Source organism: Sebastes fasciatus, chromosome 12, assembly GCF_043250625.1.
Source record: "Sebastes fasciatus isolate fSebFas1 chromosome 12, fSebFas1.pri, whole genome shotgun sequence".
Lineage (NCBI taxonomy): Eukaryota > Metazoa > Chordata > Actinopteri > Perciformes > Sebastidae > Sebastes > Sebastes fasciatus.
The window spans coordinates 11,139,763-11,283,941 of NC_133806.1; the positions used below are offsets into that span (position 1 = coordinate 11,139,763).

The following is a 144,179-nucleotide window of genomic DNA, read 5'->3' on the forward strand; positions in this document are numbered from 1 at the left end:
CACGTGTCACTCGCTACCCGATCTCTCCCCGATCGGTACTGCACACACACTGCACGTCCACTCTGGAAAACTGTATCGCTGCGTCCGAAATTGACGATGGAAGTAGCTAACGAGTGAGCCATCTCGCTTCTTTCTCATCTCCGTTGAGAGTTGCACATTGCGCAGTACCGATCAGGCAGGTGCTAGTGGAGATTGTAACGTTAGCCAGAGCTAGAAAAATTTCAACAATTTGGCAATATTTTCAATGTATCCTCGTAAAACAGTTTGTATAATATCTTATGAAAAGTTGTTCCTCATTTTTCATGCATTTCCCTACGAATGTCCAGCAACACATGACACAGGTATCAATTTCCGCTGATTACATGCACACAGTCTTTTCAAGATAAACTTCCATCTTCACAGGAAACAACTTGGTTAGGTTTAGGCAACAAAATGACTTACTTACATTTAAGAAAAGATTGTGGTTTGTGTTAAAATAAGTGGAAGTGGTGTGACAAATAAATCAACATTGACTTCTGGTTTCCGACAGGGTGTGAATACCGGTCTCCTGGGTGAAAGTCCAGTGTTTGACCCACGAATTACAGTGCTTTATGTTATGAGCCTGGTATTTTGTACTGGAAAATCCCACCAGTAAAACGCTGATGTGTATTTAAAGTACTGGTATCAGGTATCGGAACCGGCATCGGGAAGTATCTCTAATGTGATAATGTCTTTAATGTGGACATTTAGGTCTGACTCCATGACAACACCAAGATTTCTAGCTTGGAAGCAAAATGAAATGAAGTGGAGCTCCGACTTTTAATTCTTCGGCTCCACAAACAATCATTTCTGTTTTATCTTTTGGAAGTTTTGGACGTCCAGTCACTGATTTGTTTAATGCACTTACTCAGTAATTATGTGAGACTATAGTCACTTGGTGGCATCAAATTGGCGATTACAACAAAGTGTTTGCGTCCAAATTAAACACATGAAAAAGGGCGCTGCCGAGTTTAAAGTGTTCCCAGAGATGAAATGGTTCTTTTGGCTTCTGAATTCAATTAACGCAGGAAGAGATGTTATCTGCGTAATATTCAGGCTTCGGAAACTGCTCCTTTATCCATGTTATTTCAGTGTACTTCACACAGAACACTGTGCGTCACTTCCAGAAATGATATAGCATCGCTGCCACATTTCTCAAATACATTCATTTTCTCAGGGGAAATGATAGCCTGTCAGGAACTTCAGCCACTTCAGAGTGTTTAAAAGGCAGAGCCCATTTTTTAAAAAGGCTCGAAAAAGGAGCAGGTCTTAATTTTCTAAATATAAACAGAGCCGAAGTACACACCCTGCGTGTGCTGTAATTCATACTGTCATCTAGTTCTGATTTTTAAACAGTGTGTGCTTCTCATGAATAATACATGTAACACGGCGTAATGCATGTAAGGGAAGTGTTAACATAATTGTGATGTTAGCCAAGTTTGACAGGCAAGAGTATATTTATTACATCTTCAGATAAAGCAGCTGCAGAACATAGACAGAACATAAACACACTGTTAGCTTCTTGGAGACTCAGTGACCTGTCATGATAGAGGCCAGGCTGATCCCTAACTAGCCAAACATCCAGAGTGACTGACAGCGACTACATGGCCAAAAACAGTCTGCTGGTAGCAAACAAGAACAACCAGGTAGCAGACGCAGTGCACCTCCAAACATGGACATAATCTGCTCTGGTGACAGACATCTGGAGACTTCAGCCCTGTTTCCTACATCCATCCTGCGAAACTGCAAAGCAAACCAGCAGCCGGGATGGGACCGGTCCCAAACCAAACCCCTGAGGAATTCACATTTGGGCCAGCATGTAGCCAGAGTTATGGTCCAGACTTCTTTCTTCTCCATGGGTGCCTGGCACCACTTGGGAAATCCTGGTTTGGTTTTAGTAAGTGGCACTCCACCCATGCCTCATTGGGGTCGAAGACACAACCGCAAGAATTACACCCTATATGAATGTTTGTCACCCAGTGTCTACTCTAAGAACCACCGTGCACCCACTTCATCCTGGCTGAGCAAGAATAGACCTGAGCAGTCATTCGAGCATTACCCCGGGAAGCCTATAATGACTACCTCCGGCTCTATTTGACTTTCTGTGGGAAGAGTGATGGCTCATACAGAAAACAGAAACACTAGGTAAAAACAGTACTGTTGTAGGTGGGTTTTTGTTTTCTGTTCTGTAATTCCACTTGTTTTATTTCTCATGCAACAAAGTCAAAGAATGTGAGGTGCGGTTGTGAGTAAGCATGGTCAAAATGCACTAGTTTGTAATCTAACATCTGAAAATAAAAGTGTGCATACCAAACAAAGGTTCAAATTATGGTCTAAATCGAAGATTGACACGCTTGCAATGCTTTAATTAAAGGACTATATCAAGTTCTATCTTGGTATACTTTTACATTTTTCAGATTTATGCTGTTGAGTTTTTGTGGAGTGTCATTTGGGTGCAAAAGCTCACACGAACAATCAACGGAGAGCGAGCTTCACTGAGCATGCCGTTCGCCGGTGTAAAAGTTAATAGGGGGTCCCCTCTCAATACAATATGAGCACACAACGCAGTACTAATTTATATGTCCTGTAGATCTCAATTCAATTCAATTCAATTTATTTTTATATAGCGTCAAATCATAACAGAAGTTATCTCACGACACTCAAGAGTGGAGTCGATTGGATGAACAGTTGTCGAGAAAATCAAAAGACAGACATACATAAAGAAAGACAGAGACTCCTTCTATTTTAGTTAGACTGTCATTAGGCGACCTGATGACCCAGCCCGTTCTCATTTGTGTTATTTTCCCTTTAGAAACGTAGTAGTTTTACGCCTAAGCATGTAGTTCTTTCCTAAACCTGACTATAGTGGTTTTGCTGACGCCAAGGGACAGTATGGGATGAGTTGGGATGAGCACGTGTTGGATGACCTGCTAATAGTAATGGTGTAGTGGTGCTCATGAATTTAGTTTTTCATTTGTATGAGCAACTAACTGTTATTTCATCTTTCAAAGTCACAGTTTCAATTTAAAGCTACTACGAGGAACTTCAATTTTGTGTTGATTTTGGCGGTCCCTGTGGACAAAAGTTGTAGTGTTTCCGAGCACCAGAGTCCCTTTAGAAAACCTCTCATTTTACTGCAGCAGGGTCTGACAGTCTGCCCCGTGCAGTCCAGTACGAGCCGAGCCGAGTAACTTTAAGGCACTGTGTACATGTAGAGAAAGGTCATGCAATATGTTGTAATCCATATTTGTTTATTTGTGAATTGCAGAAATTAAATCATAAACTCCTTCTTAAACACTATCCTAAGTGAAAGAGACATGTACTCACTCTTTCTCTTTCTCTCTCTGTCTCTCTCTCTCTCTCTCTCTCTCTCTCTCTCTCAACTCATCTGCTTCATCCCCTTCCTTGATGTGTGTCTCAGTGATTAGACCGAGCTCTGATGTTTGATTCTTTGATTGGAGAAAATATTTACATCACACACAAAGAGAAAGAGACGTGTCTCAACCGCCCACACCAAAGCTCGCTTTTGAAGGGGCACCGAGAGGAAATCCAAGAGCTGTTTGCCACCAACAGATACAGGATGAAGGAGTGGGAGGCACTCGAGAGGAAGAGGAGGAGGATGTGAGAGTCAGAATTTATTCAACATTTTGGTAAATCTGGTCTCTTTACTGGCACAACGATGAGCATAAAGCCTTGTGGTTTCTCAGTACAGAGCTGGTGGGCTTTATTTTCCTCCACACTCTCATATGTCAAGTAAAATCACTTGATTTCGTTAAATGATTCAGCTGTTGAACGCCCACACGACTGACGCCAAAACTCATTGCCTCCTGACTCTGTTCAAGCTGACTAAATGTTGTGATGTTGAAGTGAAAAAAGCTGTTCCACACTTTTTTTAAAGGTGCTGGAAACAATGAATAAAAGTGAAATTGCAAACCCTAATGCTAGTTGTGTTCACACAATGTGCAACACAGCAAGAGGCAACAAGTCTTTTTCAATGGACGCCAGTGACATGAAGCTAGCCTACAAACTGACGCCCGACAATTGGCGCTGGGTGACGGTCGTGACGCGCTACAAATAAGAGCTGGTTTCAACGTTTTTCAGCGCTCCAATGACGCGGTGAAGCGTCAACCAATCATATGTTTTTGTTTCACCTTGCTAAATGACGTTAGCCAGTTCCCAGTGCTATTTAAAGACATAACTACGTCAACGAGTACTTTAGCAACACTTCAACAGAAGATCGGCGGATGATCCGGGTAATTTTATACTCGGAAGTCAAGCTTTTTTTTGCTTCATGCACAGCTGAGCAACTTTAATAGGAATAAACGGGCCCTGCTTTCGATGATGTATCCAGTTCTCTTTATACATCCATACTATTTACCAGGTATAATGTCTACCATGTTCACTTAGCACTCAACAGACAACTCTGAGGCTGAATGTCAGTAGATTCGCAAGTATTTGGTCACGTACCCAAATATTTGACTAATTAAAATCTTGACCTGATGATGCCACTAGATGAAAAGTCCAGGGTTCACCAAAGTTTCTGCAATTTATCTTGAAGAGAATATGAATACCTGTACCAAATTTCATGGCAATCCATCCAATAGTTGTGACCGACTGACAGACTGAAATTGCCATTTCATTGGAGGCTTTTGAATCATCTAAATTAGGTTATGGATTTGATGTGCTGTAAACTATTTCAGTCAAATGGAACCTTTAATTTCCCGATATAGTCATCACTCTCAAAACTTCTCTGCACTTCAGCTGCCGTCAGGAGAGTACAGTATCTGATTTAATAATGTGTCTCTACTGTTTATGTCTCTATGTCAGAGGGAGAATGTGGTGTGAGTCCAGACATCATTAGGGGACGGAGAGGTGCAGACAGACAGCTAAGTTTTCCGGAGTTTTTTCCGCAGCATACATTAGCAGTTCTCCTGCCATTCGCTCTCCGCTGACTGTGCTGAGTGGGGACAGCTGTGAGAGTCGTAATCACCCCTCGATGGACAGCAGCTCTTTTCCCAAGCTAGCACTCCCTCAACCCACAACTTCTCAGCGTGGGATTGGTTTGCATGTGTGTATTTAGGATTGTCCACATTCACTTTCTGTTCAGTCTTTCTCATTTGGTAGGCAGGTGCAGTAAAGGGAACAAAGATATCAGACTGTATGGCACAACAGTTCTTTCTCTGTATTGGGGATCATAATGCATGGTGGCACACATCAGAGGTTCCATTAAGACATCAAGCTTTAAATGAAAAAGACTGCAAACAAGTCTGATAAGTACCTAAAGACCAAACTTTCTGGCTGACAATGCTAAAATTTGCTCTGCATTGAGTCAATGAAGGATCACAACGTCCTGGGTGTGCAGATCCCCACTTCTCTTAAGCACTAAAGAAAGGGCTATTACAATTCATAATTAGGAGCCGATCACCACACCCTGCTGCACAACAGGTGATCTGAATAATCTCCAATCAACTCAGGGGAATAGACATTCAAAGAATGGGACAGCTACAAGTCCCCCCTTCACCACCCCAATAATTGTCATTTAGTCCCTAAATACTATCACACCTAATGTCCTGAACAGATGGCTTTTTTTATCATGCTTTTTTCATGAATGTTTAGGAAGTAAGGTTTAGGATGCATTATACACATGAACTATTTTGCTTATTATATATTTTCATCCAGTCCATATATATAATTCAGTATTTATTTTTTTGCACTATTTGTTTTGTTTACACTTAAAGAACACTTGACTTGCACAGAGACATTTTTTTTTTAATTTAATTTTATTGTTGGTCATTGGTCATATTTATAAAATATTTTTTTCCACTAATTGTGTACATAACAGTCTTGTCTATTCCTCAACTTTATTTGTCCAGCTTTGTTGTTTTTATCTCTAGCTATTATTTATATTTCTATGTAAGTAACAGTTAGAGAAATGCATAAAACCGGAGTCAAATTCCTTGTACTTGGCGAATAAAAACTGATTCTGATTCTGATGATGATCAATTGTGAAATCTTTCTCTGTATGTCCTGATGTTGTTGTTGGTTACTGCACCAGATGTGCTGTGTAGATTAATTAATTCAATTCCTTTTTATTGCTGCTGCCTGTGTGTGGTCTTGCACTCAACATGCCAAAGAAGGGTTTGGTCTGAGACATAAGTGTACATTAAATCATTTTTAGTCTTTTCACTTGCCTTTGTCTGTTTTCCTATTCCTAGCACCTCTGCATTACACCTAAAAAGAAGGGATGCTTTCTTTCATAATCTCATGAAAGCAAAGATGTTTTTTAACTATATTGTCCAGCTAAATGAACACCTACGATACACAGATTTAGTCCCTTATTTTGAGGGCAGATTGAAGAAAAATTAAAAATAACGGTAGCTCCTTCCACAAATTTGTAGTCGTTACGATGCCTGTTAAACATCATTCCAGTATGAACAGCGGCGGCTCATAAACACACATTTAAAAACACACACATGCCTCCTTGTTCACCTTGTGGCGGGCTGTTCTCATGGTGTTGACAGGGGGGGACAAGGCTCCCATTGACGGGGTCACCGTCCGCCCCATAGGACCAGATGTTCAGAGTTAGCGGGCAGTTTGAAAATGACACACTCGTTCTTGCGCCATTCTGGATTTCCCACTTTGCTCCTGATGGACGAGTTGAGGAGGTGAAGAAGTTTGATGTAAGTTTGCTGAATAGGACTTTGAAAAGTCTGTGAGCAAACTTCCATTTCTCACTCCCCCACCTTCAGCTGGCCCAGATCTTCTCGGCGTCTTCCTCTTGAGATTTATGCAAGCTATTTCTCAACACCGAATAAAGCCATGTGTAGGCAAAATATGCAAGAGCCGGACGGACCATCACAGCCCTTCTGCATCACATCAAATGCAAATACACTGAAGACTGATTACACGATGTATGAATGTCCCAGGATGTCGTCCTAAAAGAGACAAGAAACAGAGGTGTTTCATGCTCTCACAGAAACAGGACAAGGTCACAAGGAGACACAGAGCAGCTGTAAACAATCTGCTGCTCCACGCTGATGGCTTTCAGATGATTATATGAGTAAGAGAGGTTATGCCCTGGGTCTGCATGAGGATTTAGTAATAATACCTTCTGGTAAGAGTCATACCCCCATTATATATCAGACTGTTGATGACAACAAAGATAATTATCTGGAAAAGAACAATACAAGAATAAAAAGTATGATACATTTTTGGGAAATACGCTTATTTGCTTTCTTTTTTTCCCAGAGTTAAATGGGAAGATCGGAATCACTGGAGCCAGGAGACAATTCGCTTAGCTTAGCTTAGGCCACTTTCACGGCATATTGCTTCTTAGATCATAATTATGAGCAGCCACGTCGGGAAAACAGTTCACGTCTGCCTCCTAGTTTTAATTCCAAGTCGGAGATATCAGGAATTTCTGGCAGCTATCTCTCACTTGGTGAGAAGAACTACAGCAGTGTTGACAAACTGGTGGAAAAAATGGCTGCACATTCTTTTTTAAAAGAAGCCATCACTGACAGTTACATCTAAATAAAATCCAATTAAACTAATTCAGAATAACAACTAACAACAACAACAACAACTAACCATAATATCTCTACTTCCCGACTACTTCCCTCAGAGCAGCTGTCAATCACATCCTTTTTATAGCATCAAATAACTAATTAAAACCAAACTTATCAGAAAAATGACCACTTGATCATTAATCAGCATGATGAGATCTACCTAAAATGACAGAAATCATCTTTGGGAAAAGTGTATTTGACGTGTACTTTGACTTTTTTGTTTGGCCCATGTCCCATCCACTAACATGGAGTGAGCGGGATTTGTGGCCTATACTGCAGCCAGCCACCAGGGGGCGATTGAGATGTTTTGGCTTCACTTTTGGGGGGTCGTCTCTAGACGTTAACCCACAATATTGGAAACTCTCGCAAGATGGTTAAGGTTAGGCATTGACCTCGAATAGTTAAGGTTAGGATAGGTCGTTGGGTAGCGAGTCTTGAAGAGTTTTTGCACATTTGTGCAGGTTTTCACAATTTGTGGGTTACTTTCTAGACGCGACCCTTTTGTGGAGCTGTCATGTCTTCCATCTTTATATAGGCTACAGTCTATGGTTTGTATGATTATAGCCTATGTGAAGCTATGTGAAAGAAAGCCTTTTTCTCAAAATGTTGAACTAATTAAGTAATTTAATTAAGTCAAACTTTACGATTGCAATTAAGGTTATTATTGAGGTCTATGAACTGGTATACACTCAAACATTTGACACATTTTGCATCATATGTTTGCTGTTTTGGGGCTGAGAGAAATAGCCAGTTCATCACAGAAAAACAATTATTATCTGTATTAGATTTTAGACAGTTGTCTCTGATTGCATCGCTGTAGGGCACACCATGTGTTAAGTGCCACAACAAAGTCTGCGTCAGCTGGCACCAGTTTAACAGCCACATCTAAAGTCACTGTCTGTTACTGAATTAGACCGTACTCTTTAATGTGGGAGGACTGTGAGGAACAGTGGTTTTGTTACCTCGTTTAATTTATTGTCTTAACTGAATATGTTAAGAGACCTTTAGGTCTACTGGTATAACGGAACAAGAGCACTGATTTCAAAGTCACACGGTGTTAGTTGAAGAGAACATGGCAGCATGTGACTGTAATCAAGTGAACTGCAAAGCAAATGGAAACAAGGATAAAACAAGGATATATCCGGACACTTCAGACGATTTATATGTTTTTTGTGGTCACCACTAACTGGTTGTTGATAGTGCAATTGTATTTGTCATGTTCAGATCTTCTGTTTTATCATCTGTTTTAACAACACTCAAATATGAGCAACAAGACTAAAGGAGTAACCTAAAATGAGTAAAGAAAGACCTTTAGCAGATGTTTTTCCCTTCTTGCTGCTCACATGGGGACCGTATGAACAATCTGTTCTGAGGCCGTGACAGCTTGCCAACAAAAACAAACTAAGTTCAGCATATCTGTAAGTACAAATCATAATGCTGCTAATCTCATTTTCTCTTCTCCTTTATGAATCTTGAAAGGTGGAAACAAATGGAAATGCTCGTTCGGTGTTCTGCCTCTTCAGATTGGGTACATACAGTATATTAGTTTTATAAATGTAGGTTTTTGTCCAAGTAGTATTGGGAGCTAAAGGTAAGTATCGTGGGGTTGTTTGATCAATCTGTCCAACACTCCAGAGCAGGATATCTTGACGACCACTGGACCACTGGATTGACACAAAATGTGTTCTTTATATTCATTGTCCCCACAGGATAAATTATAACAGTTTTGAAGACCCCCAAAATGGGCAATATTTTAACTTTAACAGAATACATATCAAAATCTAAAGGATAGAGTTGGAGTTGGAGTTGTCCGTGTTTTCGTCGTAGAAATTTAACCCTTTCACACTGTTTTCAGTTCATGAAAGTCAATTATAACCTTTTTGGTCACCTAAAAATGTCTTATTCATGTGTTGGATTGTACTTAGCTCCACCCTCTCGTGTCACTTCTGGTTGCAAAAAGCCCAAGATGGCTACGGCCAAAAACCAAGGCCAATGGAAAGGAGGCTGGGTCACGGGCAGACGTGGGACTTTGGGTATGGGGTATGACACATGCGCAGTGTAACTGAAAATGCGGTCGTGCGTTGCGATTGGCTCAATTTCGGCGAGCGCAAACCAGATTTTACTGCGCATGTGGTTTCCCCCCAAAGATATGACGCGTGACCCAGCTTCCTTTCCATAGGCCTTGCCAAAAACCAGGATGGAGATGACCAAAAACCAAGATGGAAATGGACAAATGCCGAACTCGAGCCTTCAAAGCGGTAGTCTACAAACTACTACTGACTACGTTCACTTCTATATACAGTCTATGGTAAAGCCTTTACAACCACACAAGTGTTTTCAGTTATTCCGGCTGGTTAGACCTCTGTGCTCAGGTTGAAGGTGGGCTGAAGCTTTTATGAGGTCACAAATCTTCATCTACCAATAAGATTGATAAAGGTGTATTTTGTCCCACCCAAAAGGTTCAACAAAGCTAACAGGAGGCTTGGGAAGATGTCACTCAATTCATCCATACACGCCCACACAGTCCTGAGAACAGGTCTAATCAGCCAGATAAACTGAAAACACCTGTGTGTCTGTTCAGAAGCTTTAGTACTTGAGTAAATGTACTTTCCACCACTGACCACTCAACAGCAAGAAAGCTGATGTTTAACACCTTGAGGTGTAGATCATCTGATTTCACGTGGCCTCTTTTTAGGCAGGCGTGAGAACATTATCTGTTACTCAATGTTGTAAATAGTCACATGTTTTGTTTTTATACAGCATAAATTTGATTTTGTGTCTTACAGGAATGTATTGTCAGGGGGGGGTAATAAAGCCTCGGCCTGCTGGACACAGCTGGAGACACATTCACACGCTCTGACAGACATAAACACGAAGAGTAATAACTACAAAGCAGATGCAGCTGTGCACTTGAATCAATTATTTCTAATACACTTTTAACAGTTAAATACACCGCTACCAGTAAAGTACACACACACACAAAGCTATGAAAATGCTGCTGCATACACACATCTGGAAAAGTGGATCCCTGTTTATCCTTTGTCATCCATGTCCAACTGGATAAAGCCTGCTCTTTTCTAGCGAAACTCAATACGTAACGCTCTCTGAGGTAATTAAGTAAGAGCATCGCAGATGCCTGACGTAGTCTTTAATGAACAACCGCTTGTTTGAGACACATGAATCCAGGACGGACCTCCTCAAGGCCAGCTGGTTGTAGTTTATGGGGACAAAGCATCTGTGCAACTTTGACCCTTGAGACTTTTCCACCCAGCTTGACATGTTGGGAGAAGGGTGTAATGATCCAGAGGAGAGACCCACTTGAGACTAAATCTGTTGCGAGGATCTCAGAGAGGTGGGAAAGGTTACTCAGAACTCTGTTATTCTTCTGTTGAGTGGGTCAGCACAGCATTTTCGCCTTATTGACTGAAACTGATCTAGAACGAGTAGGTCAGAGGTCTGATCTCCTAATTTGTCCTTCGATGCCACGGTGATTGTGGGCTTAAGATTTAAAGAGGACCTACTATGCTTCTTTTCGGGTGCATATTTGTATTTAGGGTTTCCACCAGAACATGTTTACATGCTTTAATGTAAAAAAACAAAAACAAATAGACTTTACTTTTCTCATACCGGCTGTGCTGCAGCACCTCTGTCTGAAATGCTCTATTTGAGCTTTTGGCTTTGTAACTTTGCAGACCTTTTACATGCACAAAAAACTATATAACACACTAAAGGACAGGGAACAAGCACAAAGAGCATTACAGGTCCTCTTGGCAGCCACATTTTTGCTCTAAAATCTTTATGGAATCGCAGTATACACGTGATTGTAAATCAGTGGGGTATAAAAAGGACCAAAAAAAAAAATGTGTTGCATACTGAGTGCTCATGAAACATTTGCACATGCCATTATCACAGATTTAATCCAATATGTCTGTCAGGCCTGCGTATGATGAGATTTCCACGTGTATCGGTGTGTATTTTTTGGCAGGGGAGACATGCTTTCTAATGGAATTAATGCCCTGCTTAAGACGGTGTGCGTGCATTCAAAGGCCTGAGGTGAGGTGGGGGATTTGGGTCCCGCGGTGCTGTCAGACTCAGCAGGAGGTTTCCTGTTTGAGCACCTTGGCCTTGGTTTTGGTCCAAAACCCCCGACTCACCGCAAGACTGAGGCGGTATAGACGCACAGAGACTCATTTATTCTCTATTCTGTTCATTCTTCACACAGGTCTCACCCTGTAGACCACAACATGTAGAAGCATACATAGAAACTGCTGGCACTGCGCAACTGAACATTTTCTGTACATTGTATTGTCCACATATGGTAGAGAAATATGTGGAAGCTAACAAAGGAGAACATTCAGTATAATGTGCTACAAGTGCCAACATCAATCTTACTGCTCCTACTGCTGGCTTCATTTTTTAAGAAAGTCCTCCACCTTCTGGCAACAAAAGGTTAGTGTCAGAATACAGCACAAGACAGATGAATGTTTCCATATCAAAGTTTATTGCTGACATGCATGTAGAGATCTGATGAAGTAGAAAAATATGTTTTTTATACAAACGTGTTTTTCATCTGTACAATTACGCAGTTTTTCTGTATCTAGATGCCCACGTCCGACCAAGCAGCTTACAACACATTATCCCATTGGGTTTAAACTACACCACATTTCATATCCTACACCAAGTTTCCAGTTGAAACAGTCAGCAATATATCGGTTGTATACTAAAGACTTTAGAAGCAGGGTGAAAATAATCATAAAAACTTTGAAAAATTAACAATACAATTTTTACTACTCATCCAATTAAGGGGCATATCTATTTGTTTTGCTTTGTAGTTTCCCGTAGGAACCCAAAAGGAGTATCTTCAAATTTCTCGATCGGTTGCTCTGGCAACACTTTGCAAGTTTAAAATCATGCAACAGTCACATGTTTTACACAGAGCTGAACCTCACACTATGTCCATGCTTTTGCAGTCTACCAATACAACTCTGTAAACAAACATTGAATGCGGTACAATCCACTATCTAGAAAGTGAAACACTTTTTGATTAGGGGTGGGGTGAAGGGGTGGGGACAAAATAACATCTACATCTATTGAACCTGTAGTTACTAATCTGTAGCTGGGCGTCATGGAAGATGACACTTTCCACACAGATCACTTAATGTCAGCATTCAGCAATGGCTACGGTGTTCATGAAACACCCGTTCTCTGATGAACAACCTAGACTACTACAATACTGCTGTATACCCATGGGATTCACATTGAGGTGGGAGAAAGCCAACAGCTCTCTTTTTACATATAGTTTTAGCCTCTGGATGTGGTGGTTGACGGCCAACGTGGCCTATAATGCACGTCAATCGGCATGTGTTGAGAGTTGGTGTCTCATTGGGTGGAACTACATACAATAGGACTGGCGCAGTCTTGATGTTACATATTTACATACTGACCAGAGAGTGCAGCTTTGTGTGTGGGGGGGGTTTTGGGGTTTAAATGATAAGGAAAAAAAAAAAAAACACTACAAAAAACCCTCCCGTAAATCAAGATAATGTGCGAGTATCATTTTTGTTTTCTGTAAAAAATATAACTATGCAAAGTCAGTCTCGTTATTAGTGTAGCTTAAAGTTGACCACAGACTTTTGTGGTAAAATGGCAAGAAAATTATTCAGGAATCCAAAAATAAGGAAACACAAAAACAGATGCTACTCTTTCATGAATGTGGCTGAAAAGGATAAAGATGAGAACCACTGTTGGGTTATTAACAACACTTCTTTTTTAAAGCTGAGAGAGCAAAGGGCCTGTTTCACTGACTGACTAGTCTGTGATACAAGCCCCAGTGTTTGGGGGGTTGAGGGGATCTACACAAGTGAATAAATAAATCAACATGAAATTACAAGGAAAAAAAAAAAGAATAAGTAAAAGACATTTGAAAATATTCCAGAGCCTATGTTCATGCAATCAGTTTGATATAAATAGGAAGAAGTCTAGAGAGCCTAAAGCAGGTACCAATACGCAAAGGCAAGTTGCAGTGTACAGATGCCTAACAGTCACTGGTTAGTAGCTTTGCCGTGGTTTGAAGAAAAACCCGTTGATAAAAGACAAGGATGCACCGATAGTCAAGAAGACCCAGCAACTAAACTTAAATTCTATGAGTCTGTATTTTTCATTTCTCTATGAAATATTACAGTATCAAATCACCGGCCACCATCTAGTCTCTCTGCATAGAGAGCCTACATGGTGAGATAATACAAGCATGTACAAGTTGAGCTGGAGAAAGGGCTTGAGAATGGCTATAGGATGTGATATTTTACACTCTTTAAGAAAGCAATCGGTCAAGCCCTGTCTCAGCAAAGCCTGCTCTGGTTTTCACAGTGTCCGCCACTGAGGCAGGCCAGATAACAGAACACAATGATTGGAGGATAGCTTAGAAGGGTCTGCGTCTGTCAGAGGTTAACAGCTCGACAGCTCCGCAGACTCTCGCCTGGCCCGAAACGCACACACGTACACACTCATGGATACTGCAGACTTATTGAAGCGTAGAATGACAGTTCACATTCATACTGAAAAAAAAAAACACTTTGTCCCATGATCTGTCTAAGAGAAACCGGGAAGTTGGAATACCTGGAAGCCATTTGATTCTGAATGAGGCTGTGGGTACCAGTTTCCTTGGCTAAGAGTAAATTTTAAGACATGATTTTTGGCAATAGAAACATGACAGTGCCTGATCTCCACTATAATGGCACTGAGGAAGCATTACCATCAATATGCCTTGGCAGGGAGGATCCAACAGTGTTTCCCATTCAGTTCTTGGCATTGTGACTTCCAGGTACCTCACACTAGCTGCCTAGATGCTAAAAATAGATTTCCACAGGGATGAGCAAAAGCAGGAGATTCTGCAAATATCAAAAGATGCATGTGTACATATTTTGATATTTAGTATCTTCAATCCAAAGGTAGGGATGAAATGCTACTTATTAAGGTAATTATGATAAAAAAGCTTATTCAGATTTTTTTGAAACCGCTGAAAAGGTTTCAAAGCATTATCACTCTGACAGAAAACATTAATGCTTTATGTCACTGGTGGCATCAAGACTCCATTGTTACAATCCCTTGTCTCAGAACAGTGAGCATGGTTTACCAACAGAGAAGAGAGACAGAGAGGTAGATTGATTTGAAGTCAGAGTTACAGACGGGAACAGTCTGGATCATTTACGGTACGGGGAGGAACAGTAGAGAGGAAGAGGAAGGAGTGAGAGGAGGAGGGTGGAATGGAGGTATAGAGAAGTGACATCTGTGATCAGGTGATCTGACTTGAGGCAATACCATTAACCACTAGGAAGAGAGGGGGTTGCTACATGATTCTGGTCCTGTATTGCTCAGGGGATCCAGAGTTGATGGGGGAAGTGGTCCAGTAGGGAGGAGGCAGAGGAATACGGGGTTAATCGTCTCTTCAACACTGCAGGCAGAGCCTTGTGTTAGCCCCATGTGTGACTGCCATCAGGTTGGCTGCACAGTGAGATCTGACTGTGGGTGACCTGAGGGCAAGGAACCTTTGGTTCAGATCTTCCTCCGGGGCTTTCCATGTTTCACTGGGAGGATCCAGACACGAGGAGGAGAAGTTTTAAATTGGCAGTTTGTTCTGGTGCCCTCCTCACACCTGCTCCATCTAGCTTGCCCAAAGCCCACCTACGAATGAGGGGGCCGTCTGTACCCTGGTTCAGGCTGGGCCTCCTGGTGCGAGTTTATCCTCCTCAGTCCTCTCTGGACTCCACAGGTGTCTGTGCTCCCTGGGGAGGTCAGGGAGGCTGTCATGGGTGGTTGGGGACTACTTCCGGAGGAAACGTTGTGCCAGGATGGCGGCATCTAGCGGGCTGACAGGCTGGGCATCGTGGCCCAGACGCCTTACAGGTGGGATGCTGCCAAACTGGCGCTTGGTGAGAAAGCTCTTGGCCTCGTGGATAGTGTTCTTCTCTTCAGCCAGCAGCAGCTGCTGGCGCATGTAGTTCTCAAACTCGTACTGTGAAGACTCTTCTATCACCTTGGCCTGAGGGGAGAAAATGTAGTCTGTTCAATGTGCTGCAACATCTGAGCCGATTGAAATGAACATGTTCACCAAAGAGTGTCAAAGAAGTAATGTAAATATGAGGCAAAAATCATAGAAGTGCATAATTGCATCGATGTAATGCTCTATCTTAAGTAGCTGTATTTTCTATCCAACAAACTCCATATTCAGATCTGTGATGTCATGTTTCGCCAATAATTTACCTCTTGCAGATGTTCTGGGTGATTGACCTGATCGTCAATATCCGGCACCACCTGCAGAGGGCCACTCAACAATGAAACAGACTGCCTGTGATTAGGAAAACACAAAAAAGAGGATGATTAACATAGGGCTGTGCAATTAATTGAATTTCAATTACAATTTTGGCTTCCAACGATTATGAAAACAAGATAATCTACATAAAACTATTATTGTGCCGTGTTCCGTTTCGCAATGACACTCTCATCTCTCATCGTCTTGCGTTGTAAATCCAGTGCACTCCTTTCCTTTACAGCAGTGTACTTTTGCCCTGCTCGGCGGAGCGTATTTCCTTCCTGGTGGTGCACCGCGACCGGCTATAGGTCAGCTCGGAAAGGCCCGGGGTGAAGATGGCACTTTACAGCACCCCTCGCCTGGCCCATCTTGAAACACTGACCCCGTCTTGTTGGTCCCACATGGCGCCGTGAGTGGCAGCCTTGGTGGTGCGCTCTCTCGTACTTTTAGAACGTTTTTGTTTGTTCATTGTTGGTCATTATTGTTCCTAGCTGTTATTTGTAATCTGTGTAAGTACATTGAGCGAGTGGCATATAATCGGAGACAAATTCCATGTATATATGTACTTGGCAAAATAAATCTTATTCTGATTTCTTCTTGGTGTGACTTCTTTGGTGTTGTCACCATTCAAATTTATACAACCAAAGTGTTTATGATTAAATTGTTTACTTGAGCACAAAGATCATAGCTCTAGCCTCTGAATTTTGTTGTCAAAGTGCACCAGATTGATGCATTTAACTCTTAAAATGTAACCTACAAAATGTTCTTTCTAAATGCATGATGCTTCCAAAGTCAATGATTAATCGTTTTAAATAATCAAGACCTCAATAGTGACCTAAATAATCATGATTATGATTTTTGCCATAATCGAGCGGCCCTAGATTAACATCAGCGAGCTTGTCAATTTGAAATGACCTTTGTTGAGTCACTGTATGACTATCAGCAGGATACTTGTATGTGCAGACAGTTTAAGTGCCTACAAAATCAAATCCTAACTGTGAAGCCAACCAGTGGATTTTACACAAATTCATTACAATCATCCCTCAGCTCTTCCAACAATAAATCATGACTTGACAATCGACACATTTGATGTAATTATCCAAACATCCAGCAGGGGGAGCAATTACCATGAGGCAATGATGCCACTGAGGGACTCCAGCACCTCTCCTGCAGTAAGCCTCTGCTGAGGGTCCAACACCAGCAGCTTTCGGATCAGGCACACCGTGTTCTCTGACACACGACCGTCCCTGTGAGGAGGTGGAGGAGAACAGGAAGGGACGGGTTTTACTTTATGAAAACATAACTGTAAGTCACAAAGTCACTATTGAATGATTATACTGCCATTTCTTCAGGGCCAAACTGAATATGAAAATGTGGCAAATTCTAAGCAAATGCTGCTTAAACAAAATGTTACGCAAGGAGGAAGTATGCAAGACTATTTGGTTAAAACATATATTATACAACTATTCATGTTTTTAATATGCTCTGACTGTTCGATTCCATTGCTTTGAATAAATCTCCACTCTCCTACTCACTCTGGGATGGAGTACTCTGCAGCCTTGATTTTGCGGAAGAGCTCTTGAGGTATGCTGTCATAAAAGGGGAACTGGCCATACAGCATGGTGAACAGGACCACGCCAAGAGCCCACATGTCGCTGGGTTTCCCACGGTACGGCCGACCTGGAGACAGGAAGGAGAGGATCAGTGCTTGATATCAACAAATGTGGCATTTGAAAAGGGGACAACCAAGTCTCACGTAAATCAGATAAGCCACAGCGATTGAAATTTGCTTGTTGACAGTTTTTTCCCTAAGTGACTCAGGGGTGATCAACCCTTTAACAAGTTCAGTTCCTATCAAGTCACCGGGTCTAATGATTAACAAGATGAGCAAACACAAACACAAGCTATGATTCAACATCCATTATATTTCCTTAAAAATAATGGGAGCTTGGAACCTTTATTATAATAAACCCTGAGCCATGAAATCAGCCATGGATCCGCGATGAATAAAGGGTGGAGCATCATGGTTGTGCATGACCATAGGCAGTGTTGTTACAGCCAGGCAGGCGGTAGCAACAGCAGCAGGCAATTATGTTAAAGCTTGTGACACACACACACACACACACACAGGCGGGGGATGGGGATGGGAGGGGAAGGGGGTTGATGGGAGTAGTTTCCCTCCAGTGAGTCATCAGTGTGTGAGTCACTGAAGCTCTGTTTAATTGTGTGCCTGTCACGTTATGCTGATATACACGCCCGGGTTTTATCTACAGTCTTTGAGTGCTGGGAGCTGAACGATTTCTGTTTGAAATTATGCTTCTCAATCGTGTACGCTGTCCAGAACGATGTTCTGGAAATCAATGTTTAAATGGATGGCATTGGGGGTCTACCGTGGAAGTGCCTGCTCGAGCATCAACCTGATTGGTGTGTGGCGTTCAGGTCTGCACATTTACCGTGACAAATGAGCATTGTGTGAAGCTAAACAATAAAAATGGATTTCTGCTTTTTTTTCCCGGACAAAGAAAATGTTCGCGGAAAGAGGAAAGTAGCTTCCTCTGCAGACGCATACCATGAGAAAAATGCAACATCACTGTGATTACATGAAAAAAGACAAAAAAAGCTATTCCTAGCTGTAAGAGATTGCAACACAGCCCCCCCTTTCTTGTTTCCTAATAACCGGAAAATCAAACACAAGACTGACTGCTTAACGTTACACAACGGTCTTTATAAGAATCCATCTGGACCCGGCTCAACAAGGGTCACTCTTCTAAACAGAAGCAGGTCTGGCATTTTTGTATATGTAAATACTGTACATTAGACAATTGTTTTCCACTTGCAGTTAATACACTTCCCAACTCTATTTCACATCTTAAAGTGGACGGTGGCAAATCGAAGGAGGTGAGGAACGTTTTGTGCACACATGATCAGTTGCTGCAAAAAGGTGTCCCTGCTGGATTGTCGGTTTTTGAAAGTGACAAAAACTGGGTGATGCTGACCCCCCCCCGCCCTCAACCTATGACCGAATGACAGGAGCTTTTCTGACTGTCTGAGAAGCACCCTGCTTGCTATACATAGTATCCTATATAAAGAGCATGCAAGCAACATATCTGTTTATTTTCACTCACCACTTAATACATCGGGGCTGATGTAGGCCGGACTTCCTCTCTGGTCTTTCAGCAGGTCGTCCTCGCTCACCAGGTGCTTTCCGAGGCAGAAGTTGGTGATGGTGATCCGGTGAGTCCTGTAAGCAAACACAAGCACACAAACACGTCTGATAAATAACTTTCATACTCATGATTTTGAATCAGGAATCAATTTTTAACCAAAAAAAATGACCCAAATATCCTCACTGCTAAAAAAAAAAAAAAAAAAACACCCCCAGTATCCTCCTCCTTGATCAAACCATGGCAAAACAGTCTTACTCATCATAACAAATGTTAAGTTTAGAATGTGAAACACTGCACACTCATACAGTAGCTCAAAGCATGAAGTGAACGCAGGCTGACAGAGACGAGGAGAACTTGCCTTGTTGTTTTCATAATCTCACGGTTCACTGGGCCTTAAAAATACATCAGTATCTCATGACTGCCAGATGCAAAACAGAGTATGCAGTCTTATTAGAAGAAAGTCTCCCATCTCCCGATGTTACACTTGCAGTTAAGAGATTTCTTTTTCTTAAATAATTCAACATATTTCATCTCACATTCTGACCAGCATCGTAAACTGTCAGGTCTCCCTGTCCACAATGTTCCTACAATTTCCTCAGATGTCTTTGATTCAGTAGATCCTTGTATGTTATCTGTTGCACTATTCCTCTGTAGCAGCCGTTATATTCTTCACTTTAAGCATGCATGTTTATCTTCAGGGAAAAAAAAACGTTGTCTTGATCATCAATGGTTAACAACTGTAGACTAGGACGGTCCTCGACCACAGAAATCCTTAGTTGACTTTTATCGATTAAGAGGCCCCCCTCTGTAGAAAAACATAAAGTTTTCTCTAAAAATAAAATCTACTCTATACCTATCCCAAATGAAAAGCAAAGGATAAAGATAAAGATTTCTCTTTAATGTGCATCATGTTATCTCAAGTTATTGTTTTTGAACCTTCCCGTTAAGCTTTATGTAACCTCTAATGCGCCCCATAAAGTTAATTATCATCAACATCACTGTTTTAGCTGATGGCCGTCTGCCTAGATCGGGCCTGAGGAAGACACACTGGCGCTTCAAAGTCTGAGAAGACCCACTGATGTTACCAGCGATGTTTGATTAATTTGGTTTCTGTGGAAACAACGTGGCACTATAAAATTTTCTCTCTGAGTCATTAAGGTAAATTTAGTTTGCTTGTGGTGGAGTGGAACCCTACAGTATTAAAGCCCAGGGACTGTGTGCTGTTCTATATCACTGTGTTCTTTCAGCAGAGAAAGAGAAAATAAAAAGCCGCACTTCGACAAACATATGAGTCAACTTGCGGCTTGGGATAATTGTCTCGATGACTAAGCCTGCATGGTGATGGGTTGGCGAACGAGTACATAAAGCTCACGAAGATTTAAAATATGTACACAAACGCGCAACTTCGAGTGCACCCGCACAATCACTCCCATGGTGAACACGCACACGCGAAAATGCACATGAGCGCACAGAAAAAAGCAGACACGGTCTAGAGCCTGGGTCCTCTCTGGATCACGCTCCTCACCCACATCCGCTTTCTATAAAGCCTGAGGTCAAGAGCTTCCCCTATTCTCTCTCACTTTCACACCCTGCTCCATCACACACACACACACACACACACATACATACTCACTGCTCCCATTACAGCGTCTGGAGCCAATTCCTGTCAAACACTCAATTTTCAACCAACTGCTCCAATCTCTTCCCTTAGAACATTTGGTTCACATAATTTCCAGCCACTTATGTGATCCAAGTCTCTATAAGCATACAGTGGCCTTGTGATCTGCGCAAGGATGGGCCAGAACAGAGCGCAATGCTTCAAGGACCCTCGACATAAAAGCTTCCTTCATAGAGGAGTCTGTTCTTTTGTCTGTGTGCATCACGACCCAGGCTTCTATTCTTGCCCCGGAGATTGGGTAAATGAAATTGCATGTTTGCCTCGTGAGGCAAGGGTCCCTGAGGACTGAAGAGAGACCACACCATCGCCGCTTCCTGGTCATGTGACCCCCGAGTAAGCCAGGAAACAAGAAACCTAAACACCCCCCCCCGCCGATGTCTCCTCCCTTCCCGCAACATTTTGCTGAAAATACACCAGCTGACGAGAAAGGAGGTTAAACGCAGGGCAACTTCTACAGATCCTTTTTCTCAGAAACGAACCGTGATTTGGAGGGTTATACTAGCATCCAAACTTTACAGTAGTAATTGTTTTATTCTAATTTCTATGGTTGGCATTATTGTAGAGCTGCAACGATTAATCGACAACTATTTTGATAATCGATTTATCGGTTTGAGTAATTTAAAAAAAAAAGAAAGTCCAAATTCTCTGATTCCAGCTTCTTAAATGTGAATATTTTCTGGTTTCTTTGCTCCTCTATGACAGTAAACTGGATATCTTTGAGTTGTGCACAAAACAAAACATTTGAGGATTCCATCTTGGGCTTTGCGAAAAATTGATCAACATTTTTCACCATTACTACATTATTGAATTATGGCTATTGCTTGTCTAATATCATTGCATGTTTCAAAAACAGCAATGCAATATAAAAAAAATCAAGGATAATTCCAGAATGAAAGCACAAAAACACAAAACAATCCCCTAATTTATAATTCAGTCGGGGTAATCCATCCCTGAGACAATACAGCAAATATGGTGATGAAGAAATAAAAACAAAACAATAACAAAAACAGAAAGAACACCTCACTCTGGTGTGTCTCCATCTATGGAAGTCTATACAGCTCTGACAAGCAACAGTCCTCCAGATTGATTTATGACATCCTGCTTTCATAACAGCTGGCTCTGCAAGAGGAAATCACATCATCCTTGCATAAACTGCTGAGCTTGTTGATGGCATCGTCGGTGCATTTCCCAGAGTGACGACAAGCGGCAAGGGAGGAGAGGGGATTTTGGGGATTGCTCTGCATCTAAAACTGTCTGCGTCCTTCCCATACTGACTGTACGTTCATACACATCCAGGGTGGAGTGACGGAGGAAATGTGCAAGCGAGCAAAGTATGATGCATAAAGGAGATGGGGAAAAGTGAAAAGAAAAAAAAGGGGATATGACAATGGGCATAAAACAGAAAGACAATGGGAGCAGGAAAGGAGTGTAAAAAGAAAAATAGAGAAAAAGCAGAGTAGAGGGTAAATAAATGATGACTGTGTGTGCACGTGTATGTGTGTATGTGTGTGACGTGCATTGCTGTGTGAGTCAGCCTGGAGCTATGGGGCCTTTGGCAGGCCTCTCCTTTGTCTCCAGCTGGGACGGAGTGTTCCGCTCGTCTGCTCCTATCCCCGCCACTCTCCTCCCCTGACCAAAACACTCTCCTGTTTCATCACCACCACTACTGCTGCTGGTGGTGATGCTGCTGCTGCTGCTGCTGGTGGGGGCAACGGGCTCTGATGCCTGAGACGTGTGTATGTGGTAAAAAGATAAGCCGGCAACGTGACATCTCAATTCACGTACTCATACTTGCAGGTCATGTGTGACTAAGTGGAGTGTGAGACAACTCCATGATTACGCTCACTTGTGCGTGATGCAAGCATGCTCGGTGTTTGGATGCGAAAGTATGGGTGGCGAGCGTAGGAACAGAGAGTGTGTGTGTGTCGGTGTTAGTCATGTCCTTCCAAATTAAAAGGCCGGCTCTGTGGGATGATTCTCAGAGTCTCCAAGAATGTGCGTGTAGACCTCTGCTGTTTAGAGGCAACCTTCCATAGGTTCAATGCAAAATATAGCTGAATCATCTAAACTTGAACAAATGCATGTAAAATAGCAGTAGTCACATTGTCAGAGTGGCTTTCTTTTACCCCCTGAATACACACATCTCTCTCATACACCCTATACGTATGGTGTTTGGAGAGGGTTTTACAGATGACTTGTTTTCCATTCTGCAGGGCCCATCTGAACTGCAGCACTCTGTGACCTGAGCTGCCCTCACCAGTGTCCTGTGTCCTATGTGTCCTATATAACATTGCTCACTTTCCCACCGAGAACAAAGCCGCGGCATATTCTTTGCTCTGTTTTTGCACCAGTTCAACCCTCCGCTTCCAAAAATCCAACTGTGGGGAATGAATCATCAGCCTTTACTCAACACACAGACACGGACCCAGGGTGAGGCACAAGAGAGCAAGGCTTTAGGTTCCTACAACTGATCTCACTTTCAGTCTGAGAATGTGACCCCTGCTTGGGTTTAAAGCCAAATGCACACTGGATACAGGCTGCTGGGGCCGGCTGAGGCCTCTCACACATGTGAGCCGGCATAGAATGACCTACTGGCAGGCTAAAATGACTGACCCGGTATAATGGGAGAGGGTATTGGCCAGCTAGGCCGAATGAGAGAATGAGTTTCAGCTTACCGTTTGTTCAACACCATGTTTCCCAGCTTGAGGTCTCTGTGCACAATGTTTTTCTGCATGCAGGAAAAGAAAGAGAAGAGAGAGGAAAAAAATGTTTGGTCAGATCAGGCTTAGTGAATCATTGGTATCAAAACAATCAGTTTGTTTTTAAGAGTGGCACACGAGCATGGGTGATGAGTAATCAGGAAGGATGTGCAACTATAATAACAAAGCAATTTCAGTTGCAGTTGACAAAAACATTGTAGTATCCAAGCTCTCTTCATAAATGAAAATACAAAACAAGCTCATATTTTCTTTTATAAACACTGTCGGGTAGCATTAGGGTGGTCCACGACCAAAACATTTTTTAGTCGACTAACTCTCGTATAATTTTGTTGACACATCTGTAAAACTGAGTTACTCCACAAAGAATCACACAAAAGCACCACTTTAAATCTTGTGTTTACAATATGCTCATAAGTTTCTTGGAAATAAGCCATTCAGCATGAAAAAAGCAGAAAAGAATGACTAATTGACAAAAGAAATCTTAGTCGATGAAGAGAAAAACAAGTGATTAGTCGACTAATCGACTAAGAGGGGGCAGCCCTTAGATGGATTTAGAGAAGTACACATTTTCTTGGCGTAGTCCACCATAGACTCACCTTATGAAGGGCTTCCACCACACGCACCACATCGTAGAAAATGACGATGGCCTCGCGCTCGCTCAGCCGTTTCTCCTTTATAACGTAATGCTGGAGGTTTATTAGATCTGCCGTCTTGTCGCTGAAGTCGTGAGCACACAGGCAGTCGAGCACGAGGCAGATCCGCTTCTTCATCTTGCGCACTTTGTTGGCCTCCATGTCCTCCACTATTTCGTAGGCTCGATCCTGCAGAACAACAACAAAGAGAAGTGTGAGCCGCTATCTTTAGGAAGGTGCTTACTTTGTAAGTGATCAGAGTTGTTGATGCATTTTAGAGGCACTTTCCAACAGCGTCCAATCAATAAAAGGTTGATGCATTTATGAATGCATCAAACTGAATGGATCCCTGTACTATGCCGGATGATCAAGCTGATTCATTCAGATTAGAAAGGCACATATTCAAGCAGGGTAGAGGCCATCAACCACCAGCCTGCATGTAGCCGATGAATAAGACACATTCACCCCTCCACACCGGGTGGTGGAGGATGAATAACAAAGGTCATTCCTCTTCCTCCAACTCCACTCTTAGCAGAGTCACCACTTCTTATTGATTTCTGTATCAGGTTGTCAGTTTTTTTTTTTAGATGCAGTCAGCACCTCTGAAAGCGTACATTATTAACTGGTTCTCTCACAGTGGAGATGCACTATAATAACCCAATCAATATTGCAGGCCTAAATGAATCAGAGTGCATGGCTCAATGCTGCTATTCTGAGAACACCGGCAGAGTGGAACAGACAGGATGTGAAAGAGAGACCAAGAGAGAGGGAGAGATGGAAGAGGCAGATGGAACAATAACAAAGTTAGAGAATGAGGCAGATGGGAAGACAGGTGAGAGGGAGGGGGGTTTCACTGTGAATGGATGGGGTTGTGAATAGAGAAGGACTGCAGATAAATATGGCTTTTAAATGGTACTCCCACTTCTCTCTTGAAACAACTCTGATAAGGAAAATACAAGCAGCTGGCTGGACTAAAGACAAGCTTACCTCTGCTATTACTGGGCTGATAGGAGCATGTACTTACTTGGTGATGCCATATTGTGAACTGAATAGAAAGTTACACTCCTCCATGGTAAAGTTGGTGTATTTATCATGTTCAATTATACAGGATACTCGCCCACACAGTGCTGAGTAATACACCATAAACTAAAAGACACTTTTTTTTCTTTGTCCGTGGTTTGACTGATGATATACTTTGCACCTGTCAACAGAAATGGAGCTAAATGTGTGCAGGTATGAGTCTACCTGGAAGAGGCCGTGGTGGTGGACGACGCCATCCTGGTTGTGCAGCAGAGAAAGGAGGGAGTACTCTGTGTGCAGCAGCATCTTCCCCTGCCTCTCCTCCTGAGTCTCCCCTGCAGAGTCCACCCGCTCCTCCAGCGTAAGGATCTGCCGTAACCATGCACAGAGAACAGAGCGAACGTTAGAGGTCACAAGACCAGAGCTTATACAGGATCAGAAAGCGGAAGGAGAGCTTTAACAGTTTAGCATGGAGCTAATCTTCAGTCCTGACACTACAGCTTTTAAATGACTCAAGACATGGTGGTAAGTTACATCTGCTTAGCATTTAACAACAAGTTACGATTTGAGCAGTGGTGATGATATAAGAGGTCTGCAGCTTTAAAACCGTGGCTCAGACACTGAGGCGCTGTAGTCACGGGTATGAGGGGAGGGTCACGCATTGACTCACTACATGGTCATGGGGGTTAAAAGTTGACATTCCAGGTGGGGCGCTACCTTCCTCCCTTTCCTTTTCCCCCCCTTCTATAGCCCCCCTCCCGTGTCTAACAGGCATCGGATAGCCCCAATAAACAGATTGCATGGCTGAAGTTTTGTTGTTTGCACCAGACTGAAACAGCGGGCCATAAAATGAACACCAACAAAGGAAGGTCAAAGGTTCAGATGTCTACCGGGACATCATCGCTTTGTTTTGCATTAAATGCTTAATGTTTTTCATTGAAACCGTGTGCATAACTCATTGTGTTTGTGAGAAAGAAAACCCCCAAAAAATGTGCCAACCCCGACAGACTTACTTTGAGCTGATAGAAGTCATCTGTGCCGTCCTTTCTGGCCAGACACTGCACTATGCTGGGCACTGGTGAGTTGCCCAGGCGAGGCCCTGCGAGGATAAGAAAAGGAACAGCTGCATGACCAAAAGGCAGTGCCGGAGTGTGTGCTCTCACTGCAACTCATTAAAGGCTGCATGTGCACGTACCCATTAACACCCCTGGTGTAATGTTTTCTTTGGCAATCTGCATTGCAAATAGTGGAGGAGTTGTGTAGTAGAAAACAGACAAGTTTGAGAGAGTATGGGAAGAGACACATTTTCCAGAGGGAGGATATAACCTTGCTCCAACACAGACTCAGACCTTTCTGGCCGATGTCAGGGGGATCAGCTAAATTCTTCACATTCTTGTCTCAGGCGTGCGTACACACAGAGACACCCCTCGACTCTCACATGCACACACAAAACACCTTTCCTGATTTCCTGCAAACGCGGGTTACACATGTTCACAAAATTGTGCACCAATCTCAGCCGCACGGACATTTTTAATACCATTTCCATACTTTTGGGGCTTGTGCAAGCACTAATAGCTTCCTTACCAAGGATGAAGGGCCCGGCTCTCTTGGCGTTATTGCCGGATATCCCTGGACATTGCAGCTTGCTGGCCCTGCCTGATGTCTCTCCAGCACCCCTCTCCGACGAGCGCCGCTTGGACATACTGGAGCTCTATAGGGGAATAAATCAGATTAGTAAACGGGATAAAGATAGTCAAGTTAAAGGGTAAATGCATACACGTGACTGCAAGGACACAACTATTAACCGGTGGCAAAAAATTGCAGTGGTAATTTGTAACCAAACAATGGTTTTATAAATAGCCTATTTAAAAATAAAGACTATACCCAGAGCTTCAGCAGTATAGTACAACCGGCTGGACACGAGTTAGTGAAAGGAAGAGAAAGGAGGTAAAGCTCAGGGCAGCTCCTCCCAGCCTATTTTAAATATCCCTCCCACACATTTACCAACACCTCAGTGTGAATGTGAGGCCATTACGGCTCCATTCAGAATGATGGCTGCTGGCGTCAAGGGTGACACCTCAGATTCAATCACCCCCAACAGGCAATTTGAATGCGCCACAATCTGCAATTTAAATAGCAACTGCTGTCATGTAAATGCATTGCAGTAGCACACAATTCTTTAAACAAAAGCATTTTTAAATTTGAGTCTCAGCACTGAACCACATATCTATCTACAGCTTTTCCTGCTGCAGTGGACATGGGTTTAGAAAAATCCTTCCACTCTTAATCTGCGTGTTTTTATCTCAAAATCTGTACAGCCGGCTTATCTGCGCAGACCTCCCTCTGAAAGGTCATGCGTGTTCGAACAAGGCTGAGACAAAAAAAAACGCCGAGCCCTTACACTATGATAAGGAACTGGATTCACATGCCAGAAGAACCAGTGACACAGTGTGACACATCGTCATGTCATGACACAAACTACTTTAACCGCCACAGCACATCTACCTCCCAGAGAGCCAGAGGTATGCTTTGTTTACTGAGTTCCTATGTGATGAAACCCCATCTGTTTCCCGTAACAGGGAAGTAGTGCCTTGAACCGAGAGGAATGATGATTCACCCTGCTGTCGTCCTGCGTTTCCATTGGACAGAAATGCTTACATGCCCAGGTGATGACACCAATAAGAGCGAGAGAAATGTGCCACCGAGCCTCTGACATGTGCACCATTTAAACTGAAAAAAAAATAGATAGAAGAAGAAGTAGAGAAGTTACGTCCACAAGATAGGCACAAAGTGACATATCTGAAGTAAAAATGTCACTAATAGCGTGCATATTTTAGCCAACTTAACAAGAGTAGTGATTCAGACTAATAATCCTCATGAACTACAAACTGGACATTTGATTAGAGAGCTGACGAAGCCCAAAAAAACTTCAGAATATGTAACCAGTCTTGCAAGTGGAACAAACTAGAGACATTTTATATTTTTAATGAATTAGGCCATCTTCCTGTTTCAAAACTAAATCGTGCGCCACTCGCCAGTTGGCGTTTTTGGGCAGAGAGGAGGCAGGACAGTTGGCAGTCAGTATGGGCTGGTATGAATTCTCACTTCCATGAGGCTTTTTGTGATCCCAGACAGCAGACAGTGTCATCATCATGTCTCTCGCCCATCTGTCTCCATCTCCACTAGTCATCACCCACTGAGTCTGATGAGCTGAGGTTTTCTGACAGCATTTATGGCACAAGCCAGAGTGACACCAAGTCACGCTGCCAATAGTAAGAGAGCATCTTACTCTAGAGCATGCGAGGCAAAGCAATGGATAATTTGCAAACAAAAAACATACTAACCATGCACCTTGGACTTATGACACTAAACTGGCCCAACTGATAGACAACACACAGCAAATGGACCCAAGGCCATCCATCTACCTACTAAACACCAGCTGTGGGGCTGTGGAGCCAACCCCTGACACATCTAAAAAGCAAAGGTCAATGCAACCAACTAATGCACACTGACCTACATGACATCAGCGCTATGACAACACACAGCTATCTTTTTCTGTCACTGCTGTGCCTCTCTGCACAGCCAGTGATCTGGCAAGCAAGACTGCCTCTGCCTCTGCCTCTGACTGTACCAGAGGGAGGACAAGAACAGATACAGCCTCTGAATCATATCACACAAAAGGAGGAGAGACACGCTGCCGGTGCCCACGAGAAATGTGGGCTCCTTAAATAGTATCTGAACAAAACAACGACGTAGGTGTCTCAAGATCCACCCACCCAGACTCCATGCCACTTGTCTGGCTCTGCAAGAACAGCTTGATTGCAAAATAAAGGTACAGTAGTATCAGGATAGACAAAGAAAGCATACGGACACTTGGGCAGGTAGTAAACAAACAAGTATATGACAAAATCTGGGGGATCATAAAGCCAGAGAGATAGTATTAGGGATGCACCGAACCGGCTTTTTTTAGTCCTGATACCGATAACAATATCTGGGCTTTGGGTATCAGCCGATACCGAGCACCGATCCGAAACCAGTATTTAATCAATATGCTGTATGCTTCACTGTGTGGAAGACACTGGGATCATTCTGTTATGTGAAAGGCAACATCAGGTTTGACTTAAACATTGCTTTCCTAACTTTGTAAAACAAAATGTAACAAATAAATACATGATATAAATGTATTCAATTCATTATATAAAAATAATAAATCGTACACCAGCAACTTAAAAAAAAAAAGTTACAATTCAAGTGTAAACCGCTTTAATGCAGCAACACATTGGTCAAAACTTGAACAGGAATTACAATTACAGTATATAAAGTATATAAACATAGAATTGAATAGATCGGCCCCATTGTCACCGATATCTGATCCAGCTATTTGAGTCAGTATCTACCCGATATCCGATCCAGTATCGGTGCATCCATAGATAGTATATATAAGATTAATATATAACAATCATAATGCTGTGTTAATATTCATATTCATATTATTGTGTACTTGTATTTTGATCCCACATATGATAATAATAGAGCAATATAACATGCAATGGACTTCATCTTCAGTCCCACCTAAATCACATAAGTGTGAATATTTGCTACCACCACCAAGATCTGCACCCATCTATGATCCAAAATCAATGAATCCACAAATAGATCAAACACAGTCAGGATAAAAAAAAAGGTAAAGCAACTCGAAGGTCAAACAGGCTTCAATGAATCCTGCTGCTTGAATGAAATGTCAATCATTCATGTCACCTCTTTTACACACACATGTACCTTCTACAAAGCCTATACCTCTTACTGCCATTTGTTGACTACATTATTGCAATAACAACGTCCTTGACTAGGTCACATTATAAATCACGAGACGAAAATAATTACAAATGCATTGCACACAGACTGTCACACATTTGATTGGTGCCATTTTGCGACCACAAGGTGCTGGACACAACCATTCAGTCCTTGCAGCAGCAGTGGAGTAAAACGCTGACGTTATGCCTCACAACTTGTGCAAAAAAACACTCCACAGACAGCCAATAATTTGAGTAAGATAAGATAAAATGAACCTTTATTAATCCCCGGAGGGAAATTCAGGTGTCAAAGCAGCAACATCAGCAAACAGAGTGAAACACAGGAGAGGTAAAGATATACACAAATTATAAAAACAATAATAGAGATATAAAAGATACAGAGTGAATGCAACATAGTGTATGGCATACACTATGTTGCATTCACTGTATGCAGTCCGTCAATAAATACATGTAGCATGTGCAATAAATAAATGTAATATGTGCATATGTGCAGTCTATAAAGTAGTATATAGACTGCTACTATTTAGAGTAGCCAGGTGCTAATGTGTTTTACCCGCAACAATTAACTATTTGACCCCCCTGGAGACGTTTAAACATCACACACACTAACACTAAACCACATTACGCAGCGTGCGTAAAGGCAACGTGTGACTGTGACTGTGACTGAGCTGGTTATTTAAATGTAACACACAAACGTAGACGTTATTCTACAGAGTTCACGTAGGGTAACATAACACAAAGCTAGCTCAGTACGACAACCAAAAGCTTGACTGAATAACTCGGCCATAGCTTCAGGCAACAACACCGGCTTACACACAAAGAGACAACACAAAACACAACAAGGAGTTCAATGCAAACTACACGGAGCAGATGCTAGCTCGGTAGCTAGGTTACGGCTACTTTAGCATGGTTTCTGATGTGTGACACAGACAATACGATATCCTAGCTAGCAAAGCGACGTTAGGAGGCCGTTTAAACAACAAAGTAGGTGATATTACAGCTGGGTTAGCTGTGTAGTAGTCTCACCACCATCACCATCACCATCATCATCGCTTACCTTCGAGCCGAAACCGCCGGGTTAAAGTCTGCGTTGTCTTGCTTACAACATGGATGTTTCTTGGGTTTAAACGCCTGTTTCGGTGAGGATGTGCGGAGCTTTCTCGCTTCAGCAGGAGAGGAGACACCACAGACAGAGAGGGTGTTTGGTTTCGGGGGTTGTTTTAGTTTTAGTTTTAGCCTCTGTTACCGAAATGAGCAATTAAGGAAAAGCCTCTCCGCTCTTCGCTGATCGCATCTTTCCACAGCGACAAGCACCACCTGACAACGGAAATGACGCACACGCTTTGGTTTGATTGACAGCTACGCTCGACCAATGAGACAACAGCTCTCATTCTGTTTTTTGTTTTTTTCCTAGTAAATGGGTTGTTGCGCACTGATGATGAAATTCTTTTGTATAATAATAATAAAAGTTGCTAAATGACAGACATTACATCATTGTTGTCTGTATGGGGAAAAGATTAATACATTAAAATTAAGATTGTTGTGCTATACATAAAATGAAGGATACCTGTATGTGCATGTGTACAGTATATGTGTTTAAGAGTATATGTCATCTAGCCTCATTCAATGCCAAACACACACCCATTATCCACATCACATCACACACACACACTATTCAACCTGCTTTTATCCCCTTGTGTTGTTTTTGTTTTGTTTTTGTACTTTGTTATTTGTCTTTCTCTGTATAATATATTTTGGTCTTTTTTATATATGGACCTGCACATGTCTTCACTTGTTTTGTAATCACTTTAAAACACACACTGATGATGAAATTCTTTGCATAATAAATAAAAGTTGCTAAATAACAGACATTAAATCATTGTTGTCTGTACGGGAAAAGTTTATTAATAATAATAATAATAATAATAATACTAATACTAATAAATTGTATTTATATAGCACTTTTCTAAAAACTCAAAGACACTTTACATAGATAAAAAGATGATAAAACAAGGACATCATAAAAAAAATATAAAAGACACAATATTAATTACACATTAAAAGCAGTTCTAAAAAGGACACTTAATACATTTACATTTTACATTTCTAGTAAATGTGTTGCGCACTGATGATGAAATTCTTTGCATGATAATAAATAAAAGTTGCTAAATGACAGACATTACATCATTTGTTGTTTGTATGGGAAAAAGTTTAATACTTTAAGATTAAGATTGTTGTGCTACAAATAAAAGGAAGGATATCTGTATGTGTGTGTGTGTGTAGATATGTGTGCATGTGTACACTATATGTGTTTAAGAGGAGATATATGTCATATATGACCATCTAGCCTCATTCAATGCCAAACACACACCCATTATCCACATCACATCACACCACATCATGTCTGTTTTTTTTTCCTAGTAAATGGTGTTGTTGCACACTGATGATGAAATTATTTTGCATAATAATAAAAGTTGCTAAATGACAGACATTACATCATTGTTGTCTGTATGGCACAACAATCATGAAACAAGATAACTTGCAAATATCAGTGTGGACATACAATGCCATAGTTATTTATAATAAATTCCAAGCCCACATGAAAATTATCATGGGATAAACACATACAGAGAGTGGTAACTAAAATGGGAAACAGTTTATCTGTAATTAAGAGATGGGCAAAATATCTGACACAACAAACAATTAAACAAGTAATTCAAGCTTTGGTTTTATCTCATCTGGATTATTGCTCTGCAGTTTGGTCCAATACTTCATCAAGTAATATAAGAAAACTGCAACTGGTCCAGAATAAAGCGGCAAGTGTAGCTCTTTCTTGTGGGTGGAGAACAAATGTTCTTAAAATGCATAAATGTCTCTCTTGGTTTGAAGTGAGAAATAGATTGCTGTATCCATTGAAGGTTTTCATTAAGAATGTTATAACAACAAAGACTCCATTTATTTTTTATAAAAAACTATCCTTTAGTACAGATACACACAATTATTCCACAAGGCATGCTGCTGCAGGTTGTTTTACTTTACCAAGATCCAAAACCAAATCAGGTCAAAGTACAGCAATATACAAAGCAATGCAAGAATGGAATTCACTCCCAAATCATATTACACAACAAAATACCATATATGGTTTTAAAAAAAACTGCAAATTAAGAACTTAGATAAGCTCTACAAATAAATCTGCCACGAAAAGCTCTTAAAACACATGCTGAAGTCATCAGAACTGATGCTACATTTAATAAAAAAAAAAGTGTATCCCTTAAAATATAATAATAGAGCAATATAACATGCAATGGACTTCATCTTCAATCCCACCTAAATCACATAAAACAGGTTTTTTTCTCAAATAAAACAGCCTTTTCTCTTCAGGGAAACCATTGAACCTACCTGTTTCTATAACAAAATGTAATTTACCTGATTGTAACTGCACATGGAGTTTTTTGACTGTTTTTTTCATAGAATTGATTTTTTAATGAGACACATATTGCACTTCATTCACGTTAACCATATGAGTTTAATTAGTATGTCATCTGATAAAAAACATTAGATTTTCAATATTTGAGACTACTCAAGTATACTTCTTTTAAACTTGAAATAAGAGAATATACTTTCAGTTTACTTTTTTATGTACTTATCAGATCTATACTTAACAAAAGTATACATACTTGGCTCATACTGACAAGTATACAGAAAAGTTTAAGTATACTTGTCTTATAGGCCTACTTGTACTTAGTATTTTGATATACTTAAAACAAGTATAACTAAGTATTCTTGCCTTATAGCGTACAGAAAGGTACACTTGGCTTGTAGTTGTGCTTACTTTTTGATAGAGTAGACTATTAAAGTGTTAACCACCAATTCAGCGCACTAAAAAGTCTATTTCATACTCATTTACTCAGCAAGCATTTTTTTGTATGACAGTGACATTTAGTGAAGCCCACTTCTGTTCCCAATTTAGACTCCCCGATTCATCTTAATTCCACCCACATACCAGTTTCAAACCAGTGGGCAGGTGTGACAGACAGAGAGGGCAACCGAAATGGCAGAGGCTTATTTGAGTTGCTCTCGTCTTCCTGCATTGACTCAGCAGAGCATATGCCCCCGGCCACATGAAACACTTGTCAGCCTGTGGCTTTACAGTCTCCTGCCCACAATTTTTAAAGAGGAAACTGAATCATAGCTGAAAATGCAAGGTCTGTGAGAGAGAAGCATGTTTTAGTGGCTCTTTTGGCATGTTTAGGGAAGCTAAGGTTTAGTGGACTTTAAAGACTTTTTCTTTGCAATTCATATTTTTCAAGTCTTGTACTTTTTAAATTTTGTAAGTTAAACATCTCTTTAAATAAGTGACTTTTATTTATTATCTTAGAAATCACATTTATATTGTTTTTGAATATACCACTAAAATAAAATCCTGGTAATTAAATAAGGAATCTTGTAAATCTTGGTGGTAAAATGTTGTTTTCTAGTGAGCTTGGTGCACCCTTGCAGGACGACTGGCATGAGCTCTGGTTTCTGTTTGTTTTGCAGGTAGCTTGTATCCTCAGGGCACGTTACGTTTGTTGTCTCTCCTTTGCCAAGATTATTCAGAAGACCTCACCAGAATCCTCCTCCCCCGGATCAATTCAGAGTAATGTCTCAGCATGTTTTGCCTGCATGGTATGCATCATGTTCGTGTGTGTTGACTGGGGTAGTGCAGACTATCAGTCTCACTTTGACCCGTCTGCATGTCAGACTGCACACAAACATCTTGTGTACAGATAGCTGTTGCCACAGCAATTCTTATTGTAGGTCTGTGCTGGAGGACAGGGGATTCCATTCAAGCATATTGCTTTTAATGTTGTGTTTTGATGGTTAAATATGTAAATATAGATAAACATAATCAATCACACATGTTGTTTTACGTTTCAATGAATCCCACATCCCTATGGCAATTAGCGATAAAAAAAACAAAACTTGATCGCCTATCATCTTTTTGGTGCATTTGTTTAAAAGGCAGCATGACTGGATACTAAATGGCACTATGGCAATGAGTGGTAGTCACTTTGGACAGACCATATACAGTACATGGTGTTTAGAAAAGGTCAGACATCTCCCCCTACTGTTAAATCTTTTCAACTACAACAAGCTGTTACAAGCTTCATGCCATTATTAACACTCAATTGCATCAGTACCAAAGCCGATGATGCAGTTCATACAATAACATGTGCAAAAACTATTTTTTCATCTATTTATTAAAAATACTACATTGCACATTCAACAATTTAACAACTGTAGCAATATGCACTTCCCTATACACATAGATTTATACATTCAAATAAATACAGTATGCAATAAACATATTTACATATTAGACAATTACTTATATATATATCATAATAACGCACTCATCAATGAGCACATTTCTGGGCTACAATTCCACACTAGATGGTAGTGAAAAATGCCTCACAAGTTGCTCCTCATACTGTTTTAAGGTAGTACAGTGTGATGCAAGATAAACTTGCCAAAATAAAGATTTGAGGAAATTTGAATCACAGTAGAAAGAGCACTTGGGTTTCCTCCGATTCCCTCGCAATATCATCACTTGTTCATTAGAATAAAGCAGAAGTTAACAAAATCCCTTTTCCCACTGTGTAACATGGAATTATGGACTATAAAGCATCAGATCAACTAAAACTGAGATGCATTATTAAAAGTTAAATGACATTGTGAATGTATTTTGCGTACAGCCCGACTGTGATTTTAAAAATGCATCATCCTACAAACAGATGTTTTGCTATTACCACGTGTTACACATGTTCAACAAGCTGATCGAGGCCCGCTGTATATTCTGATGCACTGAAACTATTTTATGCTTGCAGCAAACATACTATTACAGTGTATTACAGCTTACAGCTCAGCTCGCCACATTCTTTGTTGTTCTTGTTGTTAACTATGCAAATTTCAAATTCCATGCAATCAATGGAAACACCTGCTCACATCTGCATTTTAATAGCACCCAGAGAAGACTGGCTGCATGTGAGGTTGCTGCAGTGTATACGCAGGTACAGGCAGCAGACTGGTCTACAGTGGACTGTTAGCGATGCATCGTGCCCCACCCGCTGGACATTTCTGTCAGGGTGACCATGTCACAGGCCGTCCATCATGGCCAGAAGGTCGTCCCCTTTGCTGCTGACGCCGGGAGATTGATCTTCAGTCTCTGTGAAATCCCCCATGATCTTGGCCAGCTCTGCGTTGGCCTGCTGGTCCTGAAAGACAAAGGCCCTGTTCAGACCTGGCATTAACATGCATCTTGGGTGATCCGATCACAAGCGGACATCCGTCAATCGCAGTGCTAGCCTGGTCGTCACAAGGACTTCTTATACCTCATTACAGTAAATCCTGTTAGTCTGGCAAAGCCTCACATCTCTGATCATTAACCTTAAGCCTATCATTGAGATAAGTAACATTTGACCCAGAGTTCAATCACGGGGGTTGCTTATCAAGGTTAAAAGATACCCTACCAGCTGTGAGGCTGACAGATTTGGCGAGTACAGACTACAAGATTTTCACCCACGATTTGTCCATCCTAGATAAACCTCTTAGATCTGAGATGAAAAACCCTTGAGTCAAGCGGTTTTGAGATGGGTCCTGCCCACGTCGCAAGCTGTCCCCCAGACACTACATCAGTTTCTAGAGGTACAGTGTGTAGGATTCGGCAACCAACTGAGTACCCTTCCATTCACTCCTCCCTTTCCAAGACTGTGGTAACGTGAGCCCGCTGAGTGCAAAACCGCAGTTTCACAAGCGTGCCGTAGACTACGGTGGCCTTCAGGTAACATAAAAACACAAAAGGCTCTCTCTAGAACCAGTGTTTGGTTTGTCCGTTCTGGGCTACTGTAGAAACATGGTGGAGCAACATGGCGGACTCCCTGAAGAGGACCGCTCCTTATGTAGATATAAACAGCTCATTTTAAGCTGACGGAACCACGATTCTTAATTAGTTATGAATATTATATGCTATTTCTGCTAATAGATCCACCAAAATGTTACACACTGTTCTCTTAAACATGTTAGATTTCATCATAGCCAAAAACAAGATGCACTTGTAGATGGGGCACCTTGCAGATGAGTCCGAGATGGGCAGAGAGCAGTATCCAACCAGAGGGAAGCAGACAGTTCAAAACAAACACCATAGCTACAAAGAAGGCGAATATGGGGACTAGCGTTCGGTGGATTGAGTGGACTCAAGAGATGGAGGGGACGCTCATTGTTTCTCAATGAACTCTGGCCCAACCAAGCTCCATCACTAGCCAGACGTAAACAAACCAGATGTTATTTCTGGTGAGTGACTTCTGTGTGTGTTTTCGACGACTACTACGATCATACAATGTCACAGATCTCTCCAACTAGAGTAATCTTGTAAATCAAATCCACCTTGTCTGAGATCACATGTGTAGTTTGTGCACCCTGACATCTACAGTATATGACAACAGTCAGGGACAAAAAAATGTCTTGTGGTCTGAGCAGCACAGCAACTCTGAGATTTTCAGACTCTTGTAGTCTGCACTCGCCCTTAGATGACAGATGACTGACAGTATGGTCAGAGTTTTTGTCACTAAATGTGCACAAATACTGGATTTTGGATTATTTCATACTAAACGTTTGTGAGGACAGATAACTAAGCTTTACCTTTGTTGCTTGGATGTTTATGACTCCATATGAAAGGCCATCTGGTCTTGATATTAATGCCTCTCTGTGATAAAAAAAAGAAGTTGCAATGTTAGTTTTGAGTAATTAAAACGGGTTAAATCATTTTAGTAGCAGTTTCATTTTCTCAAATGTCATACAACACATCGACACTGCACACACAAACAAGGGGACTCACTCTTCTTCCTCATCGGTAGCGAAGAGGTTGACTCGGAAACCGCTTTCTGCACTTCCTGGTTTCTGAACGTCTAACCCTCCCATTAACTTGGCTAACAGATTCAGCTCCTCTTTGGCCAAAGGGTTGGGAGCAGTGTTGACCTGTTGACACACATAGGCTTGTTTACTTCAGTATATTAGTGGTGAACTGGTTGTTTACAAGATTCTGCTATTGAGGATTAGGCACCAGGAAGCAGAGTATAGTTCTGGACCAGGGTCACTTCACCAGGTTCCTGCTCGTGTTATGTAGTGTGGATACGTATAGAGTTAAAAATGTAACTTGTATGCATGAAGTTCATGAACATTTTGTGCATTAATTAAATCATTAAAGTGCTGACAACGAAGCTGTTTCACCTTAGTGTGCTGAGCAGAATTTTTAGATGTTCCTGACATGTGCGTTTCCACTGGACGGCTCACACTGTACCTGAATGAAAAGATAAAAAAAAGAGAGAATGAACATTTCAATGCAACACAGTGCCGAAAGCGATCTGTCTACTCATCCAGTAGGCCTTATACTTTCACTGACAGGTGGGAAGTTCCAGGCATTTAATCCTCTTCAGGTTGTTCACACCGTAATTTGTTGAAATTATGTGATAACAAACCACATACGTTTAGATACAGGACTACACCATAAAGTTCAGTTGCCTTTGATTCAATACTTCTAAATATCTCATGACCTGGATGACAGAAAATCCTCATCAACCCACTGCCATTGCATAAATACAGTACCACTAAGTCATGTTCATGTGCATCTTTTGTACTTTTGCTTACATGTTTGTGCCTAGTTTGGTGACTCTGTCTCCAAATGTCTCGAAAGATCCCTTCCGGCTCGCAGTGGTATAGTTTCCTCCATTACTGAACTGCAGCCTGCTCACCTCTTCACCAGTGCAGCTAAATATCCTGCAATTACCAGATACAAAAACACAAAATATCATGGACAAGCATGTTTTTAATACCTTTTTTATGCACAGCAATTTTGAATGTCTTTTCCTGTGATGAAAGTAGTTCCCTGTGTAACCCTTAACACCTGTGTTGCTTTGAATACTTTAAGACTGTTGAAGCTCAGATGCTGTACATGTAAGCTTGTCTCGTCGATGCATTAAATGTACATTCAATCCTTAAGTAATTTGATCCAAGCTAAACATACGACGCATCTAAAATTAGAATGTAAATGCTTGTTCAACAAAACCTTTGTAATGCTATTAGCTGCAGATAGGCCTACCTAACGTAAGATTACAGTGTCTGCGTGAGATCAGCAAAAAGAAACAAACATTAAAGATCATTGGAAGGACCAAAGATACATTTTACAATCCAAGCCAGTTGTTTGAACTCAGTCATTTCCATCATTCTTTAGAGTGAAGGTTGTTTGGGTCTGAGTGACAGCGGTACCTTATCAAGCCAGGGACTTGTGTTCCATAAGGCACAGGACCACTGGTGGGAAGCACGAAGCGGCCATTTGAGTTCTGCACTTTATCCTTGAGGAAAATAGACACCTGGCATACAAGAAAACATAAAAACAGGCTTGTGAGGAAAATAAAACAAAACATAATATTATCCAGTTTATTCTCTCCCCATGATTCAAATTTGCGAGCATAATGGACTTACTCTTATATGCATGTCTTGGAAGAAGATAAGGAGAGTTTGTCTGATCAGCTGGAATTCTCCACTGGACAATGTTGTATACATCTAAAAATAAAAAAAAGTGAAATTGAAAAGTAACTTCATTAAACCAGCAATGACAAAAACATAACTAGACAGCATATCTATGTATATATACATTTCTTCCTTTATTAAAGATGCAGTGTGTAGGACCTGGCAGCATCTAGTGGTGAGGTTGCAGATTGCAACCAACTGAAGCCTCTCCTGTGTGCAAAGCGTTTAGGAGAACTATGGTAACCGACGTGAAAACGCGAACGTCCCTCTCTAGAGCCAGTTGTTGTAAGAGTAGCTTTGGTCATTTGGAGCAGTCAATGCGTAGAGTGTGTGTGTGTGTGTGTACATAGGAACCCCTAAATGTTTCACACTGTTCCTTTAATGTTAAACATTATCCCATTTAACCTAATCGTACAATAACAAGCACTGTAAAACTGTTGCTCCGACACTGACAGAACATGTGCAGTCATAGTGTAGCTCAATGTATGTGATTATAATCCAAATGGTTTAAAGTGATGGCAGCATAGATGATACTGAATCAGGGAAGTACATCAAATAAGTCACTGACATTTAAATAGCTTCTATTAAATGCTTATGTTGTTGAATTGGATGGTTTTCTCTTGGTCATTATGACTGGTCTGATATGTGGACCTTCATACTGTTTATGGTCATAAGACTATGACACTGCTAACATTGATGTGTGTTTCCTCTTCCTGGCCATATTTGCACTAGATGGCAGTTTTTTAAATCCTGTTTGGTGACACATGGCGAGTCATTGCTTTTCCTCAGTTATGAGGGTGTAAAGTCAGTTCTATAGGCATTATAGACACATACCTGACTATGTATGACTTTTTCTTTATAACCTCCGGGTGGTTATGTTTTCGGTTCAGTTTTTTTTTTTTTTTGTTTGTCAGCAGGTTTCCGGAAAAACCACTTGCCCAATTTTCATGAAACTTGGTGGAAGGGTGTAGCATGGGCCAAGGACTAACCCATTACATTTTGGAGCAGATCCGAATCACACTAACGCGGATACATTAATTATTTTTCACTTTTGTTAACATTTGCCAATGCACTTTTGTTGCGTTGGCAGAGGTCTGCGCTCTCTGAGTGCCCCTTCTAGTTCATCTTGGTAAACCTCGCCACGTTTGGAGGCCTTTTTAAATTCTACCTCTTTTTAAATTTGACCTAGATAACACACCCCACCCCCAAAAAAAATCAAAGATCTTGCAGCACACTGCAGGAAACCCCAACAAGCCATGTGTAATGTCGCTACCCACTCCTGTCCATAACAAATGTAAGGAGAGTGAAGTCACATGTGTCAAACCTCTATGAGCTGTCGGTATGTCTCATCAACCTGGCCAAGGATGCTGGGAGTGTCTTTCACAAAGTCTTTGATTGCATCCATGTGGTTGAAGGAGACAAGGAGGATGTCCTTGGGTCGGGGACAGAGAAGCACCTGGTACTTGAAGGCCATGGTCATCAGGTCATATAGCTGTGAGGAGGGACACACACACACACACACATGCATGACTTCACTGACTCATCCATCAAAATAAAAATCAGTCTTGTTGTATAATAAACAGCAGAGGGAGCCACATACGGTGTTTAAGATATGAATCGCTCGATACTTCAGAATTACTGCTATGCTTCAAGGCAACAAAATGATCCAATATTTACATACTTGTGATATGACTGTAAAACATTGGCTGCTGTGTAGATTTATCTAACGTAGATCTGAAGCATACTAATCTGCTGTGTATACTGAGGAGGCTGTAAAAACAAAACTGTGCAGTTGATGAGAATGTGATTAATGTGTGGATAACTCTTGTGTACTGAAGTGAAAATTCAAATTAGATGGAGAAAAAAAGGAGCAGAACAATTCAGCATGTGCATGACACAACACAGTATAGAGGTGTACAGGCTACATCTGTATACCTGATGACTTACCTTGTCCATGCTAGCTTGGTTGAGTCTCATTATTGAGGCATGGGCCAGCCTGTCGAACACGGTCCGCAGGGCCTTTTTGGAGTAAAGCTCCTGTGGCTTGAAAAGCTCTTCTAGGAACTTCTTGTTGAACATGGTGGTGATGATGTCATTCATAACTAGTCAGGTAAACAGAAAAGTCCACAAAGAGTTAACTGAGTTTAAACAAATGGAGGCTACTTTCTTTCCACACTGTAGGCTCAGAAGCAGGCAGCATCCTATACTATATGTTGGCAAAAAACATTTCATCCCAAGCCTATCCCAGCGGCCCTAATAAAGCAGCAGCGTGGAAAGCCATCAGCATATGTCCTACTTGGTAGCAGGGCGATAGCGAGATAGGAAATATTTGTGTTGACACTCACCTCAGAAATGTTTTCAATCACTGTTGCAATTTGCACACAATCACTGTTGTGAGTGTAAGAGGTCAAACCTCATAGGGTAACTTCACTTTTTTCCAAAATATTTCACAAGCTTTTTATTGGCTCAAGGGTGAAGAAAATAAACTTGTTTAACACAGTGAGGTGTTAGTGCAATGCACTATTTCTTTTAGGTAAGAGACAATATTATGTAGTGATTGTAGTGATGTAGTGATTATCTTATGGCATATAGGCCTGCGTGGTAGCTTCTAATGCTCTGAAATTTACAGATATTGATCACTGTTTTGAAAACAACTCATTGTTATTGTGGCTATGAAGGCCCTTATTATAACCAATAAAGTCTGAGGCCAGGACCTGAGCATTTGAGTGACCCAACCACTTACATGATGTATCCGGGTGCATCTGTGCATGATGAGGTCTCATCTGCTGTTTCATCAGCACGTTGCTTCAGTCTAAGCCAAAAGCAGAGCAGAGAGCTACTAATGCATCAGTGCATGATTATGCTGAAGCTCAGTAATAATAATACCTCTCCTTCTGTCATCGTCTATCCAGCCAGCTATTGTGGAAACTTTAAAGAGTTAAAAGAAGATGAAATTCTGAAAACCAGATTGCTGAAAGACAAAAGGCTTGACCAATGTTGTTGTATTCAGGCTACTACATTTGCATATATGTTAAATTTCTACATAGAACAGAGCAGTTTCACATTTATTGACAATGGAGAATTGGGAATTAGCTAGCTACACATTGAAAGATGCACTGGGCCTCCAATTACAGTGTCCCATGCAACAGCAACCGCTATGATGTTATCATATCATCCTCCCATCCCGGACACCATCTCTTCCAGACTCTGCCATCTGGCAGGAGGTTAAGGTCCATCAGGACCAAAACCTCACGCCATAAAAACAGTTTTTTCCCCATGGCAGTGTGGCTCTCCAACAGCCTCTCCGCCCATTGTTGTTGTTTTATAACTTATTTTGTATATTGTATATTGGTAGAATTCATTTTTTTAATTCTTATTTTATTCTAACGTTTTTATCTAATCTTTTGTTATTATACTGCTTACTTGCACCAACAAAAACCAAAGCAAATTCCTAGTGTATACCTCTGACACCTGCCAATAAACACGATTCTGATTCTGATTTACAAAGACAACCAGTTGACTTCATGTTAACTCTACACTTGGCTTGACTTTCTTTGAATTTATTGAAACAACAGAAACCAGTGTTGTTGCAATTGTTGTGTGTTGTTGTGGTTTTTTTTGTTCTTCTTCTTTGAGGTATTTATTTATTTAGTCTTATCTATTATTTTATTTATTTTTTTGTTAGATAAGTGAAATACATGAAATGTCATGTCTCTCTTTCTTTGAAATTCTGACTAAACATTTCATTGTATAATGTAATTATTAATATTGTTAGTCTGTCTGTATATGTATATATGTAAAATTCAATAAAAATATTACTAATAAATACATTTTATATATAAACAAACAAACAGTAAACGGACCAACCGGGTGAATATGAATGTGTAGTTATGTCAGTGTGAACTGCAGGGTGACATCTGTGTTGTTGTTGTTGTCTGGATAGCTGCTAAGCTAAGCTAGCTACCTTTCTTAGCTTTGTCAGCAGGGATGTTCTGAGCTCGGAGCCGCTGGTCCAGGATGTACAGCATCTCTCCGCCGAGGTTGATGAACAGCAGAGGCAGAGTTCTTGAAGACATGACGGTATTTGGATGGTTAAATCTCTCCAGAAAACGAAGGCAGCTAGTTAGAGGTTGTAGCTAGCTAGCTCGGATGCTTGCTGGTCTGTCTGTTTGTTAAAGCCTCCTCTGGTTGCTAGGCCACGAAGCTAACAGCCAATCAGCGCTTGTTGTGCGTTATGACGTCAACTAGTGATGGTAATTTCGGCTCTTTTTAGTGAGCCAGATCATTTGGCTCAACTCACCAAGAAGAGCCGGCTCTTTCAGCTCCCAAACGGCTCTTCATTTTACCACTTCTGTCTTTTTTATAGTTCAGCCAAATTTAGCTTTAGCTGTTTTGACCTATGATTAGAACGTGAGCAGATATATCACTTAAATGATTCAACATAATTATACTAAACCTTATAATTTCCAGAATACCATAATTTTACATGCTGCTTCGTTTCCGACTGTCACTCACCTTGTCTGCTATTCGCGCACCACACTCTCTTTCTCTCCCTCCTGCTCTGTACCTGTAGACCGTCAGCGTGCCGCGCATCCCCGCCCCTCCCTGCTTGATGGTATGATCCTTGTCTGTCATCACCTGATTGGTCGCAGGGACGTCATTAACACAAAATTCAGTCACAGTCAGTGCATGGAGTGCCCGTGGCGCGGAGAAAATTGTCCTATCATTCTACCTTGAATTAATAAAAAAAAAAAGAACGATAAGAGCCGGCTCTCGGAAGAGAGCCGGCTCTTATCGTTCACTTAAAAGATCCGGCTCTTTGAACCGGCTCGTTCGTGACCGACACATCACTCGTGTGGAATGTTCAATTCTGGTTCAGTTTAACCACAGTGTGAATTATTACAGGGGTATACTTATATATTTTTTTGTTTCTACTACAACATGTTCAGATGCTTTAATGTTCAAAAAACACTTAACTTTTCTCATACCGGCTGTGCTGCAGCACCTCTTTTCTCTTTTCTCTTTTGGTCTGCACTGTTGTGATTGGTCAACCGAACCAAAACTCTTTGGACTCCACTCCAGCTCTGCTCTTACTGGCTTTGTTTAAAGGTCCCATATTATACAAAAAGTGAGATTTTCATGTTTTTTTTATTATTATAAAGCAGGCTTAAGTCCTATATAAATGCTGTGAAAGTATCAAAGCACTCAATCCACAGAGAAATACACACAGCCGTATTCAGAAACTCTGTATTTGAAACAAGCTGTCAGGATTTCTGTCCATTTGTGATGTCACGAATATACAATATTTAGACCCTTGACACAATTTTAAACATAAACATTATAAATGTGTCCCAGTTTATTCCTGGTTGCAGTGTATGCGAATGACATCAGCTGACAGGAAGTACACATGGACCAAAGCTGTTGCCTAGCAACGCAATTCTGTTGCAATTCCGTCAAAATGCGCTAAAACAGAGCGTTTCAGACAGAGGGTAAATACAGGCATATTCAGGCAGACAGTATGAGGAAAATAAAGTTTTTTTTTAACATTACAGCATGTAAACATGTTCTAGTAGAAACACAAAATACAAGTATGAACCTGAAAATGAGCACTATATGGGACCTTTAAGGGCGTGCCAAACTAGCCGCTAGGCAGGTATTTTGCAAATGTGTTACTTGGTGACAGAAGAAAAGGCAGGACTTCAAGCAAGGCATGTCAGGCAGTTCAGGAGCTGTGTCTCTCTGGGGGAGAGTAACTCCCTCTTGGACGTTGTAACTTTGCAGACCTTTTACATGCACAAAAAACTATATAACACACTAAAGGAAAGGGGAAAAGCACTAAAGCATTATAGGTCCTCATTAAGGGGTCACCAGCCACAAAGGTTGGGAACCAGTGGTTTAAGATAGGATTTATATTCACTAAAAGCGGCTCATGTGGCTCATCAGAGCATAATTTCCTAAATTAAAAGGTAAATGAAATAATATTAAACAATCTTTTCTTATTATTATTGACAATGTTTTACAAAATGTTTCCTGCTGAAATGTAATAATCATGTTGTGAGTGACTAAACAATGCAGTTTATTTACAGCAATGCAGAGCAGCACTAGCACTTTGTCACACAGTAAGATAGGTATATATAAGGCTACAGGTAAGAAATGCATAATTCATTAACTGATCCTTCTTTGTGGTCTGCATGAAAGCTATAGGCCTGCTACAGAAATAAACAAATGACTTCCACAATAGCTGGACATCATCAACACTCAGAAAATACTGTATATAGGGGGCCAGAATCCTTTACGTCTTCTTAAGATTAAACTTCTCCATTCCTGATGCGGATTTCTCGCGCCATCCTGCAAGTCTCACATAGCCCGCAGAAAAAGGTCATCAGGGCATCGTTGATTATTGTTCCCTGTGGTTAAAAGATTGCAACAAAATCAAAACAGGGAACGCCAACCCCTCGATGAGGAAATGGACTTTCTCAATTGCAGGGAACACCCAAAGTTTCAGATGTTTATGAAATCTCTGTCTTTCATAAGAGCCACGTCATTGAAAACAGGTCAGTCTTCCTGTATGAGACTTACAGCCCCACCCAAATACAAGCAAGGGTCTTCTAGAGCAGTGACTCTCAAAGTGAGGTCCGTCAGGGTGTCCGCAAAATAATTTGCTATAAATTATAAAACTGTGCTTTATTATTAAAAAGTAAGTTTCTACAGACCATTTGCATCAATAAATAATAATAAAATAAAAAATAATAAATATTGTGTTCATTTCTTCCAGTCACGTTAGCTTTGGGCCGATAGAAACTCTGATATGATTGTGAAACACAGCAATACATTCATTATTTTTCTGTTGAAGCACTTATTGAAAGTCAGCTTTAGATTGGTAAGCTTAAGTTTAAAGTTTAATTTTGTCAAGTTGAGTCCAAATGCAATTTGAATAAAATTACCCTCTATTTATAAGTGATATTAACATGATCCAAATTTAAATATGTTTCTGTTTATCGCTATGAAACAAGTTTGAAATATTGAGTTTGAAAAGTTTTAGTATATAAATAGTTCCAATGGTATCTAAGCGTAAAAATGGTAGTTTGCTTAATAAATTTTACAATTATGAGGGGGTCCTTGGAGAATGTTCTCCCCTGTAAATGGTCCCTGGCCCCAAAAAGTTTGAGAACCCCTGTTCTAGAGAGTTTGGAATATACAATACGTATATGAGTAACTTACCTGAATGCCATAGGTCAGTCTCATATGAGTCCTAATGGCCGTTGTGCCACCTGGCACACAACCCAAGCAGCAGTTTTCTCCGTACTTATTTGCTGTGTAGCAGCTCAATATCGTTGGACAGCAACAACCGAGAGCACCTGCATAATAAAGTGTATTTCATTGTGAATTTTTGAAAGAAAAAAATATATGAAAGTGTGCCTAAGTGTGCCTAAGTGTGCCTTTGTCAATTTTAAGCATTTGCAATGGTACTCACAGATAAACCAGTCGCTGAAGCAGGAGCACAGGCCTGTGCTCCACTCTCCTGTTTGGACATTTGTCCCAAAACTGCCTGCGCCCGGTTGATGGGTGACCACTGGGTTCGACATTTTGGATTACTGGATCTGCTTCTTGCTTTTGATTTAGCTGCATATAAGAATATATTCAGCTGTTAGCACTGGAATATAACAAAAGTGCAGCTTGTTGCAGGTGGAAAAAGCTGCAGGAGAAATTACCTAAATCAATCTTTTTCTATGTGCCACAATTGTTTTCACATTTTTTTTCACGTGTACTTTCATGCGATATTCATTTCCAGAGTAGGAAATATCATAGTCGGACTTTTCATAGAATAATTCAGAGGTAAAGGTAGATACATTCTAGGGCTATCCATTGGAAAATAACTCTAAGACAGAATTCACGTGTTATTTATATCCTACATCAGCATTCATGAATCTCCCTGCAAAGCATGTAATGTATCAACACACGTTTCATGGACTTCTTCCTCAACACAGAATGAGACACAATAGTTCGGGGGTTTTAAGAGCTTTTGACACTAATTAAATGATAATTATTTTGCATGGTTCTTTAATATAAATACTTGTATTTTACAAAAATCCTTCACAGCTCAGTCGGTGTGTAACAACTCAGCTACAATTGTTGCTCGTGTCTCAAACTTGACTTTAAAATGTGCGAATATTTAAAGAATGACATCTTGTAAAATTTTTGATTTTTTCTCTTTAGGAACATTATTTTGTGTACAGTCTATAGGACAGTACAAGATGAAAGTGTGGTATATAAAAGTAGGTTATTGTGACACAGACCTCACTAATTATGACCATGAGCCATGTAAACTATTACATGCATGCTACTGAACCTGAAGTACAAAAGGACATGTGACAGCCCATGTTATCTTGCATCAGTGCAGTCCAAAGGAGTTTATTGTGAATTCACAACTTGTTAAGAACAAAATATGAATGATTTGCAAATATGTTTAATGTGCAATATCAGTTTAACTGAATTAATAGTGACTTCTTAAGTTTAATCTACTGCGAGAGGAAAAATAGGTGTCACTTACCAGAAGAGTCTGTCAGTGTGCACTCCTGCTCAAACTGAGATGCTGCACACCACACAGGAAGCTGTGACGAGCTCGAGCTGTGAAATGCTGGTTGGCCAACAAACTGCTGTTTCTGGAGGATGACAGAGATCTGCGGTCGTTCACCGACAAACTTAGACGATTAACGAGAACTGCTGCTTTGCTTTGAGGCTGATAGTGGGTCTAATTACAAACAGATAGAGATCACTGGAACATGTATTGGTTAGGAGGTGCAGGCTGCAAATTAAATGGTCTTTCAATCTCACATTAGAACAACACAGTTCGGGGAATCGTATATGCTTTCATATAACACCAACAAATGCATCACGTCCCTGTTGTCATACAGCTTGAGGTTTTAATCAACCAACGTACTATGTCACCACTGCAGTTTGCAGCAAGAAGGGACAGGTTTACTCAAGATATGAATCGGCACAAAACCTCCTGCAGATGTAAAAACTTTCTGATTGACTAGGAAAGAGGTCATGTTTTCACCGGCGTTGGTTTGTTGGTTTGACCGTTTGGTGGATTTCTCCAAAAGTTCGCGATGGATTTGAATGAAATTGTTTTTGAGGGGTGGGGTGTGGCACAATAAAGAATCCATTAGATTTTGGTGGCGATCCGGATCATGATCCGTCTTCGGGAATTTTTTTTATAACTCTGCTCAGCCTGAACATTAACACCACAGGTTTTAAGACATGCCCAGTGGAAATGATGACGCGTTCATGACGCGTCACCCTGCCTCTTTCCTTCTGCCTGCAGACAGAGTGAAAGAGACAGAGCGGAGGGGTGGAGGGAGGGGGCAGACACCTGTAGATTCGGCGTTTTTTCACATTACACTCAGTGAAATTACAGTTGTGTTCGACCAAAGCACACTTGGTGATTGATAAAAAGAGTAACGACGATGGTTTAGGAGTTTTACTTTGTTTCTGTCCAGTTTGAATGAAGTGTTTTACGCTGCTCCGCTACATACAGCTGATCTCAACATAAACAACTAGAATGGTACTCAGAGAGCGCAGATCTCCGCCAAGCTACCCGAGTACGATTGCCAACTACTCTCCATGCAGCTTGCACCATCATCCACGTGTATTTTTGTTTATGTTGAGATCAGCTGTACGCAGCGTAGCGCCGTAAAACACTTCATTCAAACTGGACAGAAACAAAATAAAACTCACCTAAACCGTCGTAGTTACTCTTTCCAATAATCACCAAGTGTGAGGTGTTGTACTGGATCACATTATACAGTAAGATCCTTTTGGTATTTGGACACAATATGAGACATGTTGCAATATAATGCAGCATATCAACTTATACAGCCCCCAAAAATACTAATTTCATCAACACCTTTCTGGCAGTCAACAAAAATGTAACATTATAAGCTCCTCAAATGTCTTACTTTCTGCAACAATGTTGTAGTGGATTCATCATATTGTACAGGTGGTACAGTTAATGTTCCTAGTTCCTGTGTTATGGCTATTTTAAAGCCTTTTCTCTGCAAACATTTGACCTTAAGTCAATCAGTGTTTAAAAAGGTGAACCATACTGTAATATCAGAATATGCTCTTAAAGATACTGAAGGGTGTTAGTATAATGCAAACTCATAAAATTCTGTACATGGCCCTGCAAAAAAATGTCAAACCAGTACTGAAACACTGAGAACTACTAATATAGTGATTGATTGTTGGAGACATATTCAAGTGCTTTAATACTTTGATAATGATTTTGTCTTTAACAGCGGATGGAAAAATACCAGTTCTGACGTCATGTGTCAGTGGACATGTTCAATTTAAAGAGAGCAGCGCAACGTTAGTTTTCTGCAATTCAGTGTTGAGTTGCAGCCTATGGTGGAAAATACGGTAAAATTATTTTTTTCCCCCTAATTATCTGGTTAATGAGTTCCCTACTTCACTTAATACCTTGCAAAAGTGAGATCAGTGACCGTCTCAGTTGTTTTGTACAGAAAAATCTAATCTAATCCAAGACACATCTAATTGATAGACATATATTTCAGTACAAATACATTTCCCGAAGTTCATTTGAATACAACTTTTTGGTGCATTTTATTTCTGACATCAACTTGAAAGCAAAAGAACATTGTGTGATGATAACACATGAAAAAGGGAGCAATTTATCCACATGCCACATATACACATAAGATGTAAAAGTAAAGCTTATGCATTTAGAATCCATTGTTGTAATATACAGTATATTGTCTTTTAGTGAGTCTAAACAGCTTTTATCTTGGCTGCGTCGGTGTCTGTGGAGGCTAAACTTTGCTTCATATTCAGCTTCTGCTCTGCTTTCTGCTTCTGCACTTCCTTGAAGACCTGTGAAGAGACACACATGACCAAAATGTTAGTGGTGTCACAAAACAACACCTTCAACGTGTTAGTAAGTGAGAAGAGTGTATGCATCAACCCACAGAAAGCTTGAGCAATGTTCACAGACACAATATGCACTATTGTTTCACTAATGTGGAAAGAAAGTCTTGTTAAGGGATTAAAGAGGTCGTTTTTGGTGTGTGGGGGGTGTTTTGAAGTGGGGCTGTTTAAAGTACTTATCCATAGTCAGTGTATTACCAACAGTAGATTTGGTAATACACTGCCTCGATCGGTTAGTTTGTTTGTGCTATTGTGTGACTTTGGTGAATCCAAACTAACTAAAGACACAATAAAAGCAATAAAAGCCTGACTGATCGAGGCAGCGGTAAACCAGCAACCCCCGTGTTCTGTGAGATTAAATTACAGTTTGGTGGCTTTGGCTAGAGCATAGATGGATACAGCGGCTTCAGTTCCCTGTCGGAAAGGGCTGTCTGGCAGCAAGATACATCAGTGGAAATATTCTAAATATAGCATACACTTAACGCTACTTTGCTTTACAAGGTAAACTACTTAGATTGCTTTGTTTCCGTATGGTAACTCCTGTCTGCTTCTCCAAACCGGGGACGTACCACATACAACCCCACGTCTAAACACCTGAACTATCCATTAAAGGTCTTTTTAAATATTAAGCTCCAATTGATACCATTATTATACACTGCAAATTAAAAAAAAATGTATATCATAGATCAAAAATATAGATGTAAACAGAATAAAGGGGTCATTTGTTTGCTACCTTAATGCAGAAGGCCTTCTTGGCCAGCCAGCGGCGAGTGGCCCGTCTGTAGTACTCTGGAGGGAAAGTGTAGGTGATGCCCAGCTGCTCGCACACTTTCTCAAAGGAGTCATAGTTAACCAACCTCAGGTTTTTTAAAAGCTTTTTCCTTCGGTCAATGGACATGAGCATCCGCCTCTTGTTAGCTTTGTCCTGGAGGAACATACAAGAATGGGGTGTTGGACAACAAATGTGATTCAAACAGGCTCAAATGGGGGGGAAATGGAGACACCGATTAAAACCCAGTTTATACACTCGTCAGCTTATTTTTTTACTTACGGTAATTACACATGCAACAGTTACAACCTCTTTTCCCTATGTGTGTCAATTTCACCAACCAATGTTTAACGTATGATGTAACGTGGAAATTTCCAACCATGACCCTGCTAGGCATGTTCGTATTTGATGCGGAGGAGTAAACAGGATATCCTGTAGCACACGCAAGCTTCACACCAGAGGAAGGCAGATAGGAAACGTGAAGAGACGTATTCATACATGAAAGCTCTAGCGGTGCACGTCAGGAAACCTATGATACGATACGTCATCTAAGATCTGTATTAAAAACCTGTCCACAGAACAAGCCTTGCTGTTGCGTGGGAGCAAAATGATGCAGATTCTACTCCTTCACTCACCTTGGGATGTTTCTGCAAGTGCTCCTGATAGTTTCGGATTTTTGCAGTGAAAACAGCCACTGAAGGAAAAAAACATTAAAAGGGAGGATTGAATCAACGTACAGTTAAAATACACTATGTTTGTATTTCAGTGAAAACACTATTAGTGGGGCGGCATAGCAAACCTATTGTTTATTTTGTGATAAAAGCGCCATAAATGGTACATAATATAGAGCTTAATATATTTAGAAGAAATCTAGATATTGGGCCATTGCATATTGGCATTCTGAGCGGTTACTAGCATAGAACACTTTGGCCACCCCAAAGCTGCTATTTCCATGTTTTCAGAACAACAAATATTATTTACATACAAGTTAAAGTGAAAACACTGACACACTGACAGCTGTTGTTGACTGTTGGGCTGTTTTTTTATGCTAAATGCAGTACCTGTGAGGGTTTCTGGACAATATTTGTCATTGTTTTGTGTTGGTAATTAATTTCCAATAATAAATATATACATACATTTCCATAAAGCAGCATATTTGCCAAAATCCCATGTTAATAAGAGTATTAAATACTTGACAAATCTCCCTTTAAGGTACATTTTGAACAGGTAAAATATGTGTGAATGATTTGCGGTTAATCACGATGAACTATGGACAATGATGCGATTAATCACGATTAAATAATTGAATCCATTGACAACCCTAGCTGTGATATGTTGAGCTATGCCGCCCCACTATATGTACAACACTGAAAAAACGCAACTCACCCCGGACTTCCACTGAGTTGCGATCATCCTCATCCCTCTGGACTTTAGCAATCAGCTGTTCCTGTTTCAGCTGTAGCTTTTCACTCTGAAGACATGAACACAAAAGGTATGAAACTACCTGTTTGTTTTTGACTCTACTTTAGGAGTAGTAGTGTCTCAAGAAACGTAAACATTATCATCAAAAATATTGCAAAACAAGAAAGCAGATCGAAACATGACGAGGCGATCTAAAGGGACACGAGAACTCACGTGACTCGCCAACTCCAATGACAGAAGTCTTTTGACAATATCATCAGTCCTATTAACAGAAAATACACCAGTGTTAGAAGAGATATAATAACAATGAATATATGAATGCAGATTTATAATGAATTGTTTCCTCATTCCATGTAAGGTACGGTATAAATGTATGTTTACGTCTGAGCGAGGGGCACGGCTGTATAATCCATCTTCAGCATTGTTGGAGGAAGATCACTGAGCTGGCTCTCGGGGCCTGGAAGAAAGAAAAACGTTTGGATGAAAAGCGAGCATTTCAACATGTCAAAATATGGTGTGATGACAACGCAGCCTCGTACCCGTCGTCTTTTTCTTTGCAGCCCGAGCATAATGTCTCACTGGTGGAAGAACAGCAAAGCTTCCTGCACCTGAGGAGAGAGACAGAGAGAGTGGAGGAAATGATGAAAACACCAATTTACACAAAGTGATCAGAGCTAATTTGAGCTCAGAAGAGGCCCAACAGTTGGGGCCTGAAGAAATAGGTGAATCAATAACAAAACTTGCTATATGGCGAAACAAAAGGAAAACATGACGTTTGCCAGACACACAACACACTGGCTCAGCAAAGGATCAGTGGTTGCACAGTCAGAGCTGACTGTGAAATATAAGGAAACCTCAAAGAACTGAATCAAGACAGCTGCGTCAGTTTCAGCAAAAACGCATGTTGTGACGTTCACAAAGCTGGTTTGTAGGTCAAGACTTCTAGAAGGAAATCTCTTGCGCACAAAGACACATAATAAGTAGCACAAAAGCTGGAGTGTCATCATTTGAACATAGTAACGTGGTCTGATGATAGGCTTTAAAATAAAAAAAAATACAGCTTCATATTCAAAGAAAACCAAAGAGCGTCACTGCTTAATGTAGAGGACTCTTTAAAAAAAAAAGAAAAAAAAAGAAAGTTTTTTAGAAAGGTGCTGAGCAAAAGTATGGCTTTTAAAAAAATAAAAAATAAATTATGATTGTGAATTAATTTTAAAAATTTTGGAGGGTCCAAAATGAATGTTTTGTTTATCTCTGTTGAAGATATCTGACATTTGGTTCCCACTTCAAACAAGGCTTGTGAGCCAACAGTTTAAGGACGTTGGTATCACGTGGTATCTCTGGGGTGTCAGTTAGTGTGGATAGAAAGGATAAATGGCTGATATTGACGGTAAGCGCCTGGCAACAACTTGTTGTGAAAGTAAATGGAATGGAACATCTAGTGGCTGAATGTTATCAATGTTATCAATAGCACCTTTAAAAAAACAGGGTGAATCTGTAATGAGATTGCGTCCAAAATTCCAAGTTAACGTTCTATCTAAACCAGTATGTGAGATATTTTAGTATGTCCAAAAACCTACTCTGTTCTTCTGCGAGAGGAAAGTTACAGGATGATGATGATGCAACAGCTCCACAAGTTTAAGATGCACGATTTGAAGAGCACAAACCGAGATTAATCTGTATGACACTGCTGTCCGTCCGTCACCCCAGATAAAACACAACTACGCACGTAAAGTGGTTTTCAATACCGTTATCATCAAAACACCAAAGTATGTAATTTCCTCCAAACACTGATGCTTCGGTTCTGCAGAAATCCAGACGCAACTAACATGATGATGCACAGCAGCTGTTCTCAGTGCTCTCAGCCCATTAGTACAATTTACAGAGAGTTTTATTGGCGGTAAAAATGTCGAGTTGCAAGAAAACTCATTTGCGAGTCAAGCTACTTTTTCATTTCCTATGATATTGTCAATGATCATTTCAAATGAATTATGACTCTGGGTTAATAACTATTTATCTATTGACATGTGAGTCATGATTTCCCTGTGTTTGTCATCAAGTTAAAGAGAGAAGTGGTCTGCAAGAAGATGCCGATTTGTTCTTATACGGGCCTGTTAATGGAGGTTTGGTTTGGTGCAGCTGTGACTCTCAGCGAGCTGAAATGAGGATGCAAAAGTGTGAAAACCAGTAATCAAATTCTAGTAGACTTGTGGGGGAAATGAAAGTATAGCTGCTCTAGATGCTGTTGATAAGACCATGATGAAGCAAGATGGTGCATCAGATTGAGCAGATAAACACTAAGCGAAGTTCTAAATAACAAACCTGCAAGCCTGCTACAGAGATGGGTCCATATTGAGTTATGCATGATTCAGCAACTTATTGAAAATAATAAAACGTCCTTCCTAAGCCTGTTGGTTAGTTTCAATATGTGGCCGTCAATGCATTCTGCCTGACTGACAAAGTTTATTTGTCTTTTCAAACTTGTATGTGTGTTTGTGGTCTTGTTGTGTGCATGACTTTACCGAGCTAACCTCTCCAAACTCTGTTTTAATGTTTACCTGCACATAACTGTTAGGTTCAGAAGATTACCAACATTAGCAATGCTAACTGTTGTAACTAACAAACTATTGTTGTATCAGAATCAGCTTATTGGTAGCCCATGTATGTTTGCCCATTCAAGGAGTTTGATCCAAGTTTACAACACTGTCAGAAAGACGCACAATGACAGCGAGAGAAACAGACAAGACAGACAACAATATGCAACGTCTATATTCAGGTGATCTGTTGTGTTAACGGGAAGCAGGATCCAAATAGTGCAGAGAAAAATAGAACTAAAATAAATATGGAATTGGAATTGAAAATATGTGCAGTAGATGGTTATGTACAGAAACGTTTTATACAACCTGTTCAAATACAGACATGTATATGTTATTGCACTTTTTGTATTTTGAGCAGATGTTGAGGTGTAAAACGAGCAGAGCCTGGTGGAGGTTAGATAAGTAGGAATGGTTTGGGAGTTTCTTTTCTTGACTGCCATGCAGGGCTGCGATGGAGAGCTGACAGTCAGTGACCCTGTCAACAAAACGGATCACACTGCAGCCTCCCGAGCAGAAGCTGAACTGTGTAAGAAAATATAGAAAAAAATAGAATATCGCGATATTATGTTTTGTGATACTGTATCGATTCTCAAAAACACTATTGATTTTTAATTAATAGTTTATATGCAAAGATTAACTCAGTCAATACTTTAATTCATCGGCAAAGACATATATCCTTTCAGTGTATCTACCCTCTCAAAGTAGTGCTGTAATGTTGGATGTTACAGTAACTGTGATAAATGCAAATGCAGATCTCACTGTTCTGATTGCATAAAAAAAACTTTTTTTTAACTCAGATTTTATAATAACAGTTTTCCTAAAATAAGATTTTAAAAAAACAGAACATATCGTCTTGCTTACAGGATTGCAACTCAATCAGAGTCACACATCTCCACTGCTCCGCTATTTCAGAAACTTCAGATTTTTACTATTTATGATATCAATATTTCTCAAATATGTGTTTTTATTTATAAGAGACTTTCTGGTGGGAATATTCCTGAGCAGTTCAAGACCTATTTTAAAACAAATTCTCAGGTCCATTCTTACTCAATCCGTCAATCTCTAGATCTTCATCCTCCTGAATGTCTCACTAGTAGAGGTCAAGTTTCGATAAGATTTAGGGGAACCAAATTATGGAGTAGCTTTTCACATCTATGAATAAACTGTTCATCTGTCAAATGTTTCAAAAGTCGCTTAAAGGGTCATTTGATTGCTGTTTTGTAATTGCTTTTCCCCATGTTGTCCATGTATCTGTTTTTATATATTTTTTCCCACTCACAATGTTGTGTGGTTACAATTGCCCAGAAGTCTTTATAGATATTTAAATAAATATCCTCCACACACACACACACACACACACACACACACACACACACACACACACACACACACACGTCTTTTTTTTAAATATATTTACTGTATTGTTATTATATACATCTTGTCCTAATTGTTTTTTATCACTATTATGTAGTCATATTATTTCTTTATATTAATCTTGTCTCTGGGTGGAGGCTTCAGATAAGCCCAGTGTTTTTTTTGCCTCTTCCTGCACTTTATATTATTCATTTTTTTTGTTATGTTGTATAGTCTTGAATTGGCCAAAATAAATAAAGAATAATAACAAAAAAAAAACAATAAAACAATCGCAATATATTTAATTGTGACCCCTGTATCATGATAAGTATTGTATCGCCAGATTCTTGACAACACACAGGCCCTACTGGACCAGCACCGGACCAGTACAGTAATGTCATTTTGTAAGCTAGCTATTGAGATAGCGTCATTTTATTTTCTTCTGTACTGTTTTTTTGTATGTATTTTATTGTTTTTATTGGATTGTTTTCCACTGTTTAGTTAGTTTTTTTTTTGCACATTTTGTGTACTTCCTTTGTTGTTGTTTAACTTTTGTTGTATTTCTAAAACTATGTTAGTTTGGATCTTTCTTCCTTTTTTGTTATTGTTTTTTTTGGGGGGGAGGTCCTTTGTATAAACCTGTAAGGCTTCTTGACCTCTCCTGACATATTTCTTGTTTTTATTTCATTGACTGGATTTTGTGCAGTTTTATTTATTTTTTTGTGATACATTTTCTATTGGTATTTAAGCATAATTATATAGGGTAGGGTTACAAATTGATAGATCACCAATAGAGTAAAAGAATATAATCACAAATGTCCATATACTAATCAACACAAAATTGGCAAGCAGCTACAGAAAAAGAAAAGAAAAAAAACAAACAAACAGGAAGAAGAAAAAACACAAACAAACAACAACAAAAAATAATTTAAATAAAAACTTCTGCGACATCTTTGTATATTGACAGAATGTGGAGCTTTCCATCTGCAAGCTAGTAGTCGCTTTGCAGCTGTAAGGCCGGCTATAACCAGAGACGCCTCTGCTTAACACAGAGGTCCAGGTTGGAGCTGTCATTAAGCAACAGGACTTCAGGTGAATAAGGAATTGTTTTTGACAATATGTTTGATAGCATCTCTGCAACCCCTGGAGTTCTTGCAGTTTTATATATGTGCAAATAAAAAAATAAATAAAATGTTGCATGAATTGTGTCTCTTTGTGTCTTTTTTGCACCTCTCACAGTTATAGGAAAGCTTGTTGACATTTTAGCAGGGAAACCCACTTTCATATTTGTGAAACCTTTATTCTATTTGTGAAAAATGCAACATGTGGGCAGTGTTTGGTAATGCAAACAGTCAGCTATAATGAAATGCATTAGCCAGCAGCTATATGTTTCAGCTACCTCTCGGTTCTGTACTACTACAGTCTCTACTCACCACAGCTGGCTCTGGGTCCCTGTAGTAAAGCCGAGCAGCATGATGTCCAGCAGGGTTTCACTGACAGAGCTGAGCTGCTCTCTCTCAAAACACCCACCGACGTCTTCAGAACAGACCGCAGAGCGATGTTAGTTAACATGGTTTGTCAGGATATCTCACAAGATATAAAATAAACTCTCTAAAGATGATGAAACTGTGACACACTCGACCCCTACATGAGGCTCGCCATTTTCACTAGACCAAACTAGCCGAGCGAGAATCGACTAGAGGATTTTTTTTTCCAAGGCTTATGCTAACAATCCCAGAACACATCGATAGGACAAATTGTATACTGGTAGAAAATAATTAAAGGAACAAAAAAATAAATGCATAAATAAATAGATAAATAATAAGACTGCACTCTTCCATAGTAGCTCTGGGGTCATCATCATATATATATATATAATTATTTTATTGAATGAGTAAAAATTCTTAAAATTCAGGTTACTTGTGGATCTTATTTGAATTGTTATAATATTCATTCCTGAATAAGACACAATGAATAATGCCACTAATGAATTAAAAGCTGACTGAGGCATTTTTTATATATTTATTATACTATTACTATTCTATTATAATTATACTAATTTCGTTTTTTGTCATGAAAAACAAAAGATAACCGAGTTTGGGAGTCTTTGTTCCGCTGCTGCTTTCTTTAATCATTAAAGGTGGTTTGCTAAATAACTAAATCATTCTATTTACTGTATTTGAGAAGGGTTTGTGAAGATTGGCTTAGGGACAGGATGAGTAAGATGTGTTTTTAGTATGAAAAACAACTAAATAGCAATAAGTAAATTATTGTAAATATTATATACCAGTATATAACAATATAACTGTAATGATTTGATAACTTACAATAACAATGACTTGATTAAATATATAATTATGGCAAAATGCTATACCAAAATTGCAGTGGTAGCTCATGTTTTACATTAATAATCCTACAAAAACGAGTGGAAGAGGACAGAGGAGCCGAATTAAATAAAAATACAATAGAATGAATGGGAGATGTTTAATAAATCTTGCTTCTTAGCTTCTAATCCAATGAATTTTAACCACTTTTTCAGTTTAATATCCATTACCTCCATCTTACACAACTAAATATCTATAAAGCAGTTTGGGTTACACTGAAAATTTGGAGTAAATAATAGTCATAAAAGTACATTTTCTTCAGTAAAAAAGTTTATTTTCGAAAAAGAGGTGACATATCTACAAAGTGTGGTACAGACAAAGTAAGTACATCATAATCATTACATATCAAAGTGATTTTAGCATTACATCTGGCATACATTTACAGCTGTGTGCTCTGCTGAATCAACGTATCACAACTGGCTCATTACAAACTCAGATCTACATAAACATCTTGCAAAGTAGCTACTCTTATAATCAGCAAAGTACTTTTAGTCATTTTGAGTATCATTCAAGGATAACGCTCGGAGAAAAGGAAAGTCGTCCCACAGAACGCCTGGGTCCACACTTTCTTCAGGTGCATAATCATCATGGCACGGTCCAAAGAAACATTGCTCACTTGACATCCCATCAGTTGCCATATTCTGGTAGCACTTTGGACTGAAGGACTCTTCGGACTCCAAGAGGGGCTGTGTGGACTCAGAGCGCAGGTAGACGTGAGGGTCTTTAGGCGTAGGGCTGCTGCATGGACCAGAGAAGATCACGGTAGCGTAAGGAACAGAGTCGCTGTTTGAACCAGAGTAGCCGGGGATGAACGGTGAACCGCAGATGTACTCTCCCGGGTCGCTGGTGTCCTCTGCACTGCTTAACCAGGGGTCAATGTCCTCTTTACCTAGTCTCACAGGGAGGTCCAGGAAGCTCAGGTGGGACAGGTACATTGGATCGGGCTCCTCGTTGTCCCAGGGAAGATGGGAATCCTGCAAAAGGAAAATAATGTATTTGTATTTCCTGTCTGGCAATGGCAACAGACTGGCAATGAAAAGGCCTATAGTATATCACTTGGAAAGCAGCAATAGTGGCTTTTTTTTACCACCTGGGGTCTGTGGAACAAGCTGTAAACACTACACTGACATATAAAGTTAATGTGTTAGCGGTGAGTCCAATATCCAAGTCAAACATTCCCTCTTCTTTTAGCTCTGCTTTGGTCAGCAACTCCTGAGGGAAATATCTGTCTCTTTAGCTGCTAAATGCTCTACTATGTTCATCAGCTATCAGCTAACATTGTCTGTCTGTCCTCTGTTTGGTGCTGAGCAGGTAGAGTACAGAGGATTTATCATATAACATGTTTTGATTTTGTAAGGATGTATCTCTCTTTTGGAAAATGGTATGCTACTTTTTGACAAATGTCTTGAATTACGTAGTGTCATGCAACCCTACTCTATTGCTCTTGAATGATTTGTCCTTGTTAAATCTATCACAACATCAACAGGCCTAATAGCCTCAAAAAAAGATGCTGGCATTGCGGTGGAGTCCTCCACATACTCTTACAAAATCCCAGTGGCTATCTATTTATCTTGATGTTGTAAGTATGGATGGAACATTCAGTAGCTAGGATGCATAGTGCTAAAGAGGAAACTATCTTATCCTGGACAGGAGGCTTAAGTAAAATCCAAGAATTTATGTAAATTAATTGTATCATAACACATCCCTTAGTGTATTAAATTGTGATCTATTTGGGGGTGGGGGTCGCCAAAAGTGTTTTTATTTTGGGGTATTTATTATTATTATTATTATTATTATTATTATTATTATTAGATTTTTTCAATTCATGTTTTGTTTTGAATTTTGTTATTATTGTTGTTGTTATTAATAATTTCTAATGCAGATATTTAAAACCAATAAAATTGTTGTAAAACCAAAACAATGAGCTGAAAGATGCTAAAACATGCCGTACATCTCAGGGGAACTGGAGAGTGGGTTCATCACTTTGAGCGATCCCTTTCACATTGCACGTAGTCATTTATACAACAATAATCCAATTGTTAATAATATAAAATATTGATTATTGCAGCTTTAACCCTAAAGTGGGTTAATGCATAAAAGCATTTCATGCTGCACAGGTTATTTTTCTTCACCTGTGTTGATTCTGATGACCATCTCTTGATGCTGCTATTAGCCGGATCTGGAACAGCTGGCCAAAAACGCACCTTCAGCCTGCAAAAGAAAGACAAATGTTTAGGGAATACATTACATCACAGCTTCACAGTTTAAGACAGCGTGGCAATGATCTCACCTTTTGTTGATGGAGAAACAAGTCATGAAGACAATCAGCAATGACACTCCAACACCAGACACAGTTACAATCATCACGACAAAAACCACGTCTGAGAGGAGAGAAATACACATAATGAATGAAATATCTGCTACTGTGGGAATACGCACTCTGTCGTTCTCTCTGTCATGTTTCCAGAAGGCCACTGCCACATAATTATACCAACCGAAGGACTCCGTTTCAAAATGAAGCGTTGACCCGTTCAGGCTCCCACCAGACGTGCTAACCATCATGAAAGCTTCATACTGAGACACAGGGTTGAGGCCTTTCAGGACCACCCTCCTCTCTCCCAGGACAGCATTCCCAACTGAAAGAAGAGTCAGACATCAGATAGCATCAAATACATGAGGAAATGTTTTAGAGCAGTAAGATTAAGGTCTTTAACCTACCGTTAATGGGTCCCTTCTTATCCCAGTAGAAGACTTTGTAGCTCTGGATAATCCCGTTCCTTTGGTCTAATGGTATTTCATCCCAGGTAAACTCAATATGTGACTGCCAGACCTTTTTAATTTGTATTTTTGGAACCATGGATGGAGCTTTAAAAGGAAATAAAAGAGTGATTATGCTCAGGCCAGCAAAAATAATTACTCATTTCTATCCACAAGAGGGCATTATTTCATCATGTATCAGCTGTTTCTGATAGATTGCACAATTTTCTTTCTCTTCTTTTTTACTCATGTGGCAACTCTTCTCTCACTTCTTCAAAGTTGAGGCAGCCTGACTCCCACACCACTGCCTGCTCTTTGTGTGATCCTCCTTATGTCTTTGGTGACTTACCCTTTTGTCTTGAGTAGGCATTAACAGTCTGAGGAAGGCCTATCCCATCCTTAAACCTCGGATACACAGAGATCCCATAGGGCTTGTAGGGCTCAAAGCTGCCTATTGATGAGAGTCAAGAGGTTAGAGTGTATCAGTGCCCATAAGCTCCCAACAGTGTGTACAGGCAGGCCGTGCACAGGAAAAAGAAGACCTTCTGTAAGAGTGTATTCTTGGGGTAAAGGATGAACTCTAGATTAGGGAAAACCAAATAAAAGGTGAGGAAAATAAGAAGGACATGGATCCTAAAACCTGCAATACCAATACTATAAAACATACCTGTTATAAGAAGGCGTGTCTGGTCTTTGTCAGTTATTTCAAACTGGGTGAAAGAGAGGTTTTGTAACAAAGGTCTCCATTCAACCACAAAACCAGTGAGATTGGAAGAAACCAGGCTTCTCCACTGGACCAGCAGAGATCTGTCATCATGAGGAATGACTGTGACGTCTGATATCGCTGTATGAGCTACAGACACAAAACACATTATGTACACCGTGGGAAAAAATTTATTCAACTTTATCATACTTGAGCCATTTTCTAAACCAGTTTAAGCAGGTTAAAAGCTCGGGACACACCAACCTGACATCAGAGAAATAGCGGCGACGAAGGCCGACTGTTGCATCGCCTCACGTCGCCTTTGTTTTGGCCGACAAGTTGCACTCGGACAAACGCACGTACGCTCTGCTCCTGCGTGAGAGGAAATAACTCTCCACACCAGCAGATTGCGGTAGCCTGTATTCATCATTCAAAAAGAGAAACCAGAAGACCGAGGACGGCGGATATACAAGCCGTTGTTATGACATGCACATGAAATAAAGCAGCGTTTGTTGACCATTTTCACACCACTTAGCTTCACCCCAGACAGCCATGTCGTTGTGTCGTTCTGGTTTCCCTTTTTGAAAGATGAATACAGACTACCGCGTCTGCTGGTGTGGAGTTATTTCCTCTCACGCGGGTGCAGAACGTACGTGCTAACTGGCCGTCGGCTGTAGTCTTTGCAGTGTGTTAAAATGCAACTTGTCGGCCAAGACAAAGTCGACGTGAGACGACGCAACAGTCGGCCTTTGTTGCCGCTAGTTCTTTGATGTCAGCTTGGTGTTCCTGGTCCCTAAAGTTGTCACTTTTACCTTTTGGTAGGTAAATCCGGACTTCAGTGGGGGAGGATTTCCCTGCTGCATTTACAGCGCTCAGGTACACTTTCTTTACTTTCCTGGGAAGCTGGAAAGTACAGTAATTCCCCTTTATAGAGCACACCTTTCTATTTCCACCTGGCAGGTTTTTCACGGAGACAACGTATGACACATTTTGGCCGTTGGCTTGGAATTGTTTTGACGGCTAAAAACAGAGGAAAAAGTGAGAGGGCATTTTAAAGGCAGACCTCACACACTCAACAGAAAAATACATCATGTCTGTGACAGGTGTCGAGCAACATGTGATGTGTGATGTGTGTACCTTCCAGAACAAATGTATGTTGCGTTGTTTTTGCGTGTTATCCTCTGATACCTTCATCCACCAGTCTAGGAGTCCAGTGGGAGCTGAGAAGAAAGAGACGGCTGTCAGTTTAGCGGCTCGTCAAAAGCCTTCTCACTCTTTAAAAACTAAAACTTTCCGAAAATAAGACAGGTCTATGGATTCACTGCCAGAGTGTGCGGCACAACTCGATACATCAATTCAGTCTGTGCTATAGAGCAAAGCAATGGGAGATGTAGAACATGGCATTAGCATATATTGAAAAGACCAGGAAATGGAAGAAAAGGCAATAGATTGGAATATGTTCGAGTGACTGATTGTGTCACCCTGAATTGATCTGAGCCCTACCGCTCTCCAAGGTGACTCCAGACTGGCTGCTGCTCCATTCACTCCAGGGGCTCTGGACTTGGTATCTGACTCTTATCTGGGCCAGATACTGAGTCCCATTCAGGAGACGGCACTGGTTCACACGTGTGGTTGGTTTAACCCGGTCCACCAGGATCTAAGTTAGTACCAGAGCACATACAAATATGACTCCAGGCTCGCACATTATGAACTTTAAGCAGGTTATACTACTAGCTACTGTATCAGACGATTAAGTTTCAGATTATATAGACACTGGAATGAATTTTACTCACTGGTTGTTCACTCCATTCGCTGCTGTCAGCAGTTTTAAGTCGGATTTCGAGGTTTAGTTTCCAATCATTCAGCCATTTCTGCCGCTGAAATAACGCCCAGCTCAGATTGAGGCAGCCGTACTTTTTAGGCACCGCTTGAACCTTCACGATCGATGGTGGATCAAACTTAGCTGAAACAAAATGGTCAACAAAGCAAAAGCTCTGATGTAATTTAGATGTAATTTATAGTTTTCCTCACAATTCTTTTAGGTTTTCTAATCTGTGCAGAAGAAGTTCACATTCAATTTATTCATCATTCACACAGCTAAGCATCATCTTTTGCTGAAAAATAAATATAGAGGAATCTTTGAAATATCCAGAAGGTCATTTAACAAAACTTCCTCAAAGACTCTTCTAACCATCTGGATAAAAATATTCCATCTGCTGCTGCTGCTGCTGCAAAAAGATTTGAAACCATTTCTCAAGTTGTGACACCGTTTCTCAATCCAAACAAACACGGTGGCAGGATTTGACATAAATCCTCACTTGATTTGAACAACATGAAACAAAATGAAAAAGCCTTAATATCAGTTATATTTGTCTATATTGATTTTACATTGTATTATTTTATGTTTTCATTTAAAATAACATGTTATATTTTTATTTTTTCATACAAAAGGGGCTTGTTGATCCAATCCTACCTCGATAGAAAAAAATATATGCTATGAAACGGGTTAAAAACCTTTTTTTATTGTGCAGTGCACCTATTATTTTTTCATCCAGATGGGTAGAAAGATGAGGATTCTGGAAATTATCTTAAAAACAGCAGTAAGTGTTGTTAAACGACCTTCTGGATTTTTCAAAGACTGACAGTATTTACTTAAAAAATAGAGTCTTGATGCTTGGTGATGGCAATACATAAGAGACACAGACTGGGGCTACACCAAGGCCCCTGGAAGAGCACGAGGCTTTGAAGCAAACTTTTGTCGTGGCCAAACAGCGGTACTACAACTTCTGTGTCCGTCACGTGCTGCCATTGGGCCCAAAAACACTTTTACCCATAGACTTAGACGTCTGTAAATCAGCGGATCATTTTTTTTTGAGGTAAATAAACTTCCCAGTATGAACACTTGAATAGCCTTTATTTAAATCATTAGATCGTAACAGTTGTAAAATGCTCTAAAAGCCGTCTCCAGAATTATTTTGTGCTGTCGTTCATGTGAATGAGCCCTAGACCGAGGGCTGGGAGGCGGAGTTAAAGGAAACGTTACTGCGCCTGCTCTATGGGCCCGATGAATGCTGAAGATCGACGGAAGATCCGATTACTTTATCACCTGGCAGCGAGACATTTTGGCTTCATGCGCCACTGAGTAGCTTTCATAGGAATGAACTGGAGCCTGTATCCAGTTCCCTTCATACATCCATGAGCTACATTAGACTATGAAAAGAAATAGAGGAGTTGAATTTTTTTCTATAACAAAGAGGATAAAAATCGATGCAGCAGAACCAGAGAGATTGATTTTTTTATTCCATGCATCCTTCTTCCTCGTCAAAACCTGGTGCCTACATTACCCATAATGCATCTCAACCGCGGACTCCAGAGACACTTCACTTGAGGGCATTTATCAGACTTTGCACAGCTCCTTCTACAGCCATAAAAAGGTTTTACACAACTTTTTTTCACATATGCAGTAGTACTATCCAACACCTGTAAACAGACTTTGATATGTAAAATCCGTAGGCGTCCCCTTTAAGGATTGTTCAGGGCAATATAATCATTTTATCAAAGATAACGGCCGATAAATTACATTTTGATGGAGGTAACTGCTTGCCCACAATAGAAACAATCACATTTTTTTTTTTTTCAATAGATGCATATTTTCTATATCTCTCACCTGCAGTGACGGGTTCCAACTTGATAGTTGCTGAGGTCGCTTCTCCGAGTTCATTCACCGCCTTCACATATATTTCCATATCGACGAACCAGGAAAAGTCAACGCGAGGGATGGTATAACTGTGGACTCCTGGTGGCATGTGTTTCTCTTTTGGATCCCTAGAACTTGGAAATTATAACGTGGGAAACACAGTTGTGCAAACTCATAGGCATATTTTGTAAATGACGCCTGACACCAAAATTATGTTTGCTTTCTGTTAACTGCTCCAGTGTATTTCTGGTAGATGGCATTTACAGGCAGAATATTACCTTATCTCGGTGTGGACGGTGTACTTTGTGTGCAGGTGGGTCTCCAGCTGCCCAGGGTCCCAGCTACAGGTCAAGGTGTCGGTGGTGAGGTTTGTCTGGCAGCTGAGGTTTTGTGGTGCTTCTGGTGGATCTACAGATGAAAAAAACAAGGTGAAGAGGGAGTTTTTATGAAGTTATTACAGGAAGTTAAAGATAACGGTTACAGATTAAAGTTACACTGGACCAGGAGGATCTATGCATCAGGAAATCAAGTGTGAATGAGTATCTATACTGCACACAGGATGTATTTAGTTTTTATTGTATTTTTTATTTGTATTTACTGTACTGTGTTTGTACTGCAGATGGAAGGATGCTTGTAGCCAAATCTGTTGCAAAGCATCTTCTCTTTTTTTTGCATGTGATTAATCGTTTTTGTACAATAAATGTAATAAAACTAAAACCTAAACATCTGCTGATTTCATGCACTTTTTTGGTATGTCTACGATTAAAACTTGTAGTTTTTGGGCAGAGGAAGTTTAGAAGTAATCCAAATTAAAAAAAGTGCAGCTGTTGTATAATATGTATCCACCTACAGATCCATTAAAATGTGTCAGATCTCTTAGATGGGTGGACAAAAAAAAAAAGATACTTTTAAGTTAATTAAAGTGTTCAGTGTTGAAGTTTTACTTTTATTTTTTATGCAGAGCTCAACCCAACACATTAAAAGTTCCCCTTGCTTACTTAATTTACCAAACATTCCCATTTTTTTCTGGCTTTCACTGGTGAAACATGAACAAGCAGTATAGGCACATTAATTTGATTATTAGTGAAAAAACATGCAAAAAAAGTTTAAATCTTTCTCACATCCAGCTCTGATCTCCACTCCTGCTACTACTTGAGGAGGAGAGCCCTGGACGCAGCATTTGAGGAGCTCCCTGGTGTGATTGAAGCTCGGTATAACAACCTCGGAAACCCTGTCGCTCTCATTGGCCACGGGGCTGCTGGGGAGAAAGCGATCTCCGAGGCGCCACTCTATGTGAACAGCTTGTCCAATGACCAGAGGGCAGTCGTCTCTGATCACACAGGTGGCTTTGACAGGTGACCCCAACGGCACCACTGAGCTAGACGTCTGGACCTTTGCACACGGCTGTATGTCATCCTCTAACAATGAGAACATTAATTTAGATGAGGTACGTTGAAGAAAATCTTAATTGTACATGCCCAGCTTTGTATTTTAGTTTGGACAGCATCTCAGAGGCAAAGGAAGGAAAGATGTAATAACAACTAACTGCTGGTTAGGTATTTCCATTTAGATTTGCTATTTCATTCTGAGAGCAGCACTCACCATTTCTCGCTCCATTCACTAACGACACCAGCATGACAATCACTGACACCCATGTTGATATCATGATGATAAAACCTGTTAGGCAGCCAAAATGAAATGCATTATTCTTAAATTACAAACTTCCATGCCCTATCTAAACAGTATTTTGAATGGCCGTTCCTTCCGAGGAGCGACACGGTACATTGTGCGAGGGAGGTATTGAGAGTGATAACGTCTGTCGCTTCAAAAGACATCATCAACGTGGCGTTTTCAAGTGTTTCGTATGGCAGGGTGATGTGAGCAAGAGTGTGATCTCCATAATGCATTATGTTTCAAACAGCTAGATAATGCATCCACTGCTTCCTAGTAGAGAGGAAGCTGCAGGGCTGCCTATGTGAGGTGTTTTGCAGAACAAACACATTGCACATGACACACAGCTTAAGTCTACATTTATGTAAAATGATTACACAAAGGATGCAACATTCAAGCTGTTACAAAATGAAATCGAAATTAAAGCTGCTGTGTAGTTGTGGGTCGGGGCCGGGCACTTAGAGGAGAAAGAAGGAGGAAGATGAAAAAAGGAAGAGGAAGAAGAGAAAAGAAAAATACAGGATGGTCCACCATCATTAAAACTTTAAGCCTTTAGCAAGTTCGTGCTGTTTCAACCGGGTCTTGAACTCACAACCTCAGACACCAAGAGCAAGTCACTACCACTTCACTCTATGACTTAGGCAATCACCAGGGTTGCATGTAAAGCCAGATTTCAAAGTAGTGTCAAAAATTCTGAGAACTTGCGTACTTCATCTAGACAACAGAGATGTCTGTAATTTCTTTTTTTTATAAAGATTGATTGCTCCATAAGTTACAAACTGGTGTTTAAAAATGCTTCATTTCCACTGACTGCAATGGTTCACACTGTCAAAAATACAGCTTTTGAGATACAATTCTGAAATCTACCACACTACGTCTACCGTGATCTAAAAAAGGTGTCACTTATTTTCATGAATATTGGAAATTTAGTTAGCGAGAATTTGCAGTAGCTGTGTACAATACTGTTTGCGCTAAAAAGTTTTGATGCACTAGGGGCTCAATTATTTATAATTCAAAAATTTGGCTGGATCGTTTGTGGAGGACAGTCTGAAGATGCAGCGTATAAAGTTTGATTTTTTTGATTGAAAGTTTGATTTTTTTGATTGAAAGTTTGAGTTTCAATTGAGCAAAAATGTGGGAGGAGATTAGGAGGTTTAATTAGTTTTACAGTTTTTGGGAAAAACAGAGTGATGGACTTCATAATTCCTGCCAGGTTGAAGCATGTTTATCACAGCAGAGCTGCTGCCGGCCCCTAATGATCTGTAGACAGAATAAATAAGTAAGCTGTATCTCTCCTCTTATTCTACTATTAGAGGGATACAAATATAGTAATTTTCAGTTGTTAGAAGGTAACCAGCCTGGTTGGGCATGCTCTACATAGCTGATTGGTTATGTATAATGAACAGAAGATGGGAGCTTGTAAGCTAGGCAGATGGAAGCAACTCTCCAGCATATTACTTATGACATTAAGTCAACAACCTGCTTCTTAAATTTGAGAATCAGTTGGGACCTCGACTTCAAGCGCAGGTGTTATGAAGTTGAAATTAATTTTGAGGAGTGTGTTTTTGAAATACTCACCATAACAATACCATGAAACGTTAAAATTCAACTGAGCTCTGTCTGCCGGGTTACAAAGCAACACCAACGACGAACAGTCATGCCTTCAAAGCATTTCTGTGTCTGTGTGGGAGGAAAGAGAAAGCAGTTATTCGTCTGGAATAATGAGGAAACAAGTAGTTCAATTGTTTAGATGAATTAGTTGGTTGATTGGCAGAAAGCTGACAAAAATGTATGTATAATGTATTCATTTATCAGTTAATTTATCATACGTGAAACACCATTTCACACTGAATTCATGTGAAAACAAAGATATGACTTGTAATATCACATGTGAGACATGTACCACATATATTCACATGGGCACATTTGGTTTATCACATGCAAACAGCTGTTCCCGTCATGAGTCACACATACCGACGTGTGGTTTTTAGACGATTTCACAATATATTTCACAATATATACATATGAACACATGATTTTTTTGTAAGGTCAACTGTTTCAGAGATTTATCAAGCAAAAACACTAAAAGTTTATATATATTTGGACTGTTTGTTAACAAAACAAGCAATTTAAAGATGTCACTTTGGGCTCTAAGAAATTGTGATAAGCATTTTTAATCATTTTCTGACATTTTTAAGGACCTTAACGGTTAATAGAAAATGTAGTCATCACATTACTCCATTATGAAAATAATCTTGCAGCTGATTAAGACTGTATATAAAGGTGGACGACATGACAGCTCTCCAAAAGGGAAGCCAAAACATCTCAATCGCTCCCTGGTGGCTGGCTGCAGTATAGGTCATAAAGCCCGCCCTCTCCATGTTAGCTGATGAGACATGGGCCAAAATAAAAATCAAAGCACACATCAAATACATTTTTCCCAAAGATGGTTTCTGTCATTGTTCAAGTGCTCATTTTTACTGATAAGTTAGGTTTTAATGAAGTTACTTGATGCAAAAAAAAGGGCCAGAGATGTCATGATTGACAGCTGTGATTCTCTCTCGCTGATAAGCTGCGGCCGTACTTGGCTCGTGATTGGTTCAGGCGGGTGTGTTGGCGGGACCTCGATAATGCGGCTCCACCCCTCGATTACTACTTCTGGCTCCAAATGACGTCAAAATCTATCTACGTTAACAGCATACAAGCAAGTTTAGCTGGTGAAATGTGTCATTTCCAACATTTTATGTGCCATTTCATGTATAAATCAGATACAATTCATTAGTTTTTCAAATTATACTTTTCTTTCACTGCAGTGGATCAAACTTGCAATTAGTTATTTAGTATTACTAATAATTGTAACTGATAACACTACTTGTATGTTACTAGGAGCTCAGCATGGAGGAAAGCTCTCCTGTGTTATCTGACTGTGAGATAACCCTTATTGATTTCTCCACCAGAGATACGGTTCACACGCACATGCATGTAAACACACACAGCCAGTAAGTGATTCAAAAACACCGTTGAGAAACTTCCTGTTGTCTTGTAACACTCGGTCTTGGTTTCTCTGACTGACTCTGCTGAGAAATCTGAAGTTGTGTTGGCGACGTCTACGTGTTCGTTGTCAACAGACGTCAGAGAGTTCAATTCAACTTATTCTTTAAAGGTGAACAGAACTAATTGAGATGATTTGTTATTAGATTTCCATTAATCTCGCTTCCGACTCTCTACGTTTGGGCAGAAATGTTGTCTAGACTTTCAAATTATATGAGGAGGTATTACTTTAATAATTTGTGACTATCACTCAAACTCACAGTCAGATCGCCGCCTTCAGCTCACAAAAGCACACTATTTGGAGAATTCTGCGTTAAAGCGATGTGAGAGAAATGGAATTTCACCCTATTTCTTATCAGCGGCGTGCATAAAGGCCTCCATTTCCCGCTTTCCGTCTTAGAATTTCTGCTTACTACTAACAGGTAATTGCCTGTGGCTCTGACAAAAGGAAGGGAGAGAGAGAGGGAGAGAAGCTATTACATTTTAGAGTGTATTTTGTCAACAAGCACAATTTGATACGAGACAAAACTGGCTATTTTTGGTGTGTTGGACAATTTTGTTCCTAATGTAACGATGAAAATATGTTATCTGGATAAGTTTGTGTGTCTCAGTGAGTCATGTCACTTTGTGTAGATAGGTACATTTTGTTAAAGCACACCATATGTTTCCTTTCCCGTTGCTGTTGGAGGTTACAAAACACCTACTTTCAGGATTTGGCAATATCCTTGACACAGTGCAATGACAAACAAGCCACTGTTTCCCCTTTTTGGTCTTATTTCTCACACTTAGTATTGTGCTTCAAATAAGGGATCTAAAAAGTGCAGTGTAAAAAGAAAGTAAATGTTTTAGGATTTAGATTAGGGCTGTGAATCGATTAACATATTTAATTGCGATCAAACACATGATTGTCCATAGTTAATTGCGATTAATCGCAAATTAATTGTATATTCGGTTCAAAATGTGTTTTTTAGACGATTTCACAATATATTTCACGATATATACATATGAAAACATGATTTTCTTTGTAAGATCAATTGATTGTTTCAGTGATTTATCAAGCAAAAAACGCTAAATGTTTGCTGGTTCCTGTTTCTCAAATGTGAAACTATAAAGTATTTGTTAATTTAATATATTTGGACTGTTTGTAAACAAAACAAGCAATTTAAAGATGTCACTTTGGGGGAAAATCTAGTGTAAGTTTGGAGCGTTATTTAGCCTCCTTTGTGACAAGACATGGTTGGCAATAATAGATTCCTTAGGTTTTCTAGTTTCATATAATGACAATATCTTCACTCTAGCTTAAAAACTGATCTCGCTACAACCTAAAAACCGCGAGTTGCGTTAACGCATTAAAGAAATTAGTGGCGTTAAAACGATTTTGCGTAACTTTGACAGCCCTAGATTAGACACTTATTAATCATAGAACAGTTCCTTCAAAATCAGACATAGTGACATTTTGTGTCAGCAGTTGTAAAGTTCAAAAACCTAAAAAGGAGGAAAGCAATCTTTTCACATCCTCTTTTTTAGTGGATGACCAGAGCATGAATATGTTTTCCATATCTTAACACGCTAATGTTACTTCCATAGTGATACTTTTGCCATTTGGAAGAATCCCACAATGACAAAACAGCAGTATGTTTGCATAAAAATAAAGCTCAAAAACCTTACTATATGTTTTTTATCTTAAAACTCTTTAATAAGTTTGACATCTTTTGAGCATTAAACTTCAAGTATCTTTACTTTAAAAGTGTTATCTTATCTCCTTCTTTAAATCCTAAATATTTGAAGATCCTCTATATATCCGTAGTGTTTCATGTTTGTTAAAAATGTTCTGGCATTATAAGACAAGAAACTACAAAGGATGATAAATGGCACACATACAATACAGAGCAGCCCAAAAAAATACATAAATCTGATTAAGCAAGTGTTGTCAATGAAATTAAGTTGAGCGGTCCGTAAATTGGATCAGGATGCGACTCTCCAGCCTGAACCTGTGTCATCCAGAAAAAAAGTTTTGTGAAGTTTCCCTTTTCAATCTGGCACAAGTATCAAAATGAAAGCAGCGTCTAATCGCTTGATGTGAAGATAAAGGAGAGCCATCGGAGAGGCTTGCCACTCACCACACAGCAGCTGCAGCAGACCCAGAAAGACGAGAGGCTCTCATCAGCCCTGATAGCACTAGATGAAACAGTGTGGCTCAAAGCAGCTCAGATTGGAAGACGTGTGTGTGCGTGCGTGCGTGCGTGCGTGCGTGTGTGTGTGTTAGCCAAGCAGCAGCAACAGCAGCAACAACAGCAGCAACATCCTTGTTTTGAATTTGTGAAACCTTTTTCCAGGAAGAAACCCATGACTGATGGGGCCCAGTTGTGGGAAGAAAAGTGGGGTGCTTAGTCAGAGCTTTCTCGAAAGAAAACAGTTGAATAGTTCAACAACAAAAAAATGTACGTCTATATATTCGTGATAGTTTATATTGCCTTTGTGATTGCTTATGGAGTAATCAGAAGAGTCATTACACCTCAATTTGAAGCAATTAACCCCCTGAGACTCGCGATCCCGACCGACTTGTTGGCTGTAGCGGGTTCATTCACCTATTCTTAAATGGTGTTTTTGAATATTTCTGCATTCTAGGGTCCCTAAACAGTCTTGGAAATACATAATGTATGGCTGCAAAGCTGAGACTCTTGTGGATGCAATGAGCACGTTAGTCCCCGTAGTAGCCATTTCATTGTAGTGAGACCATTTTTTGTAATTTCACCTCACTGTATAAAATGACCTGTGGTGACCTCTAGGATAATCACAGCCTCATGAAACTTTACAACCACAAACTAGAGACCTGGGGCATTCACAGGATGGATGGCTTTCCTGGGTAGATTGACAATAAGGGGGTTTCTGAGCAGGTTCCTGAACAGAAGTGCTCGCCATCGAATCGCAGAAAAATGCAATTCTTGCAGTAATCTCCAAATGTCAAAGGTCACCAAAGCACAGAATGGCTTTTTCTATGGTGTTCCTCAAGGACTTGGTGTCTTAATGTGGTATTTTGGAGGGATTTTTGTTAATTTTTATCAATTCTCGAATGGTAAAAAATGATTAAATTTAGCACCAAATCTGTGTAACAAATGGAATCCACCAAAAATTGCTGCCACAATTTACGAGACATAATAGAGCATGGGAATGGCCATCATATACTATCATAATCTAAGCCTTTAAATACACTTTCACAATTTATTTGAACCACTTCTATGTGGCATCTACTGTTGACCTGCTATCTCCCCCTAAAGACCCCCTGTACGCCCCTAAAAAAGACAGAAACTGGACTATTGTGGGTCTCGGAGGGTTATATGTCAACCTCTGAACAGGTTAGGTGTCTGGCCTTTTCTTGTATGAGAGTACGGAGGTATTTCAACTTTACTCGATGGTCTTTTCCCTTAAGGTGTTAATACGGCGGCTGTCAAACGCCCTACAATATGACTCCAGGGAGTCGTCTTGAAGAATGCAATAAGTGTGGTTCAGGCTAACCCCTCTGTGTTGAGCGTGACCTTTGAAGTAGCAGATCTGCCGTATCAAAACACAGTCATCTCCCTCTGCGAGCCTGACCAAGCCTTTGTCAGCATGGTAATAGAACAAGCTCTTAAATGGGATTGTAAACTGTGCCTTGACCCCCCCAAGGGCACTTGAAACTACTCGCCATATCACGTTTATTAGCTTATTAAATTGTAAAATGATTCGCTGAGACCTCATTTTGAATGGTGCGCGAGGCGAGCCAGTGAGCTCACCCACTCAACTTTTAATCTAACGGCTGCATCCCCGCTCGGTCACTCCGCGCGTTCTCAAAAGCATAATGGAAGCTAACTGTTAATCAAGAGGCCGCTGGAGGAGGAATTAAATGCACGCAGTGGTAGGTTTGTGAATAGGAATCAACAGGAGAAAAGAAAAGCACGCACTAATTAAAAATACATTAACTGGTTATCATGCGTTGACATATTTTGCTTGATCTTTTTTCCTAATCAGCAGTAATGAACAAAGTGCTCTCCATCCACTGGGTATTACATGCTACGTCTCAGTGAGCAGTAAAATTAGCTGAGGGCCCCGAAGCTAAGTTGAACTGATGAAGCTTTGCTAGGTTTGATTACGGTTCTTGTACTGTACTTAATAGAATGCTGTCTCCTCTTTAGATTCTTATTCACATTAGAGATGTGACTAACCCCAAATTAGTCACTGCTGGGAATATCCTCTCTCATATCTATCGACTGCTGTACACAGAATTACAGTAGTTAACTGCAATCACAACTGCTGTAATCACGGCTTCCGCTAATCATGGATGCTTACATTCAAATCTAAAAATATTAAAGGCCCAGTGCCTTCTGTTGAAACAATGCCACTTCACTTAATCATGGATGTATAAAGAGAACTGGATACAGCGCTCATTCCTATAAGAGTTGCTCAGTGGCGCATGAAGCCAAAATGGCTCGCCTGCCGAGTGATAAAGTATCCGGATCTTCCGGCGATCTTCCGCATCCATTTGGCCAATAGAGCAGGCGCAGTAGCGTTTCCTTTAACTCCGCCTCCCAGCCCACGGTCCAGCCTCGGTCTGGGTCTCATTCACATGAACGGAGGAAGAGAAATAACTCTGGATTTGGCTATTAGTGCATTTTACAACTTTTAGGACCTCATGATTCAACTATTCGTACTGGGAAGTGGATTTACCTCAAAAAATGTATCCACCATGTTACAGACGTCTCTTTCCCAATGCAAGTCTATGCTAATCAGCCTTTTGGGCCATCACGGGACCGACCCGGAAGTTGTAATTCCACCGTTTGGCCACTAGGACGTTTGCTTCAAAGCCCGGCGCTCTTTCTGGGGACTTGCACTCAACCCACATAATCAATATACTGTAATCAAGGTTTAAAGCTGCAGCCGATCACTTTAAGCAAATATGCTAAAATATTTTTTTATAAAACTGTCACTATATCCTGACAGTAGTGCATGAGACAGATAATCTGTGAAACATCATGTTCCTCTGTGTCCTCCTGTGCTCATAATGGAATTTGCAAGATTTCACCGCGTCTGGACAAAAACAACCAATCAGTGCCAAGCAGTCTCTGGGCGGCTGTCTATCACTGCTCGCGAATCTCACAAATTCCAATCGAGTTTCCCAAGCAGTGATTGGCAGCTGCCCAGAGCCTGTTCGGCTCTGATTCGTTGTTTTGATTCGGGCGCGGTGAAAACTTGCAAATGCCATGAGGAGCACTAGGAAGACACAGAGGAACATGAATTTTTTTTTTTTTTTTTACAGATTATCTGTCTCATGCACTACTGTCAGGATATAGTGACAGTTTTATAAAAATAACTTATCATATCTTTTATCAAGTGTCCGACTGCAGCTTTAATAGTAAAGCAAATAACTGATTATTATTCCAACAAGTCCTGAAAGTGTTATCAAATCAGCCCTATCAACTCAAACTATGAGTCAGAGATATTTCTGTGCTATTAAATACTCAATACCCGCCTCACAGCTGTAATTACTGACGCCACACCTGCTAGAACTGCACTGAAAGTGTTTGTGTTCGAGTACTTTAGTATGATATAAGGTGAAAGACACTCGTTGAGAAAATTGGGCCATCACATCAACATGAAATAGAACAAAGAAAAATAGAAATGTACAGCCTGTTGAAAATCTGTCATATAGTTTTCATTCGTAAATGTTTATCAATCAAGTTTGACACAGGATCAGACCTTTAGGGGGGCTCTGCCACTAATGAGAATGTGACATGCATACAGTCAAGGGCGTAAGTTTCGTTTGGGGGGGGGGCATATTAACTGACATTGGCCTCTTGGGACATCTGTTCCAAATTTCACGGAAATCCAACCGATAGTAGTCGTGATATTTCACTAAAAACATAACCAAAAATGTCAACCTCATGGTGGCGCTAGAGGAAAAGTCAGGGGATCACCATAGCAATAATCGTTGAGGTGTTACAGTCATGGACCAAAGCGGTGGACCGACTGACTTCAACCGAATTCATACAGATTTCTGAAACTGTATTCTGCAGTGCAGACTCAGATACGTTCTGTTCTAGCTGCCCACATTATCAAAACGCCCAGATGGAGCGACCATATGTCCTGAAAAGTGCCAGTGTGGAAGGTGCATGTTCCTATCATCACTGTTATAATCACATGTGTAAGGAGGATGCTGTTTGCATATGTTCTGAACAAAGTGTCCTGCCGCGTACATTTAATTCACGTACATGTACCGTATCTATTGTAATGTGTCTGCATCAGTTAGACAGGTTACATCCCTGCTGCATTCATGGTACTTAGCATATAAGATTGATCCTGATTATAATTTGTCATATTCAACATTAACATTAGATGATGCATAATTTGTCTACAAACCCCTGAGTTGCTGTACTTGGTCGGGCAAGACAGTGAGACACTGAAAGAGAGAGAGAGAGAGAGAGACAAAGGGAGGGGGGTCAGTCAAGCGCCGACTCACGCTCCTGCTCCTTACATGCACCCAATCCACTCCTATCTAGTACCTGTCACACGCTGGCTGCAAAATGGAATTGACTATTGATTTCCCCCTTACCACAGGTCAGTTGTGCTATCAGGCTATAGTGGGCTCACAGAGAGCCACAAGAGGAGAGGAGAGGAACACCAAGAGGAAACACACGTTACAAAACTCACACAAACACACAAGCACACATACACGTTCTTATTAACCACCACTGTCTGGGATTGTGTAAAGAAAGACAGCAAAGGTTGCTTTAGAAGAGTGTGTGTTGCAACACGTGTAGTGAAACACACTCAGGACATGGTGACCGTGGTGGGATTTGTTTTGCGAAGCAGAAAAAGTAAAAAAAAAAAGCATATGTGTGAAATGTTGTGTGAGGTATTTCGAAATTTACAAGGTTAGATTTTTGCAACTCTGAAACAGTGATTCACAACTTGTTTTGAAATAAAACAATGTCTCCCTGTGACCCTTCATCACAGGTTGTTGTGATTGTGGACAGTTTTGCAGAATGTGTGTAATATTTTAATCATTTACATTTATATGTGCAGGAGGCAAGCTATTGCATGTCCAGCGGCGTTATCAGCCCTACGGAGTGGTTTGCGGCTTTTGAGGAGGGCAATGAACATAAAACGGTGGGCTTTCCTTTTGTTATCTATACTTATTTTGTTCTACACAACTATTGTGAAGTTTACAAAGAAACTGTTAACGAACAACGCATAAATGCTGCTCTGCAGTACGACAGGGACTTCCAGCCACCCGGCAGAGCTAATGGTACATGTCCACAGCCTCCGTCCTTTCCACGCTTCCCATTCATATTCTTGTTTCAGAAGCACATTTCAGTGAACTATTTTCTTGATATAAGAGCCGCGAGCCGCCATGTTGGTTGCGGTTTGAAAGCTGGGAGCAGTAGCCCACGAGGGAAAGCGTTCTTCCAATCAGGTGCCGAGTGCTTTGTGTCTAGTGGCAGCCCATCAAGCGTCCAATGCTGGGATACCAGGTGTAAACAACGCCCCTGTGGACATGTACCATAAGAACAGACAACAAAACCAAGGGGACACGAGTGAGGTGTGTGTTGACCAAATTTCTTTACCCATAATGTAGTAAAACTTTGATTTGTAGCTTTAAGTAAATTTGATGTGTGTGAGAGCAGCCTTGTAAATGCATCTGAAAAATAAAACTTTATTTTCCCCCATTAAATTCGTCTCTGTTTTAGTGCGTGTGGAAAAGATAGAGGAAGACATTAAGTATTAAACAAGACCTTTCATTAAAGGAAGTACAATAATACTCGTAATCTCAACCCTTTTCAGAGAAAACAAATCTGCTTTCTGTTTCACCGCAACGTGCCTGCCTGTACATGGATGGTCATGTGATGTGTGTTTTCAGGCATGTTAGTATGGACGGGGGTTATTTTTCTAAAATGGTGCTAAAACGCGTTTTTAATATGAAAACGTATTAGTGTGGATGTAACCTTAGTGACCCCTTGTAGGGTCCCGACCCCCGGGCTGGAAACCACTGAAATAGAAGACTGTTAAAGGTTTGTTAAACTGGTATTTAATAAGCTTAAAGCTGCAGTGGGTAGAAATGGAGCAAATATGATTAAAAAAAGTTATTTTTATAAAACAATCACTATATCCTGATCAAATATGAATCAATATTCTGTTACTGTAATGCCTATTTTTTGCCTCAAACGTTTTTGAAAACATCTTGTAGTGTGCTGTTAGGCTGAAAAATGGGAAAGTTTGTGACCCGGCAGCCATGTTGAGATCAGCTGAGGAAATACCAAGCACCGCCCACCAGCCGGAGCACAGCCAATAGGAACGCTCTCTCTGAAATGACCTGTGATTGGCCAAAGTCTCCCGTCACAGGCTAGATTTTTTAAAGCCTGAAAACAGAGCCATGAGGAGGTGCAGAAGTCTAGTTATCTCTCAGAACACTTGAATTACAATATGCTGAAAGGCTATTATGGAAATATTGCCTAATGATGCCCAAAATATACTGCCTACCCCCACTTTAAGTGGGCTTCACCACATTGTGGCAGCTTAGTTTACTTCTGATACAGCCTGATGCATTTTGACATCAACAGATGGTGAACATTACCATTGATATTTCTCAAAGCACGAAGGCTACTATTCATGTTGACAAAAGTACTGCCTTACCTCTCAGAACAAACCATGAGTTATGGGAAGGTTGGAAGTGTAAGTTTACCATCCTTAATTTGCATGTAATTTGTTATATTTAATTTTTTTGGATGTTTGACTGATTATGTATTTATTATTTATAGGCACTTTCTATAGTAGCCCAGAACGGACAAACCAGCCACTCGCTCTAGAGAGAGCCTCTCACAATATTCAACAATAAACAGAAACAACCAAAGGAACCAGAGGGATGTGACTACAGGGCTATCGTGATATACCGGTACTGACGATAACCGTATTAAAAATGAAATATTGATGCCATGTCAATAATACACATATGCTAATATTGTTTAAATAATACAGCGCCTCTTAAATCATTTCATACATGTACAGTTATGGTTACAGAGTTTCTCTCCACCTCCCTACACTTGTATTTTGAGTGTAATTCATTCATTAGGAATTTGACTGATACTATTACTTTTTAAAAAAATAAATAATCTATAGATATCGTGATAATATCGCTATTCTGAATTATTGTGAAAATCTGATATCGTGACAGCCTCAGATATGACTGTTGGTTTTGGCTGTGTTTGTGTTGTCTGCAGTGTTTTATATTTACTGCTGCTCATTTCTAGATGTGCCTGGTAAAGCTGCAAATATTTACTATTTTGGAGCTGCTCATTGTTCCATTTGCCATTTTCAAACTGCACAAAAGTAGCCATTGTTCAGGACTGTGAAGGAATAAGCAGTGCCTCACTGTTTGCAAATTTTTTAGGCAAGCTTACATGCCTTCTGTAGGCAGACAGCATAGACATACAGTACTATACACACTTACTTCCCAAGCTGGTTTGCAGAAAAAAATATATAAATATATGAAATATAAATAGCCCTGCAACAATTTATTAATGTCTTAGGGCCTTACCACCTCATAATAGAAGACTAACATTTTTGTTTTTTTTGTCCTAGAAGTGGACAAAATGGTAGTCTGTTGTGATTTACTAGAATAAGTAACAGAATAATACATAGCAATACCACAAACTACAGCCTCAAAAATGACCATAAAGCAAAATTAAAACCCCTCAATGCCTCAACAAAAGATCCTCCTTGTAAACATCATTTTGTGTGGTCTGTGCATTAAATTGCATTACATTCTATAACCATTCTTTCTACCATGTGCACATTAGTTCTTCTTGTTTTCTCCAACTAAACAGACGTTAACATGGACAAACTGTCAATCCCTCTGTTCATGTGAATGAATCCTATTTCGTTTTCAAGGCTATACTGCTCTCCGTGAGATTATTTGTTGTCAACAATCTTATCTGACTGTGTAAAAGTTGAGTTAAACTGCATTGCAAGAGAGAGGTTCTGATATAAAGAGAAGTCAGACTTATTTGGCTGTCACTTTATGCTAATAAAACTTCTATCTCGCATGGTGTGACATTAGCCGCTGGCGACGTGCGGTGGTGTATTAGAGATAGTCCAGGTTCATCTTAGGTTGCTACAACCCACGTTTATACACAGCTGATTCTCCTATACCTGCTGACTTTCGCCCTCCTTTTTCAAACTGTACAAGGGGTCATTAAGTTATTGATCGAGGGTAAGGAGGCGAACAACTGCGGGGTGTCATAGGAAGTGTGTGTTGCAATCGGTGACAGTGAGGACCGGCTGAAAACCTGTGCTTGAAGGGTTAGCTTTTTTTCCGTGCTTCATGTGATACTCTGAGATGAAAATAATTCATGCACAATATACTCTGCTTCTAGGTTTTTAATTTAACCTGACATCACCAAATGTGTGGTCTCCAGGTGGGCTTCAAACTAACTTCCTGCAGCTGCTGGACGTCCTCTTTCTCTGCCCAACCTGACATCTTGTATGATGCATGGCCACTCTTCACTGCCTTCCTGCCCACTCCCCCACAAACAGTTGATTGCTTTACTTTGTTGTGTCACTCATTTCCTTGTACGCATTCTGGATGAGTGCTCATAACCGGCTCTTTTTCTAGCTCCTGATTGATTGATTTATGGGTCAATCACAGAATAACCCTAACCTGCCTACCATTTCACACACTCAAATGTCGGTGAGGAATCAAAGCCAAGGGTTGACATGTGAAGCTTTCCTTCAATTTATCTTGTCTAGAAAATCCACCTGTGCGTCTAATTCCTGTTCTCCTTTGGTAAAAAGAAAGAGTGAAAGGATAAATATTCCATATTCGCTCACAGTTACACAAAATCTAAGGCTGCATTTTAACACCTCATTGTCTCCATTAGAAATGCCAGACCACCATTGAAACATGCCAAAGACCAGGTTTATTTGGACACATTAGCACAACCACTAGTAGTACTTGCAAACAACAGATTGTAAACAGATTAGGGGGATTTGTCAAAAGCTGACCTTCTGTTAAGCAGCACCTGTGTTCAACAATATGAGCCAAAAGATATTTACCCATTGCAACCAACAGATGGCACTCTGGTAACACCCAGACCTCAGTGAGATCTTTATAATGAGGAGGGAAAGAAAGGGAGAGAGGTACTATGAGGAATATAACCATTAGTAATTTTATATAGTCAAGAGAGAATGGACAATGTGACTTGTTTTAGAGCTACAGGTGAGAAGACAATGCAGAAGCTCAGACAAGTTGGACGTTGCTTATTTCAGTAAAGGTTAGAAAAAAAAACAGACAAATAGATTCTGAAATCACATTGTTTTTTATTCACAAAATGCTTGCCTGTTAACTTTTAAGAACTCCTCACAGGACACTATTTGACAAGACAGACCCTTTAGCTCACTGACTTATTCTAACTGGACCGGATGTTGAAATTTATCAGAGGTCTCAGAAACAGGATTACCTTGAAAATACTGTTTGACATTGAGGTGTCTGTGCGGTGGCTGAGCAAGACGGCCAGGGAACCTAATCCTTTTCCATATACCAACGGCAGGACCTCGTCTAGTCATCGCTCTGACGTGGTCTTTGTTGGTGACGCCGGATGAACCGAGGACAGGAACGTCTCTTCCCAGGCCGTATCCAGTTAGACCCTCCGGGTGAGCGCCATGACCCCTGCTTTGGGGTAGGGGGAGCCCACTCAGAGACATGCCACGTCTATTTGGGACAGACTCATCAACAACAAGGTCGTGCTCATTGTAGACAAACGATAGCGGCTTGTTGCGACCTTGAGGATCCCAATTCACAAGGTCAGGCTGGCCTGAGGCTTCAGCCAGAGTTGGAGGGGCAACATGCTTGACCTCATCAAAATTGGACTTGCGGTTAATAACTGGCCGTCCTCTGGGAAGGCTAAGCGCTCGGTCGGCGGCGTATTCATTTTGAACCGGACTGTAAGTGCCACGCCAACTCCTGGGGTGAGCTTGTTTATATATTCTGTCATCTATGGATCTCACTCCTGGTGCACTTTGTCTGTAGGAGGCCATGTTAGGTTCAGTCTCATCCAAGTCAGGATTGTTATTGTGAGGTTGAGGTCTGAACGGCATCGTGCCGGGGCGCATCCCACGGTGAGCTGGTCTAAATAGATCAGAGGCTCCATGGACTCCAGGATAATCCAAACCCAATGCAGCTGCACGGGCTGCAGCAGAAAAACAACATGCAGTATTAACAAACTGTATTTATTCTGTGTGCCGTTTCATTGTTTTGAAATGTCAAATGTACCCGCTAATGGGTAATTATGGTAAAGTACTAACATCAATCAAAGAACACAACATACCTCTGGCTGTTTTAGCACAATACACACCTCCAGCTGACACAGAGTGAAGCACAACGGCGCTGCAGAAGACAACAAACACTGTAAGACAAACAGCAGTGAGCAGCTATGATTGTTTTTTTTAACTGTTCAGTTTTAAAATACCTGAGAAAAACCACCAGTGGCACACACATCTCTGCAGTTATGTCAGCATAAACTCCACAGCAATAACTGGAAACACTTGCCACTCTTGACTTCTTTTGCAGCCACTCTGACTGCCCAAAACCTCACCCTGGCTTGATTTACTAATTACAGACAGCTGGTTGTCATAGAGACCGAAACTCAACCACTGAGTCCGGTTAGCCGCTGGCAAATTGCTTCATTACAGGCAATTAGTTAAAATGCTTTGCTCGCAGCCGAATTTGACAAAACAAGACATTTTTGTTATTTTTCATTTTAGTGAAGCATTTGAAACATGGCTGTGTGAGCAGGGATGAGAGTCACACAAAAAATGTATGGTTCTTTATTTATTCACAAAAGCAAAGGTAAAGGTAAAAAAATATATATATAAATAGGTTCAAGTAGAATCCTATATTCTCTGTTTTGCAATCATAGCATAATTCACCTCAGAACTTTAAATTACCTGAGCAGGTATCTAATTATAACTTCTAATTCACTAGACCTAAAACCCTGATAATGACATACACTTTCCGCATGATTACCATAACAACCACAGATTTAAAAGGATCCCATTAAGCTTGACCTCTTTTATTAAACGGGTCAAGGAACACAGAAAGCATTCGGAAGCATAAGTACAGCAGCAACAGTGTGTATTTTGTTTATCATAAACATACACAGTTCAAGACTGATTTAAAAAAAAGCACAATTAATGGCTTTCCTTTTAAAGGAGAACGGCTTGGATTCTTGCAGCTGAGTACGCCTGAGCCAACAATGAAGCAGCTGAGAGTAGTGGAAGCATTTAATAATTCACTCAAATTATTTCTGTCAGCACTGACAAGCTAAACGGAGACTTGATTTAATTCTGTAATTGCACGTTCACCTTTACCCTGAACCCATACTTTGGTAATTAATAGGCCCGAGCTTTATTTGAAGTGTGGCACGGCAAGTAATGGAATTTAAATTGCAGGTGATGGGAAACCAAAGATGTGAATGCCTGCTTGGCCAAGGAGCTCCTGTTATTTCCCCACCACAGTGTCACCCTGCCAAAAAAGTGGCACCAACCCTACATCAACCTACAGACTTACAATCCTCTGCTCATGCACGCCGAAGAACATCTGTCTGTTGTTTAGGGTGGACTAGACTAGTCTTTTTATACAGTATGGGCGGCAGGAAGTAGGGCGGGCCCTGTCCCACATTCTTTTTAAGCTCGCAAATCACTGTATTCCCGCAAATGACCCTAAATTGCAACACAGTAAACAAAGACGTTTCAAACATTTCTGTCCACCCCGTGTGTGTCCAGACCGGAGGGTGTCAGAAGTGTTTTTTTATTCTACAGATACGCTCTCATTTTAATCTGTGCAGTAGCTGTCTGCATGGCTCCATCTCAACTGAGTCCCACGTAACTGCAGTCTGAACTGAAGCGTGTATTTATGTCAATTTTATGCACTGAATAATATATTTATCCACATTTTGCAACCGGCGGGGCAGAGTTTGCTGTGGATCTTTATCCAATCATTATCAACCATTCTGTAACCTAATTCAAATGAAATCAAAGTGATTTGACATCCAGCCCGCCACAATTTTATAATGAACCGAAAATATTTTTACAATATTCAACTGGTGGGCCGGCCCTTGCCGGGTGGATCATCCAGTGCGCCGCGACTAAGGTATGCTTGGAAAGGTGCCCGACTGTGAGTTTTAAAGCACCCCTCGCCCGGACCTCGCCGCCGGCGCGACTTTCAACTGGGACGGACTGTCCTCAGTGCGAGAGGTCTGCGGCAATGTTGGCACCTCGTCTCGTTTACCATGCTTATGCTGTGTGACTTTTTGCCATCAGCATTCATATCCATACAACCTTTATGATTAAATTGTTTACTAGAGCACCAACCTTCTTTGTTGCCATTGGTGACTACACCTCCACAGCTAAGCCCTTGACCTGTGGTGTTCCCCAGGAATCGATTTTGGGGCCCCTATTATTCAATTTGTACATGCTCCCACTTGGACAAATCATGAAAAACAACAAGATCTCATATCATAGCTATGCTAACGACACTCCGATTTACCTAGCACTTTCACCAGATGACTATGGTCTCCTTGAATCTCTTTGTCAATGCATTGATCAAATCAATAGCTGGGTGTCTCAAAACTTCATACAGCTGAATAAGGACAAAACTGAAATTATCTTATTTGGGAAGAAAGATGAGAGAATTAAGATTGCTAATCATCTGAGCACAAAGGGACTTAAAGAAAAGGATGTTGTCAAAAATCTTGTTTTTTTTAATCGACAGTGATCTCAGCTTCAATAATCAAGTGAAAGCAATAACCAAATCAGCTTTTACCACCTTAAAAACATAGCTAAACTTAGAGGTCTTATGTCAAAGCATGACCTGGAAAAACGTATCCATGCTTTTATCTTGAGCAGAGTCGATTACTGCAATGGTCTCTCCATAGACTTATCATGTTGCTCTCAAAGTGCTCCAGATTGATGCATTTAACTTTAATATGTTCAAATTTTCCTTCAGGGGGAGCTTGATCCCCAAGAGGGTCCGAAGTCCCCCACCACAGTCTCTCAGAATCCTGTGGGAAACACTGTATTACTTCATCCAAAGCTGCCCCCCCAATTTCAAAACTCATTCTGGCATCACTGCTATACAGTGTGCACTCCTGATAAACACACACACACATTCAAACCTGATAAACACTGGTGGTGGCGGCGTGTCCATGAGCAAAGTGACTGTACTTTTGCCCTGAGCTGGCCGACATTTCTAGGGACACTAAAGCAGACCTAAATCCCATGTGGACGAGGTTGAACCGCTTGACACAGGCAGGTGGTTGGAGGCAGGTGATGGTATACGAGGTCGGCAACAGAGGATCAGCGTTCCACCTCTCGACCTCGGGGTCGCGACGAGCCCACTCACTCGGCTCCCATCAACCCCTCTGGGCCTCATTTGTGACGAGCGGGAGGTCCGTGGTGTCATTTCCACAAGATGTTGACACAGACACAGCAGCCTCGCCGGACTGCCAAATGACCAGTGAACTCTGACACCGCAACGACACCATGCTCCGGTAATGGCTGTTTCGATCAGAAGCACGGCATGTAATGAGCCGCTATTAGCTTCAGGATGAAACCACTCACATTTGTTTTGGACTAATTTTCCAAACTCATGTAAATATGTATCAGAATCAATTAGGCCTAATAATATACAGTCCTTAGAGGATTCACATCAAAGCACATAAGCACACAATCCAATTAAGAGTGTTTACTGTTTAGATTGAAATGCTCAGCGTTCCGCTCTTAAACCCAATCCGCATATCAGTAAACAGTATTTGCCAGAGTGTCTTTTCCAGTGGTTGTGTGTGGGCGTATGTGTGTGTTTCTATGTACGAGTCGAGAGAGAGAGAGAGATAAAGAGTGAGAGTATTCACAGCCTTCAAATCTTTAATATGTTTTTGTGCATTTGTATTACGTGTTAGTATTATCTCCAGGACTCCATCCCCCGATACTGAGGCTGCAGACGACAAGAGAATTGGTAGCCGGGAATTACATAACATTTTATTTGCAATTTTATAGTGCTACAATGAATTTTCTTGTAGACGAAAACAGCTAAAGGCAAAGTGCATGCATTACTACCAAAGCATGTTTTGTCATCTGTGAGGCAAGAGGAGAGACAATAATGCCTCAAATCTACATCCACATACATTTGTTATTTATATGCATTATAATATATGCAATATGATCGCAGGTGGGTACCATAGACTGTATATAAGAAGTGGACATAGTCATCGTGACCGCCACTCATTGGTTTGTGGACAGCCTTGAGTTTGGCATTTTGGCCGTCACTATCTTGGTCATTTGCAACCAGAAGTGACACGAGAGGGTGGAGCTAAGTACAACCAAACGCTGAATAAGACATTTTTAGGCGAGCAAAAAGCTTATAATTAACTTTCATGAACTGAAAACACACTGTGAAAGGGTTAAAGTTGTAAAACGAAAACACGGACAATTCCCAGACCTGAAAATGGCATGGTAGTGACCTGTCAATCACAACACCCTAAAGCATACCCTGTTTTGTCGTTATTTTGGCTCTAAATGGGACCATAATTTAGTAAATGGACATCATTGAAGAGCACTTGACACTAGACATTGAGACCATAAACTCATGTTTACAATGTTTACTGAGGTAATAAATCAAGTGAGAAGTAGGGCCATTTTCTCATAGACTTCTATACAATCACACTTCTTTTTGCAACCAAAAAGAGTTGCCCCCTGCTGGATATTAGAAAGAATGAAAGTTTAAGGTACTTCCGCATTGGTTTCACTTCTCAGACCCATTGGTGGGTACTGTATAGGATCAAGATCCTGAATAACAGAGACAAAGTACACTATTGAGGCTGTAAGGTAACATGGAAGTGATACAGAAGCAGTGACACAGCAGTGCTCGCAGAAGGATATTATTCCTTTGGAAGTCCTCTGCATCCCATTTGACATCATCCCTGATGGAGGATATGATGTTGTTCCTCAAACTGGAAAAAAAAATTTAATTTGCCATTTGCGGATAAGCCCAGAAATTTGACTATACCTGGCATACCTAGACCTCTTACCTTATTTTGACCGACTAACCGAGCTTCCGTACTTGTGTTTTGTATTTTTTGTTTTAATTTCATTTAGACGTAGTGTATTTGGGCAGACTAATGGACATATGAAATGTATTTCTCTCCATCAGCTAAATTATATGACATCATAAAGTTTGATTTATGTAAATATAAATGACCACTAACAGTTAAATTGTCCATTTGTACATGGTAAAGTTTATCAGCCTATTTTATCCGTAGTTTGGGATTCATCCTATAATTATCATTACTGTCGATGTGTACTTTATTTTTTATTATTTATTTAATTAAAAAAAAAAAAAAGAATCTTATTTTCATTGTCTTTTTAAAAAAAAATTAATTTAACTTTGTTTTTTGTTCTATATTCTTTTTGTATCTGCAATGGGTGAGGGTTGGGTGGGAGGGGGCTTTGGGGGAAAAAATACCAAAATATGAAGGGACAATCATTTACATCTGTGCTCTGTTTCTTTGCACCTGATGTTACTCCCAATAAATTATTACGGAGAAAAAAAAGAAGCAGTGACACAAATACGATGTGAGAGAACTCATATTATAAGCTTGTATGTGATTTACAGTGCGAATGGTGGCTTTTTCCTCTTGTTACTGCTAGCAACCTCATGTTTCAGATGGATAAGAGCACATGATTCTGGCAACCTTTATTCTCATGGAAATTATCAATAATCAGATGAACATACTGGGATTCAGTGACTGTTTCACTGAATTTCAGGATTCTCATCCTTCACATTTCTATTATTTTATTGCTGCTTCCACATTCTCCCTCTCACCACCGTGGACAACAGATACTGAACTCTTTGAGCTCTAGGGCTCAGGCTGCCTCCAAAGCTCGAATATCAATCAGCAGAGGGATCGAGGGAAAGGAGAGGAAGGAACAGAGACCTACACACACAAAGAGCAACAGTTTCTGTGGGAAAGAAATGGTCAAAATACACAGTGAGATATCCACACAAAATGACGCAGGAAGCCAACCATTTGTTTCCACATTACCAAATTAGAAAGCCCTCCAATTCATCTCCTGGTCATACAACTTTCATTACAGAAGCTTGCCTGCACCAGGGCGTGCTGAGCCTGCAATTTGAGACGACAATTAATTTAGTCCTTTTTTTTGGAGCCTGTCTCCTCATCTTTTAACTAACTGAACATAGGCTGTTGCTTGCAATCTGTCCCTCTCTCCAGGCTTTTCCATAACAAGACAAAAAAAAGACAACAAGATGCTGTAAGGCCTAAAGTATAATTAACAATGACACCGCCAGGATGGTTCCTTTAAATTCCATACCAATTAGGAAAAAGAGCAGTCAGCAAATATTGCTTGTGATGTCTTAAACAAATGCCCCTTGTGGCTGGTTCCAGCATGCATGCAGCGTCTTGCATTGGGGACACAGTCACCTGTCAGGCCTCATTTGGATGTGGTGGATTCCACTTTGCATGGTGCTGTCCCGAACCATCTCCCCATGCTCGGCTCAGTGTCAGGGATTAATTAGCTGTGTCTGGTTCTACAGAGGCCGGGAAACCCAAGCAAAGCTAGTTTAGGGAAAGAGTAATGATGAATCAACAGTGGTGTCTTCCTTACAGCGTTTCTAATTCCCATGATGCACAGCGGTGAAGTCTGACAAGCTGAACTGTAGCAAATGTGCCAAACCCACATGCAACTCTCCTGTATGGTTTAAGTCTGGTGAGTTTTCTTCTGTTCAAATTATTAGTGTATTTTATCACAGCTTATTACCTGGACACTCTGCATGTTTTCCTACTACACATACAGTATGCATTCAGCGTCTACTGTCTACATCCCTAATTACTTTTTCCTTGAAGGCCGAACTCAACTAAGCCAGCTGCCTGTGTCTGAGCCTCATATTGTTTCATAAATATAACAGCTCTCTCATTATTTTCACGAAAACATTAATGATAATAACAATAACACCAAATAAGGTAGTAGCTACAGCAGTAGCTGCAGCAGCAGCAGCAGCACGGTAATTTCAGTTCCCCTTCCGCAAATTAGTTTTACTTTCTATACCATTTCAGGATTTCAATCTATTGTCTTTTTCACTCTGTAGTTTTATGAGCTACTGTATATTGCAGTTTCTACTTTGTCATTTGAGCATCTGTCTTTTCAGTGCTTTTGAGCACATCGTTAAGTAGTTGCTGTGAATTTTGAGATTTGTTTCAGTTTAAAAGACCCTGAGGACTAACTTTTGTGCCTTTCAAGTTTGTACTTGAACGCATTTCCATCTGTAAATTACCAAACATAACCAACAATGGAAAGGTTACATTCATATTCACTGGCAACTACCCAGATTTGTAGTGCAGTCCCGATTAAATAGTCTGGTCAACATGGTCCAGTATACTTCCAACTTTTCTAGCAGTGACATCTCCTGGATCCATCTCTTCATATATGTTCAAATTATATGTGTTATTTTTTTCTCATATGGATTGTTTATGTTGTTACTCTTTACACACAACATCTATTGGATGTCGTGGAAGAGGGATCCCTTCTCTGTTGCTTTGCTGAGGTTTCTTCCATTTCTTCCCCTGTTAAAATTTTTTGTTTTTGTTTTTAAACTTTTCAATGAGAGGGTCGTACTGTAAAGGACTGAGGGTGTCTCATCCTGTACAGATTGTAAAGCCTTCTGAGGCAAATTTGTGATTTGTGAAATTGTGCTATACAAATGAGTTTGACTTGACTTGACCCCTCTCCATTTTTCTCTCGTAGATGGGTTGGATGGCCAAGCCGACTTGTTTTGTTTCCGGTTCACAAACTCTACTTCTTCTACTCTGTTTACTAGCGGATTACAGACATGTCTTTTTTTGCGACATTTCAAAAGTTCGCTTAAATTTTGCTCGACATTTGAATGGAAACACGGCTACTGTTTCCATGTTCTCCATGTACCCACCCGAAGCCATTCGATCGGAGTGTTGGTGGGGGGTTGACAGATGGTGACAAGTGTTTCTCCTCCACAAAAGACATCAGTGATGAACACTCTAAGTGGTCATAGCGGTGTCATGTCTTGGCACTGAATTCATCAACTGCCATCAAAAAAACAATATCATGATTATATAATGTGCCATCTGCAAAATGCAGATTAGGGTTCAGGCAAGGTTTAGGGATGGATCCCATTTTCGTTTTTTGCAGAGGAAGCGATGAACTCCTGTGAGCGAGTCAGCAGGGTAGAAGTTACTCGGAGCTTCGAATGCACAACTGTGAAGCCGGTAGCGTGTATTTGCTGGCTGTGACACCCTGCGAATCGTCTAAATGTCTGTGGGTGTATAGGGCCTGCTGGTAATGCTGGTCCGATCCACTGCACATCTGGACATGCCCCGCAGTCATAGCCATGCTGCTGTTGGTGGTAAAGTTTTGAAGGCTTTTACAATGGAGCTGCACCAAGTGGCACAGTGAGGGAATGGGGAAAAGAGGGGAGGAGGAAGTGAAGCCTAGAAAGGAAGAGAGAAAACTGACAAAGACAGAGAGCTCTTAGGCTGTGATGGCTGATGCTGGAGATTACTGCCATGCCTTGATTCCTCCATCATCTCTATCTCACTGACAAATATTTCTTTTAGCCGGCAAAGAAAGGCTGGAAAGTTCTTTTTTTTGTTGTTGCCTTGACGAAAGTGGCGAAAAGTCAAGGTCAAGCACTCCTTCCACTGTCTCCTTTTTGGCCTGCAGACAAAGGGTGGGCCGTTAATGAGGGCGTGGAAGGTGGTCTCGGCGGTAATTGGCCTCTGCCTCATTAACAAGAGGTGGGCAGCAGATGTAGAGGGCAAAGCATTGATTGGATTGATCGTATCAAGAGAAACATGCATCTCAAATAACAGCGTTCACATTCTGCTTTTGTGAACTCCACCTCTGTCTTCACAAGAAAGCAAGTATCACATTGCAGGCTTTGATACTGCAGGGGAAAATGCTATTGCCTAAGAAGCGTCACTGGTTCACTTATTATACAGAATTAGATGTTTTCAGCGGAGGGACTGCGATTTAGCATGTCTTCTGAGAATGCCGAACATGGTTGCCATTGTTACAAAAATAGATATTCAAATTCTCCACTTGCTATCACAGCTTCAGTGCCTGTTTTTCACAGAGCTGCTGTGCTGCAGGAAAAGAGAGGATGAGATGGTGGCGGGTGGAGAAGGGTGGAGGGATCTTTCAGCTGTACTCCATATGTTGTGTCATTTGGGGGCTTGCTGGTGTCTGTGTATGCTTGGCAGGTCTTGGCTCCTTTCCTCTGTTCATGGTGTCTGTTCACCCGTCTCTGTCAGCACCCACCTGCCCTTCTGCCTCTAGATCTGGCACCACATGGCGTTTTACCGCTTAGACACCCATGAAAGTGAAATGAACTTGAAAACTGAATTTCCCAATGAAATTATTGATGTGATCCACATTCGTAGTTCCTGGTCATGTAGAAATTCTGTGTAAACTGACTGTTAGTTCACTTAGTATTTTATTCTTCTTTAGAAGAGTACTTCACCAATTCAGCATTGCACTTTGCAATTTTTGAAAAAATATCTAATTGCAATTATTTGGACTGATGTTGCAATTCTGACATGATTTGTGATATTAGAGGGAAAGATATTTTTTACAACATTATTCTCTTTTTCATTGAAAACTATATTAAAATGGTTATGGTGTGATTTTTGCGGTGATCGGTACCAAACAAAGATGTTTTCTTAAATCTGTACAATATGATGTAGGCCAGGACATCTCTGCAGCACGACGATATTTAATTTAAAATGGTATTTTGACACACATTTTGCCATGAACAAATATTGCAATTTTGATTAAAATTTAGATTAATCGTGCAGCCCTAATTGAACACCTATTGCTACCGGACTCCTGATGGAAAATAGGAAAAAAATTGATGCAGGAGAACCAGTGATATCGTCTTTTTATTTCCACACATTCTTCCTTGTCACAACCTGGCTCCTACATTACCCTCGCAAATGCAACTAAACTGTTGACAATTCGGTCGGGGATTGGGATGTGTTATGCTAGTAGCGGCTAATGTTGCCTCCAGCCGCTAGGCTCGAGCAGAGATGAGGAGCGGACTACAGAGGTCTGGTAAGCTCACTTCTTTCTTTCTAACTCCAGAAAGATTTTATTTATGTATTATTAATTTTTCAATTTATGTTTTGTTTTGAATCATGTAATTTTTGTGTTTATAATTCTTTAAAACCAATAAAATTTGATCACAAAAAAACATTTCTAAAACATTGACCAAATATGAATCATGTATTGTAAAGAATATGATCTAGTCGGTCAAATTTCCCTTCAAATTAGCTGCATACAGTAGCAATGCTTAGTAAGTGTCATATGCGACTAGTGTAATTGTATTGCAGCAGTAGCCATTCTCTCCCTTATGGTGCATTAAGCAGATCTGTCGACCATCTGGAAGCTAACCGCTAAACTTTTCAGAGGAAGTTCAGTCCTCCGCACTGTAGGCTTCTGCACAGCAGTCAACAGTCATTTGGTTTTGCTGAATAACACAGATTTTCAGTTTTTAATTGGCCAGCATCCTTGCGGTGAAAGGAGACAGTACTGCAAATACAGCGGAAATCTACTCCAGGAACAACCACAGCGTCATTGAGCAATGTCTTATTTGTGCTGACAGGAAATGTCAATGCTGAAAGACTGCACTAGAAGTTGCTCTGATGGACTGATGTTCTTAAAAACAACAACAATAACAACAACATCACTAAGCATACACATAGACCAAATGTATATCTGCCACTTACAGTGATAATGTATGAAGAATTCAAAGGGATTTTGCATATAGCTTAACCCTATGGGTCAATTTGACAATCTGAGGCAGTTTGACAGGTCAGCGAGCCATGGAACATGAAGTGGCAACAATGCTTCATGCTGTAGGGTCGGATGGATCGCGTGTTACAAATAGGTTATACAGTACATTTGACTTTTTGCCACCTCTGGCATGCAGCACAGCAGAGTTCAGCTCCACCCCCACCTTGGTATAAAGTATACTGGCTGGGGGATTGGGAGATCCCCTCCAGGAGAGGCTGCAGGTGAAAGGTCAACTGAAATGTGTAAAGCATGTTGAGGAGTGCTGGCCATAACTATGAGGTCATCTAAATGGAGAAAGATCACATTCTCTGATGCCTTTCCCAAGCCATAGTCAGTTTCGCTAGTCTGTTTTCTATTTAGTCTGGTTCGGTTTCATAATGAACAAATTAAAGCGGACCAAATTAAAAAAAGATATTTGCTCAGGAGTGTGTACGAAGGAGTGAACTCATCTCTTTTGTCTGGAGAGCTGCCACTTCTATACAGGGAATCGCAGACTTTAAAATATTGCTGTCAAAGTTTTTTCACTTTGACTCTACCGTGCACACGAATCCCTTCTCCTCCAGTTTATCTCAAATTACTTTGTAAACGTCTGTTCTGGTGGACTTTATTTAGCATATTCTGTACGTTCTCTCCGCCTCAGATGTCAAGCAAACATTGGACTTCTGCAGAAGCCCAGGTCAGTCCTCTCCCACTCATGTTGACTTGTCGTTTACTTGTGCAGACAGAGTGCGCACCAGAGTATGATGACTGTGTTCGCAACTATCCAAACAAACCACACCACAGTGCAATTAAAACGGATTAACATTGGCTTGTGAAAGGGCCCTTAGACACTCAAGGTCTTTCTCCACTGAAAACTCCTCTAACTTTGTCTTCCTGCAGCTCAAAAAATGACAGTAACGGACTGGTCAAGCCTATGTAGCCTCTTACAGACAGGCTGCTCATACCACTATGGCTACAATGCATTATCTTTGGCCTCCTTTCATATTCTACTATTCATTTCTATCATACTTGTTTGATTGACTCGGTTTGAATTTCCACAAGCAAAGATGCAAGGAAAAAGAATATGATGTGAAAAAGGGAAATTACACTAATACATGGAGTCAATAATAGATGTAAAATGGGATTGGTCACAGTCCCCCAATCAGACAACTATGGAAACATACAAACATTAATTAAAGTCTAAATTGCCGAAACAAGTTACTCTACAACAATATTCCCACACGCCTCCTTCATTTGTAATCAGGTGTGTGTTGTGGTAAATTGCTTCAGCCTTAGAAAAGCACAAAACCTCCTGACAGAAAAAAAGCATTTCAAATCAGCACTTCAATACAGCAACTTGTTCACCATAAGCTTGTATTTGTAGAAAACCAACAAAAGAGAATAGCTGGGGTAAAAAAAAACAAAAAAAGAACAACAAGGACGGAGAGCAGGCTTTGATTGCCGAGCAAACACCTTATATATATATGATGCCTTAAAGTGGAGCCTAATCACAGCGCCCACTTTGGCAGTCACTGTATGATAAAGCATTTCAAATTACCCCCACATTAAAAAAAAAGATATCAATTGCTTTTCTTCAACAGAGTTGCAAACTGCACAATCAAAGCACAAATTACACTGGGTAGTTCGAATGGGCCGATATGGACTGAATGTTATTCCTCCCTGAATTCAACATCCCTAGAGTGACTTCAGGAGGAATGTTAATATGAGGCTGAAGTTTAAAGTTTTGCTTTTCTGTCTCACCTTTCTACCTTGAATATTTCTTTTATGATAAAATATTCACTTAGTGAAATTTATTTTCTTAAAAGATTACAACTTGGGTTTTAGTTTTAGTTATCATTAACTTAATTGTGGAGACATGGGGTCATGGGATACCACAAGATGCACATGACTACTACATAAAAGATCAAACACTTAGCCACATATTTGGAAGGAAAAAAACAAAAGAGAAATTTTAAGTCATTTCCAAAATCGCTTGTTTTAAACATTTTCCAGATTTTTTTCTACAATGTGGACAGACAATACCACCTGTGTCTGTAGACAGTTTAAAAATCCACACCCATATTATAATGGAAACACATATTTTGGGCATATTCACCTCCAAATCGGTGGTTCTCGGGTATGATTCCACCTCATTGAAGTTAACCTGTGCATAATGAGTCGAAACAGTGGCACAAACTAGGGCCTGCACGATATATCGTTTCAGACACCACGATGTGCGCATGCACAATAGCCACATCGGCAAATTAACAAATTAACTCAAACGTCATACTACAATTTTTTTGCTGCTTGATACGAAAGGAAAACTCCTAAGGTTTTCATTTTCCATGAATAATCCAGTGTTTCCCATTAATGACCTACAGTCTAAGTAGGCCTGCCACACTTTCATAATTGACCGTATATATTTTTACACTTCTGAACGGTTGGTCTTCCACGCAATCCGCCCAGGGGATTCAACTCAGTAGGTCAGAGACGGCAGTTCGGTGTGGGAGGAACCTCTCCCCGCTGCTGGCTGGCCCTCACCGTGCGCATTATCTCCATGTGCGCCGCGACTGGCTCTAGTATAGGTCAGCTGGAAAGGCCCGGGGTGAAGGTGGCTTATGGCTTTACAGTAACCCTTGCCCGGACCTCGCCGCTTCTTGAGGCCGTGGACTTCATGCTCGACGCAACTGTCAACAACAACAACTGCAAGGGGTCTGCGGCGATGTCGGCGACCCCACTGAACCGTCTTGAAACACGGAGCTCGTCTTCTTAACCATGCTTTGTGGGTGTTACTATTTTTTTGCAGTGTTCATTCATATCTAAACGACCAATGTGATATGATTAAATTGTTTACTAGAACACAAAATTGTTTATCTAGCCTCTTAATCTGGCTTTCAAAGCGCACCAGATTGATTTTAATTTAAAATGAGCCCACAAAATTTAGGGTGAATATTCCTGTATTTTTCATATGGCAATATACGGTATATCACAATATATAAATAAATAAATAAATAAATAAATAAATATATATATATATACATATATATATATATTATATATTATATATTATATATTATATATATATATTATTTATCGTGCAGCCCTGGCACAAACTAGCAGCTGCTGATGTTAGCCTGCTAACCTGCTCATTATGACAACATGCTGATGTTTAGCATGCATAATGCTAATGTAGCATGATATCAAGCAAGTAGGATGATGGGAATGTCATTAGTTTTGCAGGTATGTGCTCATAAATTTCCCTTAAAACCACAAATGTCAACCTCATGGTGGCGCTAGAGGGAAAGCCAGTTGTCTGTAGGACATTTCACTGCAATCCATCTAATATTTGTTGAGCTATTGTAGTCTGGGCCAAAGTCCTGGACCATTGCCATCCAAAAAAATCCTTCAGCATGTTTCTTTGTTTTGCAGAATTTCAATCCACATTCGTCTCTCAAAGTGATAAGTTGCCATTGGAGATTTTTACAGTTTTGATGTCACTATTCTAGGTTACAGACTGAGTGCGACAGCATGCCACACTTCACATCAAGACGCTGTGTGCATTTGTGTTTCATTAACAAGTGAATAATAAACTCCAAACAAACAATTCAAACAACTGTGGATCTGTGCGCCTGGAGATTTCATCAGAGGAATGATGGAAAAGTGTTTAGCACACAGGCATTAGTATGCAAACGCGGGAGTGGAAGTGTATGTGTGTGTGTTGGCAGCCAGCTGGAGAAGGGAGAACCAGTGACATTGGCTTCAAGTGGAGTTAATGCTGAATATTTCAGCTAGTCTTTCTACAATGAAGAGCGGGGGTTCCCTGGAGAGAGCCGGTGATGTGCTCTGATTCAGAATGGCGATACCTGCACTTTCACATCAAGGTAAGTATGAGAAGCATCGAGCTGAGAAGGAAATCAATCTCACTTATAAAGTCTGTTAGTGTATTATTCATCAATTCATCCGTCAGCCTGTTTATCTAGCCATATATCCGCTTATCAAAGGTTTTTCCCTGTCACCAATTGAAATCATTTTGAATTTTTCATGCGCTGGTGCCTTTCTTGCCGGGTGACCCCACTGATCAAGCAGGTGTAATGCGCGGATTTGATAACCTTTACTGAGGTTTTCTCATTGTTAGGCAAAGCTGTAACCTGAGCTCATTATAGTGGCTCTAATGATAATGAAAAATTACTTTTTTGGCAGAAGGGATAATAAACATTTTTTGTACACTAAAACCAACTTACCTGTAGGTTTACAGGTCTTTATGAGTCAGCATAATGGTCTTCAGCATCAACTGGAACTTGGACCATCCTGCAGATCTGGCTTGACTGTTTTTATTGATTGATGCCTTCTTATGAACAAAAAGAAAAAGAGCATTTGATATATTTTACCTAGAATGATTGCACCTAAATTCACATTCATCGGGTTTCATACCTAAGCTGGAAGAAGCAAAATAATTAGTAATTTTTCACAATGCTGTGTTGTAGTATTTGAAACATAATCTATTCTTCACTTACTGTTAACTTGTTGGACAATAAAAAAAACTGTTCTGATGCAGTGAATCCCAATCATCTGCTAGTCCAAGCAGAGCCAAACCTAGAAAACACTAATAATATGCAAATGCCAGTTGACCCTGGTGTAATTAACATGACACGCTGCATACATATTCATTAAGTCCTCTTTGCTTAAAGGCACCATAACTAAGATATTTATTGTCTGATAGATTTAAATGACCATAATGTATCTGCAGGTCCGGTTCTTTGCCATCTGGTCATGTCTGGATTTTAAACCTTATTTGTTTCGGAACAAAAACACCACTTCAGCTGCTCATGTTTTCATCTGCTCAACGATGCCCGACACACCAACACATGTTCTCGAACCATAAAAGAATATTTATTTAAATGTATTATTGTTCTTAGAGTATGTTTCACTGTGCCATATTACCTCTTTACTATCCCTTTGTCATGAATTTCAATTGCAATTAGCTATATTTCACTTGTTTCTTACGAAAATGAAAGGACCAATATGTAATATATTTACTGTAATAAATCATAAAATAACCATGATATGTCATCACAAATTAAGGAAACATGCTGAATTAAAATACTGGCTTCTCTGACAACAATGCTACAGCCAGTATGTTCTCCTTTGAAATTTCCATTCCGGTCCGGAACGTCTGTTTTTGTTTTTGCCGGTGTGATCCCGTCCACTGTCCATTTCGACACCTCGTTGCCACATATGAAACAAATTGGCATGCGAAAAAAAAAAACAGCCTTCTGCAGCCATGGAAGCAAGCTAACGGACTGAATCAACAGAGATAACATTAGAACATTAGATTCTACCTGACCTGAAAAGCCTCGGCACATCTCTCTGTGGTCCGTGTGCAGCTGAGTTATCAAAGCAGTCAGTATTTCAGACACACAGCCGGTGAAGGGATTCCGACTACTGCTGCTGGCCAGAGGCTAACGCGGTCATGTCCACAAGGTAACCCTCAAATTGCGAAAACGCGGACGGGCCACGGCTCCAATGTTTCGAATTTGAACTGCTGTTTGCTCCTTTAAATCAATGAAACAGCATCTATGACATTAAGGTGGTTAAAGTTATACATTTTTAATCAATATCACAAAAAAGGAGCCAGTTATGCAGTACTTCATGACACACTGGAACAGCTCTGTGTCATTGGGGTTTGAGAAGCGTCCACTGTCAGTCCCACATTCCTTTCAAGTGGACTCAAAGAGAAATAAACAAGCCCCAATTCAATAGAGGATAGTTATTTATTTATGTAGCATATTGTCACCTGCTGCACTAGGCCTCACGCTCGCAGGAGCAGCAACTCTTTCATGTGAGTGAATGCAAAGTAAAACATTGATTAGAAGCCAAGGCAGTTAGCAATCAGAAAGGAAATGACTTTTCCTATGAATGAATAACATATTAGGATCAATTAATGCGCCTGGTGTCTTAATTATCTCACAACAGATGAGAAATGAATAAACATGTCAGAGGGGGAAACCTTGTGCATAGAGTCAAGTGCTTCACTAAGCACGGGTAGAGAATTGATGTGGAATACAATGAAGACAGCTTAATCATATATATATACAGTACGACCTTTTCCTTTTAATCTTAGCAGAGTTTTGCAATAGGATTCATCTTTATGAATCTTGCAGAGTAAACCATGTAACTTTAAATATATATAAGTATAACAATATTCAGTTTTAACCAATTTTCACTGAACAATGTACACATTTCAACATGTTTTCTGTTGCCATGGGATGCTACAGTTGAGTTAAACACAGCCAGAGAAGGAAAAACACCTCAGAAAAGTAGCTTTCAATAGAAGAATGTGAAAACATGAATGAGCTGCTAATTATGCGTCACTTTAAGTATAAAAAAACAATAGATGGAGTGTTTGCTCTGTAAATAGTGATTCATAAATGATGATTTTTCCCAGATATGTGTGTTGCTGAATACTTTGTATCTTATTTTTACACTTTTTTTGATAAATAAAAGCACTGATAAATGAGGGACCACACAAAAAATAGAAAATAATGAGCCCTAATTAGAATGCATCAAGTCCAACCTGTTTTAATCTGGCTCTATTCCTTGTAACATTCACAGGGAAACAAAATCCTTCAACAGTTTTAATCTCCAACAATTGATTGCAGTTTGTTAGGTGCGTGCTCTGCCATACGGTGCACATTGTAACTGAGACTGTACAGACGTTTTACCTTTAAGCTTGCAAAGCTCTAAACTGATCCATCCTAATCAAAATAAAAGTTTTGCACGCTATGAAATCACACCTTAAAACGTTGAGACACGGGCTGACTGAGAGTGAACGGTGTGACACAGTGGAAGCAGTCCTCCATGTTTTCCCTCCCGATTCTGCCTCTGTGACACCAGGCAGTTACCCAGTCAGAGTGGTAATGCGTCCAGAGCTCATGTTGCTGAGCTGATGCTCCCTCTGCCCACCTGCTCACAGTGTGCTCTCCAGAGGAAGGCCTCCCATCGACACTGTGCACGCACCTCCATGATTTATGAGCCATCTGTCGCGTCTGATGTTCCTGTCGCCTAAGACAGGATGTTCCCGGCTGGCATTCTGCACCGCTCTGCGTGGGCACAGCCTGGGTTTGCCAAGGTCCACTGTAATTAAATTACACCAAGTGGGAACAGAGTGGTCCCCATAATGCAAAAAAACCTTCAACAGAAGACACAGAGAACGTGTATCAAAGAATATCTCTGTTTCATGTTAGCATACTGTATAGTTCATATCTGGAGCTATACTGCACGATGAGGGGTTAAATGAAAGATTATCAGATGTATTTTTTCTCCTCAGTCAATCAGTCAAGTTGCAGTTTACCTCTATGATGTCCAAAAATGTCACTGCTTCATCACTTTATCCTGTTAAACGTGTGGAATTGTCACAATTAGCATATGAATTCTTGTGTTATGGCCAAACACGTGTTTTGTGAGGTCACAGTAACCTTGACCTTTGACTGCCAATTCTAATCAGTTCATCCTGGAGTCCAAGTGGATGTTTGTGCCAGATGTAATACAATTCCCTCCAGGGAGATATCTGAGATATGGCTTTCACAAGAGTGGGATGGACGTAAGGTCACAGTGACCTTTGACCACTAAAATCAAATCTGTTCATCCTTGAGTCCAATTGGACATTAGTGCCAAATTTGAAAAAAATTGCTCAAGGCGTTCCTGAAACATCACAAGAATGGGAAGGACGTGAGTTCACAGTGACCTTGACCTTTGACCTTTGACCACCAAAATGTAATCAGTCCATCTTTGAGTGCAAATGGATGTCTGTGCCAAATTTGAAGAAATTCCCTGAAGTCGTTCTTGAGATATCATGCTCATAAAAATGGGGCGGATATGAAGAAAGAAGAAACCTTTATTTGTCATAGAACATACAGGTACATACATGAAATTTGACCTCTGCATTTAACCAAATGCAGAGGTCAAATTTCATGTATGTACCTGTATGTTACCCATCCTAAGTATTTTTAGGAGCAGTGTGCTGCTGCAAGCGCCCGGGGATCGAACCTACCAACCTTGTGGTTAAAGGACGACCTGCTCTACCCAGTGAGCTACAGCCGCCCACACTGATCACACTGACCTTGACCTTTTACCACCAAAATCTAATCAGTACATCCTTGAGAATGGACTGGACGGATGTACGTATGGACAGACGACCCGAATCACAATGCCTCCAGCCACGGCTTTCGCCAGGCTCAGAGGCATAAAAACGTGATTTGTGAGGTAATCAGTTCATCCTTGAGTCCAGGTGGACGTTTTTGCCAAATTTGAACAAATTCCCTCCAGGCGTTCCTGAGATATCGCGTTCATGAGAATGGGACGGACGGACAAACAACCAGAAAACATAGTGCTTCTGGCCACGGCTGTCATTGGTGCGGAGGCATACAGATGTCAATTAAACTAAACTAAAACGTATGTTACTAACGCTCAGACCCAGAACTTGTTTGAGTTTCTCTGCAGTTTTACTGCTGAGGAACCCAGGTGTGTCCTCCTAGGAGGCAGAGAGGCGCATCAGCATGCACAACATGGCAGCCACAGAAACACAGATTGGAGAACACAATCCCCAGAGAGAACCCAACACTGATACACACCGCATGGAAACCTTTCTCAATCTGTTGTTGTTTTACTCGACAAAACTACGACTCAAATTAGTGTTCATCTTGAGTGATGATCAGTGTAAACTGGGATGGCTCGTGTGTGTTAGGCTGAGATAGCTGCAGCTGACAGCGTCCACAGTCAGCAATCAAAGGAAACAACCACATTAAACTGTGCAATGGTCTGTTGTGTCCCAGTCCTGTCTTGTGGCATTGAGGCTTGTCCTGTCCTGTCCTGTCCTGTTCACTGATGCGGTGTGTTTTGACCTGTTGTTTACCCGTGTTGTCCTGTGCTGCCCCGTCTTGTCTTGTCCTGTCCTGTGCCTTCCTGCTGTGTGGAATTAACCTGGCCTGATTTCTAACACGAGCGTTACTTTACCTGCAAGGTTGATGTATTGTCTGTATTACCATTTCCCGTTCAAATTAAATTGTAAAAAAAAAAAAAATCCTAAAAAAAGCTTACTTGTGGTATAACAGGTGCACATTTTGGGACTGCCCAGATTTATGTGACTTTTAATTTAATAATTCAGTCTAATACTGTACAACAGTCCTGGAATAAATCCTACCTACATGAAGGTTATACTCAGGGCCGGCTTAAGACATAGGTCATATACTGTATATATAGGCGGTCGCCTAGGGCGCCACCTTGAGGGGGTCGTTGGTCACCCTCCAAAAAAAATAAAAATAAATGGCACCCTACCTCATTTTCTGCATTGAGGTAACAAATGAACAAATAAATACATAAATAAAGAACACACTTTCACCCCTGTAACTCTCATTGCAGTGAAACTGACTAAACACTTGAAGCCAACAATATCAGGGACCAATTTATAATTTTTATAATAATTTATATAATTTAAATGATAATAAATTAATTTATTCTATTATTTTGTCCACTCCATTCTAACAACATGACAATCTAAATCCTCCAATAAGACCATATAGTTGAATCAACACCTCTCTAAAACAGTTTCAACAAAAAAAAATTAACATTATAACCTTCATGAAAAGCAAAAAAAAAAAAAAACAATACTAAAAACTGACAGCAGAATGTTCAATTCTGGGACTTCAGTCAAAGACTATAACTGGTCTCTCAATAAAAAATAATAAAAAAAAAAAGCTAAGTTGTGGATTGCTCTTGGTCATGGTGACTAACATCTGGCAGCCATGTAAACAGACACTAGATTGATAGGTCCACCTGTGCACAGTCAAAATAATTCTCTTAGGAAAACATTAGCTAGACTTCAACAGCTTTTCCTGTGAAACTAGCTGGCATGATACTGACGTTTTTTTTTTTTTTTTTTTCATCTAAATGCCGTTATCAATCCAACACAAGTTTCCAAGTTGCCTTTGCTGTTAACCTGTATAATAGTTTAACTGAAGTTTTGAAGTAGTCAGAGGTGATTGGTGGTTGACACATTTCTTATGTGATAAAGAAGCATTAAGTTATTTCTAAGGCTGTCAATTGATTGAAATATTTAATCGCGGTTAATCGCATGATTGTCCATAGTTAATTGCAAATTAATCGCACATTTTCTATCTGTTCAAAATGTACCTTAAAGTGTGATTTGTCAAGTATTTAATACTCTTATCAACATGGGAGTGGGCAAATATGCTGCTTTATGCAAATGTATGTATGTGGGCATGTCTGTAAAGGGGAGACTCATGGGTACCCATAGAACCCATTTTCATTCACATATCTTGAGGTCAGTGGTCAAAGGACCCCTATGAAAATGGCCATGCCCGTTTTTCCTCGCCATAATTTAGCACAAGTTTGGAGCGTTATTTAGCCTCCTTCACGACAAGCCAGTATGACAAGGCAACTCTATGACAAGCAGTTTCATGTAGGCCATTTTTTTAAGATTTTAGTTGAATTTCACCGAAGCAAACTTTATTTCCACAACACTGTGAGTTTTTTTTTTCATTAATTGAAGACTGAAAATTGATACAAGATATTTCCGGCAGTACATTAAGTCCTCTTTACAAGAACATTTTTCTACAAGAGCGGAGGAGGTCATGAAAGGCTCCACCACAGAGCTGTGCAAAGGAGCGCAAAGATAGGTTAAGCTTTAGAAAAGTGATTGAGGCTGAGAGGAACGGCCTTCACCAGCAGCAAACTGCAGCACCTGGCATCAGATCCACCCTCTCTGCCCTGCTTAGTCCCTGAATGACACCCCATTCATCTAAGATCACTGAGGCTTCAGGTAGAGTTGCTTCATTCTCCTCACCCAAAACACCAGACAGGTTCTCTATTGATGCTATATTTATAAGGAGGTAGCTGCAGAATGAAAAGGGATGATGTGCCTCAGGTATCCTTACTGTGTCAACCCACAAGTTCCCCTAAGCACAAGAACTCGGGTTATCTGATGTGAACTGCTGCTTTGATTCGTACTGACATGCATCATGTTATATTATGCGTGTGACAATGAGTGTGACGATGTACTGGTATGGGTATCGATGGTGTACACACATGGTTACGGGGCGAAGAGCAGCACATTGGTCTGACCTGGTCGATACTTGCATTTGTTGTTTGTAAATCTAAAGACGTTTTGAACTTGTAGATTCAACTCAACTCTGTCAGCTGTTGTTGCCGGCATATCAGGCAAAACTTCACAAGTTGAGGTAACAAAACAACCCTCAGCAGACCATCCATTCATCCATCCATCCATACCAACAGAATACGCATTGAAGCTACTGTTGCATGGTGATCACAGATTGCAACACGCCGTAGCCATATGGTGTACTTAGTTCTCTTCCTGTAAAAGGTTTGTAATTCTTGTTGCTGATTGTATGATTTAAAAAAAAAAAAGCTGACACATTTTGCAGCGTAAACAATTCAGATATTCAGTAAAAATATGTGATCAGTTTACACTGACTTTGGGATGGTAGAAATTATTTTATGGGACAGTTTAGGGACAGTCCTGAAAAATGAGTCTGGAGCCTTGTATACCAGCTGCCATAACCAAACAGCTTATCCAAGATTGGCAATCGGTATCGGCCAAAAAAAAATCATCTCTACTCGGAAGGAAGTATCGGTCCAAATGGCAACACTTAAAGTTGGGGTGAAAAGCCTACCGTCATAGAGACAGACATAAAAAATAATCGTACACTTTCCTGCACACTTTCAGACAGTCTTTCCAAAAAGGCACTCATGGTGTTGCACTTGGTTTACCTTGAAAAGTGAGGAAGATAGTTGTGTGCAAATCTGATTTTGGAAAGGTGTGGGAGGAGAGTGTTTCAGACGAACTTTGAAACATACTTATGCCTTACTACAATACATTACACTTGACTTCTTTTGGTATAGAAAACAACCCATGTAAGTATGTATATTTGCATGTATGCAAGATGTAGGCATCTATTTGTCAGGTGATTTTTTCTGCTGATAATTGTTTAAGTCTACGCCAGCAAATGCAACTTTTACTTTTACAACTTTCCGATTTCCATTGGTTGGAAAAGTGTTTCCTCCCAAATATTTTATATGTCGAAGCTAAGGCAGTTCGACAATAACAACAACAACACCAGCAGAAGTTAGCATGCTGAGGAAGAGGAGACAACATTATGATTCAATGAACTCTGTGTTTCTTTGTTGTCTAGCCTGGGGCGATATGAGAAGCTCTTGAGGAAACATCTGGCATATCAAGGAGACAGATTTCTCCGTCTCACTTTTCCACATATCCAAAACAAATCCATGAACATCGAATGAAACAATTTCATGAACATAGAGTGTTGACGACTGCCCATAGCGCCTCCTCTCTGCACCACAGCTTGCACCAAAAATAGTTTAAGTCAGATGATGGTGATCAGCGTCCTTATGCTGGGGATTTTTAAATATCACTGTTGTCTAAAAACACATATTTCTCAGAAGGTACGTAGGTGTTTTTCTCATTAACTTATATGCATGTTTGATCTGCTAGCTCTGAGGCATTAAGACGCCAATGCGAGTCTGTCATTGGTTTGTCCATCCAACACTTTGTTTCAGAGCAGATTGCAATTCAATAGTCATGATCCCCAGAGGATGATTCCTGTTTATGTTTGTTAAATTTGTGGCTTTTCATCTTGTGCCACCACCCACCAACATTTTTGACAACAACAACTTGATGCCATGACATTTATTGATTGCTTCCCAGAAGAATCTAGCCTAAGTTTTTGTCAATCATCAATGAACATCACTGCCACTATGGGCAGCACGATGGGCATTAAAGGACAGGTTCATTTGTGTTCTGTTCTGTTTTTGGTAACACAAAATGGAAACGTCCACTCAGCCATTGCAAAAAGCAGTGATGTAGGTAACCAAAGTAAGCTAATCAATACGGGTACGTATAATGTGAACGCTGGCACTAGTTGAGTCAAAGTTAGCTTTAACTAAGCTTTCGCTTAGTTTGTTTGTGTTATTGTGTGACCTTCGGATCCGAACTAATGTGGCGTCCACACAGCAGTATATTGCTTAGCTTACATGCCGGTACTCCTGTCTGCTTTTCCAAATCGGGAGTATGCCGACTGCCATCTAGGTTACTGTGTGTAACGTTAATATACTGACCATAAGGATGTATATGTGCTGTACATGCAGCAGCGTCATCATGCAGAAACCTATGTCAGGTCACGTGGGAAACAGCTTTTAGAAGGGCTTGGGAAAATAGCAATTACACACAAATAAAGGATGCTCACAAGATCTATGAAACTTCTATCCAACATGACCAAATTAAAGTCCTTTTTTTTAATGCAAGATGAATAAAAACACCAAAATAGCTGTAAAATGTTATTTTTACCTGACAACAGTAACACCAGTGCGGCAGGAACATCTGTGTGCCTGCACTCTATTTAAGGGGAAGTTTTAGCATGAGGGATTTGCAAGATGGATCGATATGCTGCCTGCAGGCTGAGATAGTGACATGGGAGACAAAGAACAAGGCTATTCCCTTAAGGAGTTGCCTGGAGCATGATGCGAATGAACTTCAATAATGTTGCAGATGAAACACGAATTGGCACACAATATCAATGAAAACATCACATGCATTTGGCTGCAGACACAGCAGAAGCGGGACATCCATAGTATGCCCCTGAGAGGGTGTGACACTGAACTCCGTCACATACCCATTTCCTCAAAGTTTGAACTACGTTCGCCCCCGTCAGAAAATAGAGGTCTAAAGGTTAATTATTTGGATGCCTAAAGCAATGTGCAGCACACATAAAAACAATCCCTCCGCTCTAAACTGCTATTCAGTTTTTCACATTTCTGTCATGATGCTTCACTCTAAATTGAAAATGGAATTAAACTGAATCTTTAATGAAAGTGAAAGTAAACTACATTTTCCGAGAATGACATCAACACTTGGTTGAAATTGGCACATTTGCCTTTTCCATAACACATTTCTCCCCGTATGGATGGTGCAGAAAGTTTTGCCAGTTTTGAAGGATTACAAATAAAATACACCAAATAAAACCAAACCTACAGACTCTATTATGCCTTTCATGTGATATATTTGTTGCTCAGAGAAGATGATTTGACACATTATCCAGGTCATCTGTCCAGCCAGTTATACCACAGAGCTATCCAACCGACGTCAGCCTGTTTTATCTGACTAGAACGATGTCCGGTCCTCTCAGATGAATCTATCACATTCTGTTTACTGTGTTTCATCAACTGTTAAATATGATCATATGCGAACACGTACACACGTAGACCAGAAAACCCCTGCAACAGCAGCAGCACTATTAACATCAAAAGTAAATGTGAGCCTTGACTTCACATCTAATTACTCCAGTCAGTCTGAGGTAACATTTAAAATCCTTCCTGCCAAATGGCATACACATGAGACCCAATGAATTTTACCAGCTGTGTCTCTGCACACACATTGTACTGATGGCTCTACTGACTGAATACTGTGATGACAGGAATATAAAAAGATACGAGGCCTAGTAAATCTAGTTACGTATTTGCCCGATTGGGCAAGTGGTAAAAACAAATTAAACACATCGTTTTTTTCCCGAGGTGATGAAGAGTGAGCATTATATATTGTGTTGTTGTTTTACCACTCTTCAGCACTTTGGTCAACTTTTGTTGTTTTTAAACATGCTATAAATAAACTAAACTTCAAACTTGAGCCATCTCGCTTCCTTCTCATCTCTGTTAAGAGTTGCACATGTGCAGTACTGATCGGGCACTCGCGAGAAAATGGCGACTGTCAAAGACAAAGTTTATCAGCTTAAGGGCAAGCGAGCATTTCCAGCTTAGCCGGGTGGCGTTATAGAGGATGAGGGTAAAACTCCAACTATGTAATGTGCAGTTTGCTGCAAGTTTGAGAGCAAGGCGAATAAAACATGACCATTAAAGCTGAAGTAGGCGAGATTGGAGCAAATATGGAAAAATAAAACGGACGCTATATCGTGACAGTAGTACATGAAACAGGTAACCTGAAAAAAATCATGTGCCTCTGTGTCCTCCGGTGTCCTCCGGTGCTCCTAACGGCATCTGCAAGATTTCACAGACCGGAGGAAAACGAGCAGTAAGAGCTGATCTGAGGTCTGCTGTCCAGCTGCTGTCTACTCCGACAGAACGGTCAAACTAGGCAGCTCTGATCAAATATGAATCAATATTATTTTACGTTAATTCCTATTTCTTACCTCAAATGTTTCAGAATCATCTTGTAGTGTACGGTTTAGCTGTAAAATGATAACGTTTGTGACGCCGCCGCCATTGTAAAATCTGTTGAAGGAACGCCAAGTTCCGGTCACATGACCGGAGCACAGCCAATAGGAACGCTCTCTCAATGAAATGATCTGTGATTGGTCAAAGTCTCCCATCACAGGCTAGATTTTTTAAAGCCTGAAAACAGAGCCATGAGGAGGTGCAGAAGTCTATTTATCTCTCAGGACACTTGAATTACAATATGCTGAAAGGTTATTATGGAATTTTTGCCCAATGATGCCAAACATATACTGCCTACTGCCACTTTAACTTTAGTGTTTGTTGTTATTTGATAACCACTAATAAATAAAGCAATTTGTATAGGGGCAAGTAAAAACTGACTTCAGGCAAGTAGATTTCTGACCCACTTGCCACTCCGGTCAAGTTAAAAAAACATTCATGTTGAACCCAGCTTAAGCACAATGAGAACTAAAAGCTAACGTGCTCAAAATGTCAATGCTGAAAGCCTGATGCTAAGCAGATACGATGTTTACCATATTAACCATCTTAGTGTAGCGTGTTAGCATGCTAACATCTGTTAATTAGCATGAAACAAAGCACAGCTGAGGCTGATGGGCAGGTATTAAGCCATCAGCAAAAGTATTAAACAAACTGAAATTTAGACCAGATGGTGGCGCTAGATGAACAGTTAAGGGATTACAAAAGTGATTCCAATTCTGAATTTCATGGCATGGCAAGCCATCCTGTAGTTGTTGAGACATTTCACTTAAAATCAGAAATGTGAACCTCCTGATGGTGCGAGAGGGAAAGCAAAGGGATCATCAAAGTAATTAGGATTCATCCTCTGGGGATCATGGATATCTGTACCATATTTCAAGAAAATCTATCCAATAGTTTTTGAGATATTTAGTCTCGACCAAAGTGGTTGATACCTAGAGCCATGCTGCTATCGTGGCTAATAATCCTATGAAATATAGACCTTTCCCATTCTCATTTGTCAAACAAGGTGTTATTAATAACACCGGTGTAACTAATAACACTAATGATGGCTGCATTCCATTTAAATCTGGACCCGATATTGTGCATATGGGCTTACTTACACCTGCACTTTTCCTGCTATGACAAATCAAAATGTCCATTGTGAGTTTTTGACTAGATGTAATGTGCTTTTGTTTTGGCTGAATCCTTGTATATTATTGTGATGTTATTAATGATCCCCAGTGGACACTAGATGCAGCTCAGCAAATAATTATTCAAAGATAAGGAAAGAATTTAACAGAAATAGGTTCAAGCCCCCAAAACATGTTCATATGCATACATAATTGTTTCAGAGCAGATTTAAAGGTCCTAGAAAGATCCCACATTTGGAATATTTTAACTCGGTGACATTGGTAAAAGTCACAATAAGCCCTCAAGGAACACATTTTTTTTTTCCGATGAGAATGAGGACAAGAGCTGCTCGAGCTCCAGTGACCTCTGTAATCATCGGGTGGTTAAATTGAGGTTACATTTGCTTTAGGTGTTGGCAATTAATTCAGACTGAGGCCCACTCCAGACTTTTGTCCCCATTTTTTCCTCGAAAATATGTTGCTCCACACCTTACCTCACCTCAGCCACCACCCACCCACCCACTCAGCTTCCACACAAACACACTACATACTCTCAAACTATTGCATGAAAACAAAATCAATTGTTTGCCCTAAAACACTTTTATTTGTACACATTAAATCTATCTTTGCCTCTCATTTTCAGAATCCACAAGCACACTGGGGCTGCGACTAACTATTATTTTCATTTCATTTCATTTCATTGTCAATTAATCAGTCGATACTTTTCTCGATTAGTTGTTTGGTCTATAAAATGTCAGAAAACGGTGAAAAATGTCTCTCAGTGTTTCCCAAAGACCAAGATGACGTCCTCAAATGACTTGTTTTGTCTCCAACTCAAAGATATTCAGTTAACTGTCATAGACAAGTAAAAAACCCGAAAATATTCACATTTAAGAAGCTGGAATCAGAGAATTTTGACTATTTCTTCTTAAAAAAAATAATAAAATCGTCAATCGATTTCCAAACTACTTGCCGATTATTTTAACAGTTGACAACTAATCGATTAATCAATTAATCTTTGCATCTCTAAAGCACAGCATATGAATGGATGTCAGTCTGCTGGGTACGAGGTATCACAAAGAATAATAATTCTTGATATATGTTAATTCTATCTTGTACATATTTGCATAATTTTGCTAAGTAAAACTCAGAACAGGTCTTTTTATGTCAGTCCATGCTGCGCATTTGATGGTGTTCTTGGTTTTATTCAGCAAAGATAAATCAGTAAATCTGCTAAAGGTCTGAGGGCAAAGCTTCCTCCACTGATAAAATTAGCGTGCATTTCTTTGTCAGTGCTGCCCGTCTGCGACTGAACTCATTTCATGGCAAAGGAAATAAATCTTGCTCTAAAATGCCACCGTCACAGCAGGAACAAACTTTAGCTTTTCAGAATACAGGCTCTAAATTACAAATGAATATCTCATTTACTTGGCGTTTATCTATCCATTTGTTTCAGGACAAATATCACCTCTCATCCTGTTGTTTTTTAACAAGCACGTGTAATGCACTTTACTCGAAGAGGATCGTGTTTTGCTCTTGAAACTGGAGTATTTTCTCACATCTCTCAGTACTGACAGCAGCGCGGCAGTGTATTTTTGTGTATCTGGTCAAGTGAATTGGTAAATTTGAACCGCAAGAGAACATAAGAACAGCAAGGTTTGACTTTCGTGACAAGGGTGTACTGAACATGAACAATGTGTGCTCAGTGGGCAGGAAAATTGATGACAGCATATATCTGGAGGCTATACCTGCAGTGTTAAAGATGTCACACTGCTATCGGGGCCAGTTGGTGATTAAAACAAAAAAGGACAAAGCATTGCTACTCAACAGCAGGCGCTTCAAATATGATGTTTTTGACAGCTCCACAACCTCGACACATTTCACGGTGCTCCGGATCTTTTTTTTTTTTTTTTGCTCTCTTTGCTTCCTAACAGGCTGGGTCTGCCCTTGTAAAGACATTCTCGCTCCAGTTTTGGTTGCATCACATTTTTTTTCTCCAAATAGGATCAGTAAGGGATTAGTTATGTGGGGAGAACAGAATCAGCAAACACAGTGACATGTTGCCTTCTTTTCACCTGGAGAGGATCTGAGCGTGTGCATGTGCTGGAGACAGATATCACCTCTCCCTATCTGATACCCCGCCAGAATGCACACCTGCAGAAATGTGGCCGACACCTGCACGAGACTTAACTTTGGGCTGTTTCTCTCTGCTTTTATTCTCTTCCACTGTTGCCCGAGGCACCTCTAGATGGCACTGTGCAGCTGTTTGTAAAACGTCGCTCTGAATAGTGATACTGCGCTTCTGTCTTTTGTGGCTCGTCTGTCTGGATCCACTGCTGTGTTCTGAGGGGCATTTGAATGCCTCATTTCACTATCTCAGTATCCCTCTTTTTTTTGCGTTGTTTTTGTTTTTCACAGCCAATTGTGCTTAAATAAAATGGCACTTTGGTCAGTCAGTAGGTCAATAACAGATAACGCATTGCTCAGTGGGAATTTTCAGCTTGATCAACTGTGTATCTCAATAGTTTGCCTTGGTATATTTTGGAAAAAAGGGACTGAAGCCTGTCTCGATTTTCACAACACTCAACTTCACAATGACTGACAGAGGCACTGAAAAGCTTAAGCTAAATAACCTTGGAGCAACCTCTGGCGAAATACCCAAAGCCCAGCTCCAAGTCTGGTCAAGGTCACTACATTACTTTCACAGAGGGTGGTATACTGTTCCTGATCTGTTTCCACTTTCAAAATTTGATCCCATTCAGCTTATTATACAGCCAGCTAGATGTGACCCACCTGGATACATTAGTCACCTCTCTGCAGCCCCTCTGTCCTGCTTTATATGTCACACAAAGGACAAAAAGGAGCCATGCAAGCAGAGAGAGGGGAAGCCTGAGCCACCATATTCTCTCTCCTAGTGAAATTAATCATTTAATATCTCTGGTGCTTGTTAAGGTTTTAGGGTACGTGTGAGAAAGTCTGGTAAATGCATGGTGTTCCTTTATAGCCCAGTATAAAGTTTCATAAACAAACAGGACCGGAGTAGATATGTCGTGTCGTTTTTAAATGCTGTCTGGACAGTTTTGTTGCCTCACTTGCCCTTCAAGGCAAAATCGAACTGTTCGCTCCTCTAACTACTAACTTAACATGACAATCATATCATTGTCTTGTTATTAAAGCTCATTTTCAAGCGGAATTACACACAGGGTTTTAAGACCGCCAGTGGTGAAGTGTAACTAGTGCTGTACATAAGTACAGTTTTGAGATTTAGTACTTCAATGTTACAGATGAAAGTCAACCAGCTACAACATCAAAATACAGTTTAATTGTTAGTTAATAAATTAACTTTGAACCTCAACTTTTAAAGGTGCTAAATGCGAGATTGGGAGCATTTCTATTGCCTCTGCTCTCAACATGGCGGTGGCTGAGACAGCGGCTTGCAGCTAACGGTGCTAACAGCGCTAACTAGGAGTGTCACGATTTTGATTCTAAATTTGAAATCGATCGAAATTAGCTTCCGATTACGACCATCGAAATCAAAAGCAGGATCCGCGATTATTTTTTGTTCTCTCCGCCCCCGCCTACTTGCATGCGTCCGAAGAAAAAAAACAACAACAACACTTCAAAGACGACACAGCGCATCTTATCGGTAGTCTTCAGCTCAAAGACGACACCGCATGTTTTAGCGGTATCCTGCAGCTGCTCTTTGAGACACCATGGCCACTGCCGAAGTCGGAGATGACGGAGAAACAACAGAACTGGAAAATCCTCCTTCTCACCGTAGTATAAAGCATGTAGGCACTGACATGGACGTCCTGGTGCATTCAGGTGTGCCTCGTAAACTCTGAGAAACTCTAGCTGTTGTTGTAAATGATTACACAGCTTTGTTGAATACTCGATAGACGATTGTTCAATCACAGCGTTCTACGGTCTGTTATTTCTTTATAGCAGACTGTTGTTATGTATAACAGACTGTTGATATGGGCCCAGTTCTGGTGTCGGACTCAGGCGGACCATCTTTGTGTCAAATTATTGATTTCTTAAGTAAGTAGCCGTGTAATAAGCGGGATAATGTACAGCTGGCGGGTCATTTTTATGAAATAAACCCCTTCAAGGCGACGAGAGTGGGCGAGTGACTTCATTCTCTGCTCAGGTAAATATCACTCTATATCTTTACATAGCTAATAGTTATTTGCTGCTATATTAATGCTATGGATATCGTATAGAGCACCTTTAAGACAACACGGACAAGAAGAAATGGAAATTTCAACATCTATAATTCAGTGCCAAGTGGATGAAGATCATGTGTCGAAAGCTCCAACAGCTACTGAATGGACCTTAGGGTGAGGTTGTTTTGTCATTCTGTTTCCAAGGTCAAGGTCAACTCTGAACCTCAAATAATATAATGTTAAACACTAACATGGGCCATTCTGTAGCATCATGAGTACACTTACTTTTGATATTTTAAGTATGTTTAATGATAATACTTACTGTACTTTTACTTCAGTATGATTTTGAATGCAAGACTTTTACTTGTCATAGAGCAGCTCTGAATTATTGCATTGTATTCTTGGTTTTTTAGTTGTCATATTCTTTAGTTTTTCGGCTACAGTGTATGAAATTCACATATTAGCTGTATCAGTGTGAAGGGAAAGAGATATTATTTTCCCTGCTCACATAAACTACAGTCCCATGCTGGATTAGCCTTGCACTGATATTTTAACATTATCATCTGAATGCATATTTCAGTGCCAGATATGAAGAAATGAACGGTAAATTACTTCACGCATGAACCACCGTCACTGTGTTAAGAGTCAAAACGCAGTAAAACGTCTATAGCTATACAGATATTCATCAGTGCCAGCCACTCCTGGCAAAATAACTTCACCTTGCTCAACTATGACAGAATTCTTCAATCTCAGCTCTTACTTTTGCGCACATTTGAATCGCTGGGAATAGTACAAAAGCCAGTATGGAGACTAATGGAAATAAGGAATGCCCTTCTAGTGCATCCATGTCAGTAGCACCTGTAAAGTTGAGTAAATGTGTTTGAGTTTCCTGGAGTTCTCTCTGACTAAATAAGGGAAGATAGCGTTTAATACTGGGACTTGGCAACAGCTTTCATACTTTAAGATCCCACAAATCCATCTGCAGAAAGAGCAAGAGTAAAAAAAAATGTCTGTTGTTATTGTCAATTCCCACTGGAGCTGTGGCAGTACTAAGACTGCAGAGGATACTGATAAGACGGCAAAAGAGACTCTACACCTTATCTCACTGGCACAGTCCTTGTTCGCTCAGATTCCTTCCTTGCTGTACGTGAAAAAAGCCCAAACAAAACAAAACACATTTTTTCTTTTTTTAATTAATACAACAATTTCTTATTGTACGAATCCAGGCAATCCAGTTAATACTGAAAAAGAGAACACTTTGTTTGACAATGATGATTATTAAAACGGGGGAAAACATTTCCTCGTTTACATTTTTAATATTTTTTTTTAATGATGTCTCTCAGTGTTTTTCCCCCCGCATCTTTTGAAGGCATACACTCGTTGCAAAATCAATTATCTGAGATCATAACCAACTGTTTCTGCTGCTGATGATAAGAGCATCTGCATCGGGGCTGACAAATGGCAGAATAGACACCATATTTAGAAACACATTCTGACATCTTTCTAAAGAAATCTGACTTTATTAAGGAAGACTAATAATGGAGTCCTTTGGATTTTACAGGCTTGCGTTGAGGGTCATTAAGCCCACCATGGTAAGGAGCTGCGCTCGGGAGAGACGGCACAGCTGGGATGGTGACAATGACGAAGTTAGTGGTTGTAAACATAAGTAAGGGTCTCTTTCTGCCATCTGATCTGAGTGTTTGGTCTCACACATGGAATTTAATGGGGTTTACACATGATCCATGCACACATGACAGGTCACATGCTTGAGACCTGGATTTGTCTGGCTCAGTGCACTTTTGTGACACTGCAAGGACCTGTATTCATACATACTAGGGCTGTCAATCAAAATATTTAATCGTGATTAATCGCATGATTGTCCATGATTAATCATGATTAATTGCAAATTAATTGCATATTTTTTTATCTGTTCAAAATGTACCTTAAAGGGGAGATTAGTATTAGTATTTAATACTCTTATCAACATGGGAGTGGGCAAATATGCTTGCTTTATGCAAATGTTTGTATACATTTATTATTCTAAATCAGTTAACAACACAAACCATGACAAATATTGTCCAGAAACCCTCACAGGTACTGCATTTAGCATAAAAAAATATGCTCAAATCATAACATGGCAAACTCAAGCCCAACAGGCAACAACAGCTGTCAGTGTGTCAGTGTGCTGACTTGACTATGACTTAACCAAAACTGCATGTGATTATCATAAAGTGGGCATGTCTGTAAAGGGGAGACACGTGGTTACCCATTTTCATTCACATATCTTGAGGTCAGAGGTCAAGCAACCCCATTGAAAATGGCCATGCCAGCTTTTCCTCGCCAAAATTTAGCGTAAGTTCGGAGTGTTATTTAAACTCCTTCGTGGCTAGTATTACATGGTTGGCACCAATGGATTCCTTAGGTTTTGTAGTTTCATATGATTCCAGTATCTTCACTCTTGCTTTAAAACTGAGCCCGCTACAACCTAAAATTTGCAATTTGCTTTAATGCGTTAACGAAATTAGCGCCGTTAAAACAAATTGGCATTAACGCATTATTATTGCGTTAATTTTGACAGCATATGCTGTACATCCTGCACCTCTATTGTAGACAACACAGTTTAAACAGGGTGACATACTCTTATCTGCTACCAGCCAGCAATATGAGTGACTTTGTCTGCCCAACCCTGCATAGCTCATTGAGTATTACTATAGCTCATACATTCTCTGGGTCCACTCATGCTAATAATGCATGCACTTGCAATACCATAAGTCACTTTGGATAAAAGCATCCACAAAATGGCATATATCATGTTTCACTTAGAATCTACTAAATACACTGTCGTACAGAGAAAAAGGTTCAGAATCAATTTCTACCGGCAACAGCATATCATTTCACTCCCCCTCAACATGCTGAAGATAAGAGCAAACAAGTGGGTCAAGCTGAGAAGAGATGATATTTTTGGGAGACAGCCATCTTTCTGTCAGGATCAAAGTGAAGTGGCTGTGCCTTCTGCCCCCTGGGCTTTTCCATCAACAACTCTTTAAGTCTCAAAGGGGATAATCTGAAATGTAGGTATTATGTATACGCAAAGCCATTTCCCCTCTTGTGGCGTAATTTCCTGTGAAAGCCTTTGAAAAAGCACACGTGAATCTTGTAATTAAAGATCTCCGCATTACAAACCGTGGCATGTTCTACGACAGCGCTCCACAGTAACCTATATATTTTTCATCAAGGCGTGTTTACCCGATGTAGTGTGATTCATTTCAGTTTTAAATGACACTACATGTAGGTAAGCACGACATGTTTTGTCACAGTATCAAGCGTTATTCCCCGGGTATCATGTTTAACAGAAGTCTGTCCCTTTTTGTGCATTAACAACAGCAACAGTAACCTCCCCTTGTATCAAACCAACAGCTGTCGCACATTTAACAGTGTTGGATGGTGTCAGTTGTGTGAAAGGGCTTCACCACGCTTTAGGCTTAATGAACTAAACATGGGGAACTTACAGTTTACACTGCAGGCATTGCTGAGACTCTTATCTACTCATTAATAGATGAACAGATCTGAAAAGTGATTGGCTGCTGCTTCCTGGAGGGATGTGTCTTCGACATTCATTAGCATCCCACTATCTTTATCATTAAAGAAGGGTATTGGAAATTTATGAAAAAACAGTTTTCAGGTGTATTCTTGTTGAACTCCGCAAATAATCCAAATTGGATGGCAAATAGCTACCTGCTGCTCCATTTCCCTTCAAGGACAAGGACAATCTTCAAAAGGTAGAGAGCACAACTGTGGATCTGCTGTGCGTGTCATTCACCACCGCGCGCATCCTGACTTCTAAACAATTATGCTGAGACAACAGCTATTACTGCCTGTTATCCTTTATGATTGGTTTGCACATACAGTATGACTTGTTAATAACTGTGCTGAGGACATCAAAAGGACACCTGCCCCATCCTATCAGCATCACCGTCAATGAGCGTCATTCCCTACAGCAAAACAAGAGAGGAAAAAAATGTTTCATTGCATCATAGATTGCTTGAGGTGGCGAGATGGCTTGAAGCAAATTTGTCTCTGTGTTCAGCAATGCCGACGCACTTATATGAACAGATGAATAGCAGCTTCATGCTTATGCTGTTTCCGCCCTTAAAGCAATAGTTCAACATTTTCTGAAATACATTTTACTTGCCAAGAGTTAGATGAGGAGATTTATATCACTCTTATGTCTGGATGGTAAATATGCAGCTGGAGACAGCAGCCGGTTAGCTTAGCTTAGCAAAAAGACTAGAAACAGATGGAAACTACCTCCTGGCTCTGGCCAAAAGTAAAAAAAAAAGAAAGAAAATCAACCTACCAGCTCATTTAAAGCTAATTAACATGTCATTTCTAGTTTGTTTAAATCATTAAAAAAAATGCAAAAGTGGAAAAACCTCAGGTTGTGGTTTTACAGATTGTTATGTGGCGGACTATTTCTTGGCCAGAGGCAGGTACTTCGTGATGTCTTGTTACTGTGAGGTTGCCAGGCAACCAGTAGAGACTTTACTGACAAGACACTGCTCCCAGCCAAGACATAACCCATCATATAATCCCCCGTAAAACCACAACTCGGACACCACCTGTTAAATTCAGGAGTTTAAACTTGATGTTCATTATATAAAAGTGAATACTGTAACAATATTTCTTTTCATACTAGACATGATGATCCTGGAGCTGTCAGTGTATATAGGCTCGATCACTTCTTTTCCTTTTTTTTCAGTAGCTTTGGCTAAGTTTGCATTTGCACTATTACCAATTAGCAGAAGCTCAAAGTTTAAATCATTTATCGACTTCTCTGCTCAATAGTTGACAAGTTTTAGCACACAATGAATAGCAGCATGTGGTGCTAAGATGTTACAACTGACTTAAACTTGAAGTTTAAAGTTTAAGTTTTTAATATTTTTTAAGTTGGCGGGAGGCAGTGGAGGAAAGTAACTAAGTTACTTGATCTACTTTAGCAATGTACTTAACTACAATAATTGAGGTTTTTGTACTTTACTTTAATATTTCTTTAGCTTCTTACACGTTAGTGTATCAGTAATAATAATATATATTATGTTGATACATGGGACGGGTGCTACATAAATAATACATATAATAATTTAACTCTGAAAAGGGGCATTCTGCTGCACAAGTACAGCCACCGACATGTAGCACTATTTGTGTGCTTGTGTTTAATGTTTAATTTCCTCCTAAACACACACACACATATATATATATATATATATACACATATGCACATATATTTACATATATACATTTCTATGTATTTTACTTATATTGTATTTTAGTGAATCATAATTTCAGTTTTTTTTTTCTTTCTTTTTTCAAATTAGCTGAGCTATTGTACATCTTTCCACATGCCCTCTGGCAACTGCATCATCAGCGCTTGATATTTGTTGTTTCTTTTTCATCCCAAGATGATCTTGACTAAAATGTCAGTGCAGGACTATTTGCATCTACATCCCGGTGAAGAAAATACCGATTGTTGTTTTCAATATTTGATATGTTTTAATCAATTGTTCTTGTGTATGATGATACCTGACTGACATGTATTGCCCTGGAAACACCAGTAAGAGTGCACCACAAGCATTGATGATGATTAAATACAATGTAAGTAGTAGCCACGTCGTTATCCACGGCTAACTGGTTAGTCATGAGATTAAACTCCCGAGTGTCAATTCAGATGCGGGTGTTAAACCTCAAGACTGGAGGCTCGACGTGAACTCCAGCCGGTGACAGGGTGGAGAAAGTCTCTCTCTTGATTTCCCTGTACTGCTTTTGAGCCACAAGCTTGACAGTTTATTGATCTCCCTCTTGTCTAATCAGTAGCCTTGTCACATTATAACAAAGGGTAGCCTAGCCAAAATGAAAGCAATTTACTTCAGCCAAGTGAAGATTGCAGGGCAGGGTGTAGTAGTTTTCTTCCCCCTTCATAGACAATCTGATACAGGCAGTGGTGGAGCTCGGGCTCAAATCAAAACAATGTCTCAGCGTATTCAGCCTGGCAGGGTGAAGCCGGGGGCAAACAAACACTCCAACCGCTTGTCCATCTTAAAGTCACCCATGAATGCTGTTATTCAGTCAAACCAGGTGGTGAGGACGAATGTTAAATGAGTAAAAAATACGTGACTGAATTGGTTAAGACTTTATGGCACAAGATAACTGGAAGATATGTAATGTAATAAAACAGTAAGTCAATTTGAAATAAATTAAGAATTAGAACAAGAGCATAAACATCAGTTGCTTTGTTTCCATCCATCTCCAAATGACTCTTCATTTATGCCACTTACAAAGTGGTGGCTGCTTTTACCAGGGATTAAACATAATCATTATGTCAAGCGTCCCATGAGGTAATGAAGATATGTTGGTGAGGAGCGTCCTCACAAGGTACCAATATAACGCTACTGTTAGAAACCGCAGCAAAAAATAAATAGGCACGCGATTACCATTTAGATTGTGACGCCTGGCCTGCAGGCTAGATACATGCACAAATAAGTAATTGAATTTGCACTTTCCCCTGTATAGGAGAAGCAAACCTGTCTGGAAACGGCTATACTTCCCAATTTCAATTTCTGCATCAGCCTGTTGTCATGTAGCTGAGGCCACCACTTTAGCCCTACAGGCAGTATAAATAATCATAAAAAGGCGATGTTTAGACTAAAGAGGCGCTCTTATCTCATCTTCATGCCTGTTTGCTGATTTTTCACTTTCAAATTAAGCTTTCTGAATAAATGGGCCACTGAGGACACTCACCCAATGCAGCTCTAATATGTTCTAATTGGCACTAGGGCTGTCGCAGTGACTGCAATATTGCAATACCGTGCTATTGACGAGCCAACCGCAGGGGAGGGCAAGCAACCGCCACAACCGCTATGTTCATTTTATTTTTATTTTTTTTAATTCATTGTGCATTTACGTCTTTACGCGATGCTACCAACGCCAGCAGTGTGACGAGGCGCTGAGCATCTATTCTGTGCTAAGCGTTGCACGTTTTGTGTTTTTTCTGGTCGCCGAGAGTTGAAAAATGTTCAACTTTGGGTAAATCGCTTGTCACTGTCACTTTTGGTGCCTTCAATGAAACTTGTTAGCTTGTGTTTTCAACATGGGAAGTCGTGTACACGATATGCTTGGCGTTCAAATGGTTAAGTCATGAGAACACCGCTGCTCAGCAACGGCAATATTAACATTACTGTCGGCATCTAGAAGCCACAGAGGCTAACAATTTAGCAAGTTAGCAAGTGGGTAACATATTGTAGTAAATGCAAAGGCATAATGACAGAGGAAAAAGATAAGTCAGTTGAGAATATCAAAATTTTCCTCAGACATATTATAAAATATGAAGAAAAACAATGTACGACTAAAATTACAATATATTCACTTATTATGTACCGAAAAATGAACTTCCATGGCCGTTTCTGACAACGTCAACAAACACGTCACAAGTCCTGAACTCTGAACTTTCAGAAACTTGAATACCACATGAGGGAGGCGTTCATATGGACTCTTCTCGTGACCCCATTTGAAGGCACCATTTTTACCCAGCCATCCAATCACAATGGAGGAGGGGCGGGACAAATGCCACAAAGACCATCACATCCTACATAGGCTACAGTGCCGGACAACAACAACAATGAAGGAGAAATTAATTCACATATACCGGTGGGTCCGTCCTCTCTCCCTCCCTCCCCTTTCATCCACATCAACTAGTCTACCTTGTGCCGACATTTTTACTCCTGCGGATATTCCTTATCATAGCAACCAGACGCAACCAAAGCGTCTCAGCTGAAAAAAAACACTGCGCCTCATTGCCCTTCAGTGTTCTGCATTTAACAATAAACAAGTATTTAGTTTTAAAACTGTCATCTTTGTCACTTAAAAAGCATCAATATACCTAATAATAGCCTAACAATAAAACGTATTTATATAGCACTAAAATCAGGATACATTACGTAATTTGCAAAAAAAATACATCGGTACATCGCGCTGTTGAGCCAATCATAACTGCAGGGAAAATTCCTTCACCGCGACAGCCCTAACTGGCACTATGTATGAACAAGTACGATGTGTTGTTTTAATGTGCAACAAAATGTTGTTGCCTTCATGTGTTATTGTATTGAACCAACTAACCCTGCAGATCAAGTGTGCAGTACTCTGTGTACAGACAGGCTCAGTTTAGACATCACAATGTTGTTTCAATTTAGAGTCCCTTTGGTAACATGAAATGATTTACTTTTTTATTCCTCAGGTCATCATTGGAGAGTCTTGTTTACAGGAATATACAAGGTTGAGTTTCCAAAAGCGCCAGAATGACATTGAAAGCAGTCGCTATGCAACCGAGGGAATCTGTGCCTTGCTGTGACCTAGCAGGTGACCCAGTCTTTCTGGCTCTGTAAGCAAAACTTACAGGAAGTGAGCTGACACTGCACCTTCAAAAGCAGAAAAAAAAGCCTTCAACACAAAAATCTCCCTCCACAACACCTCCTGCATTTGTCTGTGCTTCCTCGTGTCATATGCTCCACCATTAATAGTGTTCCCCTGTGAAAATGTTTACAGCGCATCCCATTCATCACAGCCTCCTCACAGTCTAATACAAATGCCCTCTAAGGCCTTATTTTCAGTCTCTGGATTTAAAAGTGCTTTTGATTTTGATAGTCTGCCCTCTGGTTTCTCTGGAGTCCATCTCTACTCCTTTGGGATTGAGATCTCTTTGGACTTTGGGTTCAGAGAGCAAATGCTTAGGGACTGCCAGGAACATAATAAAGTTAGTGAGGTGAAAACTCTGAGCTGAATCTGAGAAGATAAAAAATACAAGGTCTATCGGTCACAGGCCTGTGTGCATGTGCTGCTGGGCTTAATTCAAACTGACAGAAGAGAAAAGCTAAGAAGAATGAACTTGAAGACGTGGATCACATCAGGCAATGGAACAGCAAAGCTGAACACAGTACGCATATATAGTACATTTTATGTGCATGCAATGTCAGAGTTTGTAGCAAAGAGTTAGTAGGCAAGACACATATTGATCACAGTGGTGTACAAATCTACCAGGTGTTTTTTTTTTTTTTTTTAAATCAACAGCAGTTCAGCAGTATCAATAAGTATCCCCTAAAGGGTTCACTCTCCTCGTTTATTTCATCAGTACTAAATCTATCTTGCTGGCAGGAATTGAACCCACATGTCTTGCCTCTATTAGCGCGAATGACACCTGTAACAATGGTGTTGATGTTTCACTGATGTTGCATGTGCAGTGACTAGGGCTGTCAATTGATTAAAATATATAACCTTGATTAATCGCACGATTGTCCATAGTTAAACGCGATTAATCGCAAATGAATCACACATTTTTGTATCTGTTCAAAGGGAGATTTGTCAAGTATTTAATACTCTTGGGAGTGGGCAAATATGCTGCTTTATGCAAATGTATGTATATATTTTTTATAGGAAATCAATTAACAACACAAAACAATGACAAATATTGTCCAGAAACCCTCACAGGTACTGCATTTAGCATAAAAAATATGTTCAAATCATAACATGGCAAAGTCAAGCCCAACAGGCAACAACAGCTATCAGTATGGGAAAGGACAGACTTAATGGTACCCATAGAACCCATTTTCATTCACATATCTTGAGGTCAGAGGTCAAGGGACCCCTTTGAAAATGGCCATGCCAGTTTTTCCTCGCCAAACTTTAGCATAAGTTTGGAGCGTTATTTAGCCTCTTTTGTGACAAGCTAGTATGACATGGTTGGTACCGATGGTTTTCTAGTTTCTATCTTAAAAACCGAGCCTGCTACAACCTCCAAAGCACTGATTGCGTTAATGCATTAAAGAAATTTGTGGCGTTAAAACAAATTTGCATTATCGCGTTAACTTTGACTGTGCTAGTAGTGACTTTAGTGTTTTGAACATTAAGAGATCAGTAACATTATTGCTGATTGCACTGCCTGGCCTTTTAAAACATAAAAGACTATTTTACTACCAGGGCCTGATTTAAGGTAATGTAAGGTAAAGTAAGCATAACACTCCATCCAGCACCACCATTGTAGAAATTGTGGACTTAAGCACTCTGCTGGAAACAACTTTAGAAAAGTGTCCAGTGGGGCCAAAAAACAAGCCATAAACCGGTTCTTTAAACAACAATAAAACCATATTATTCCTCACTTAGACCAGAGGTGGTGAACCCTGTGCAATGGAGAGCCAACAAGTTGCAGGTTTTCATTTCAACCAAGGATCCCATCCACCGATTATCACCACTTTCAGTAAGAGGAAGAAGGTAAGATGATCAGTTGGAATGCAAACCTGCAGACTTTTGGCTCTCAACGGTACATGGTTGGACATCGTTGATCCAGAGCATTTAGGCTTGAGACTTTTTATTTTCTTTCACTTTCGCTTGCAATAGCTTTTAAGGCTGTCACTTTCAAACTAACCCGTAATTCACATTGGCTGAACTGCAACTACAACATAGAATTTACATTTCATCCATTCAAGGTGCTTGCTTCAAGTGTTTGACAAGCTAATGTTACTATACGGCAGCTGCATTTTAAACAGCCAGCAAACAGCCCTGTGGAGTACAAGGAATGTTGTGCCTTTACACTTTGAATTTTAACAGATCATTACAAAGCAAATATATATTTTTTTTCTATGCTCAAACAGAAATGAAATATCCAGGTCAATCGGCTGATTGAGCCAGGAAGAAGCTCTGCAATGTATATCACCCAAGTACCCCTAGGCATTACGACCGTATTAGATGATTCTGCACAGTAAAAATCAGAGATATGGAGTCATTGTGACTTGGACTCGAGTCAACTCGAGTCACTATTTTGATGGCTTGCAACTTGACTTGACAGTTTCAATGTTGATCGCGTATTAAAATGTCGTCTAGTTTATTTCGTCAGTCCTAAATCTATCTTGCTGGCAGGAATTGAACCCACATGTCATGCCTCTATTAGCACGAATGGCAGCTGTAACAATGGTGTTGATGTTTCACTGATGTTGCAGGTGCAGTGACTAGGGCTGTCAATTGATTAAAATATATAACCTTGATTAATCGCATGATTGTCCATAGTTAATCGTAATCAATCACAAATTAATCGCACATTTTTTAAGTCCTCCAAATGTACCTTAAAGGGAGATTTGTCAAGTATTTAATACTCTTATCAACATTGCAGTGGGCAAATATGCTGCTTTATGCAAATGTAGGTATATATTTTTTCATAGGATATCAATTAACAACACAAAACAATGACAAATATTGTCCAGAAACCCTCACAGGTACTGCATTTAACATAAAAATATGCTCAAATCATAACATGGCAAAGTCAAGCCCAACAGGCAACAACAGCTGTCAGTGTGTCAGTGTGTTGACTTGACTATGACTTGCCCCAAACTGCATGTGATTATCATAAAGTGGGCATGTCTGTAAAGGGGAGACTCGTGGGTTCCCATTGAACCCATTTTCATTCACATATCTGGAGGTCAGAGGTCAAGGGACCCCTTTGAAAATGGCCATGCCAGATTTTCCTCACTAAAATTTTGTGTAAGTTTGGAGTGTTATTTAGCCTCCTTCACGACAAGCTAGTATGACATGGTTGGTACCAATGGATTCCGTAGGTTTTTTAGTTTCATATGATGGCAGTATTTTCATTCTAGCTTTAAAAATTGAGCCAGACACAACCGTTAATGCGTTAAAGAAGTTAGTGGCATTAAAACGAATTTGCGAGAAAAAGGGGAAATGACTTATTTGGGAATTTACTTGCCTTAACTAAGGACTCGACTTGACTTGACATAACCTGTGACTTGACTTGACATAACCTGTGACTTGACTTGACATAACCTTTGACTTGACTTGACATAACCTTTGACTTGACTTGACTTGCCCAAGAAGAAATGACTTGGAACTTGCTTGAGACTTGGACCAAATGACTTGAGTCACATGCCTGGGAGAAATACATTGTCAATAAACATAACCAGGGGTTTTGAAATAATGTCCAATATTGATGTCTTTGTCTGTCTGTGTATATATGCTCAGGTGTCAGTTTATTAGGTCCATCTCGCTAAAACGAATGCAGTCTAAAACAATAGCCCAGAGGTGTTGATATTTATATTCAAATTTTGTCCAGCCCATTTATATATGCAAAGGCAAACTACATCTATCTAGCAATTTTTTTCTCAGAATACTGACATAACTTGTGAACATCCATGTTCACCATTTGTCTCTCCTCCCTTATGGTATCCGTGAGCCTCTTTTTTTTCCATATTCATGTGTTGTTATAATCCTGGCGATGCACAGAGAGGCTAATGAAGCATCTGCTCATTTGCCCTGGGGTTACATATAAGTACATCACTGTCATGCCATAAACATGAGCTGCCTTAACCTCTTTTCTTATCGCAAAACAGAGGATCCTCCAGAGCTGTGTGTGTTTCACATCTGGCGAGGAAGACATGGAGTGACTCAGATGCCTCTGACTCCATATCAGTGGAGAGAGTAAAAAATAAAAAAACAGTTTACATGGTAGGTATCAAAATACACTCTATTAGATTGTAGTTTTTTTCAGAGTTGGTATGGATTCTCAGTATTTTAGATACAAATCATTCAGCCAGATCTGACTGGAAGATAGAAATATAATTATGGGATCAGCACCAGCTCTTGAATGACAAAGAGATGGATTAGAACAAATGGAGGCTCCCTGTCGATAATCCTGTGAGAAAATGGGAGTCGCTGGACCGTGAATGGGTTTCCAAATCAAATGTAATGGAACAAGGGGCATGGGTTCAGGAGGGAGGTGAAGAATACATGAGCAGGGTGGGATTTTCTGCTCATCACATGACACATATCACAAAGGCCGCGAGGTCAGGTCCTTTAATCAGATATAACGCACGTCCATACGATGTTTACAACCCTGTGTTTCAAAGCTTTATTGAATATGGATCATTACTCCAGAACTATGGTAATATGATTTTGAGGGTCAAGAGACCGACCTCAAGATTGTTGGAAGAGACACGGGAGATTGAACTTCATTTCATTCAAACATCTCAAATGTTCAAACTGACTCTATTAATCTGTGACCGATAAGGCTTTATGTCACTCTTGATGGCCTTCATCAGTTTGATCTCATTAGAACCAGCGTAATTGACTGCTTGCATTAAACAATGACCCAGGCTCTTCGTTCTGTTCTCCATTTCACAAATTAACCTAAATTAACTGCATTTCCAGCCCCTTGAAAGCAGACCGAGAATAACAGCAAGCTGAGAGACTCCCGTTAGGAGAAGAAAGAGCTGAAAAAACAACCATCATCATCGAAATGTGGGTAATGGTAATTGAGAAATTGGCCATTCATAGGGAAAACATTGTTTCAGATTGGATGTCACTGGAGAAGGATGGTGCATCCAGCAGCTGTTGTGAAGAAAATTCTCAACATCTAGTGTATGAGCTGCATGTAAAGCAGCATGCAGTAAGTAGGTGAAATAAAACCAGCATGTGTTTCCCCTCTGCACCAGATAGATTTTCTTTGTTTTTGGCCTGGAGCGGAGGAAATAATCTATAATAATAAATAAAATGTGCAGTAAGGAGCATTCAATTCATTATGCCAAATTGTCCTATTACTTCTTAAATGAAGCTTTGCATAAACTGACCTTTTATTTATTCTAATTAGATGTTCTACTTTTACTTATTTTAAAATATCTATATTTCTTCAGCTGAATATGATGTTCAGCACCATCTTCATAACAATAATCTAATCAGATTTTTACTTTTTTTTTATGAGCCTAAGTAGAGGGTTGCTATAAAAAAGAGCTGCATTGATGAGGGTGGGAGCATAAAATTCAGCTCTGCAACAATTTCACATCATTTGACATTTCATATCATTTGGTGTGATATTATGGAGCCTGTGGCATTATCTTCAGTTCAATGCCTTTTCCAATTTGAGATCCACTGCCTTCCTGATTTTACCCTCATTTGTAAATGTCACTTAAGTAGAAGCGATGGAAATAATTTGCAGTGGTGTAAAAAGAAAGATATAAAAAAGAAAAGAAGGGAGGGAGTGGAGGGAACATGGCGAATGGCGAAAAGCATGCGTCTTAATGTTTGATGATTTAGTATTTAAAGATATATTACATTTAATGGGTTCATGGTGTGGTTTATGGGTTAACTGCCAGAATAAAAATGTCAAAATTCATTTGATTATGAAAAAATGTTTGACTGTTTTCTTATTTCCTGGGAAAGCTGAAATACCTACTTTTCATTTGACAGCAGCAATGGGAAGGTTTGTCATACTGTCAACATATTTGGCATTGTCTTGTCTGCAGGAAATAAATGAGGCTGTCCTCTGACAATAGTTGAGTCCAAGGGGAAATTTCCAAGCATATGGCGTTGGGAACCCCCACCCCCCAAAAAACAACAACACAAGGACAAAACCTAATAAAAACACAAAATCATGTTTTCTTTTTATACCAGATCCCCCAATCCCTCGACTCTGATGTGATACACTTCTCAAAACACACCTAAATGTTCTGCCAACATGTCTGTTTTATCAACCTGAAGTCTGTGGAACAGCACTTATGTTCTGAATGTTGAAGTGTATCTGGGAGACAGTCGTAGCACATCCTAATGCCTGTGTGCATCTCATCACAAGCTGAGCCAGAAAATCCTGAATGAGCTGCCTCTTCGTGGTGATGTCAGGCAGAGGCGTGACCTTCCATTATTAGTCTATTGTCGCTGGCTTTTTCAGTCAATGTGTCACACATACTCTCCTTCCCAATTCTCCACATTCAGAGCGTGTCCCGCAGGGTTTTACTTTGCCCTTCGTGTCTTAAACAGGGTTAGTGTTAGAACTGGCTATTATGCGGCACATAATTGCACTTCGTCATGCTGCAGATTGTCCCAGTAGGGAGAGCTGCACCGAGGGACGTTCTTATTTGAAGGGGATATACCAGAGGAATAATACCCAGTCATAGCAAATCCATCTTTCTGTCCCCAGAGCAATGTTATGCATTCAAGCAAGAATGTGTTCCACAGCTATTTATTGTATGTACATGGTAGCAGGTGCAAATAAAGCAACTGGTATAGTCTCCAGAGGATCATAATTGGTTGGAGAGCTCATTAGTGGTGCGACGGATTGCCTGATGGTGATAGAGGAGGAATGTCGTGCTCCAGTCAAAAGGAAGTGATGGACAGAAGGATGTGACCTCGCTCTGTCATCACTGGGAGCTCTCAGCAGCAGTCAAATTCCTGACGATGTGCAGAGCTGCAGACAAGCTAAAACATGGGATTTCCTCTTACATTAGTTTTACCCTGCATTTATCTCTGCCCTCAGTCTTATTCTATATGTCTGATGTCTCAACTTCTCGTTTACACATACAGTATGAAACTACTCCACAGTAGGGGTGGGGGAAGAAATCGATACAGCATCGTATCGGGATATTTTGCGTGGAAATATTTTATCGATACACGGACGTCAAGTATCGATCTTTTATTATATAAACTATTACCTTTTAACAATCCGACGGACGCTATTCTGTCTTTCAGAGGTTGTAGCGGGCTTAGTCTTAAAGCTAGATAAGTAAAGATATGCTATATGAAACTAGAAAGCCTAGGAATTGATTGGTACCATGTCATGTTAGATTGTCGGGAAGAATACTAAATAACGCTTCAAAAAGTTATGGCAAATTTTGGCGAAGGAAAAACTGGCATGGCCAATTTCAAAGGGATCCCTTGACCTCTGACTTCAAGATATGTGAATGAGAACTCTGAGAGGAACAGAGTGAAAACTGTATCTTTTTAGATAAAAACAGATGTTGACAAATGGCACAATCTGCAGTTGAAAAAAAGGTAATAAATCGCTATATATCACAATATATCTTATCGCAATACTCTTTACATATCGCAAAATGTTTAAAAGCCCTTCGCCAAATGTCAGCTGGGATCGGCTCCAGCCCCCCCGCGACCCTGAATAGGATAAGCGGTTACAGATAAGTAAACAAATATTTATTTCCATGGCTTGGGAATGTTGAATTATTTGTAGTCAAACTTGTTATTTGTAAAGCAAGAACACACAGAACCAAAACTCAGTAACTGTGATATTGATTTACGACTTGAGGCAACACTGACACCGACTGCAGCTCTGACATTTTGAGGTTCACAGTGTTAGTCCAATGTTTTGGTATATTCAATAGCAGGGCTGTGAGTTATTAACCAGGAGCAAAGCTCTGAACATCTAAAAAATCACTACTTGTTAACAACATAATCACCAAGACACAAATCAGTTTTCTATCTATTTGAATCCATCCTTTGTTTGGAGAATTGGTTTTGACAGCAGAAAGTGGTGTAGCATGTTCACCAGCAGAGCTCAATACTAACATGAATGCTGGCATTCAGCAGTATCCCTCTTTAGGATAACAGACTGTAGACAACACAGTTCATTTGGTTGTGAGTCCTGATCGACAATTTCAGACAAGAGGAACCCTCAGTATCATTTCTCAGCATCGTATTTTCCTCACTGTAAAGCCAAAGCACAGCTTGGCCTAGGACGTGACGGCCAACAGTTGCTTGTTAATGCCCATGCTTTTTGGCAGAGAATCATCTGAGTTAGCTACAAGAGAGAGAGAGAGTTGATTGATGGATAGCTAATTGTGTCCTTGGTAAGCAGCAGATGCTTCGTCACAGATGCTAGAAACAAATTAGACTTGCCTGTGAGGGAGGAGTACAATTGGTAACATTTTAGTTTAGCATTTATAAGCAGTATATAAACAATTAACACGTGTTGTATTACCTTATAATGTAGTTGCAAGCACATATAAAGACTTGACTTAATATGTAAAATGTTTATTCTTGCATTTGAAAAGAACTTTATTTCTGTAAAACAGCACTTGATAACAAATTACAACCTAGTTGTTGGTGTATACTAGTTGTAATGCGTTCATTTTTTTTTTATTCTTTTGCACAATTTTAAATCAGTCAAAGCTTTGTGTAGAAAAATGTGTAGAAACAATTAAACAAATGGTTTATAATGCGCTGTTTACATGCCATATATCATCCATTGGTATAATGGTCAGTTGACGGTTGGCTTGACACATTACTGCAATACGAAAACATTTAGCATGCACCTTCAGCCCTCATGTCTCGCTCTGCTTTTCCTGGAAATGTGTGAAACCTAGAGTGGTTCCATACTTTACTGTATGTGTAGTGTTTACCACTTTGGATTTAATATGTGAGGGTGCAGGTCGTACCCATGCAGAACCGCTGCCGTTTTCTGTTTGGTCGTTTCAGCTCGCTGCGGTTTGTTTTGGTTTAGACGGATACGGAACTGATATGAGGTCACATTACTCAGACTACAACAATAAAAGCGGTAACTTCCTTCTACTTCCACTCAAATGAAGCAAATATATCGATTCTGGCATTAAAAAAATCGTACAAAAAAAATTCCCGATACATAGGTGAATAGATTTTTTTCCACCCCTGCTGTATTATACAGTGTGAAAGTGTTCTTTCTTACTTCAACCCATTTAGGGGAAAAAGGCCATGATCTAACTATAAAGTGAGGCTGTCTTTCCGTATGTCCTTCGCATAGCTTGAGAACCACTCATCTGATCATCTACTTCCCACTTGACAGGTGTATTGCTGGGGACCCCATGGAGTGCTTTGTCGAATTTGGTGTAATTTGGACCCGCGACACGTTCAATATTAACAAACTTTGAATGAACAAGTGAACGGTGGGGCTTCAGGGCTCTGCAGACTGAGACGAGCATGTCGTCCGCAACGGGCAGACTGTGGCTCATTGAGTGGATTTCAGTTTTGCTGCTGGATGTTGGATATACTAATGTTACAACCAAACTCTTCATCACTTCCCTGCAGTCAACAGGCACAGAGCAGTTCTCGACACTGCTGCAAGCAGCACTTCCTTGGGGCCGAGCAATCAGCCCGTTCCGAACGAGCACGCACTTCGAAATGGCACTGCACTAGTGTCAGAAATAAATCTGGGTTCAAGGGTTAAGTGAATATCACATAAATTGGAGTAACTTTTACTGAATTCCATGCCGGGTTAATCAAACATGATTATCATTTGTAGGAAAAAAAAAATCTGCATGCTCTCCACATTCTGTAAAGTGCTATATATCCCCTTGTGTAATCCACAGCAAGAACTAAAGTGTTAGGGTAATTCTGTCATCTCCTTTTAAAAGCATGCTCTGGAATTCAAAACTAGGCTAGTTTAAATGCAAAAGAGCCTCTGTTGAGGTGAACATAACACCATGAAAATAATGCACTATGAGCTGAACTGAGCAACTGTGGCATGGACCCATTCCTTACAGGAGGATACTCTCCTTTCACAATCAATCAACAACAGAATTTAATCTGCTTTTAGAAATTACAGTAATAATAACCAGGCTAATACCAGAAAATAGTTCTTTATTATTGTCTGTAATAATTTAAATACATTTAGGTTGCAGCTGAGTTTTCACTTTGTGTTGAATCTGACAGAAAAACAAATTATTAAAACTTCAAGACATGTTATTTTAATAATATAAGATTGCAAATTTAATTAAAGCTTTTCTCAAAATCTGCATTAAATGTCCCAGTTAAAATATTTGACCATTTTAATTAAATAAAGTGTCATATCTTGTCTTCTTGTGTGAGGATGCCCCTCATTGCTCCCCAGTTAGTTTTGTGTGAAGTTGAGCAGCAGGCATAAGATAAGGGAATGGTGGTGGTGAATGTGCTTTTATGACTTCCTCCCTTATATTTCTTTTCAGAAGAAACTCTTTCAAACAACACACAAAGGATTATTTCAATCAGTCTCTTTCTTGTAACTGAAAGATACACAGGTTTTGAAGCTGCAATCTTTGAGGATGATATTTATATATTATTTATATATTTTTCATACTCCTTGGATTGGTTCAAATTAGCAGGATGCCTTCTTTCCTGATGGTTTTTGCTTCTCGAATTTTGCATTTTTTTTTTTTGGGTGGAGTGGATGGCATTTGTTATTTCTATTTTTAATTGGTTGGCAGATAATTATTTCCGGGCAGAATACAAAATCTATTTAAATCAACACAAAATTAATTGGGAACAATTTTTAGTTTCATCATGCAAATAAGACAAAGATAATCAAGTTTGAGCTTTTCAAATGTAATGATTTGCTCCTTTTTGTGTTTTATATAATTTTAAACCAAATACCTTTGTTTATTGGACTGTTGCACTGACAAAACAAGGCACTGCTATTGTGTGATTTTTCAACAAATCACACACATTATGTCCCTGACATCGTGTTCGAACTTGCCGCGAGCGAAGCGGCACTGCACAGTGCACCGTTTTTGAGCTGAACTTTTGTTGGACTGTCTGTTGCTCACTTTGAAATCGCCGCAACGATTGCAGGAATGGCTGATTTGTCAAGTTGAAATGAGAAGTTATATATATGACACCTCCTCATTTCACCAAAGAAAACTAAATAAGGTGAAAGCTGGCTGGAGGGAGATTGCCAGGAATTCACCTGAAAGTTTCCTACTTGCTTTTGGCTATATAGTATACTATTTCCAGTAAATATCACTTCACTTCGTTCAGCTTGACCTAACGTTACATTTCATTTTCAATCAATAAAAGTGACGTGTGACTACCGTCATGTGATGCATTCAGTGAACTAGACAGTCAGCCGCGATAGTGCTACTGTTTTTTTATTTCACAAACGAATACAGTATTAATTTTCATATTCAAGTGCCTTTTTTTTCCAATTCAAATGTAGAATATTTGTTGACAGCCCTACTGTGTAGGATTACTGTCCATCAGTAATCCATCTAGGTTCTTTTGTAGAAAAAAATATTTGGATTTTTGGAAGTTGTGAATCAATTCAGAATCTTAAAAGACAAGAATCACAATTCTTACATGAATCAATTTTCCCCACCCCTAGTTATTACAATAATAATAGGGTAAATACTGCAGATCTGCAGCATCTGAATCCCAAGATGGAATGCTCTTCTTTCCTGCAGCCCTACTGAGTGACTCAGATGGGTGCATTTAGCATAAAAATCCAGCTTTACAAAAAAAACAACCTTTGTCTTGCTATGAAAATCTTGGAAATGTGACATTTTGTTGGAAATAAAGAGCAGGAAATGAGATGTACATAGTGAATGCATGCAATCAGTTTGCACCATTGCCACCAGTTCTTGAAAATCACTGATGACTCAATAACAGCTTTTATCAAAGGCCATTCAGCTGCTGCCTTCTTTCTGATGAAATGTGCTGATTTCCTCTGTACTGTGCCTAGCATTTGTGTCCTCAGCCTTTGGCCGCTCCAAGCTTCCAGACAGCTGGAGGTGTCTGCAGCTGCTCTGCCCTCTGCCCTTTAACAGCCTGACAGCTAAGCTTCAAGTCACTCATGTCACTCACTTTTCCCTCCAAACATTAAATAGGGCGTGCTGTAATACTAACACTAATATCCCATTACTGACTGTGCTTTGGACAAATCTCTGGGCTAATAACAACTGACTGTCTGGATGGGCACTAGCTCACAATGTAAGTCACAATAGATTGGAGTGTCAGTGGAGTAATGGAGTAATAGTGTTTAACTAGAGACCATCCTGCGATGGGATCACACCAGCTGTGATGCCAAATCGGGCCAGGGGCGTAAAGTGGGGCGGCCAATGGCTCCTTCTCCACTTCTTACCCCCTTACTTCTGGCGCCCCTTGCTCAGACCACACCCATCTTCAAACACTGCCTTCACTTTGATCTCGACTACACACCTGTAAAGTTTCGTGACTGCATCTGTACGGTTGCGACGCAATCACGGTGACAACATCTGTCCACAGACAGACAGAAATATAAACACCTGACAAAGTACTAAAAACCTCTTCCCGCTACCGTAGGTGTCTCCAGCACCACATTTTGCCATGAGGACTCACACACAGACTCAGAATTGAAAACAAAACTAGTCTTGTTTTCACCCATTCAAATCCATCATGGACTTTTGGAGTAATCATCCAAACGGACAAACCAACAAACCAACAAACCAACGCCGGCGAAAACATAACCTCCTTCCAAGGCCTTTGGCCTTGGCGGAGGTAAATATTGATAAATAAATTATAATATAAGTTATGATGGAATTTCTGCCCAATGATGCCAAAAAATTGTTGCCTACTGAAGCTTTCAGAGTATACACTTCCCTTTTCCAATAAACAATGGAAGAAATTTCTGAACCAATAGGCAAAATTAAGAGGTGAGCGCAGGGTTTCATTTCATGGAGCTGCACTTCAACACAACAAATACCATCATTACAGTAGGCCTATATCGCAAACATCAATATTCTATTTTCCTCAGGCATCAATATACTTGCTTCCTAAACTTTCTGTTAAAATTATATTCATTAGGAGAGACTGCCCAAGCCATAAGTGAAGTGTGGGCAGTGTGAGTGTGTGTGTGGGCTTATGCGCTTTCCTGTGCAGTTTCAGAAGTTAAGAAGTGTGGCATTGAGCCAAGGTGCCCTTGGAGCTGCTCTACCTCCTCGTCCAGAACACTCCACGGGCGAGAGCCCAGAGACCTCATGATGGCAAGATATAGAAGTCCAAATAAATAGGAGCTGCCAATCAGCACAGATTCTCACCAAACTGTACTATTCACTGCCTACAGAACTGGACAGCAGAGCGGAAACTGGTATGGTCTCTCTGTGTGTGTGCGTGTGTTTCAAATGGTACTTTTTATATTAGCATGAGTTAATATATAACTGACTATTTGTGCCAGTTTAATTCTGAATGTGTTGGGTTACACATCCCATAATTTGACACCAGATATAATTCTAGTAATGTATAATCTATAACTGTAAAGTCATCATACTTTGAGTTGTGACTTCACTAAAACGTGGCAATAATTCAACCCTCAGAATAAGTTTTGATTCATATTAGGGAATACACTCCACCTGGCACATTTGTCAGTTTTTCAGCCTTCTCTACCACTGTTTACATCAATCAAACAAGCGAAACCGTTAGCGACAGCATCACACAAATGTGTCCCTTACAGGGCGTGACCCCCGCTATAATGTTTCTTCAGTTGTGCATCATTTTTACTGTTTTACTTTATGTCTGCAGGTTGAAGTCTTTGTAATAACAATCAAGCATCTCTGAGATATTGGCTTTTTTTATGACCATATGCCATGTTTAAGTGGTGTAATTTAACATTATTTTACAGTAATGTTAATAATGTTAATATTGTATGTCATCTTCTGCATTACTTTTGTTTTGCCTGATGTACCAAAAATGCAAACAAAGCATGAACCCAAAACCGAGGTACGTACCATACGGTGAATTTACAGCCCTACTATTCCCACAGTTAACCGTGCAATGTTATTATTCCAGATTTATTTCAGCGCTGTAGAAAAGTGAATTACCCTGGAGGATGGTTTTGTGATACCTTTCGCCACAAACCACAGTTCTTTGATAGAGGAAACTATACATTTACTACTTCCACCCACCTTTCAAGTCAACAAAAGGAAAGTATTGGATACCAAAAACAAAGATCTTAGGTGGGAGTACTGTATAACTTTAAATCAAAGTATAGGCTTCTGTGATGTAGCTGAACTTTGGAGTGAATGATTTCAAGGCTGAGGATTTGTTGCATCACACTGTAAGCCATTAATTTCACATTCCAACTAAAGTGAAGATAAAATACTGTCTATAAAAACTTGATAGACCCAGTCGAAGCCAAATGCACCATAGCTTAGTTTATATTTAATGTTTATGTTATTTAAAAGGGGGTGGGTCTGTAATCAGAACAGGGAGACGGAAACGTTTTATGTTCGGCACTGTGAGCAACCCATTCGCGCATTTGTTCACGCACAGAGTTTTGAATAATTAAGATGGTGGATGTTTTTATTTTTGAATTATTATGTTATAATATGCACTGTGAGTAACCTATCAAACCTTCTTGCTAAGTATATCTTCTGTTTGTCTCAGCTTTCTCAATCGACCTTCCCTTCCCTCTCCATCATCCATGATCTCTTTGTCATACCCAACCCTCCGCACATCCATCCATCCATCCATCCTATCATCCACCAACCTTCATTCAATTCTGTGCATACCTCTCCTATTCCCCTTTTCAGGTAATGTCTGGGGGTCCAAGGAAGCTCAGGTGACACGCGGATGTGAATATGACATATGGATGTGAATATTTATGTAAATGTGGTGTGAATATGAAGATTTATTTGAGAAGTATGCTTTCTTTGGCTGGAACGAAACAGGAAACAGGAGAGAAAAAAAGGAAGACTCAAAAAAGGGCACAAAAGAAGAAAAAAAAAAACTAATGAATACATAATATGCAGGTAATATTAGTAGTAGTAGTATTAGTTATTGGCTTTGTGCCATTTAGCAGCTGATTGAGAGTTAATCAGGAAGGTGTTTTGTCGTGTTTTAGAATGTGTTCTTGGTGTCTCTCTAACAGTGAATCAATCATAAATCATTATTATTATATTTTCTGAGAAAGTGATAAGTATGCTGATTCACATCTACAAACTAATAATTAGACACTGATTCATTTATATATATCTAGTGGGAATGCACGATATTGGATTTTTGCTGATATCCGATAATTTCCAACTCAACAACTGGCCGATTGCCAATGCCAATAAATGCACACATTTTTGTCCCACCTAATTGCACAGAACATCAAGTCTCTCCTGTGGTGGAATTAATTAACATATTATTATGCCTACTGTTATCACGATGGCCCACTGGCAGATGCAGACATAAAATAATAATGCTTTTCAGAATGTAAGCTAATTGGCAAAATAAGAAAACTACTTCAACTTAGGTTACATGTAAAACAGAGCTCCAGACAAACTTTTTATATTGGTTGCACTGGTGCGCCTAACTTTTTAATATATATTAAATGTATTATATTTCATATACACACACACACATGAAAAATGTATTCTTATGCAGTTTAATGTAGGCCTATTATGAGCAGTGTTCAATTCACTTCCTCACCGCTTCGGTTTGCTAATGCCTGCAGGGAGAGGGGCTGATCTGGTGGCCATGCATCTGTCACGGCACAGGACGTGTTTCTTGTGTTTTTTTTTAACATTTCAATTCTGAACGTCGATGCTCCGACAGTAAAAACACTGTTTCCAGCCAAGCTTTGGCCACACTCTTTGCAATAAATGCAATGCATAATGTTGGACGTTTTCAGGTTTAGGCATCTTATTGGGGTGGTGGTGGAGTAGTTACCTCCACCGATGATGTTGGGTCTGTGCTGGGTCTTTCCGGGCCGGGGACAGGTGTAACGGGCACTGCAGCATTTTTCTTGACGGAAAAACAATGAATAGTTTTCTTCATCGTGAATGACCTGTGTGTTTTAAGGTTGTGATGTCGCTCAAAGAGGAGTACAGGTCGCGCTTTCACACACACACACACACACACACACACACACACACACACACACACGCATACAATAACGCTACACACAAACACACACCGAGACAGACCTGTTAAATGTCAAACGCACTTGACAGATTTTTCGTCGCATCTCTGGAGCCCTGTAAAGCATGCCATATTTATTTTTATGTAGCCCGACATATTGGCCTGTCATATCGGAGGAAATGTTCATTTTTGGACGATGATTCATCTTAAAGCCTTTAGCTGCTGATACAGACGACGTGTCAATATCATTGTGCGCCCCTAATATCTAGCAGACTGTTCTCAAGCAACTTATTACTTTCTACTTATAGTCCTTGAGAGTTTACAAAAACTACTTTGTAACTCATTAAATAGCAATTAGTTAAGGAAAATATATTAATTATAAATATAAATAAATAAGCAGTAAAGTAAACAGTTAATCGTGCTATTTGTGGTTTTTCCAATGAATTAGGCCGGACCCAATGCTTTGAAGCTTTGACCGTTACCATGGTAATCGACCTACAAATAAATATTCGAATGCTTCGTTTTTTATATATATATATATATATATATATATAAACTGGAAAAACAAAGTTCGGAAACTTGTGTTTGGTGGATTATTTCTCTGTTGTTACAATGCTAATGGTCATTGTATTTTACATCGTTGGAATGCCTGTTTATTTACCTTCGCAATGATGTCCAACTTGTAAGGATCATGCATTTGTGGGATGAGCAGCGCAGCTGATTATGTGGGTAATGCCCAAGAAAAATTTGCCAAAATGCTCCGTCAATGGTAAACAGTGTATTCTCCTGTTGGTATTGACTCTTGTTTTGAGTTGTTTGGTGGATTGGATGATTGAACTCTCTTTCAGTAACAATGAACAAACAAGACATATTGGCTATTTTACACTTTATTCATTTAATACACCGTCAGGAGCCTCAGTAGCGGTGGAAGATCCATACGCAGCCACAACAGCCTGGCACCTCCTCCTCATGCTGGTCACCAACCTGGTCACACGTTGCTGTGGGATGGCGTTCCATTCCTCAACCAGGATTTGTTGCAGGTCAAGTGTTGAATTGGGTTGAGGTGTGGACTCTTGGCAGGCCGTTCCATTCTCTCTCCTTCCACATTGTGGAGGTAGTCTGTGATAACCCTGGCTCTGTGTGGGTGAGCGTTGTTTCTTGGAGGATGAAGTTAGGTGCCAGATTGTGGAGATATGGGATCGCCACTGGCTGCAGAATCTCATCCTGATATCTCCCTGCATTGAGATGGCCTTCAATGATGACAAGCCTTGTTTTGCCAGTAAGGGAGATGCCGCCCCACACCATGACACTGCCCCCACCAAAAGCTGTTACTCCATCGGTTCAACAATCAGCATAGCGTTCTCCACGTCGTCTCCATACTTTGACCCTGCCATCCAACTCTGGCAGACAGAACCTGGACTCATCACTGAACATGACATTCCCCCACATGTTCAGGTTCCATTGTCTGTGCAAGCAAAAAAAAATGCCAGCGCAAATGGGCCTGACGGTGAAGGGCAGTTTGCAGGCTTCCTGGTAGCCTTATGAGAATACACTGTTTACCATTGGCAGAGCATTTTGGCAAATTTTTCTTGGGCGCTACCCACATACTTAGCTGTGCTGCTCATCCCACAAATGCATGATCTTTACAAGTTGGACATCATTGCAAAGGTAAATAAACAGGCTTTCCAACGATGTAAAATACAATGCCAATTAGCATTGTAACAACAGAGAAATAATCCACCAAACACAAGTTTCCAAACTTTGTTTTTCCAGTATATATATATATATACACAGTATATAGGTATGTAATAATTATGTATAAATCCCCAAATAACCAATGAAATAAGGAATAATCCAACAACATTATTCATTATTCATATTCAACATGAATTATTACTAGTTATTCTCAGACGGATATCGCTGTTTGTTGGCAGTGGTGCAGCAGCACTGTCCCGAAGCTTTGAATATCTTTCGAATATTTCCCACCAAAGCTTCGAAGCCCAAAAAATGGTATTCGGGACAGCCCTACAATGAATCCTCTTCAACTTAAAAATTCTGAATAAAATTGTTCGTACTTATGGAGTAGTGTACTAATGATATTTCATATCATCCAGCAGTGGCTTCATGACATACACTATAATTCACATGTTACAAGACAGAAATATCTACTAAAGGTCAAGGCGTCTACAAGTAGTACTAACAGGATTTGTGTGGGTGGAGAAGGTGTTTGAAACTCATATCACGCTGCTCTATAGCGGACTGCATTCAGAAAAGGCAGCAGACAGTACCGTTGTTTCAGAAGATGATTTCCAATTTCCATCAGCCTCGTATGAAATCATTGTGCTGCCAATTTTGCTGCCAAGTTAGAGCGAAAGAGAAACACTACAGCTAAATCTTCTGTTTGTAGTACAAGGAATGAAACCGTCACCTTCCTGTATAACTTAATCACAGAGATTCATTTAGAAGTCGATACTGAAACGTCGATGGTAGGGGAGAGCACAGCGTGGGGAAAACAGGCATCAAAGTCAAAAGTCTTTCAAATCATTTCCTATGCATGAGTTTGACAATGCAAGTCGGTGCAAAGTAGAACAGCCAGTGTTTCGCTATTTAAACTCAGTGGTACAAAGGAGGTAAACAGAAGCTGCCAGTCCTTTTTAAAAATGACAAGGGCACCTCTGTGGCACGAGTGCAAGTTAATACTGTATCTCAAAACTCTGAAATATTTAGTCGATGATGAGCATTTTACATATTGATGCAGAAGCAGAGCAAAGATTGAGAGAATAGGAATTCTTAACATCACATTCTGAATTGAAGCTATTCAGTAGGCGGGTTGATAAGTAAAAACTTGTTTTTGTGTCTATACATTCATTTACAAATTGAAACCAAATAATCCACAAAAATCAAAGACAAATTAAAGTGTAATTTTCACATTGTTGCTGACCAAGGCAAGTAGGCCTACAGGTTTAGGTGTTGTGAATAGACATCTGTTAACGAACAACCACCTCCTGGTAGGGCTGCACAATGAATCAAAGTTTTATCAAAATTGCAATATGACCTACTGCATTTTTCAAATCGCAGAATTGGAAATACTTGTAATAATTAGTAAAGGCAAAATGTGTTTCAAAATACCATTTTAAAGGTCTTATTGATAACATTTATATGTAGATGAATACTCTAAAAAATTATAATATATCCACAGAGCTTTTAGAAAGATGCCATCGCTTTATCTTAAAAAATAATAATATTATGATTGTGAATTAATCATTTAAAAAATGTTGATGGGTCCAAAATTCATATTTTGTTTATATCTGTGGAAGATATCCGACGTTTGGTATCCAATTCTAACAAGGCTTTTGAGCCAATAGTGTAACAACGCATCACGTGTCTGAGTCTCACTCCACTTGACTATAAAATATGCAGATTGCGCAACCACTTGTTTGAAGTGAATACAATGGAAAGGAGGAGGGAGAGTATCTTTTTTTATCAATAGCACCTTTGTTTGATACAGATCCCTGCAAAAATCTCACCATAATCATTTTAATGATTTTCAGTGAAAATTTGAATAATGATGTAAAAATGATCATACCCTCAATTATCGCAAATCATATCGCAATTGCAATATCAGTCAAAATAATCACAATTAGTAGGGATGCACCGATACCGATACGAGATTGGATATCGGGCCGATACTGACTCAAATAGCTGGATCTGGTATCGGTGACAGCGGGGCCAATCTATTCAATTCAAATCTATGTTTATATACTATACACATTATATACTGGAATTTTAATTCCTGTTTAAGTTTTGAACAATTTATTGCTGCATTAAACAGGTTTGTATTGTACATTTTAATTCCTGTTCATTTTGTGGATTTTTTTTTACCACGTTGCTGGTGTACAATTTATTATTTTAATAATAAATAATAATTCAGTAAATTTATATCTATGTATTTATTTGTTACATTTTGTTTCACAAAGTTAGGGAGGCGATGTTTAAGTCAAGCCTAATGTTGCCTTACACATAAAAGAATGATCCCAGTCACTTCCACACAGTGTGGCATACAGCTTATTAAACACTGGTATCAGATCGGTACTCGATATCGGCCGATACCAAAAGCCCAGGTCTCGCTATCGATATCGGGACTGAAAAAGTTGGATCGGTGCATCCCTAGCAATTACATATTTTTTCAAAATCGTTCAGCCTTACCTCTTGGATATGATGCTTTGTTGAACTGCAATCTTAGGTTTATTATCAGTGATCTTGAGAGCACCGCCTCATAACGTAATGATAGCTCCAGAAGCTGCGGTCGCGGTGGCAGCGGGGTTGGGGGCAGGAGCAGAGACTGTGACACGGAAGACTGAACCGCAACAGGCACCCCTACTATTCTTAAATAAAGATTTAGAAATGGTAAATGAATTTGGGCATACCTATTCTAACAAGAGTGTGTGTGTTTCTGTGCATTTGTGTATGTGTGTTTAAGTGTGTGACAAACAGAGAGAGAGAGAGAGAGAGAGAGAGAGAGAGAGAGAGAGAGAGAGAGAGAGAGGGTGTACATACAGTATGTGTAACTGGCAAAAGGAGGAAGGAGGCAGAAAGATGGGAAAGGAGAGCGAAGAGTCTCTGTGTGCAACCTTCTGTTAAGATTTGGCAATGGACGATTCGACTCATCCACTCCTATCTTGTTACTGTGACACTCCAGCCCATTAAATAGAATAGATTATTGATTTTGCTCTCTTCGCCTGCTCTGAGATTTTCCATCAGACTCTCTGTGCAGTAAGAGAAGTGCTGAAGAAAAGCACAAGTCATTATGTGTACCGCCACACAAAGATGCATCATTTATACAAATGGGGAGGGTTACATGAAAAACCATATCATTGCGGCAATATACTTCTCATGAGGCTGAGGGTTGCCATGGTGCTAATGCAGAAATTAAGTCAAAACCTCTCATGTGGCATATTGATTTGATTGAGAGGAGGGTTTTTTTGCAAAATGCACATGCTGTTTTTGTATCGATCTTACGTCGCAGAAAAGACAAGGTGAGCCCGTTTGATAATCAACAGTGGAGGCGCTGAGAAAAACTCCCTGTTCATCATCAGACTTGGATATTGAGTGATGACATCACATCCCCAGGTGCCCATCACAAAACTGTTCACTTGGCTCAGCTCTCCAGGAGGAGCAGAATTGATTTATTACTCATAATTTGACTGCACTCCTGTTCTTGTCACTGAACATTTTTGTCATCATCTCTCTAATACTTCTGACCCACGAAGACACTAAACTTCTGTTGCGTTCGGTAAAGACCATCATTGTTTCTCGGTAATGTCACTGTAATTTTTCAAACAAAATTACTAAACATTTCCTGGTTCCAGCATCTCACATTATAAATTAATCTGTCTAGAATCTTCTCGATTAATCGGTTTGTCTATAAAATGTCAGAAAATA

General features: G+C 40.1%; 5 protein-coding genes and 1 long non-coding RNA gene across 7 annotated transcripts; all 6 read right to left on the reverse strand.

The window, feature by feature from the left end:
• Positions 1-12,066: 12,066 nt before the first annotated feature.
• On the reverse strand, positions 12,067-31,244 carry stk40 (serine/threonine kinase 40). The gene is made up of 11 exons (XM_074653095.1): positions 30,983-31,244; positions 26,696-26,822; positions 26,125-26,210; positions 25,337-25,480; positions 24,056-24,280; positions 23,415-23,467; positions 19,020-19,135; positions 17,430-17,574; positions 17,022-17,141; positions 15,846-15,930; positions 12,067-15,624 (listed from the first exon to the last, which is right to left on the reverse strand). Exons 2-11 carry the CDS (start codon positions 26,811-26,813, stop codon positions 15,406-15,408), a joined length of 1,311 nt encoding a protein of 436 aa, XP_074509196.1. The 5' UTR covers positions 26,814-26,822; positions 30,983-31,244; the 3' UTR covers positions 12,067-15,405.
• A 3,906-nt stretch (positions 31,245-35,150) lies between these two features.
• On the reverse strand, positions 35,151-43,831 carry oscp1b (organic solute carrier partner 1b). Its single transcript, XM_074653096.1, has 10 exons — positions 43,457-43,831; positions 41,440-41,594; positions 40,817-40,984; positions 39,445-39,525; positions 39,229-39,332; positions 38,611-38,739; positions 38,194-38,263; positions 37,802-37,941; positions 37,606-37,669; positions 35,151-36,182 (listed from the first exon to the last, which is right to left on the reverse strand). The coding sequence occupies exons 1-10, from the start codon at positions 43,566-43,568 to the stop codon at positions 36,063-36,065; spliced, it is 1,143 nt and encodes a 380-aa protein (XP_074509197.1). The 5' UTR covers positions 43,569-43,831; the 3' UTR covers positions 35,151-36,062.
• Positions 43,832-44,621: 790 nt separating this feature from the next.
• On the reverse strand, positions 44,622-48,182 carry LOC141778697 (cornifelin homolog). The gene is made up of 4 exons (XM_074653098.1): positions 48,044-48,182; positions 46,967-47,115; positions 46,714-46,850; positions 44,622-45,899 (listed from the first exon to the last, which is right to left on the reverse strand). Exons 2-4 carry the CDS (start codon positions 47,076-47,078, stop codon positions 45,801-45,803), a joined length of 348 nt encoding a protein of 115 aa, XP_074509199.1. The 5' UTR covers positions 47,079-47,115; positions 48,044-48,182; the 3' UTR covers positions 44,622-45,800.
• A 1,917-nt stretch (positions 48,183-50,099) lies between these two features.
• Positions 50,100-58,276, reverse strand: mrps15 (mitochondrial ribosomal protein S15). The gene is made up of 8 exons (XM_074653097.1): positions 58,014-58,276; positions 53,170-53,238; positions 53,012-53,087; positions 52,844-52,892; positions 52,595-52,679; positions 51,844-51,902; positions 51,173-51,364; positions 50,100-50,385 (listed from the first exon to the last, which is right to left on the reverse strand). The coding sequence occupies exons 1-8, from the start codon at positions 58,150-58,152 to the stop codon at positions 50,284-50,286; spliced, it is 771 nt and encodes a 256-aa protein (XP_074509198.1). The 5' UTR covers positions 58,153-58,276; the 3' UTR covers positions 50,100-50,283.
• Positions 58,277-59,216: 940 nt separating this feature from the next.
• On the reverse strand, positions 59,217-73,134 carry LOC141778699 (granulocyte colony-stimulating factor receptor-like). Of its 2 annotated transcripts, none has more exons than XM_074653100.1 (17): positions 72,964-73,134; positions 69,371-69,466; positions 67,724-67,798; positions 67,243-67,539; positions 66,400-66,529; positions 66,092-66,249; positions 64,218-64,387; positions 63,928-64,081; positions 63,562-63,644; positions 63,237-63,444; positions 62,389-62,574; positions 62,071-62,172; positions 61,683-61,829; positions 61,460-61,600; positions 61,255-61,345; positions 61,097-61,175; positions 59,217-59,938 (listed from the first exon to the last, which is right to left on the reverse strand). In XM_074653100.1, exons 3-17 carry the CDS (start codon positions 67,785-67,787, stop codon positions 59,453-59,455), a joined length of 2,496 nt encoding a protein of 831 aa, XP_074509201.1. In that variant the 5' UTR covers positions 67,788-67,798; positions 69,371-69,466; positions 72,964-73,134; the 3' UTR covers positions 59,217-59,452. The 2 variants fall into 2 exon arrangements, with proteins under 2 accessions (XP_074509201.1, XP_074509200.1); XM_074653099.1 differs by having other exon boundaries at positions 66,092-66,255; positions 72,964-73,133.
• A 9,038-nt stretch (positions 73,135-82,172) lies between these two features.
• Positions 82,173-83,494, reverse strand: LOC141778698 (uncharacterized). The gene is made up of 3 exons (XR_012596120.1): positions 83,341-83,494; positions 83,200-83,258; positions 82,173-83,061 (listed from the first exon to the last, which is right to left on the reverse strand). It is a non-coding gene; the product is annotated as an uncharacterized LOC141778698 (long non-coding RNA).
• Between the last annotated feature and the right edge of the window lie 60,685 nt (positions 83,495-144,179).

Excerpts from the sequence above, each read along its gene's own strand:
- LOC141778699 (XM_074653099.1), bottom strand. The coding sequence starts at position 67,787 with ATGATATCAACATGGGTGTCAGTGATTGTCATGCTGGTGTCGTTAGTG. Across the intron at positions 63,445-63,561 it reads ACATACATTTGTTCTGGAAG|CCGTCAAAACAATTCCAAGC; the intron begins GTACACACATCA and ends CTCTGTTTTTAG. Across the intron at positions 62,575-63,236 it reads CCGGATTTACCTACCAAAAG|CTCATACAGCGATATCAGAC; the intron begins GTAAAAGTGACA and ends TTGTGTCTGTAG.
- stk40 (XM_074653095.1), bottom strand. The coding sequence starts at position 26,813 with ATGTCCAAGCGGCGCTCGTCGGAGAGGGGTGCTGGAGAGACATCAGGC. Across the intron at positions 23,468-24,055 it reads TGGTGGAAGCCCTTCATAAG|AAAAACATTGTGCACAGAGA; the intron begins GTGAGTCTATGG and ends TCCTGCATGCAG. Across the intron at positions 15,931-17,021 it reads AGTGGCATCATTGCCTCATG|GCAGTCTGTTTCATTGTTGA; the intron begins GTAATTGCTCCC and ends TCCTAATCACAG.
- mrps15 (XM_074653097.1), bottom strand. The coding sequence starts at position 58,152 with ATGTTAACTAACATCGCTCTGCGGTCTGTTCTGAAGACGTCGGTGGGT. Across the intron at positions 52,893-53,011 it reads GCCGTGCCCCTCGCTCAGAC|GACTGATGATATTGTCAAAA; the intron begins GTAAACATACAT and ends TTCTGTTAATAG. Across the intron at positions 50,386-51,172 it reads AGAAGGCCTTCTGCATTAAG|GTCTTCAAGGAAGTGCAGAA; the intron begins GTAGCAAACAAA and ends GTCTCTTCACAG.
- oscp1b (XM_074653096.1), bottom strand. The coding sequence starts at position 43,568 with ATGTCTTCAAGAACTCTGCCTCTGCTGTTCATCAACCTCGGCGGAGAG. Across the intron at positions 39,526-40,816 it reads CATACCGACAGCTCATAGAG|ATGTATACAACATTGTCCAG; the intron begins GTTTGACACATG and ends TTTTATTTTTAG. Across the intron at positions 36,183-37,605 it reads TAAACATCCAAGCAACAAAG|GACCAGCAGGCCAACGCAGA; the intron begins GTAAAGCTTAGT and ends TTTGTCTTTCAG.
- LOC141778697 (XM_074653098.1), bottom strand. The coding sequence starts at position 47,078 with ATGTCGAACCCAGTGGTCACCCATCAACCGGGCGCAGGCAGTTTTGGG. Across the intron at positions 46,851-46,966 it reads CTTCAGCGACTGGTTTATCT|GTGCTCTCGGTTGTTGCTGT; the intron begins GTGAGTACCATT and ends TTTATTATGCAG. Across the intron at positions 45,900-46,713 it reads GACTGACCTATGGCATTCAG|GGAACAATAATCAACGATGC; the intron begins GTAAGTTACTCA and ends TTTTAACCACAG.